This window comes from Neomonachus schauinslandi, chromosome 13 (genome assembly GCF_002201575.2).
Source record: "Neomonachus schauinslandi chromosome 13, ASM220157v2, whole genome shotgun sequence".
In the NCBI taxonomy this organism is placed as follows: domain Eukaryota; kingdom Metazoa; phylum Chordata; class Mammalia; order Carnivora; family Phocidae; genus Neomonachus; species Neomonachus schauinslandi.
Genome location: NC_058415.1, coordinates 44,228,324 through 44,372,095, shown reverse-complemented (window position 1 = coordinate 44,372,095; position 143,772 = coordinate 44,228,324). Strand labels below are relative to the sequence as shown.

At 41.2% G+C, this 143,772-nt stretch overlaps 3 protein-coding genes, 1 non-coding gene and 2 pseudogenes across 7 annotated transcripts; 3 read left to right on the top strand and 3 right to left on the bottom strand.

The window, feature by feature from the left end:
- Positions 1 to 22,208: 22,208 nt before the first annotated feature.
- PLIN2 (perilipin 2) lies at positions 22,209 to 39,295 on the top strand. Of its 3 annotated transcripts, none has more exons than XM_021682455.2 (9): positions 22,209 to 22,369; positions 23,538 to 23,589; positions 23,674 to 23,869; positions 25,288 to 25,370; positions 26,364 to 26,649; positions 27,503 to 27,684; positions 29,346 to 29,480; positions 30,183 to 30,473; positions 39,104 to 39,295. In XM_021682455.2, exons 2-9 carry the CDS (start codon positions 23,560 to 23,562, stop codon positions 39,245 to 39,247), a joined length of 1,347 nt encoding a protein of 448 aa, XP_021538130.1. In that variant the 5' UTR covers positions 22,209 to 22,369; positions 23,538 to 23,559; the 3' UTR covers positions 39,248 to 39,295. The 3 variants fall into 3 exon arrangements, with proteins under 3 accessions (XP_021538130.1, XP_021538129.1, XP_021538131.1); XM_021682454.2 differs by having other exon boundaries at positions 22,210 to 22,365; XM_021682456.2 differs by lacking the exon at positions 39,104 to 39,295 and having other exon boundaries at positions 22,213 to 22,365; positions 30,183 to 31,046.
- A 4,640-nt stretch (positions 39,296 to 43,935) lies between these two features.
- On the top strand, positions 43,936 to 93,720 carry HAUS6 (HAUS augmin like complex subunit 6). Of its 2 annotated transcripts, none has more exons than XM_044920361.1 (17): positions 43,936 to 44,310; positions 47,783 to 47,878; positions 50,121 to 50,199; positions 51,210 to 51,342; positions 57,028 to 57,175; positions 59,475 to 59,540; positions 60,005 to 60,053; positions 63,066 to 63,236; positions 65,238 to 65,431; positions 66,695 to 66,716; positions 67,384 to 67,486; positions 81,731 to 81,812; positions 86,288 to 86,354; positions 86,613 to 86,798; positions 88,845 to 88,980; positions 90,467 to 91,513; positions 92,793 to 93,720. In XM_044920361.1, the coding sequence occupies exons 1-17, from the start codon at positions 44,183 to 44,185 to the stop codon at positions 92,852 to 92,854; spliced, it is 2,769 nt and encodes a 922-aa protein (XP_044776296.1). In that variant the 5' UTR covers positions 43,936 to 44,182; the 3' UTR covers positions 92,855 to 93,720. The 2 variants fall into 2 exon arrangements, with proteins under 2 accessions (XP_044776296.1, XP_021538095.1); XM_021682420.2 differs by having other exon boundaries at positions 66,590 to 66,716.
- LOC110573812 lies at positions 46,274 to 46,878 on the bottom strand (annotated as a pseudogene).
- On the bottom strand, positions 53,313 to 53,761 carry LOC110573803 (annotated as a pseudogene).
- Positions 86,036 to 86,166, top strand: LOC123326571. Its single transcript, XR_006541187.1, has one exon.
- A 4,057-nt stretch (positions 93,721 to 97,777) lies between the features above and the next one.
- RRAGA (Ras related GTP binding A) lies at positions 97,778 to 99,427 on the bottom strand. The gene has a single exon (XM_021682419.1). The coding sequence runs from the start codon at positions 99,162 to 99,164 to the stop codon at positions 98,223 to 98,225; it is 942 nt and encodes a 313-aa protein (XP_021538094.1). The 5' UTR covers positions 99,165 to 99,427; the 3' UTR covers positions 97,778 to 98,222.
- Positions 99,428 to 143,772: the final 44,345 nt, after the last annotated feature.

Genomic DNA, 143,772 nt, shown 5'->3' with positions numbered 1-143,772 from the left:
TGCAAGTTCTACTAAGGTACCTGGTACCTAGATCGCGTTCATTGTGTTGTGGTTTGGAGTGTTGTTGGGGTCCAGAGCTGATGGCCAAGAAAGAATTCTTGAGACATCTTTGGTGCAAAAAGGTGGTTTTATTAAAGCACGGGGACAGGACCCGTGAGCAGAGAGTGCTGCACTGGGGTTGTGAGGAGTGACTGATTCTATACTTTGGAGTTGGGGGAGGTAAGGACAAAGGGAGGTACCCAAAAGGACTTTCAGGATGCTGGAGGCCTGGCTATTAGCAAGCTAAGATTGCTTTTCCCTCTAGCAAGGCATTAACATTAAGACGGTTGGGAGTTTCCTGGAGGAATGTTATAGCCTACCTACCTCAAATATTTGTCAGTGGGCTGCAGGTTATAAGGACATTTAATTCTATTTACATTCCCTTCTGCCTTTGTTTCCCACATCACGGTGGAGGGGAGGGTGATGTTAGGGCTCCAGGAAATTGAGTCTATGAGTTTCTGGAAGTTAGGCGATTGATAAGATTGCTTTTTTCTTGTCAATCACTAAGACATTTGTAAATGATGGAGACTCACATCCTGCAGGACTGTGATCTCTATCAGTTAACCGCTAGTTGTTATTTTTTCACCCTTCCCTTAGTTTTAGGGCAGCCAGGAACACCTGGGGAATGTCACACAGATCCCCCTGAGAGTGGGGAGAGGGGTTTGTGGGGGGGTCAGCTTGTGCTTTGCCCTCAGTTTGCCTTCTGCTCCCTCATCGACTGCAAATTCCCTGAATAGTCTATTTCTTTTTCTTGTTAAGATTTTATTTTTTATTTGTGTTAGAGAGAGAGAGAGAGACCCTCACACAAGCGGCCAGAGAGGCAGAAGGAGAGGGAGAGAGAATCCCAAGCAGACTTTGAGCTGAGTGGAGCCCAATAACAGGGCTCGATCCCATGACCCTGAGATCATGACCTGAGCCCAAATCAAGAGTCGGACACACAGCTGCCTGAGCCACCCAGGTGCCCCTTGAATAGTCTATTTTTTAAAAAGATTTATTTATTTATTTTGAGAGAACGAGTGCGCACGTGAGCACAGGGGGGAGGAGCAGAGGGAGAGAATCTCAAGACACCCCTTGAATGAACAGTCTCTTTCTTATGAGTAAAAGAAATGCCAGCATTTGATAAATCACCTGTTTATGAGGTGGGTCCCAGTAACAGGTGATGCTACTCTCTTCATAAATGAAGTGATATCTTGCAGGTGTGGCTGGAAGGCTCTAGAATGGCATTGTCAGATAGGGTAATCATAGCCACAAGTGGCTAAAGGTTTATTATTTAAAAATAAATAAAATGGGGCGCCTGGGTGGCTCAGTTGGTTAAGCGACTGCCTTCGGCTCAGGTCATGATCCTGGAGTCCCGGGATCGAGTCCCGCGTCGGGCTCCCTGCTCGGCGGGGAGTCTGCTTCTCCCTCTGACCCTCTCATGCTCTCTCTGTCTCATTCTCTCTCTCAAATAAATAAATAAAATCTTTAAAAAAATTTAAAAAAAATAAATAAATAAATAAATAAAATGTAAACTTCTGTTCCTTAGTCACATTATCCACATTTCAGATGCTCAATAGCCTCACGTGGCTAGTGGCTAGTATATGGTTAGCACAGATAGAGAATATTTCGATTGCTAGCAGAAATTTCTATTAGACGGCATCGATCTAGAAAGATAATTGATACAGATCAGTGGAATCAAAATAAAGTTTATATACCATTAAAAAATTATTCTTGTGAGCACATTAGGATACTGACATTGTAATTTTAGAGAATATTTGTTAATTCTTTCCCTTTGGAATATCCAACACTTGGTCAGTGACTCGGGGTTATAGTAGAGAAATAAGGAGGAAAAAAAGAAGCCATGTGTTAGAAAATTGCTTTGAGGAAAATCTCGGCAATCAGAATCCTGTATCTTCAAAGCAACTAATGATTGTTAAAGGCAGATCTCTTAGGCCTTTTCCAAGATGTATTGAGTAAAAAAAAAAAAAAAAAAAAAAAAAGATGATACAGAGTAAACCAAATATCTATTTTTATCTTAGAAATCTGGTCCCATCAAAAGGCTGACAATTTTTAGTTCACCATCTTGACCCTTCAAAAAAGAAATCTTTCAAACAAGACGTAACGAAAATCGATAAAAGCAATTTAGAGGTGTGCTCATATAACATTTTTTCTTATAAACCGGTAATACAGGCACCTCTGGAAGTCCAGTTTGCTCTGAGTTCCTCCCGCCTGTAATATGCAGTCCCTGAAGGAGAAAAGAAAGAGTCTGTCTGCAGATAAGGCACGTACAGACCAGGATTATAAAAAGGTGTTCATTCATTTGAGTTGTATGGTGATTTTTCCTGACATGTATGCCAACTTAAAAAGTTGTATACACCTTTTTTTTTTTTTTAAGGTTCTATTTATTTACTTGAGAGAGAGAGCGCACAAGTTGCAGGGGAGGACAGAGGGAGAGGGAAAAGCAGGCTCCCCACTGAGCAGGGAGCCCAATGCGGAGCTTCATCCCAGGACCCTGGGATCATGACCTGAGCCAAAGGCAGACGCTTAGCCTACTGAGCCCCCCAGGCCCTTGTATATGCCTTTAAATGAGAGAAGGAATCTACCATATTATGCTGATAAACAGCATTATGCACATTTCTTCTTAGGGAGGAGTTTGCATTTTAAGAATAAATATTAATGTCCTCAAAACACTGCTTTGAGGCAGGTCAAGAGAGGTATGTACAGGGGCATTTATACAGTGAGAAGCAAGAACATATCTGCCTTGTATCTTTGTCCTGGATTCCTAAGATGCAAACTCTTCAAGGCATTTGGAGGAGAGAATATTTCAGATTTTTTCATCAAAAATGTTAGAAAGTCAATGGGTCATGATTTACTGGTACCAATGAGAGTTGGTACTTTTCCCAGTGATTTCTCCTGACTCTTTTGCCCAGCTCCCTAAATCTAGCTTTCCTTGAGGTTTACTCAAACCCTCCTTTCTCTTCTTTCTGGACTCTTTTCCTTGACTCATAGCCGTATCACACAACTCCTAACTCCAATTAAATCCTCCAAGGTAATGACTCCTAAATCAACCTTCCCACCGTGAGGTCTGTGCGTATAGGGACAATGTGTGCAGGCCGATGCAACTGGTCTGGAGATCATACTTGGAATAGCAAGGTTCTAGATGAGGGGTTAACAATTACTCTCTTCTGTTATTGTAGCATTAAAGCAGCTGCAGATAACATATAATCAAATGGGCAAAGCTGTGTTCCAATAGGATTTTATTTTAAAAAAACAAGAGGCAGGCAGGATTTGGTTATAGTTTGCTGATTTTTCTTTTTAAGATTTTATTTATTTAGGGGCGCCTGGGTGGCTCAGTCGTTAAGCGTCTGCTTCGACTCAGGTCATGATCCCGGGGTCCTGGGATGGAGCCCCGCATTGGGCTCCCTGCTCAGCGGGAAACCTGCTTCTCCCTCTCCCACTCACCCTGCTTGTGTTCCCTCCCTCGCTGTCTCTCTCTCTGTCAAATAAATAAATAAATAAATAAAATCTTAAAAATTTTTTTTTATTTATTTATCAGAGAGAGGGAGAGAGAAAGCACAAACAGGGGGAACGGCAGGCAGAGGGAGAAACAGGCTCCGATGTGGGGCTCGATCCCAGGACCCTGGGATCATGACCTGAGCTGAAGGCAGATGCCCAACCGACTGAGCCACCCAGGCACCCTGGAAAATGTGTTTCTTAAGATAAATGTTATTAACTGCTCTTTATTTTCACCTGGGATTTATCTGGCAAATTACATTGGCCTCCTTTTTAACTGTGGTTGAAGGGAGAGGACAGTGGTCTGGCATGCGCATAGGAATCACCTGGTGAGCCATTAAAATGAAGGTTTTCAGTCATTGGGTCTGCATGGGTCTGAGAGGGGATATTTATGATATAATGCTGCTGGTCTGTGAACCACAGTAGCTGTCCATGTAGGCTGGTGACATGAAGGAAAATGGATGGGTCTGCTGGTCTCCCTGGTCTGCTTTTCTCACATGTGGAAAAGCTCCCGCACTTTTGAAAGAATGAAGCCAGCTACAAGAGGTTAAAGTCTGTGGGGAAGAATAGCACCACGTGCTACCAAAGAGTAGGGAAATGATGAGGAAAAAAGAGAACTTGTGTTCTCTGGGGCTTATCTGCAGACCACATTCAGACAACCAGGGGAACTTTAATCTCTTTGGACTTTGCTTGAAATGCTGGACTAGAAAAGGAGTACATGAGAGGAGAGATGGCAGATGAGGCTTTTGCAACAAACCATTGACACCTTTATCCCCTAGCAAAGTAGTGTGATGACACACATCGTCAACAGTGTGACTTTTATTAAGCTACGTGGACCATCTGACCATTTCCCCAGCAATACACTGGCAATGGTAACTAAAGCAAATACAGCAAATTGTAGAATTAGATTGTAGAATTTAGGTGATGGACGTATAGGTGTTCACTGAGCAGTTCTTTCTGCTTCCCTGCATGTTTGAAATCTTCATAATAAAATATTGAAAAAAGGGGGCGCCTGGGTGGCTCAGTTGGTTGGGCAACTGCCTTCGGCTCAGGTCATGGTCCTGGAGTCCCGGGATCGAGTCCCGCGTCGGGCTCCCTGCTCAGCGGGGAGTCTGCTTCTCCCTCCGACCCTCCTCCCTCTCATGCTCTCTGTCTCTCATTCTCTCTCTCAAATAAATAAATAAAATCTTTAAAAAAAAATATTGAAAAAAGTATGCTTCCTACCTCTCACGGTTTCCATAAGGTAAAAATGAGATAAATTAGAACAGAGTAGATGTAGCTAAATAATGTTAACCTTGTCTGACCAGTGGGTACACTCTAAGGGACTTTCTTTTAGCAGTTTTAGAAATCATAAGCATAAATATACATAAAATATCTCTGAGGGGATACACGAGAAAATAATAACATTGGTGGCCTGGGGTGGGGATGGGGAAGTTTGTAGTTAGAGGACAAGAATGCAAGGGAGACTTCTCACTGAATTCCCTTTTGTAAGTTTTGTGTATCAGATTATATGTATGTATTACCTGTTCAACAATAAATAAAATAGGGGCACCTGGGTGGCTCACTCCGTTAAGCATCTGCCTTTGACTCAGGTCATGATCTCGGGGTCCTGAGACCGAGTCCTGCATCGGGCTTCCTGCTCAGCAGGGAATCTGCTTCTCCCTCTCCCTCCCCCTGCTCTCACTCGCTCACGCTCTCTCTCTCTCTCTCTCAAATGAATAAATAATCTTTAAAAAATAAATAAAAAACAGATGTAGAGCTCTCCAAGTCTAACAGTCTCTTTCCAAGTAGTATAATAAGTGTTAAATTACAGAATTTACTCTGCATGGAAGCAAAGAAGTCAATGTCCAGCTGCATGAAGTGGGGCATTGTGGGACTGACTGACCTGTCAGCAACCAGCTGCCTCGGTCTATTTGAGGATGTTTTGACTATGAGCCAAAGGTCTACATTTTCCATTCCTGTTTTCCTGGCAGGGATGGGCCCAGGAAGTAACTAGGTTGGGTAGCCCCAAAATGAGGGGTTCAGGGGCACCTGGGTGGCTCACTGGGTTAAGCATCTGACTCTTGATTTCAGCTCAGGTCATGATCTCAGGGTCCTGGGATCAAGCTCCACATTGGGCTCTGTGCTCAGCACGGAGTCTGCTTGGGATTCTCTCTCTCCCTCTCCCTCTGCCCCTCTCCCTGCTCACACTCTGTACCTCTCTCTAAAAATAAATAACTAAAGTCTTCAAGAAAAACAAAAAGAATGGGGGGTTCAGAGGCAGACTGGAGGTAGACCGCACTGCTGCAGACTTGCATTAAAGGAGGCCGACAGAGCTAAGAAGTGAGAGGTGCACCTCATGATTGGGGCAGAGTCCTGTGTAACTAATGGTTTACATATTACATACCTTACAGTTTACAGAGTGTTCATAAACACTGCTTCCTCTGAGCAACACAGCTGCCCTAGGAGGTGAGTACCGATTTTGTCCTGTTTCCCTGAAGAGGAAGCTAAGTGGGGTGGCCATGAGATATGCCTCTTCGATGTCCTTCCACCTGCAGGAGCAACTGACTGAGGGCCCCCCTGTGTTCTGAAATGCACCGATGTGTTTGAGCTAAGGCCATGCTGCCCATGGTTTCTTTTGTTGTTCTTTTTTTTTTTTTTTAAGATTTTATTTATTTATATATTTTTAAGGAAGCTCTACGCCCAATGGGGGGCTTGAACTTATGACCCTGAGATCAAGCACTACATGGTCTACTGAGTAAGCCAGCCAGGCGCCCCCCTATTGTTGTTCTTTGTTAATAATTTGCCCTTTACCATTCTTCATCCCCACTTTTCATTGTCCTTGTTAATGTTCTGGGGTTTGTAATTATGCTGGCCAATTTAGAGATTCTAGGAATGTACACAGGCCAGAAAAACTACTATTTGCAGGTCACCCTTATGGTTTGGCAGAGGATGTCATAAACCCACAAATGCTAGTCTAAGAAGAAAGCTGTGTAAGTTCGTTGAAATGGTGTCACCAGAAGAATGGAGACATTGTCAAACAGAGAAAGACATGTATCATATGATCTCACTGATATGAGGAATTCTTAATCTCAGGAAACAAACTGAGGGTTGCTGGAGTGGGGGGTGGGATGGGAAGGATGGGGTGACTGGGTGATAGACACTGGGGAGGGTATGTGCTCTGGTAAGCGTTGTGAATTGTGCAAGACTGTTGAATCTCAGATCTGTACCTCTGAAACAAATAATGCAATATATGTTAAGAAAAGAAGAAGAAGAAGGTAGCGGGAGGGGAAGAATGAAGCGGGGGAAATCGGAGGGGTAGACGAACCATGAGAGACGATGGACTCTGAAAAACAAACAGGGTTCTAGAGGGGAGGGGGGTGGGAGGATGGGTTAGCCTGGTGGTGGGTACTGAGGAGGGCACGTTCTGCATGGAGCACTGGGTGTTATGCACAAACAATGAATCATGGAACACTTCATCTAAAACTCATGATGTAATGTATGGGGATTAACATAAGAATAAAAAAAAAAGAAAAAAAAAGAATGGAGACATTGTAAGCTGTGAGCACGACACCATATAACATAGGGTAGGGAGGAGGCAGAAGAATCAGCAGGCTCTTTTCTAGGCTCTTCTTGGAATTGGCCTGCAGCAATCTGGTAGGCTGTTGGCATGAGTTCCCAGGATTCCACGGGGAGTTCATTCTGAATGGACAGAATGTTTTGTCAGAACAATTAGGGCTTCCTTCCTAAAGTGTGCTTGGCTGGGAAAGAAAGCAAGAACCCTTGAGGGGCCAGTGTTCTAGGAGTGGTTGGCCCTGAAATGAGGCATGGAGGAAGGACTACAGTATAAGGATGGTGGAGGGGATTTTGAGCAACATGAAAAGCCGAGTCTTGTGGAAGCAACCCTCATAGGCAAGCTGACCTGATCATTATAATGCTTACCTCTTGCTCATGTATCCCTCAAGATAGGAAGTATGGCTGGAGAATAGGAGAGTACCAAAGCAAGAAAGGCCAAAGGAAAGTGAGAGCTTGAGAGGCAGAACTTGGTTTGGTGAAGAAATGAAGAACGTCTAAGGAGCTGTGTATGTTACCGAACTGGTGATGAGCAGGAATCTGTTCCTTATGTGTACAAGTGCATGTGCACGCATGTGCCGTGCACACACGCACACACACACATACAGAAGGAGCAATATTACCTTGCTGCTTTATAACGTCAGAATCCTCAGACATTAACTGTATTTGGAGCTCTCCAAGAATAGGGGTCGTGAATTTTCCATCTGTTACATTGGTTGCATGGCGGGGCCTCCTTGAATACGTGTATTGTTCTTTCGGGTGTCATGGAAAATGTGTCCTTGGCTCCCTGGCAATATGCATTGTGCTAATTGATTTGTATGCTTAAGAGCACAGAGGTTCCTTACCTCATCTGCAACACTGTGCATCTACACATTTTGAGAACTCTAGCTAACAGTCCAGGTTTTTTGTTTGTTTTTGTTTTTTAAGTAGGCTTCAGGCCCAGTGTGGAGCCCAACGTGGGGCTTGAACTCACCATCCTGAGATCAAGACCTGAGCTGAAATCAAGAGTCAGATGCGTAACTGACTGAGCCACCCAGGTACCCTCTTAACAGTCCAGTTTTAACACGTGTCTGACTAAGCATGAGGTATGTCATTGCCAACAGTCAGTTCTAGATTGGACCCCTACAGCCATTAGCTATTTTCTGAGAGACCTGGAGAATCAACTATAAACAAAAAGTGGAGGATGAGGGGTGGGCTATTGGTGGTGATTGTGGTGGTGGTTGCTGGAGGATATGGGCAAGGACCTGAAGGAAACTGCTCATTCTGGCAGGGGGAGGATAGTGCCTGCAGACCCAAGACAAGGAGTCACAGGAAAAGGAAGCCTAGTGGGCTTCTACTTTTTCCAGGATTTCTGTCTGCCCAATTTCCTATGGATTCAGAGGATTGGTAAGGAGCTGCCAAGTCTTTTCAGGGACCCCACAGCTGCTTGAAGATTGTATTAGGGATTCTCAAAGATAGGCAGACTTCTTTTTGAAGTCTGAGCCACCCAGGCGCCCCAAAGACAGTTTTATTTCTTCCTTCCCAAACTGTTTACCTTTTATTTCCTTTTCTTGTCTTATTGTATTAGCTAGAACTTCCAGTACAATATTAAAAGGGAATGGTGGGAGGGGACATCCTTCCCTTGTTACTCACATTATGAAGCTTTTGGTCTTTAAATTTTCTTTTATGCTTTCTGCCTACAAAAGTAGAAATACAGGCTCATTACACATTTTCAAATGTTTTAAAAAAATATGTAATACAAAAAGTGGGAGTTTGGAGGTGCCTGGGTGGCTCAGTTGTTAAGCGTCTGCCTTCGGCTCAGGTCATGATCCCAGGGTCCTGGGATCGAGCCCCGTATCGGGCTCCCTGCTCAGCTGGGGGCCTGCTTCTCCCTCTCCCACTACCCCTGCTTGTGTTCCCTCTCTCACCGTCTCTCTCTCTCTGTCAAATAAATAAATAAAATCTTAAAAAAAAAAAAAGTGGGAGTTTTTTTTCCATCCCTAACCACCTACCTCAAGTTGCTATTGCCAGTTATTTGATATGTCTCTCAAGATGGCGTACTTTGTGGGGCACCTGGGTGGCTCACTTGATTAAGCATCTGACTCTTGATTTCAGCTCAGGTCATAATCTCAGGGTCATGAGATCGAGCCCCAAGTTGGGCTTGATGCTGGGCGTGGAGCCTGCTTAAGATTCTTTTTCTCTGGGGCACCTGGGTGGCTCAGTCGTTATGCTTTGCCTTCCGCTCACGTCGTGATCCCAGGATCCAGCCCGCATCGCATCCAGCTCCCTGCTCAGCAGGAGGCCTGCTTCTCCTTCCCCCACTCCCGCTGCTTGTGTTCCCTCTCTCTCCATCTCTCTCTCTGTCAAATGAACAAATAAAGTCTTAAAAAAAAAAAAAAGATTCTTTCTCTCCCTCTTCTTCTGCCTCCCCTTTCCTGTGCACTCTCTCTAAAACAAAACAAAACAAAAAAACATACTTTGTGATTTTGAAGCAAATTGTGTGTGCCTGAACACATGATATCTCTGACAAAAAATAAATTTCACCGCAAACTGAGATCCTTGGTAGTTTGGAGTATAGGTATTAAGCTACATGTATGTTTGTGTGTAAAAGAGAGAAAGACAGACAGATTGAATGTGATAAAATCGCCCCTACTCCTTTTCTGGGAAATGCTCTTCAGTTCTTGATTTTTATCTTTCATAGGAAATTGTGTTATGAATTAGGTAGCCAGATCATTTATTTAACAAGAATATGTTAAAAACATTTTTAAAGATTTTATTTATTTTTTTTTGAGAGAGGGACAGAGAGAGAGGGAGAGAGCACAAGCAGGGGAGGGGCAGGCAGAGGGAGAAGCAGGCCCCCCACAGAGCAGGGAGCCCGATGCAGGGCTCGATCCCAGGACCCTGAGATCATGACCTGAGCCGAAGGAAGACGCTTAACTGACTGAGCCCTGAATATGTTAAAATTTACTTCAGTTACAGAATTCCCTAATAAGAATTCTCTAAAATTAAATAAATAAATAAATAAATAAATAAATAAATAAAGTAACTGGTTATGAGTTATGACCCACATATGTGCTTGCTCACCTGTTGGAGAGCTGTCAAGAACATGATGACCTGTGTGTGTCTTCTGCCCCAGGATCCTTAAAGTTCTTACAAATACATGAAGGGAAGGAGACATGTCTTAGATGCCTAGCAAAGATACCCTGGAGTAGAGACTTGAGGATTCTTTTTTTTTTTTTTTTTTAAGATTTTATTTATTTATTTGACAGAGAGACAGCGAGAGAGGGAACACAAGCAGGGGGAGTGGGAGAGGGAGAAGCAGGCTTCCCGCGGAGCGGGTAGCCCAATGCGGGACTTGATCCCAGGACCCGGCGATTACAACCTGAGCCGAAGGCAGACGCTTAACCAACTGAACCACGCAGGCGCCCCGAGACTTAAGAATTCTTAAGGAAATGATTGGTTGAGAGACTTCTCCTGGAAGTGAAACCTTGTACCTTTGGGGATGCCCCGCCACCAAGCAGTTCCAGAGGTTGGTGCTGGCTGGTTGGGAATGCGTGTTGCTTGGAAAAGGCAGGTATAGAGACCTAAAAGGGGACTGGGAACGGGTCCTGTGATCCTGCTGCCACCTCTGCTCAGTTTGTGCTCGCACACCAAACTTTTTCAGAACATTTGAGAGAATATGCCTTGGTTCATGAATCAGACTTGCGATTTTGAGACTTCCTACACTTGATCTTAGCCAAAAGGCCAAGAAGCGATGGGAGACTTCCTAACTGGCCATCTCCAAGCACTATGGGACTTCCTGACTCAGGTACATGTGTAACGTTCACAGGTGGATTTCCTAGAACAGGTGAGCTGTACCCAGTTACTGGCTTTCTGTAACCAAGTTGCTAGATACAATTTAACAATCATCAATGACTCCTATGGCTAGGTATTTAGTTTTTGAGCATTAAGTACACTCTAATAAAAATCTTCATTAAAAAAACCCTTTTTATTCTGTCACAGGTAATATAGTTCATTGAATTAATTAATTAGTTTCTTATAATATAGTTCATTTTAGAGAACAGAGATAAACAGTATGAAAAAAAGAACTGTAATCCTCCCACCAAATGATAACTATAATTAACATTTTGGTATATTTCCTTTTAAAATACCCATACTTTAACAAACTTTCAATAAATAGACACTTTATAGTTATATGAGAAAGTTTTCCTTCCTCCTTTTATTTTAACTTAGCGATAGCTACGATGTTTCTTCTCCTTTCTTTTTTTTTCAGAATTGCTATATTATTAGTATTTTTCAAAAACAGTTGACCACAGGGCGCCTGGGTGGCTTAGTTGGTTAAGCCTCTGCCTTTGGTTCAGGCCAGGATCCCGGGATCCTAGGGATGGAGCCCCGTGTCAGGCTCCCTGCTTAGTGGGCAGTCTGCCTCTCTTTCTCCCTCTGCCCCTACCCCCGCTTGTGCTTGCTCTCTCTCAAATAAATAAATAAATAAAATCTTTAAAAAAATACAGTTGACCATGGATTATTTTTATTCATCCTAATGACAACCTTGGGTGTTTTAAATATCTGTATCTTTATATTCTGGATAGAGACACTGAGAGCTATAATGTTTCTTTATGAAAGTTTTGAGAAGATAAACAATCAGTTTGCTTTGGTTATTTAAACACACATTCTGTTCAAATGGCATTCTTTTTTACTTACATTTTTTTAGGGAGGTTATGTTTAAAAAAGAGCTTTACGCTGATTCACAGACCAAAGTCCTTGGACCTCGGTTAGAATTGCTTTAGTTTGAACAGAAAAGACGCTTTAGGGCGCCTGGGTGGCTCAGTTGGTTAGGCGACTGCCTTCGGCTCGGGTCATGATCCTGGAGTCCCTGGATCGAGTCCCGCATCGGGCTCCCTGCTCGGCGGGGAGTCTGCTTCTCCCTCTGACCCTCCCCACTCTCATGTGCTCTCTCTCAAATAAAAAAATAAAATCTTTAAAAAAAAAAAAAGAAAAGACGCTTTAATATTTCTATCCTCTAAACTTCAACCTGGGTTGTTTCTTTATTTCCTCCTTGAGTGTTTGTAAGTCTTTTGTCTTCAGAGAGATTTATTCAACTAAAGAATCCTGTTACTCAGACTGGAGTCATGTGGGTAACCGGGTAAATGGGTAACCGGGTAAACAGCCAACCTGGACACACAACTGTAGAAAATTTAATATTCACCATACATTTACTGAAAAAAGCAAGCTACCAAATAATACTGATAATATAAACCTACTTTTATGAAAGTATAAGATTAGATAAATACATTTACGAAGAACAAATACAGAAATGCTATAGTCCAAAATATTACCAGTGGTTCTCTCTAGGTGATAGAGTTATGGGTGATTATTATTATTTCATTTGTGTTTATATTTAAATTTTTTCTTCAAGAGGCATATATTACATGTTTTCATAAATTATTTTTATAATCAAACAAAACTTTATGGTAAGATCATAGTCTTTATTGGTCAAAAATAAAATGATAGTTCAAAAAAGGAAATCCCATTTATTTCCAACATATTCCCCCTCCCAATAACTCTCCTCCTTATCTAAAACATTCATCAAGCTAAGTGCTATGTGGTTTCCTCTCAACTCTGAGAGGATGATTTTGAGAAGCAGAAAATCTGTAAGAAGAGCAGAGTGGAAAGAGGAATAAAACACCAGCATGTATTACATGTATGACATTCAATTTAATTCAGCTGTATACTACCTAGGTACGTATGGATTTAATTATTTGTCTACATTTTCAAGATTATATTTTTCAACCTATAAAACCAGCCCGAAGTCCCTTAATGTGGGAGAGGGGGGAGCAGTGTTTTTGAGTCCATATTCCATTACCATCCTGTTATATCTAATCAGGATCTAAGTAATGAGTGTAAATGGTGAAGGGGAGGTGTATGGTTGTAGCTAACTGATCTGTATCTCAGTTTCAGAAACATTGTCTTCCCCTTCTCCTGGGACAGTAGATTAGAGTGGTTTTAGTTTGCTAAAGCCAAACATGAAGATTTCTGCAGTCTTGGAAAAGCAATGTAGCTCTCAGAGATGTGCACCAGGATAACTTTATGTCACATACTTTTTTTTTTTTTTTTCATTTCAGTGTTCTAACAGTTGAGGATCATCAAAGACAGATTGATTTTGGTTTGTTTGTTTTTACAGATCTGTTAAAATGACATCAGGATTATTCAACCCCAATATGGTCTTAAATTTTAGAAGGTCAACTCTGAATTCTTGATGAATTTCATAGCATTTACAGTAGCGTGCTCCTGCATATCTACTGAGTTTTGGACATCATGATATATCCCTTTGTCTTTCCTTAGGGAAGCTTTTTGGATTTTTCTGTAATAAAATATTGAATTGAATGTAAAACTTTAGATAATTGGCTCAGATAAAAGGAATGACTCATCCTTGGATGACACAAACTGAACTTCACCTTGAGAGTGTCATTCTTCAGTTCAGAGAGTGGGATGATTCTGGAAGTGGCCCTGGCAGTGGTTGGTAACGTCATGTTTCCCTAACTTTCTCAGTTGTTTGGTGAGTCATTAAGGATTGGTTTTTTTTTTTTTTTTTTAAGATTTTATTTATTTATTTGACAGAGAGAGACACAGCGAGAGAGGGAACACAAGCAGGGGGAGTGGGAGAGGGAGAAGCAGGCTCCCCACAGAGCAGGGAGCCTGATGCGGGACTCGATCCCAGGACCCTGGGATCATGACCTGAGCTGAAGGCAGTCGCTTAACCAACTGAGCCACCCAGGCACCCGAGTCATTAAGGATTGTTAATATTAGGGGCGCCTGGGTGGCTCAGACGGTTGAGCCCTGCCTTAGGCTCAGCATGATCCCGGGGTCCTGGGATCGAGTCCCGCATCGGGCTCCCTGCTCCTTGGGAGCCTGCTTCTCCCTCTGCCTCTTTCTCTCTCTCTGTCTCTCATGAGTAAATAAATAAAATCTTAAAAAAAAAAAAAAGGATTGTTAATATTAGCTTTGTCAGAAGCCAGGCAAGGAAAAGAATTTTTGCCAAATCACATTCCAGAGCTAGGATGTAGAACGAGGGTGAATATAATGGCTAAGTCACTCCTGAAACTTTTGGCTCAGCCATCATTCCAAAATTAACATACTTAAACAAAAACCAAAAGCAAATCACTCTTTTCCTGCCCCTACTTCCTACTTTGCTCTTGCCTAATAGGAAGACTCAGAGAAATGGAAGGATCAGGCATCTTAAAAATGAAAGCAGGCCACAAGGACAGGTTCCCAAGGGTGACAGGCCACAGCTTTGGCCTCCAACAAAAGTGTTGAGGCAGCCATCTGAGGAGAAGGTGCTTGGCTGCAGATCTGTGCCTCAGGCCATTTTCATGCACACAGAAGCACAAGAGACCCACTGAGTGAGATAGATATCAGTAGGGTTTCTTCCTGATCTGGAATTCTATGGTTGTCCTCTGGGCTTTGTGGCCACAAATTAAAATGACCTGATTACAATTCTTAATTCCCGAGAAAGAGCAAAAAAGATATAAATGTGGTCACCACAGGTCTGATGTCCTTGGGGAACTGATTAAGCCTGGAGACTGACACACAGGTAGTATACGGGAGAAGGGGTGTGTGTGGGGGGGTATGTGTGTTTGGGGCAGACTTTTTTTTTTTTTTAAGATATATTTGACAGAGACAAAGTGAGAGAGGGAACACAAGCAGGGGGAGTGGGAGAGGGAGAAGCAGGCTTCCCGCTGAGCAGGGAGCCTGATGTGGGGCTCGATCCCAGGACCCTGGGATCATGACTGGAGCCGAAGGCAGACGCTTAACGACTGAGCCACCCAGGTGCCCCTTGAGTTATATATATATTTTTTGTTGTTGTTTTTATTTATTTATTTATTTTATTCTTATGTTAATCCCCCTACATTACATCATTAGTTTTAGATGAAGTGTTCCATGATTCATTGTCCTTGAGTTATATTTTTGTATACATTGTGGGGAGGCCATGGAACCAGTCATCTCAGGGTCTGGTTTCAACTCTACCAGCTATGGTGCCTTAGGCAAATCACTCAGCTGCTTTGTCCCCTAGAAGTCTGGCTGGAATGCAGTATGTTTCACTTTTCTTGGATTACCTGCATCAGGATGACCTGAGCTACTTTTTAAATGTTTCTGGACTTTTTTTTTTTTTTAAGATTTTATTTATTTTTTTTATGTGAGAGAGAGCACAAGCAGGGGGGAGGGGCAGAGGGAGAGGGAGAAGTGGACTTCCCGCTGAGCATGGAGCCTGATATGGGGCTTAATCCCGGGACCCTGGGACTGAGCCACCCAGGTGCTCTTTTTTTTTTTTTTAAAGATTATTTATTTACTTATTTATGTTATTTGAGAGAGAGAAAGAGGGAGAGAGAGAGCATGAGCTAGGAGAGGGCAGGAGGAGAGGGCAGGAGGAGAGGGAGAGAATCTCAAGGTGACTCTGCCCTGAGCAAGGAGCCCATTGTGGGGCTCCATCCCATGACCCTGAGATCATGACCTGAGCCAAAATCAAGAGTCAGACACTCGATCAACTGAGTCACTCAGGTACCCCCTGGACTATTTCTTTTCTTTTTTTTTTTTTTAAAGATTTTATTTATTTATTTGAGAGAGAGAGAATGAGAGACAGAGAGCATGAGAGGGAGGAGGGTCAGAGGGAGAAGCAGACTCCCCGCCGAGCAGGGAGCCCGATGCGGGACTCGATCCAGGGACTCCAGGATCATGACCTGAGCCGAAGGCAGTCGCTTAACCAACTGAGCCACCCAGGCGCCCCTCCCCTGGACTATTTCTTAAATTTGGTGAAAAAGAATCTCTGGGGATGAGGTCCCAGAATCTTTATTTTTATTTTTAAAGATTTTATTTATTTATTTGACAGAGAGAGAGATAGCGAGAGCAGGAACACAAGCAGGGGGAGTGGGAGAGGGAGAAGCAGGCTTCCTGCCAAGCAGGGAGCCCGATATGGGGCTCGATCTCAGGACCCTGGGGTCATGACCCGAGCCAAAGGCAGACACTTAACGACTGAGCCACCCAGGTGCACAGAATCTTTATTTTTAAAAAGTGCCCCAGGCCATTGTCATGCACACAGGGACTCACTGGATGGGACCATCAGTGGGATCTCTTTCTGCTCCAAAATTCTGTTCATTCTCATCACCTGAATTTTACTTAGCTCTATTTTCTGTGAACAAAATGAAATTAAAAGGAGAAAGGCAATGACACTAGCTAAGAACCTATTATTTGCCTGGTGCTATGTTTGGGGTCTTATACTCATTGTCTTATTTTTCTGCACAATAATCCTTCGAGGTAGGTGTTATTGTTATCACACAGTATACATAAATTCCAAGTTGGAACTCTGTACAAACTTCCAACTATACGATGAATAAGTTCTGGGGATGTAATATACAGCATGATGACTATAGTAAACAGTACTGCTTTGTATATTTCAAAGTTGTAGAGAGTAGATTTTAAAAGTTCTCATCACATACACACACAAATTGTCACTATATACTATGATAACTAACCTTACTGTAGTAATCCTTTTTCCATATATATGTATATAAAATAACTGCATTGTACACCTTAAACTTACACAATGTTATATGTCTACTGTATCTCAATAAAACCGGAGGGGAAAAGTCAGGGTTCTGACTTCAAAGTCAATTTTTTTGTTGTTGTTTGTATGTTTGTTTATTTATTTATTTATTTTTGCCACAGTCTCATGCTATAGTAAGAAACCACAGAAGAACTTATTATAATTGGTAAGCTCTAGTGTAGCACCTTATCTTAATACAGTAGATTACTATTTTAGGATCTGTTTCTTCATCCTTGTTAATCACTGAGCTTCTCCTATTGTGAATGTTAATTACCTGATTTGATGATGATAATATGAAAACAGTAAGCTTCACTGTATTCTTTGCCTTCTTTTTCTCACCTGTTTAAAATGTATTCTTCTGGGGTGCCTGAGTGGCTCAGTCGGTTGAGTGTCTGCCTTAGGCTCAGGTCATGATCCCGGGGTCCTGGGATCGAGCCCCACATCGGGCTCCCTGCTCCACAGGAAGCCTGCTTCTCCCTCTCCCACTCCCCCTGCTTGTGTTCCCTCTCTCACTGTGTCTCTGTCAAATAAATAAATAAAATCTTCAAAAAATAAAATCTATTCTTCTTATAATCTATGCGTTTTCTGAGGCAAGAGGCAATCTAAGTCCTTTGTGTGTGATAGGGAATAAATTGGATATAAATAAATAACAAAAAGTAAGCTATATTATGAATTCATTTAATAATTGCATTCACTTAGGGGCGCCTGGGTGGCTCAGATGGTTAGGCGTCTGCCTTCAGCTCAGGTCATGATCCCGGGGTCCTGGGATCGAGCCCCACATCGGGCTCCTGGCTCGGCCTGGAGTCTGCTTCTCCCTCTCCCTCTGCCTCTCCCACTGCTCATGCTCTCTTTCTCTCTCTGTATCTCTGTGTCTCAAATGAATAAATAAAATCTTAAAAAAAAAAAATTGCATTCACTTAGGGGCGCCTGGGTGGCTCATTTGGTTAAGCAACTGACTCTTGGTTTTGGCTCAGGTTGTGACCTTGGGGTCGTGGAATCGAGCCCCATGTGTGGCTCTGCACTGAGCATGGAGTCTGCCTGAGATTCTCTCTCCCCCTCTCCCTCTGCCTCTCCCACGCCTATGTTCACGCTCTCTCTCTCTCTAAAAAATAAATCTTTAAAAAAATAATTGCATTCACTAAAATAGAAAAAAAAATACATGAAGTTGTGATACCCCCAGGATAATTTCAGTTTATGAAATCTCAAACCTATAACTAGCTACAAGATGGAGGGAAAAGAAATAAATTAGACAAGACATGGATTCGAAATTTGGTGAGATCTATCTTTTGTATGCTTCTACTTGAGTTATCTATTTCAAATAGAGAAGAGAAGGGGCCCTGGCAGGCTAAATATGAAATCCTTTGAGAAGGATAAGGAGGTTGGTTTGTTTGGAAACTAAGTCAAGACAAAGGCCATGTGAAAGAGGAGCTGCCTTTTCCTCTCCAAGGTATTTGGAAGGGAATAAAAGAAGAATGGCAGAGTATCAAGTTTGGGCACGATTAGGAAAGTAGATGAATTGGGTCATCCGAGAAATTCTTCCTGGTGGTGACCAGTTTGCATGGAGTTTGAACTGGTCAAAACAGAAATCATCTGGCCTCCTGACTCATTAGTTGTGACCCATTATTTTCATCTCTGGTTCATGAGAAAAGCAGTTTTATCTAATTTCCAGCTCAGATGAAAAGAAAAAACATAGTATTTTTCTCCTGTGTTTGGCTGGGCTGTCTTATGATAAGGGAATAAGGAAAAGGCACCTGTCTGGTTTGGGATAATGTTTATTATTATTTTTTTTTTTTTGAAAGATTTTATTTATTTATTTGCGAGAGAGAGAATGAGAGACAGAGAGCATGAGAGGGAGGAGGGTCAGAGGGAGAAGCAGACTCCCCGCCGAGCAGGGAGCCCGATGCGGGACTCGATCCCGGGACTCCAGGATCATGACCTGAGCCGAAGGCAGTCGCTTAACCAACTGAGCCACCCAGGCGCCCTGGGATAATGTTTATAGAAAGAACATTGTAACACATAAACAATGTATTGTTCTTTTTTGTATTAAGACAATACAGCTGGAAGGAACGCTAGATACCATCTAACTCCTTCATATAGGCATTGAGGCCTATGAAGGTCAGGTGTATTCACTGCCTAAGAGCACACACCATAGATTTGGGAGCCAGACCTACATGATTTGAGACTCGGTTCTGCCGTTTACGAGTTTGTGGCCTTGAGGCTGAGGAGGACCTCAAAGAGAAGAGCTGTGTGGCACAGAGTGAGTAGAGTTTGCCAGATGGGTGAGAGACTGAGGGTATGTCCAAAGAGGGAGGGCTGGGAGGGAGAGAGGGCTGCATGGTGGAGTCAATGCAGGTGGATGTAGCTGGAGCACCCTGGAGTGGAGAGAATAAGCCAGGGAGAGAACCTGTTTTTTGTTTTTGTTTTTTAAAGATCTTATTTTATTTATTTGACAGAGAGACACAGCTAAAGAGGGAACACAAGCAGGGGGAGCAGGAGAGGGAGAAGCAGGCTTCCCACTGAGCAGGGAGCCCGATGAAGGGCTTGATCCCAGGACCCCGGGATCATGACCTGAGCCCAAGGCAGACGCTTAACAACTGAGCCACCCACGTGCCCCAGAACCTGTTGTTCTGACTTTGGAAGAGGAAAGTTCATTGCCAGGTTTTTTTTTCCTTGCTATTTCACTATTACTTTGTATCAATTATATACTCAAAGAAGGCTGAGCTGCTACAAACTCTGGGATAGTTTTCTTTGTCAACAGGGTCTCCCATAGTTTGTTGTTCAGGAAGAGGAGGCAGAGCTTGGGTTGTTGCTGGTCCTTTGGAGTCCCTTCTACTTCCCCTGTGAGCTGAGCTCTCTTCAGCCCAATGCCCAGCATGGCTCTCTTGGACAAAAGAGCTCTGGGTGTGGTTATAAAACAATAATAGCTACCATTTCTAGGTATTTGGCATTATTCTGTTGAGTGTATTGATTCATTTAATCCTTGCAAAACATCTTTTGAAGCACAACTATACTTTTTTCTTTTCTCAACTTTTCAAAACTTACCTAGACAAGTAGAACATACATGCAAAAAATATATAGGTTTAATATATGATATATATATCAAAGTATAAATTCATTTAAGTTTAATAAAGTTTCACAAAAAGAGCACAAACATGTCACTAGCTCCCAGCACAAGTAAAAAATTAGCAGTGGGGCACCTGGGTGGCTCAGCTGGTTAAGTGACTCTTGATTTCAGCTCAGGTCATGATATCAGAGTCGTAAGATCTAGCCCTGCGCTGGGCTCCGTGCTGAGTGTAGAGCCTGCTTGGGATTCTCTTTCTCTTTCCCTCTCCCTCTGCCCCTGCCCCTCATTATCTATCTGCCCCCCCCCCCGGCCCCCCGTGTATGGTATGTGCTTTCTCCTACTCTCCGTCAAAAAAAAAAAGGAAAGAAAAACTTAGCATCACTCAAAGGGCTTTCGCCGGCCGCATCCAGTCACTAGTCCTCCTCAGGCCCCAAAGCAATGGCCATCTTTACTTCTAACAGCAGAACTTAGTTTGCTTGTTTTGTACAGTGTTACTTGTCTGCAGTTTCTTTCATTTACATTACATTGTATATGATTACAGGTCCAATCATTTTCTTTCATTGCTACATTATTTCCTCTACCTTGTCTCTTGAAACATTTAAAGCCCCAGAAAAGTTGAAAAACGAGTACAGTGAATACCCATATGCCCTTTATTTAGAGCACGGAGGACTATTATTATTTCCACTTTATAGGTGAGGGAACTAAGGCAAAGAGAAATTAGGTAATTAACCTAGGTCATGCCTCTAGGATGTAGTCTTGCATAACTTGCTGCTTAGCCATATGGGCAAATCCCATAACTTGTCTGAGGCTGTTCCTTCATTAATAAGACGGGTTTCCAGACTTTTGTGAGGCTGAAATGTGAGGAACATGTGAAAGTGCTATGTGAGGAGTCCAGGGGCTCAAAAAGGGTATTAAAAATGCAGGCTCCTGGGTCTCACTCCCTACAGATCCTGGCTCAGTAGGTCTGGGGTAGGAGGCAGAATGTTTAACAAACACCCTAGGCTTTTGATTGAGGCTCGAATCCCCTACCACAGTATGACAAAACACTTCTATAAAACAATGATTCCCAAACTTGAGAGACTATCAGAATCACCTTGAAGACTTGCACATTAATCTTGCTGCCCGCTCCACATTCACTGACTCTGGAAGACAAAAGAGGATTGTAGGTGTTACCTGCTCTATCCTCTTGTGGGCTTGGCCTCAAGATTAGTCCCTGGAGCCCTCTCCCTTAGAGGCACAGAAAAACAAAAGGAAGCTTGCTCATCCTTAAGGAGGACAAATGTCTCAAAAGGAAAAGCTGTTTGTAGGTGAAAGGACAAGAGCGTTCTGTTGCAAAATGAGAGGTCAGATGGGAGGGAAGTTAAAAAAAAAAAAAAAAAACCCAACGAGTCATTACTCAAAAGTCAATATTCTTGCCATCTTACATCAGAGCAGGGGTTAGATTAACAACTGGCACACCAAACACGGGCTTACAGCCCCAAGAAAGCTGGAACACCAAAAAGAAAAGAAAAAAGAGAGAGAATTTGATTGCTTAAAGCATTGAAAATGTCAACATTGTGGGGTAAAACCTAAAAACCAACTCAGTACCTTTTTGGATTTTCTAATATTTATCTTAGGGTTTAGCACTGTGTTTTATTATGAATCACATGGTGCGAGAGGGAGGGAGACATACCGTATTTTCTCGCTGAGGGCCTCTAGATGTCTGAATCCAGTCTTGTATAAGGGATACATTTTTAATGGGTCAGTCTGGAGCTTTAAATATGCTTCCCTGCCACCTGCCAGCTGTCCCTTCCTTACATTCCCCGTGGGAGAGTGCGAGGGGGTGAAGGCCGGCGGCAACAGCCCCTGGCTGGTCGGGGAAAGTCCACGGAACTCCTACGCTGCCCGGGGCCGTTGCACAACTTGTTTGCTCAGATCATCTGGTGCAAGTCCCTGCATTTTAAAGGCGAAAAAACTGGAACTCAAATGTTGGCGATTTAACTTCCTACCTCTCTTTCTTTTAAAAAGCACAACCTACAATTAAAAAAAAAAAAAGCCACCTTGCATGATAATCAGCATAGACAGCTATCATCCTGGAGTGGTTGGGGCTTTTAAGTGTCGCTCAGAAAAAAAGAGGGGGACCAACCACGGTATTCCAAGGCCCTTTTTGGACACTGCAACTCAGCTTTAAATTAGAAATACATTCGAAGGACTGACTTTAAAGACAGAAGAGCAACAAAGGAAGCTCTACGGGCCCGTCATCGGGTTAGAATTGCACAAAACTTAAGAAGTGATTTACGTGCTAAAAATAAGTCTAGGAGCCAGGGTTTCCATTTTAAAGACAGTTCTATTCCGACGACTGACGGGAATCAACAGGTTACCGGTCACTGGTGCGCGCGACTCCGCCGCCGCCGCCTTTGGCAAAACCCCGGAGCCGGGCTGCGCGCCGGCCGCCTCCGCCACGGGCCTCCCTGCCCCTCGGCCCCTCTCCCCTGCAGGGTGCCCATCCGGGCGGGGCCTGGGGCAGGTCCGCGGCCCAGGCCGCCGGTCACGTGCTGCGGAGGCGCGGGCCGGGCGGGGTATATAGGCCGGTCGCCCGCGCCCCCACTTGGAACGCCGCGCGGGACTCGCCGGATCGTGGTGTTTGCGCTGCTGTGGGTCGGTAGGTGCGCGCCCCGCTCCGTGCGCCGCGGGCTGGCGTGGGGTGGGGTGGGGGCCCGCGGGGCTCCAGGCTGGAACACGGTGGTCCCGGAGCCTGTCCGCCTCGCCGCCTCGGGGCGGTTTCCGGGTCGGGGCTGGGAAGGGGCGGTCTCCTGGGCCTGCGCTGTCCGCCTTTGCTGTCGGCCTTGGAGGCTCTTCTGCCCGCGGCTGCAGTGCGGGTAGAGCTTCTGGGCTTGGGTGCGGGGTAACAGTTTCCATTTGTCCCGCAAGTACATTACTGGAAAGGAAATGAGCTAGCAAATTCTGGGGTTCCAGCGACAGCGAGGCTGTGGATACTGGCGCCTGACTTGCGCCCTAAGAAGGGCTCTTACTCATTTCCTGTAGCACTGGGACCCTCGGCGGCCGGAGGGTGAGCTGCCCGGCTCTAAAGTGGCGGACAGCGGGCTGTGCAGGTTCTTCCTTCCCACTCTGCGGCTTAGCAGTGAGGCAGTTTTATGTGCGTGTATTCGGGTCGTTGGAGGCGCTAAATTTCCACTGAAAAGCCTCCTGGGATGTTTCTCGATTTCTCGGAGCTGTTGCGCTTAGTTTCCCCTAGACGAGTTGCAGTCCTTTCCCCAAGGAAGGAATAAATCCCCCCAAAGTGTTTCCACTTGATAGTCCTGTCAAAAATGTCTTCTACTTGAGAGATCTCTCTCTCTCTCTCTTTTTTTTTTTTTTTTACAGATTTTATTTTTAAGTAATCTCTACACCCAACATGGGGCTTGAACTCACAACCCCCAGATCAAGAGTCTCATGCTCTACCGACTGAGCCAGACAGGCGCCCCTCTCTTTAAATTTTATAATGTGGATTTTAACTTGGTTCCAATGTTTTTGTGAACAGATGTTCCTCTTTGAAAGGCGGTGGACAAATAAGACCAACATCTCAACAATGCAATGTCTTTGCTTTTATCCCCCTCAGACCCTCTTTTCTATTGGAACTTTACCCATAATTTCTGAAAGCTGGCCTCAGAACATGTTTGCCCAGGGCAGAGCTCGGAGCTAGAGGGTGGGGAGAAGTGCAGAAGGCTACCTCATCTTGAATTTTTCTCTTCTTGAAATTCTCATTTACTTGGGTGGGGAGTGAATCTGAGAGAGTCTTATCCTGGTGTCCTGAAATCAGTTTCTCTTCCACAGATTTCTTTCTCCAAGAATAAAAATGGCATCTGTTGCAGTTGATCCACAACCGGTATGAATTTTAAATACGGTTTCTTGATCCCTTTCCCTCCCTGTCTGTTTTGAAGGAGTTAACACTTGCCCTGCTTGGTTGCAGAGTGTGGTGACTCGGGTAGTCAACCTACCGTTGGTGAGCTCCACGTACAACCTCATGTCCTCGGCTTACATCAGTACGAAGGATCAGTATCCGTGCTTGAAGTCTGTGTGGGAGATGGCAGAGAAGGGTGTGAAGACCATCACTTCCATGGCTGTGACGAGTGCTCTGCCCATCATCCAGAAGCTGGAACCACAGAGTGAGTTCTGATTTTTTTTTTAAAGATTTATTTATTTATTTGACAGAGAGAGATAGCAGAGAGACACAGTGAGAGAGGGAACAAGCAGGGGGAGGGGGAGTGGGAGAGGGAGGAGGAGGCTTCCCACTGAGCAGGGAGCCCGATGTGGGGCTTGATCCCAGGACCCAGGGATCACAACCTGAGCTGAAGGCAGATGCTTAACGACTGAGCCATCCAGGCGCCCCTCATGACCTATTTTCAAAAGTAACCTCTTTGAGGGGCGCCTGGGTGGCTCAGTTGGTTAAGCGACTGCCTTCAGCTCAGGTCATGATCCTGGAGTCCCGGGATCGAGTCCCTGCTCATCAGGGGGAGTCTGCTTCTCCCTTTGACCCTTCCCCCTCCCATGCTCTCTCTTTCTCTCATTCTGTCTCTCAAAGTCTTAAAAAAAAAAGGAACATCTTTGAGATGTAATTAACACACCATACAGTTCACCCACTTAAAGTGTACTCAAGTATCTTTACAACTGATTTTAGAACCTTTTCATCACCTCAGAAAGGAACCTCCTACCAGTTTCTGTTTAAGATGATGAAAAAGTTCTGGAAATAATAGGGTGATAATTGCACATCATTGTGAATGAACTTAATGCCACTGAATTATGCATTTTATATACCTAGGAGTGGGATTGCTGAGTCCTCTAAGAACCATGTAAGCTTTTGAGGCACTGCCAGACTGTTTTCCAAAGCAGCTGCACCATTTTACATTCCCCCCAGCAGCGTATGAAGGGTCCCATGTCTTCATGTTATTAACTGCTTTTGAGTAAAGGTTTAAATCATTCCTCTAAATGGTTAGATCATGGACTTTCAGGACTATAAGGAACCTTTAGAGACTGGTTTTCCAACTCTGCTCCTTCCCAGATGAACTTGGTATTAGCGCTTGGGTCAGTCATCATTGGAAGGGAAGCTTAGACTAAAAACTGGGCTTGCTGGGCAGATCCAGGGTGCTGTTAGCATACTGTTCGCTGGTGACAAACCAAAATACGCTGCCACTTACGGGATTAAGTGTAGGTAGGGATTAAACTGGAGTGGAAATGCTAATTTTGAGAGTTTTCGGTTATCTCACTCCCGGAATGATGGTTCAGGTGAAGCCTGGCTTCTCTTGGCATTAACCTTAGATACGAGTTGATGAGGAAGAAGCTGCGTAGCCAGCTTCCTACCTGGCTTGTCACAGCCTCGCTGCTCCCTCCCACCCCCTTATTTCCCTGTCAGTAGAAGACAGTTGCCAGCAACCTGCTGCTGAGCTAGAAACACTAGGCAATGCATTGTGTAGTAAATGAAGATCAACATTCTTGCTATTCTTTAAGGCCAAAGGTTCAAGGTCTAATGTAGTATGTATTCATTCGTATCTGCACTTAACATTTTCCCCGTTTGTGATTCTTCTAGTTGCGGTTGCCAATACCTATGCTTGTAAGGGGCTAGACAGGATTGAGGAGAAACTGCCTATTCTGAATCAGCCAACAAACCAGGTGAGCTTGGGCAAAGTGCTAAGGCTTGCCACTGCACACGTCTTCATGTTCTGTTTGGCACAGGCTGTGCATATCATAAACAGGAACTATTCTCTCCTCCTGGACGTATTTTTGGAAAGGCCACTCCCTTGCTGAATTATCGTCAGGTTTTGTTTAAGACGCAGAGATGAACTAGCCACTTTTGGGCTATAATGCTTATGGTCTGATCTTTATTAATTTGTGGTTTTGCCTCTGTAGATGATATTGCTCTCACAAATAGCTGATTCCCATGTGGCATTAGAGAAATGTAGACGTGGTGTTTAGAATCTTTTCTCACTTGGTATCTGAGAGCACATCCAGTAGGAGGGAGAATAACCTCTCTGCCCCTGTGTTGGCCTTGTGGGGCTGTGTGCATCGGGCCAGCTGGGCATGGTACCTCTGTGTCTGCTCATAGGCATGCGTGAGCTACTCTCACTATAAGCATGTCAGCATGGAAAATGCCATTCTTTTCTGCAGTACTCCTTCTGCCTTATTAACACATTCACCTGGTTTAAAAAAATACTAAAATTTTTTTTTTTTTTTAAGATTTTATTTATTTATTTGAGACAGAGAGAATGAGAGAGACAGAGAGCACATGAGAGGGGGAAGGGTCAGAGGGAGAAGCAGGCTCCCCGCCGAGCAGGGAGCCCGATGCGGGACTCGATCCCGGGACTCCAGGATCATGACCTGAGCCGAAGGCAGTCGCTCAACCAACTGAGCCACCCAGGCGCCCCCTAAAACAAATTTTACATCATTTTACCTCATTTGCTCCTCCAACAACCCTTGAGTGGTGGCAGTTAGGGCAGATAAGCTGCTAAGGAAATTGAGGCTTATCAACTCTTAGTGACTCGCCTAAGACCTAAAGCTAGAGAGTGATAGGGCCAGATTGCTTCCTTAGCACTTCAGCGAGGCTGCCTTAGTTAATACTTAGCCTGTACTGCTCCTCAGCCAAGCAGTGTGTTTTTCTATTTGTAGGTTGTTGCCAATGCCAGAGGTGCTGTGACCGGGGCAAAAGATGCTGTGACAACTGCTGTGACCGGGGCTAAGGATTCCATGGCCAGCACCATCACTGGGGTGATGGACAAGACCAAAGGAGCGGTGACTGGCAGTGTGGAGAGGACCAAGACTGTGGTCAATGGCAGCATTAACACAGTCTTGGGAAGTCGGATGATGCAGCTGGTGAGCAACGGAGTAGAAAATGCGCTCACCAGATCAGAGTTGCTGGTGGACCAGTACCTCCCTCTCACGGAGAAAGAACTAGGTAATTGGGGGCGCCCGGGTGACTCAGTTGGTTAGGCGTCCGCCTTCGGCTCAGGTTGTGATCCCGGGGTCCTGGGATCCAGCCCCACACCAGGCTTCCTGCTGAGCAGCGGAGTCTGCTGCTCCCTCTCCCTCGTGATCTCGCTCTTGCTCACTCTCAAATAAGTAAATAAAATTTATATATATTTTTTAAAGAACTAGGTAATTGGATTTTTGTCTTGAACTAATGGTTTATATCTTAAAGCAGTCTTTTAAAACCGCTTCATTGAGATCTACTTCATATGCCATAAAAGTCACCTGTTTGATTCTGAGTTAGAGTTGCCCAGCCATCACCACAATCCAGTGGTGCAACGTTTCTGTCATGCCGGAAGACCCTTTGTGCCTGCCCGTAGTCAGTCTCCTTGTCCTTTCCTGGGCAACCACTAATCTTTCTATTCTGTAGACTTTCTCCGAAAGCAATCTTAAGTTTCACATTGAATTCTGCATAGTAAGTTTGGAAACCTTGGGGAGAAATGAACTCAGAGAAATTTTCTATAAATACATTGTCTTTAATGGGCTGCTTTACAGAAAATCGTTAAACATTCAGGGCCTACTGTGTGCCAAATCCTGTGTTGCCCAAGAAGCTCACTCTAACGGATTGAGACCTGTGTAGATAAAAATGTCAGATGCAGTGATATGTATGCATTGGGTGGGCAAGCCCAGCAGCAGGCAGGAGCTGTCTTGGGCAAATGAGAACATAATTCCTAGGTGGGTGGGTAGAATCGACCAGGTAAGATCCAGGTTAGAGGCCACGCCTCATCAGTTCTAGCTGGGATCCCTTATGTTTTTTTGTCCCTTTTTTCCCCTAATTTCAGAAAAAGAAGCAAAAAAAGTTGAAGGGTTTGATACAGTTCAGAAGCCAAGTTACTACGTTAGACTGGGATCCCTGTCTACCAAGCTCCGTGCACGTGCCTACCAGCAGGCTCTCAGCAGGGTTAAAGAAGCCAAGCAGAAAAGCCAAGAGACCATTTCTCAGCTCCATTCCACTGTTAATCTGGTGAGTAAAACTTCATTTAAAGGTAGCTAAAGTGAGTTCATTTATCTCAAGGGCTGAGAGTAAATGTAGTCATGAAATCCAAGAATTTTATTTTTTTAATTTTTTTAAGATGTATTTATTTTATTTTATTTATTTATTTTTTATATTAGTCACCATACAGTACATCATTGGTTTTTGATGTGGTGATCCACGATCCATTGTTTTCGTATAACACCCAATGCCCCACGCAGTACGTGCCCTCCTTAATACCCATCACCGGACTAACCAATCCCCCCTCCCCGCTCCCCTCTAAAACCTTGTTTGTTTCTCAGAGTCCGTAGTCTCTCATGGTTCGTCTCTCCCTCCAGTTCCCCCCCCCCATTTTTCCCTTCCTTCTCCTAATGTCCTCCATGCTATTCCTTGTGTTCCACAAATAAGTGAAACCATATGATAATTGACTTTCTCTGCTTGACTTATTTCACTTGGCATAATGTCCTCCAGTCCCATCCATGTTGATGTAAAAGTTGGGTATGCATCCTTTCGGATGGCTGAGTAATATTCCATTTTATATATGGACCACAACTTCTTTATCCATTCATCTGTTGAAGGGCATCTCGGCTCTTTCCACAGTTTGGCTGTTGTGGACAGAAATCCAAGAATTTTAATCTTTTTTTTTTTTAAAGATTTTATTTATTTATTTGAGAGAGAGAGAATGAGAGACAGAGAGCGTGAGAGGGAGGAGGGTCAGAGGGAGAAGCAGACTCCCTGCCGAGCAGGGAGCCCGATGCGGGACTCGATCCTGGGATTCCAGGATCATGACCTGAGCCGAAGGCAGTTGCTTAACCAACTGAGCCACCCAGGCGCCCCAAGAATTTTAATCTTAATGAAAAACCCAGTAGAGAAATGGGCAAAGAGTACATAAACAACTCACAGAAAAGCGAGTATAGATAGCTGAACCCTAGGAAGCAATGTTAGTCTCACTGTAAGGGGCCCAATTACAGATGTTTCTCTTGGCCTCTCACACTGGCAAAGCTTGATGGCTTAATGCTGTGGGTAACGAGGTAGGGAAAGAGGTATGCATGTACTTGTGCACTTCTGGGGGATACAGGGACAGTTCTGGGCAAATTACAAACACTTCTATGCCTTCAGCTGTTTTATTTTTGGAAATGTTTCCTATTGATACTTAAAGAAGTTCAGAGTTGCAAAACCCTATAAGCAATGCCTGTCAAGTAATAGGAAACTAAATTGCTACATCATAAAAGAGCTATTGTGTAGCCATTGAAGTTGCCAAGTTACAGAATAGTATGTATCGTACTGCCATTAGAAACTGGTTTCTTCTTGGAAAGACATAGCTGGCAACAGGGAAGAAGAGGTTTTAATTCCTTTTCCTTGTCATTTTATCTTCTGTGAATATACGTATTAAATTTGAGTTGCCTTACCTGTGCTAAACTGGAGGTAAATTTGGAGACTGTGGTTTAATAGTTAAATAGAGGCCGTAAAGAACTACCATTACTTGGCTGATATACAAAAAACAATAACAACATGGATAGCAGAGGTCTCTCCTTAAACTCTCATGGAAATTCTTGTTTTTTATATTACCTGATTGATGTCCTAGATCTGAGAACAGGCTAACTTGAATGTCTGACTGGTTTGTTCCTTTGTGTTATCTCATTGTGTTCTAGATTGAATTTGCCAGGAAGAATGTGCATAGTGCCAACCAGAAAATTCAAGGTGCTCAGGATAAGTTCTATCTCTCCTGGGTGGAGTGGAAGAGAAGCGTTGGCTATGATGATACAGATGAGTCCCACTGTGCTGAGGTAAGACGTTGGAGACAGAGTCCTCCCCTGTAGTTTCTGAGGATGTTCTTACCAAATTTTTCATTTCCATTTTCCCATTATTCCTCAGAATACTCTTCTCTATCAAAAGTTTGAACAGTACTGTGTACCCAGGTTAAGTGACAGAAAACCAAAACGTGCAGACACACGTGTTACCCGTATGTGTGGCAGTAATAACCTACAGACACACGTATTGCCCGTAACAATACTACTAAGTGAGAAACGTGGGCCTTGCCCTCCTACTGGCTACAGATCGGACTAACGGGGGATACAAGCATTTGTACTGCCTTTTGACAGCATCAATACAGTTGCCATGAGAATACATAGGAAAGGAACCCAACTCAGCCTTAGAGTAAGGATGGATGAGTCAGATGGCGTCCTGGGAGAGCTCCGTGCTAAGCTGAGATCTGCTGGGTAAATAAACTAGGTGAAAGGGCACTAACATTCCAGACAGAACAGTAGCATGCTGTGGTCTTAGAAGGTGGTTCTTTGGGTTCCAACAGCTAGTATGCGTATCCCTGAAAAGTGCGTAATACTGCTCTCCTCAGGGTTCTTAAGAGGATTTTTAAAAGTCAAAGAATCCATGTACGCAGTAGACACATAACCGGTTTACTGTAATTGAACTGATTTGTTAAACAGCACTGTTGGATCCACAGCTAATTTTTCAACTTGTTCTGTTTTTAGCACATTGAGTCACGTACTCTTGCTATTGCACGCAGCCTGACTCAGCAGCTCCAGACCACGTGCCACAGCCTGCTGTCCAATGTCCAGGGGTTACCACAGAACATCCAAGATCAGGCCAGTCACCTGGGGGTGATGGCTGGTGACATCTACTCAGTGTTCTGCAATGCTGCCTCCTTCAAGGAAGTGTCTGACGGCCTCCTCACTTCCAGCAAGGGGCAGCTGCAGAAAATGAAGGAGTCTTTAGATGATGTGATGGATTATCTTGTTAACAACACGCCTCTCAACTGGCTGGTAGGTCCCTTTTACCCGCAGCTGACCGAGTCTCAGAATGCTCAGGACCAAGGTGCACAGAAGGACACAAGCAGTCCGGAGGCCCAGCAGCCTGAGCACAGAACCCGTTAGAGCTGTCCTTGTTACCAGGACTGGGTGTGGCCAGCTGGAGGAGACTTTCTGTGATGTTGAAATTAACCTGCTAGACAACTCTGAATTGGGGAAGCAGCTAGCTAGAGAAAAGGTCCTCAGTTGTAGTCATTTCTAACTGGATTAAGAGCTTTACAGTGTTTGGCATTAGCAGATGAGCTCTGCTTTTTTCCTGGCTGGTAAGAAAAGAATGCTAGGTTGGTCAGAGCCTGGCCAGGACTCCCAGAAAGTTTCCCTGCATTTATGGTGTCATCCATTGTTACCACTGTTGCTGTTCGTTTGTCTTAAATAAAAAACAACTTCCTGTGGGCTGTGGTGTGGGCTGGTGTCTGCTCCCATTTGGTCCTGTCACCGGTTGGTCGCACAGAGCATGCCTGTACAATTTTTTTTTCATGAAGGAATGCGCCCTATGAATTCAATAAAATTCACTGCAGAATAGATCAACTTTATGCTGTGTGTTCCATGTGCTTTTGTGTGTTGCTTTCATAGAGCTGCTTGGCTTGCGTGACAGGGTTATTAATACACATAATGTGAATTCCAACCGGCCCTCTGGGGGATTTGGCAGAGCAATGCATTGGAAGGCTAGTGCGAAGAATGGAGCGTTTGATAACAGGTTTTCAACAAAATAAAGCTAATGTGCGTACAGGAATTTTTACGAGGTGGCAGTTACTGCCTTTATCTCTCTATTTTTTTTTTAATTTTTAAAAAAGATTCTATTTATTTGAGAGAGCACGAGCGGGGTGAGGGGCAGAGGGAGAAGCAGACTCCCCGCTGAGCAGGGAGCCCGATGCGGGACTTGATCCTGGGATCATGACCTGAGCCGAAGGCAGATGCTTAACTGACTGAGCCACCCAGGCGCCCTTTTTCTCTCTCCATTTACTCAACCTCTTGAGAGGGGGTTTTAAGCCAGTAGAAAGCTGCTCGTGGCCGACTGCCTTGCTGAATGGGAATCAAAGCTGAAAGGAAGCAAGTGATAACGTGATAGAACTCCTAACAAGTTTCCCGTAAAGGCAGCAGGCCTTTCTTGCTAAAGGGCTGTTGAAAGTTTGAGCCCTGAACTGCAACTAGCCAGTGTCCATTCTCAGCTGGACTTGACTTGCTGTGTTGCCACTTTGGGAGAAAGTCACACTAGTTGGTGAGATACCTTTAGAAGACCAGGTAAGAGTAATTAGAAAGACTGGACCCTCTGTAGGAAAAGCTTAACTTCCTCCCTAGGGTGAGTTCAGACTTCAGCCCCTCAATGTTGGTCAGCTCAGGAGGAAATTCCACAAATCTTATGACAAAACTGCAGTGTGCCGAACTGTTTGAAAAACAACTTAGAACTTGTAAAGTAGAGCTGCATGCTTCTAGCCATTCCTGCTAAATTAAGGTTAGCAAGGCTGCCCTTCGGCAGAACTGAAGTCTAAGATCTGTCCCCCCCTTTCTACCCAGGTTCCCCCCCTTCTCCCCAAGAAAACAAGCAGCATATAACTACACCTTTGATGTGAGACCTATCAAAGCTTATGAAGTTACAGAACTAAATTTTTGCCCTTTAACTCCAGGAATCCTCAGATGAATTGGAAGGGAGGGACTTAGATGCTTGAAGCCAGGGGGCATCTGGTTTCTGGGAAGGTGGACTGCCATGATTCGTGGGCTTCTAGGATGGAAGCTATCCATTCACACGCCTGTCTGCTCCCAGTAACTGGCATTTTCTAGAGCAACTGCCTCTTAACTTTACTATTCCTTAAAAATTTTTTTTAAATTTCTGAATCCAAGTTGAACATGACCTTGCCCCTCTGCCTCAAAACTGCAAGGCTTGTATCTTGTGCTTTATTTTAATTGGTTGGAAAATCACATACTCTAGGCTATACATACTTTCTTAATCCTGAACAAACTTCGGTTTCCCCATCGTAAAAGTTGTAGTGCCAACTGAATTGCTTAAGAAAATGAGACTGTTCTCAAAGCTATTCTTTATGAGCCAGACAGAATATAAAGACTACTCTTAGCTTCCAGAAGAACACCACTAGCCCTCATTTTTTTGTCACGAGCTATGTGCACTTGTGGTTTTGTCTGTCCTTGTGTCTTGAGTCTGTGCCTATGTGCATTCCATTCTGTTGTCAACATCAACATGTCTCAAAATCGTGTTCTTCTTACAGCTTTATTGTTGCATAAACTGGCAGTTTCGGTTTAACAGACTTTCTCCCAAGAACAATTTTTGTGAGGGAAAAAAGCTGACTAAACACAGTAACTATGGAGGGTTTTTAAACATTTGGCTGCATGAAGGCTGGCATGGCATGCTTGAGTGTTCAAAGATGATTTTTTCTTTCCATGCAATAATAATAGTAACATGGACTCTGGTTAGTTCTGGGTAAAAAAATCAAAGAACGGGCACCTGGGTGGCTCAGTCGTTAAGCGTCTGCCTTTGGCTCAGGTCATGATCCCAGGGTCCTGGGATCGAGTCCCACATCGGGCTCCCTGCTCGGCGGGAAGCCTGCTTCTCCCTCTCCCACTCCCCCTGCTTGTGTTCCTGCTTTCGCTATCTCTCTGTCAAATAAATAAATAAAATCTTAAAAAAAAAAAAAATCAAAGGAACATGGTGTACTAGCCATGAATCCCTTAGCCTTAGCTTTCTCATCTGTAATGTAAAATTAGTGATGCTTTCACAGATGGAAGTGAAGTGTTTGAGGATGGGATGTCTTTTTCTGTTTTGCACTTAGAGGCATGGGGACACCATCTGTGGGGCAGTGACATAAAGTATCTTTAACTTGCCAGTCCAGGTGTAAGCACATAATATCAGGTCAAGATTAGGGAAATAAATCCATTTTGATAAGGCATTAGCAGATACTGAAAAGCTAATGAAGTGAAAAAGAAAAAACTGAAATTTGGTCTATCTGAGCTATCCCTTTTATTTATTTGAGATAACGAGAGAGAGGGCATGAGTGGGGGGCAGAGGGAGAGGGAGAAGCAGGCCTCCCACCGAGCAAGGAGCCCGATGTAGGGCTCGATCCCAGGATCCCTGGGATCATGACCTGAGCCGAAGGCAGGCACTTAACTGACTGAGCCACCCAAACACCCCTGAGCTGTCCCTCTTAGAATACCATTTAGCTCATGGGGCTGGCTGGTGAAGGAGGAATACAGAGCAGGATAGATATTTGTGCATAAATCTTTATGAAGTCTAAATGATGCCTGGAAGAGTAGATGTGGGGGTGTGGAAAGGAGGGCCCCTTGCCAGCCTGATCTCCCCGGGCTCTCATGGACTTGGGACTGCACCAGCTCCATGAGTGACCTAGCATTGAGGTCTGCATGGATGATGGTCTTGTGAGATGTGTAGGTAGCTACATTAAAAAATTATTCAATTCAGTATTTGAGTTTCTAATAGTATAAAGTATGAACTCTGCCCCGAGGAGAATGGAAAGACCAGAAACTTTCCTCAAGAGATGTTTATAGTCTTAGGGGAAGCTTGTTGATGAATATTCAAGTAATATCCAGGTATAGAACACCACTTGTCCCTCACTCTGGCCCCCAGGCTGCTAATTTAAAGATTCCCTACCTTTATTACAAAATTAACCTGCAAAATACTACACTTCAGCATGAAGCAGTATAGGAATGGCAGGGCAACAATTTGGGTTTTCAGTTTTATTGACCAAAGCAAAAGAGAATGCTAACTTAGGGGATATTTCCTGTGTGTGGGGGGGGGGGGGGGGAGGCAGTTCTAATGTCTCCTAGAACTTAAAGTGAGGAAAGTAGTGGACAGTGTTGCTAACTGAGACTTTACAAAAATAATGAAGAGACTAACTGGTACCTTTATGTAGATAATGATGGAGAAATAGTTACCACTTCAATTATGTTTTCATTTCTCTTGGGTGTATCCATGAGAGTGGAATTGTGAGTGGGTCATATAGTCACTGTGTCTAATTGAGGAACTGCCAAACTGTTTTCCACAGTGGCTGCAGCATCTTACGTGCCTATCAGCAAGGTATGGGGATTCTGATTTCTCCACACCTTTACCAACACTTGGTGAAGCCAACCTTTTTTTATTTTTTAATTTTTTATTCTATTTATTTATTTGAGAGAGAGAGAGTGAGAGCAGGAGCAGGGTGAGGGGCAGAGGGAGGAGCAGAGTCCCCACCAAGCAGGGAGCCCGATATGGACTTGATCCCAGGACTCCAACCATTTAAATGAAAATTTAGCATTAAAAAGAGTAGATGTTGTTTTATCTACTCTACACAGGCTAGGGCACAGGAAAACTCAGGTGAGGAGGTAGCTCAGGTATCTATCAGACTGACTCCGTATATAAAATAGCCCTAGTGAACTGTCTGCATGGATAACCTCACATCAGGGATCGTTCTCCTGTCCTCTCTGTCTATGCCAGGGATTATCAACTGGAAAGATTGATAAAATGCAGATTCCTGGGTTCCACATCCAGAGAATCTGTTTACTACGTCTGGTGGTAGTACCAGGCATCTGCACTTTTTAAAAGCATCCCTTTTAAAAAAATAAATTAAAAACAAACAAAAAACAACCTAAAAGCATCTCTTAAAAAAAAAAAGCATCATCCCTAGTGATTCTACTGCAGGTGGTCTACTGACTACTCTTAAGAGAAGCAAAGGAAACAGGAAACTACTTTAACCTGAGACAAAAATAGGACTAGGGTTACCTATAGTCCCTTCTCTCCAAATAAGACCCTCAGTGTGGGTTCCATAAAGTGTCCTAAGACCTACTCTTGATTTACCTGCTCAAATGAATGGAATACACAGGAGCTAGCAATGACTAGTTGAATGGTGTGCAATGGATACCAAGAATCACTTTAATTTTGTTGGGATCACTGCCAACCTGCTTCCTATGCTGAGAGTTCTAGCCACTTCCACAGACTTGTTAGCTAAGGACAAAGCATCAGGGTACTTTCTAGAGGGTGTTTCTACAGCAGGGAAGGGGATGTGCACCAGGAGATAGTACTCACCTGAACCAAACTGTTCAAGTAAAGCAGAACCAAGATGCTCCTGGCTGTCTAGCTTGTAAGCACATCAACAAGCCGCCTATGCAATCTAGTATGGATGGTGAGATGTTTCTGCTAAATTAAACCCTCACCAGGGTTTACCGTACATATTTGGTGTTAGAACTAATCGTTACCTCTTGCATGATCCTTTCGTAGCCCTATATATAAAATTACTTTTAACTAACAATTTTCAGTTTTTATTTTCACTTCATTAGTACTTCAATACTTATTCTATTTCAAAATAAATCAATTTTCCCAATTTCTGTGTCATGTTTAATCAGCACTGCATGCTCACCTTTACCAGCAAGTTACATTCCCACAGATGATGTTTTTATTTATTTATTTTTTAAGATTTATTTATTAATTTTGAGAGAGAGGGAAAGCACATGCACAGGGTGGGGAGAGGGCGAGGGAGAATCTCTAACAGACTCCCTACTGAGCACCAAGCTGACCCCGGGCTCCATCCCAGGACCCCGAGATCATGACTTGAGCTGGAATCAAGAGTCAGACATTTAACTGACTCAGCCACCCAGGTGTGCCAATGTTTTTATTTCTGTAATAGTCTCACCTATCCAGGACCCCAGGCCACCAGTAGGCCACCTTGAGGCAAATTAGAAAATGGCACCTATCCTCAATATGTGTAGCGCCACCTTCTGGAAAGTTGTTATAGTAAATATGGGAATCAAAAGGTACACAGCAAAAGGTACACAGGGTCACAGGAATCCTAGCATGGTCACTTGGTTTTCTTGAAACGGATGTGTTGCTGGCTTCCTGTCCTTTCAGGGAGGGACTGTAGTTATCTCATTAATTTCATAGTAAGTATCTGATTCTGAGTTTGGCCTCTGTCCCTGAGGGGGCATTCTCTGTAAGAGACTCCTTACACTCCATCAATGGTCCAGACTACACTTGTTCATGTCAATGAAAAGGATTTATTTTATAGATGTGTGAAATGATTCTCTTGTGCCACATTTGTAAAAAACCTCGTGTAGATGGTCAGGTACAACCACGACATTTTCCGTTAAACTCACCTTGGAAACTTGGTGGACTGTGACTACCTCTTGGTTGCCCCACCCTCTATTTTATTCACAGCCACCAAGTAGGTTTTGCTGATAGCCAGGAACTTAATAGAAATTAGACACTCTGGATCATTCTGAATTTGTGGAAGGGGAATTATTCATATGGCTCTTCTTTTTTTTTTTTTTTTTAAAGATTTTATTTATTTATTTGACAGAGAGAGAGATAGCGAGAGCAGGAACACAAGCAGGGGGAGTGGGAGAGGGAGAAGCAGGCTTCCCGCCGAGCAGGGAGCCCGATGTGGGACTCAATCCCAGGACCCTGGGATCATGACCTGAGCCGAAGGCAGACGCTTAACGACTGAGCCACCCAGGCGCCCCATATGGCTCTTCTAAAGCATCTCAGGTACTAGAGGGATGATTTTTTTTTTTTTTTTTTTACGGTAGTGCTGAAAACTTTTCTCCTAAAATTTTGAGAGTGGGATCACCAAACTTCTGCAAAAAATTCTGCTTTAGGCCAACAGTTATCTAGCCTATAGGTGACTTTGGAGGGTGTGTGTGTGTGTGTGTGTTTGTGTTGGTCTTTAAGGAACTAATGAAAATCAAATCTACTGTTTCTTGAGCACATTTTACAAGTTAGGCTCATTCTACCTTCATTCTTCATCTGTAACCAAATGAATTAGGTATTTTCCTCATGTGAGAAGTAAGGAACAGGTTGAAAAGAGAGGTGGTAGGATGGGGATTTAGTTTGATGTCTACTGATGTCAAAGGGCAAGTATTTTTTCTGTTCTAGCACTTTTTTTTTTTTTAGGATTTTATTTATTTATTAGAGAGAGAGAGAGAGCACAAGCCGGGGGAGTGGCAGGCAGAGAGAGAAGCAGGCTTCCCGCTGAGCAGGGAGCCCGATGCGGGGCTCCATCTCAGGACCCTGGGAACATGACCTGAGCCGAAGGCAGCCATTTACCCGACTGAGCCCCCCAGGTGCCCCCCCTAGCACTCTCTGATAGGAGAAAGCTGCAGCTTGCCTCCTTGTTTGGGGACCCAAAATTTCTCTGCCTGAATCTTCTTGTGTTGTAGCTTCCTGTTCTATTGCATTTTATTTGTTAAAAACAAATAAAATGATATTTAATGTTAAAACATACAATTAGTAGAGATAGTTCAGAAGAGAGAAAGTCAGGCATATCTTTTAACTAATAAGGCTAAACTTGCAATAGTTGGCTTGTCTGGCTGATGTTCTGAATGAATTTGTAAAAGCATTATTGGCTTTTGTGGATGTCAGGTTGCATTGAATATTTGCAAAGTCAACATCCATAAATAGCTAGAATGCAGTTAGATCTGCCCAAACTGAGAGCCTCAGGAACAAATGGTAGAAGTTTGTACTCAGACGAGACATTTCTCTGAGCACCTAAGTTCGTAGGGAAAAGTACAATAAACAAGATTCCCTCTTATTGTCTGTTTTTCCTCTTGTTTTGTTTTTACTATTTAATTGTGAGATATACACCACATCACAGTTACCATTTTAGCCATTCTTAAGCATACAATTCCATGGCATTAGGTACCTTCACCATGTTGTGCCATCATTACCACTTAACGTTTCTAGAACTTAATCGTACCAAGCATAACTCTTACCTATTAAACAATGACTCCTCATTCCTTCCCCTCTGTCTCTGTTTTGATGCATTTTTGTTGTTATTTTGCCTCTTTTAGGGGATTAGCTAACCTTTTTCTCTGCTGTCAAGCTTCCAGCCTTTAGTAATTTATTAGACCTCACTAATTTTCTGCTTCTAATCTGCTGTTGGCTAGGAAACATCACTTAGCTTATCAGATTTTCAGGTAAAGGAAGAGTTAATAGAACTTCTTATCCCTGAAAGCCTTGCCTCTGCAGAGAATACTAGGACTCTGTGATGGCTACTTCAACTATTAAAATACCTTTTCCTTCCTCAGTTCCTAGACATTTCCCAAAGGTTTTATGTTTGTAAGTCAGACTTAAAAGAACAGTGGAGCATTACTGTTTTTAATAGAATAGTAGATTAATAGATGAATAACCAGAAAGGCTTGATATTTTGTATTTTCAAAAAAGCTTTCAGGGGCGCCTGGGGGGCTCAGTCGTTAAGTGTCCGACTTCGGCTTGGGTCATGGTCCCAGGGTCTGGGATGGAGCCCTGCATCGGGCTCCCTGCTCCGCAGGAAGCCTGATTCTCCCTCCCCCACTCCCCCTGCTCGTGTTCCCTCTCTCACTGTGTCTCTCTCTGTCAAAATAAATAAATAAAATCTTTAAAAAAAAGCGCTTTCATTTGGTAGGTTCCACACTAGTTAGTTTCCTTTCAAAGAGAAGTTTCCCCAGTGCTTTTATAGTATGAGTGAATTGTGGGAATAAGACTATAAACACCTTGTCAGAAAGCACGTCTATGGAGAAAGTAAGGTTCATTCACATGCAGTCGTGTCTCCATGAGCTGGACCTGACAGCGCACTTCATTAGTGTTTGCTTTAATATCCAAGATTCTTCTTTTTCAGGCATTTGATTTCACTGCCATAGACTTGACATCTGAGACTGATGAAATTCCAGATATTATAGCTTTGGAAGAAGAGGATGGATCATCAGATCACTCACATGCTAATGGCCCTGAGTCCTCTCAGGGCAAAACGCTGAATAACTAACAGGAAAATACTCCTTTTGGCTGAATACACAATTCGTGTCACATTAAACTTCATGCTTGCTCATGTGTTTATTCCTGAGGCTTTGGGGATTAATCTCTTGTGGGTTACAACCTTTTTTTTTTTTTTTTTGGCTACTTGGTCTTAATTGTAATGAAACTCCTATTGGTCTAAACTTTTGTAAGAGATCCTAGTCCTGCAGCATATGTAATTTCATGTAATTCTTCAAAATTTAATCATTGAAATGCCTATAATAAAAATTATGCTGTATAATCTTGAATCAGAATGATTTTTTTTTTTTTTTAATACTGATGTAGTGGACACTTTTGTTTTTATTTTTGGCCTCCCAGGATGGGGGTGTCTCAGTAGGTCTGCAGGTTAGGGTTTTTTTGTTTGTTTGTTTCTTCTAGTCTAGGGGTGGGCATCTGATTGAAAATAGGTCAACTAGGAGAAGTATATCACAATGAGTAAAGACTGTGGGTTCTAATCTTGGCTCTGCCACTTACTAGTTGTGTGACTTTAAACAAGTTACTTAATTTCCTTGTACCTCTACTTCCTCATCTGTAAAATGGGTATAATAGTAGGGTTTGTTATGAAGAATAAACAAATTAACATTTGTGAAAAGCTTAGAGCAATGCCTGGCACAGAATAGTGTTAAATAAGTATTAAATAAATTGTAGAAACAATGGTTGACCCAGTAGTTGTGAGCATCCCTAGTGTCCAAATAGTAGTTTTGAAATGCCTTTTCCCACTAAAGAAATTAGGGCTTCTTGGAGAAATGGCTGATTCCAGGTTTGAGGCAGAAAATATACAAGATGATCCTTGAATTTCTTGCTATTCCAGATGACAAGAAAACCAATTTGAAGAGTTTCCCATTGTCTAGAGATAGGACAATTTGAACTTCTATAAGGACAATAATTGCCATAGATTGAACACCCCTTAAATGTCCAAATATATCATTATACATATAAACAATTTAATTGGTCACCTTCAGGGGATGACAGCAAACCCTGTTAACTGTTAAATAAAGGGAAAGAATCAACAATTTGTCCTTCTTTATATATATAGTAAGATTTTATTTATTTATTTTAGAGAGGGGGCGAGGGGCAGAGAGTGAGACAGAGTCCCATGCAGACTCCGCACTGAGTGTGCAGCCTGACACTGAGATCAGACATGAGCAGAAACCAAGAGTTGGACTCCCAACTGCCTATGCCACCCAGGTGCCCTATTTTTCCTTATATATTTACCACTAGATAAAATAGTAAATGAGGGAAAATTTCTATCATAAAAACATTGCTACTAACAGAAGAAAAAGAAATGATATCTTGGTCAGTTTGGACTGCTATAATAAATTACCTTAGACTGAGTGGTTTACACAACAAACATGTATTTCTCACAGTTCTGGAGGCTGGAAGTTTGCGATCAGGGTGTCAGCCTGGTTGGGTTTTGGTGAAGACCCTTCAAGGTTGCAGAATTCACTTCCCTTTGGATACAGAGAGGAAAGAGCAGAAAGTAAGCAAGCTCTCCTGTGACTCTTGTAAGGGCATTAATCCTGTTCGGGGAGGGTTCCACCATTATGACCTCATCTAACCCTAATTAATTTCCAAAGGCCCCACCTTCTAATACCATTACATTGAGGAGTAGGGTTTCAACATAGGAATTGGGGGGAGGGAGGCACCAACATTCAGTTCATAACAAATAGTAAATTAGAATTTTGACATTTTGCAATCCCCAGTAAATTAATAGATCTAGGCACTTAGCATCAATGCCTGTCAATGGCATAAATAAAGCTTTGTGCCGCCTGATGAAACAACATACGCCAACCATCACCTCAACTTGCCAAAGGGATCATACCTGAATCTTATCAATCTTCTGGATCCAGGTGCCGATTTGAAGGAAATACAGAGGACAGAGACAGAAGAACATGCTGAACTGCAGCAAAGATGCAATCAGTAAAACCCAGACTAAGGGATATTATTCAGGTCAAACAGCCCCAGTTCCTCAATAGAAAAGTTGTAAGAAAAAAAAAGGAGTAGGGGAGGGTGGAGGAAAGCCTGTATATTAAATGATATTATTATTATTATTATTATTATTTTTAAAGATTTTATTTATTTATTTGAGAGAGAGAGAATGAGAGACAGAGAGCATGAGAGGGAGGAGGGTCAGAGGGAGAAGCAGACTCCCTGCCGAGCAGGGAGCCCGATGCGGAACTCGATCCCAGGACTCCAGGATCATGACCTGAGCCGAAGGCAGTCGCCCAACCAACTGAGCCACCCAGGCGCCCTTAAATGATATTATTAAAAAAAAAACAAACCAAATCTGGGAAAGACTGAAAAAAAAATGAAGGAGGCGAGGCAAGTATAAAAAGGGTAAGACAACTATAGTGTCTAGAGAAGCACATTTAAGTGGTAAAACTATAAGACAATGCAAAGAAGTGGTTACTATAAAAGTGAGAATAGTGGTTCTTTTCTTGGGAAAGGAGTGGTTTCTGGGATGGCTGGAAAAGTTTTATTTCTTGTCCTTGGTGGTAGTTATAAGGGCATTCACCTAGAATAATATATTAAGCTAGATAGCTTACGGCTATTACATTTTAAATATATTAAGCTAGATAGCTTACGGCTATTACATTTTTAAAAATGTAAATGAGATTGCTGGCATATAAATCTTGAGTGGAGTGGCACATGAATTTGCCATTTTCTGAACCTTATTCTCTGGCCTTCACCTTATTTATGCTACTTAATACCCATCGAATAAAGCCCCCTCAGAGGCAGTTTTGCTGCTTGCAACTAAAGAAACTAATTGATATAAGTAGCCTTGGCAAGTTACTATTAGTGGTGAGGTGGGTATAGAAAAATTTTGGGAGAAAATTTTTTTTTTAAGATTTTATTATTTGTCAGAGAGAGAGCGAGAGAGCGCACAAGCAGGGGTAAAGGCAGGCAGAGGGAGAAGGAGGCTCCCCGCTGAGCAAGAACACTTCCCCCCCCCCCCCTGCAGGGCTCTATCCCAGGATTCTGGGATTATGACCTGAGCCAAAGGCAGATGCTTAACTGACTGAGTCACCCAGGCGTCCCGGGAGAAATTTTTCTGTAATAAGAAATGGAATAGTAGCTAGAAGGCATTGGGGTCAAAGGAATTATTTTTCTTTAAACAATGGAAGATAGCATAGCATGTTTGTATATTTATGGGAAGAATTGGTGATGCAGGGCAGAATAAAGGACAAACGCTGGAGCAAACTCTTTGAGTAGGAGAAAAGGAATACGACCCATCGAATAAGTCAGAGGACTAATCTTAGGGAGGCACATCTTGATTGACCTAGATTATAAGAGAGAAGGAAGACTATATGGGCAAAGATATAGGCAGGCTGGTAAATTGTTGGTAGAAGGTTTTTTCTGGAAGCATCTATTTTTTCTTTTTAAAGGTTTTATTTATTTATTTGACAGAGAGACAGTACAAGCAGGGGGAACAGCAGGCAGAGGGAGAAGCAGGTTCCCCGCTGAGCAAGGAGCCTGACGCAGGGCTCAACCCCAGGACCCTGGGATCAGGACCTGAGCTGAAGGCAGACGCTTAACCGACTGAGCCACCCAGGTGCCCTTGGAAGCATCTATTAAGTAGGACAAAAGACACTGAGAGGAGGGGAAAGAAGTATTGGAGTAAGGGAAGAGAAGATGTATAATTGTATGGAGAGTGAGATTTAGGAAAAACATGGTGGAGAGGTCAGGCCTAAGATCCCATGTGTCATAAATTTTGAATGACAACAGGCATCATGATCGTGTTTAGGGGCTAAGTTGCAGGTGTGGGGTAGGCAGAAAACTGGATTTAATAGGGATTTGGGTTCTGCCAGATAAATCTGGCAAGGAGAGAAAGGGGCTAGAGAGCTGAGAAGAGGTGGAGGAACTGAGAGGCCAGGGCATTGAAATGTCACCTATGGATATGGAAATCACCAAAAATTACCCTAAGAGGAATTATGGAGAAACAATTAAGTCTAAATCTTCCGAAAATGAGGTCCAGCACCAAATCTTAATACATAACCTCCGAAAGCAAGAGCTGTGGGTGAAAACATAAAATTCAAAGGAGCTGGTTTTAGGGAAGCAGTAATTGCCAGAAGTGGCAATGAGAAATGCGTAGGCTACCTACCCCATTTCCAGGCCCTGTTGTGGATGGGGTGCGAGAGAGAAAACAGTCGTCAGTGGAGAGGGCTGCAGGGGGAAGTTGTTTGCTTAGGGGAGAGCCAGATTACTTACAGCATGAAGATGAAAGGAACATCCAGCATTTGAGGGCATACAAGATTTTATTATACAGACCTGGGGCTTAGTGGTTAGATGTCGTTACATCTCACAGCTACTGAGATAGGTTAGGATGGAACCCAATGCTTTTTCTACTACACCGAGCCACAGTCCTAAAGCTACATTTTTTTATCTGACGAAATCGACCTATAGGAGCACAAGGAACCACAGACACAAGACATCAGAAAGCGCGAACCCTAGGGCCTCCCGCAAGATAGTGCTTAAAGTTACGCAAGCGCAAAAGAGTTTGCTGGCAACGCAATGCACTGTGGGTTTTGTAGTTTTTCGGCTGGGCCTGACGGGAAGTGATGGAGAACAGGGTGCATTGCATGGCGGGAAATATAGTCGGCCGTAGAAGTCCCTCCTCCACCGGAAGCCAGGCAGCGCCGGCGCTTACCGCTTTTCCGGACGCGCGGGAGTCTTGCTTTTGTAGGCTTCGCTTAGGCGGCTGTACCGTAGTACCGTTAAAGGCTCCGTTTCCCTGAGACTTTACGGCCATTTGAGGCGATATGGCTGCGGGCGAGAGAGGAACAGGTGGTGGCAATGGAGGGGCCATCGCTACCTCAGGCTGCCCGTAGGGAGGGAGCCTGAAGGCCCTCTCAGTCGTTTGGGCCTGTGCTTACTTCCTTTGAAGTGATACTGCCTAACGGCGAAGATGAGCTCGGTCTGGGTCACCTCTTTCGAGAAGGAGCATCTCTGGATGTATCTGCAGGCGCTCGGTTTCGAGCCAGGCCCGGCCACCACTGCCTGCGGAAAGATCGTGTCGCACACGCACCTCGGAGTGTAAGGAACCCGTGCTGATGGGGCGGGGGAATCCGAGCGGGGACGCGCTGCTGTGACCCACCCTTTCGCGGACCTCGCAGGGTGATGAATCAAGTAGTCCAACGGTTATTGTGTGCCAGCACTGGCTACAAAGCCCTTGCTTCTTGTGGCTGCCAGCCTGGTGGCAGAAATGGTATCAATCACGGAACCGTGCCGGGAACGCTTTGTAAGGGGGTCGTGTCTGCAATTCGGGCAAGACTGGAGGGACAGCTTAGTCCTGCTTTAGTGGTGTTGCTGGGTGGTCTGTGAAGTCCAGGGAGGGATGGCGAGTTAGTCGTGGAAGGATGTGAACGGCTTTAGGACTCAAGGAGCCTTTCAAGGTGGTTGTTCTCTAGTTCACAGTTTTTACTTTTTGAATTAGCAAACTGAGCCATTCCGTAGTTCAGAAAAAAATAGTAGAAAGGGGTATTAAGATGGAAAGTAAAAATCCCTTCCTGCTTTGTCACTAATATAATAGTTATGATCATAAATTTAGATACTTTGTATGTATTTATGTATCTAAACTTATCAGCTTAGGGAGTATTATCTTTCCCGCTATAGCCCAAGAGAAATTTGAGATACATAGGCTATTTCCTGTTCTCCGTCTTTTGACTTTTCTGATTATTTCAGTTCTTCAAGTAGCACTGTTCTAATAACGTGCTTAGACGTCTATTTCTTGATGTATCAAAGGATCTCGTCATTCCCCACTGTGTAATTTCACAATGAAAGAAGCTGTTATTTATAAGATAATTCATTAGCTCACCCGCACTTCCCTGCCCTCCCCTACCTTCTTCTTGACTTTTTTCAAATGTATGCTGTTTTACTGTCAAAGGTTAGAGCCTTTTTTTTTTTTTTTTTGGTTAGAGCCATAATTAAGTTTTACTAGTTAACTATTTGTTTAGAAGTTATTATTTACATGTAGAAGTGCTTTGTCTAAAAGCCTATTCTAAAAATTGACAACCAATGGATAGCATTTATAAAATTATAATTATGTATTAATAAATAGTCCAGTTATTTCACATCATTTAATTGTCCACAGTATAGTTTCATTTTCTCTGTACTGGCAGAGAAGCTTGAAGCTTCTCCAGGCTTCCACTTCCAGCTTCTCCAGGCTTCTTCCAGGCTTCCACTTCCACTCTAAACACTTCCAGTGTTTAGCAACTTGAGTTTTCTCTCCAACTGCAGTCTGTTTTCTGCCTTTGAAAATTAGTTAAAATCTGTTATGTGCTGGGCTCCCTCCTCCCCAGCACTGTCATAGATTATCCCTTAGAGTCATTTCAGTGGGTTGTTGGGAGGGATCTATCATTTTGAAACAGGTGTCCTCTTTAAAATGCTTCAGGCATGAATGTATTGTCAAATTTACTTAATTCTTTTTTAGATTTTTAAATTAACATATATATAATTTGGGTACGCAGTGGTGAACAGAATAGACATAAACTTTCCCCTTGCAGAATTTCAGTCTGGCGGATGAACAAATCTTCAACAAATATCTTATTAAAAATTGTAGTAAGTGTCAAAGCGAAGACAACAGGATGCTATGTGAAAAAATATCAGGCTTCAGAGATGATAAGAAGGAAGGATCTTCCTTTGTGTTTGTTGAGGAATAGAAACATTTCAGGGACAGGAGTTGTTTGACTTATGGATAAGCATGGGAACTTTAATCTTAACTCTTTTTTTTCAACTCGAGAACAAAGCTTCATCTGTTCAAAGGAGTACTCCCCTATATTTTGTTGTGCATTCCAGTGCCTTACAGATCCTTTTTTAATTGCCTAACTCCTAAGCCAGTTTCTTTTTAGAGTCTGAAAATGAGGAATCACCCAATTGAGCTATCCCTACAGATAATTGTTGAAAATGTACTGAACATGGAAATATCTCAGATCTCTGTTCTAAGTATTAAAAATATTTTATATTAGCACATTGAGAGAATATCCTTAGATGTATTCTATTATGTTCTAATGAGCTTCCCCCCGCTCTTTTTGATAATGTCCTCAGTTTCTTCTGAGACCTTTTCTTTATAGTTATTTGCTTCTTTTAACTTCTTTTGATACTCCAGTGGTGAACTATTCTGTTTTGCACCCATGCAGGTGACCTTTTTATACTAGAGTAATGGGGGAGGGCTGTTACAATTTTTTATCTGATAACTTTGACAGGTTATTTCTTTTCCTTCTTGAGTGTAAACTTTTAACTTCTTTTGGGATCTTTGCTCCATTTTTATCCCCTTTTCACTTATCCAGAGAACTTAAATTGCTTTTTTTTTTTTTTTTCCTTTTCCCCTATCACTACTCATACTTCACTGCCAGGACTTTGAAAAAATGGTGGCTATATCTCTGTGCCAAGTTTGACTTGTTTTGCCTTGGGAATTGCCAAAGTGTAGCTTAAAATCCTGCAGGTGGGCCATGCAGCAGAACAGGATATCTTGAGGTGGATCCTTTTCATCAGCAGGTTGTTGCTGTAGATGAAGTTCAGAAAACTCTCCTTCTCCAGGCTCTGGCAGTCCCTGAAGCCTGAATTTTCTGTCTTACCAGACACAGGGGTGTGAGGAGTGGACATCCATCTTAGAACAGTGGCTGATGACTCTCGCCCGTAGCTGCCGCCAGACTGCCCTTAGGTTAACTCTTGATTCCTTATAGCTGTGTAGTATTTCTTATAAGGTTTAGTTTGTTGTTGTTGCTGTTATTTTTAACATAATTGTATTTTTTTAGGCTTGTCTTGATTAGTTAGGAAAATCGGGACAATCAAAACTTTAAAAGAGTTGGTAGAATTACATTATATAAGGGTGGTTCTGGGGTTAAAATGTAATGGTAAAGACCCTGGACTCTGGGGTCAGATGACATAGTTCAAATCACTGCTCTTCCACTTCCCAATTATATGATTTTGGATAGTTTTGGCAAATTATCTAACCTCTCTAAATTTAAAAATTTCTCACCTGTATAATGAGAATAATTAAACTACAATCTGATGCCATTAGAATAATCCATAGTAAAGCAGCTAGCACAGTATTTAACTTCATGATTGTGGTGAAGAGTAGATGAGTTATTGCCTGTAAAAGGCTTAAAATAATAGCTGGGAAATGATAAACTATTGGTAGCTATTTTTATTGTTATTCGGTAAATGTTGGTTTGTATCATCTTTAGCATATCATAGGCCACGGTTTTCTCTCCACCTAATTAGGTTTTCCTTTTCTTTTTGTAGAATGTTCTCATTGTGATAAAGGAGGTTCTCCCAGTTTTCTGTTTGATCAGTATTACTGGAATCAGAAAATAAAAGCTTATTGTTTTTCCTAATGATTTGTAAAAATGTACATGAATAAAAAAGTAATTTGCTTTGACCTCTTGAAGAGAATGAAAAATACTAATTTGTGTTAACTCTTACACAGCTTTTGATGCTGTTTAGTTTTATTAACCATTTTCCTTTTTTTTTTTTTCCCGGCTTCTATTTCTTTTTAAACTACTAGGAACATGTTTGACAAGTTGAACCGCGATGCCTTTCAAATCGTTTCTTATTTTTTGTTTCAAACACTGGACCAGTCTCTCACTAAAGAAGTTTTCAAGTGAGTCAAATTATTTTATTTTCTTTTGTAAGTAGTCATTCTCAAATTTGAAAAGGGAGTATGCTCTGATATAAGCCAGAATTTCAGCTTTGACCTTTCACTAGTATGAATGGATGTCACAAAAGTCAGGTTTGAGTCTTACAAATTTAGTGTTTAACCTTTGTAAATCTGAGTGATTTTTCTTTGGTGCTTATCTTAAAATCATATATTTTAAAATCATTGATTATTTTATAGATAAGACTTTTGTTTTATAAAATTAGTTCCTAACGTTCTTCTTAGTCACAATTATTAGGCAGAACAGTTAATTGGTACCAATCTATGTAGTTTTGCATTACTTTTTTTTTGTTTTTTGCTGATTGCCCCTGCCTTACTCCTTTTCCTGTAGGAAATGTTACTTGTTTTGTCTATTTTTACTTTTTAGGTGTCTCTAAATCCTTATTTTTGTCAGTGATACATAAAAGTGTCAAGTGCTGTAGGTGAAAATCATTCCTATTAAGTTCAGTCTAATGTTAGATACTGTTGAGTATTAAATAGTCAAAGGAGTTTTATCCTTTTATCAAAGGATAAAAACATGAATACCACTAAACCTTGGTTCCAAGTTATTTTGCATGTGATTTTGGGCTTCTACCACCAGAAAAAGTGTTAAAATTTGTTTTAATATTTATATTGTGCTATTGTCCTCTTAAATAGAAAAGCACAGGGTCAGGGGTGCCTGGTGGCTCAGTCGTTAAGCGTCTGCCTTCGGCTCAGGTCATGATCCCAGTGTCCTGGGATCGAGCCCGCATTGGGCTCCCTGCATCAGGCTCCCTGCTCGACAGGAAGCCTGCTTCTTCCTCTCCCACTCCCCCTGCTTGTGTTCCCTCTCTCACTTCTCTCTCTCTGTCAAATTAAAACAACAACAACAACAAAAAAACTTAAAAAACAAACAAACACAGGGTCTGCTTGAGGATTCTTTCCTTCTCCCTCTGCCCTCACTCGCGCTGTCTCTAAAAATAAGTAAATCTTAAAAACCAAAGAAAAGCAACAAGTAAATGCATTGTTTAGTCATTGTTATTTTTGATAATTTATTCTTAGTATTTTGTGTCCAGTTAAAGCTATGAGTGACCAGGAGAACATGTGTATTTAAAACATCTTTTTTGGAAATCTCTATCATTAAGCTATAGGACTTACTCTGCCCAAATAAGAATTGATTTTCTCATCTTCTTTCCCATTTTCTGATTATAAACAAAATACAGTTCATTTTAAGTAATTCAGGAAATACAGAAAGATGTAAAGAAGGAAGTAAATAGGGACGCCTGGGTGGCTCAGTCGTTAAGCGTCTACCTTCGGCTCAGGTCATGATCCCAGGGTCCTGGGATCGAGCCCCGCATGGGCTCCCTGCTCAGCAGGAAGCCTGCTTCTCCCTCTCCCACTCCCCCTGCTTGTGTTCCCTCTCTTGCTGTCTCTCTCTCTCAAATAAATAAAATCTTTAAAAAAACAAAAAAAAAAGGCAGTAAATATCATTCCTAAACTCACCAACCAGAAAATACCACTATTGACATTCCAGCCTTTTAGTCCTTTTTTTCCATGCATACTTAATTTTTTATATGACTATAGAATGTATGTTATGACGTAGAAATATTAAAAAATGGGGCCCTAAACAAATAATTATGCCTCAGAATAAAAATTTATCAGGGGAAACAATAGGTAAATTTTAAGTCTATTATTTTTGACTAAAACAGAGGCAAAACTTTTCTTTTTAATAATTTTATATGTTGTCTATGGACAAAACAGTAGCACACACTGACTATGATATGGGTTATCTCTAGGAGTTCGAAGCTCTCATGTCATTCCTTCTGTGCTCTTCCTGTGCAACCATTTATGTTTCTCTCTTTCGCTCTTTTTTTCCCCCAGGCTTAACATACTAATTTATTTACACCATCTTTTTGCATTAGTCCAGTGAATCCACTGAGAGTGTTGTCTTCTTTAGCTGATTTATAGTAATTTTAATGGTGATTCGTTCCTTCATTTAACATATTATACACTGATGATTTGTGGTAAACTGAACTCAACCTTATAGTAATTTATAAAGAAAAAGACCCAGTTTCTCACAGGTTGGTGTCCTTCTTTAGTTGAAATCTACAAATGTTAGCCTTGGTTCATTTAGCATTAATGTTTCTAGTATAGGACATAAGTTTCACATCTAAAAGTTTTGCTGAGTTTTTTTGTTCATAATTCTAATGCTTTTATATCTGTTTTTAAGGCTTTGTTGGCCTCCATTTGACCAAAAGAGTGACACTGAATTCCGGAAACATTGCTATGAATGGTTAAAAAAGATTTCTGTAAGTATTCTCTTTCTGGAAGATGTAAACTTAAAGAAGTTAAAAACTACATCAAATTTTATTTTTGGCTTTATTGAAGTATAATTGTACATTAATTTTTTGGAGGTGAAAACTTTTTAATGCTTTTATGCTAACAGTATAATAGCAAGGAACTATTTGTTACAATAATATTTTTGATGGTTTTTGGTTAGGATTCTGCCTATTTTTAGGAAACCATCTTTGCTGCCTAAGGTGCATTGGAAATAGGTTTTGAGTTCTTGGGAGTTTATGTCATAGTTTTGTTTAAAGAAAACTTTTTTGATGATAGAATACTTTAGCTTGTGTCCCCATATAGTATCAATAACTGTGGCTTTATATTATTATTATATATATATTTTAAAGATTTTATTTATTTATCTGAGACACAGAGATAGAGAGAGAGAGAGCATAAGCGGGGGGAGAGGCAGAGGGAGAGGGAGAAGCAGACTCCCTACTGAGCCAGGAGCCCAATGGGGGGCTCGATCCGGACCCTGGGATCATGACCCAAGCTGAAGGCAGATGCTTAACCATCTGAGCCACCCAGGTGCCCCTATTATAATTACTTTTTTGTGACCAAGTCCACTAAAAGTTTAGAAAGATTCAAATATTCAACTTCTGGTTCAAATGGAATAATCCTACATAGGAATTATGGCTATTATTATTATTATTATTTTTATTTTATTTTTTTTAAAGATTTTATTTATTTATTATTATTATTATTTTTAAAGATTTATTATTTATTTGACAGAGAGCATATGTGAGGCATGGGGTGGGGGGAGGAGAGGAAGAGGGAGAGAGATATTTTAAGCAGACTTTGCTGAGCGCAGAGCCGGAAGCAGGACTCGATCTCATGACCCTGAGATCATGATCTGAGCCAAAACCCAAGAGATGCCTAACCATCTGTGCAGCTGGGGTGCCCCGGAATTATGGTTATTACTGAGAAGGTTATTATTGATAAGATCTTCAAATCATCTGATTTCTTTTTTTCATAGGTGGAATGTGGAAGTAGCTTTCCTCAAGTTGTTGGGTCCCTATTTCTTTCTCCTGGTGGTCCTAAGTTTATTCATCTGATGTATCATTTTGCAAGATTTGTTGCAATAAAATATATAAAAACCCATTCTAAAAGTAAGTTAAATTTTTAATAGGAATTTTTTTGTTTTGAGTTTTAAATTTTTACTGTTTTTCACGATTTGTAATTCATAAAGAGATTTTAATAAAGCAAGGTAAGATAAAAACATTAAATTACCTCACAAGATAATAGTTAATATTCTACTGGAACTGTAGTTTGAAAGCCTCCAATGAACGTAAGTAACTCTTCAGATAATTTTATTATGTTCTAATACAGGGGTGGGAAACATTTTCTATATAAGGTCAGATAGTAAATATTTTAGGCTTTGTGGACTATAGAGGGTCTCTTTCACATATACCTCTTTGTGGGTTTTTTTTTTTTTTTTTTTTTTAAATATAACCCTTTAAAACCATGGAAAGCATTCCTGACTTGCTGACCTCACAAAACTGGCCAGAGGGCTAAATTAAATTAGACTTGCAGGTTATAGTTTGCATCTAATACATTGTATTAAATGTTGTGTTGTGTTAGGTTTACTTTGGCTACTGTCAGTGTGTTGGAATTTTTTTGTTAGAAATTGCTGTTTCAAAGGGGTTTGATCTGTTTCCTAATTCATAGAAACAAAGTATTTGATTTTTAAGCTGAGACTTAAAAGAATGCTCTTTGTAGTTTATTGAATATGCTATTTTGTTTGATTGGTTTATGCTAGTAAAACATGGATAGGCAAATACGGAAGAGTTGATGCAGTAAAGCCCCATCCATCTTCCAATTTCTAGGGGCGCCTGAGTGGCTCAGTTGGTTAGGCGGCTGCCTTCGGCTCAGGTCATGATCTCAGGGTCCTGGGATCGAGCCCCACATCAGGCTCCCTGCTCGGCGGGAAGCCTGTTTCTCCCTCTCCCACTTCCCCAGCTTGTGTTCCCTCTCTCGTTGTCTCTCTCTCTGTCAAATAAATAAATAAAATCTTAAAAAAAAAAAAAAAAAATCTTCCAGTTTCTAGAAGCAACCATTGCTGACGTTTTGGTGTATTTTCTTTTAGTTTTTTTTTTCTTGCACATACTATATCTATACACATTTATTATTTTAAGTAAGTAATATTTTTCATGATTCAAAAATCAAGAAGTGAAAAAATTCTCCACCTAACTTCCCTTTATGGAAACAACCAGTGTAATCAAGAATACAGGCAGGGGCGCCTGGGTGGCTCAGATGGTTAAGCGTCTGCCTTCGGCTCAGTTCATGATCCTGGAGTCCCGGGATCGAGTCCCGCATCGGGCTCCCTGCTCGGCGGGGAGTCTGCTTCTCCTCCCTCTGACCCTCCTCCCTCTCCTGCTCTCTGTCTCTCGTTTTCTCTCTCTCAAATAAATAAATAAAATCTTTAAAAAAAAAAAAAGAATACAGGCAAATCTATCTGTCTATCTATATATATTCTTTTTTTTATTTTTTATTTTTTATTTTTATTTTTAAATGTTTTATTTATTCATGAGAGTCAGAGAGAGAGATAGAGAGAGGCAGCGGCAGAGGGAGAAGCAGGCTCCCCACTGAGCAGGGAGCCCGATGCGGGACTCGATCCCAGGACCCTGGGATCGTGACCTAAGCCGAAGGCAGAGGCTTAACCATCTGAGCCACCCAGGCGCCCCTATATATTCTTTTTTTTAAACCTTAAATGGTGACATACATTGGGTTTTGATTCTTGTGTTTTTCACACAACAGTATATATCGGAGATCATCTCATATCAGTTCAGAGAGCTTCTTCTCTGTCTTTAGAACTGCATATTTAAATGGATATACCATAATAGGTTTTTTTTTTTAATATTTTATTTATTTATTTGACAGAGAGAGACACAGCGAGAGAGGGAACACAAGCAGGGGGAGTGGGGGAGGGAGAAGCAGGCTTCCCGCCGAGCAGGGAGCCCGATGTGGGGCTCGATCCCAGGATCCTGGGATCATGACCTGAGCCTAAGGCAGACGCTTAATGACTGAGCCACCCAGGTGCCCCAAGATAACATCTTTTTGATTCCTGAAAACCTCAGTATCATCTGTCTTTTGGAGGATCCAGTTTCCTACGACGTCTATGATACTGTCCACGAGGATACCAGTGGTGCTTGGTAGTAAAGAACATTTTGCTAAGTTGTTCTGTCATGGGTCCTTGCCCAAATTGCTCATTTTTTTCTTCTAATCTGGTTTTCAGCACTTGGTCATGTGTTTCTTCATTATTATGCACAGGATCTGGCCGAGGAATAGGTTTTGTATGTTCATATGGAATGTCCACAGAAGGGTGGTAGCCTACTATTGTCCTGCCATCTGATGTCAAAGCAAGCTCTACTTTGCAGTTATAGTCCTCTGATAGAGAAGAATACGTAGATTTATGACAAACACAATATAAAGCTCAGTTTTGAATTGGAAATAAATGTTTCCAGATAGTTCTGTTTGATATTGCCCATTTTACTGCTGCTAACGCCATGGTGAATCAAGATGCTTATTAGGTGGTGTGAAAGAAGATGATTTGAAGAGAAACTGATTTTATTTATTTTTATTTTTTTAATTTTTTTAAAGATTTTATTTATTTATTTGAGAGAGAGAGAATGAGAGAGAGCACATGAGAGGGGGGAGGGTCAGAGGGAGAAGCAGACTCCCTGCCAAGCAGGGAGCCCGATGTGGGACTCGATCCAGGGACTCCAGGATCATGACCTGAGCCGAAGGCAGTCGCTTAACCAACTGAGCCACCCAGGCACCCGAGAAACTGATTTTAAAATCTTCTTCCAGGGGCGCCTGGGTGGCTCAGTCGTTAAGCGTCTGCCTTCGGCTCAGGTCATGATCCCAAGGTCCTGGGATCGAGCCCCACATCAGGCTCCCTGCTAGGCGGGAAGCCTGCTTCTCCCTCTCCCACTTCCCCTGCTTGTGTTCCCTCTCTTGCTGTGTCTCTCTGTCAAATAAAAAAAAAAACAACTTTATAAAATCTTCTTCCAGGTATACCTATTTTCATCCCTCAGTCTGGGTCCTCAACCATAATAGGTTTTTTTAAACCAGTCTTTTGTTGACCAACATTTGGCTTCCCCCCCCCATTTTTTTTTTTTTTTTTGCTACAAATACAATGCTACAGTGATAAGCTTTATATATATATATATGACTGTGTGTGTTCAAGTATATATACATATATATGTACACATACATACATTACATATATACACATACACACATACACACACACCATATATATATATACACACATAGATACACACACACGTATATGTATATATGGGGTGTGTGTGTGTGTGTATGTAATTCCTGAAGACTATTTGCTTGGTCAAAGGAATTGTGCATTGTAATTTGCTAGTTTTTATCAGAGTATTTTCTGTAGATATTGGACAATTTATACCTCTATCACCAGTGTATGGAGAATTTCTGTTTTCCCAAAGGCTCCACAACATTGTGTGTGGTCAGACATTTTTATCTTTTTAATTTAGGTTAAAGTGGAATCTCAGGGTGGTTTTAATTTGTATTTTTCTTATTTAGTTAGAATGAAAATTGTTTCATATATTTAAGAGCAGTTTGTATTCTTTTTGTACTCTGTATTCATAATTGTCCATTTTTCTCTTAAGTTATTGCTTTTTTCATTTATAGGAGCTCTTATTTATTACTATCCTTTCTCTATGATGTGATATGTAAACATTTTTTTCCAGTTTATATTCTGTGCATGATTTTTTTTTTTTTAAGATTTTTATTTATTTATTTGACAGAGAGAGAGACAGCGGGAGAGGGAATGCAAGCAGGGGGAGTGGAAGTGGGAGAAGCAGGCTTCCTGCTGAGCAGGGAGCCCAATGCGGGGCTCGATCGCAGGACCCTGGGATCATGACCTGAGCCGAAGGCAGCCGCTTAACGACTGAGCCACCCAGGCGCCCCATGTGCATGATTTTTAAAAACTTATACATGTGATCTTGCTGTATAAGTATTTGCATATTTAAAATTTAATGCAACATAAGCATTGTTACCAGTTTTTCTTTCCAAAGATGGTCTACTCCAATTACACGTAGCCCAAAGTATTTTATATGAAATATGTATGTTTGGATTTAGCAAGAGTTTGTTGTGTTTAAGGCTGCTTTTTTTTTTTTTAAGATTTTATTTTATTTATTTATTTGACAGAGAGAGATAGCGAGATCAGGAACACAAGCAGGGGGAGTGGGAGAAGGCGAAGCAGGCTTCCCGCTGAGCAGGGAGCCCGATGCGGGGGCTCGATCCCAGGACCCTGGGATCATGACCTGAGCCGAAGGCAGACGCTTAATGACTGAGCCACCCAGGCACCCTGTGCATAAGGCTCCTAAGCATGGGTTGTCCTATTTCCTATTTCTGATTTAAAACAATTCCGGTCAACATGTTTAGTCTCTAGATTACTTCTACATTCAGTGAACTCCTCCCCGGTTAAATATTTAGAATTTGTGGTTTCTTTGGGGGTAGCACTGGGACCTGGATTAGTAATTTTTTTTTTTTTTTTAAGATTTTATTTATTTATTTATTTGACAGAGAGATAGCGAGAGCAAGAACACAAGCAGGGGGAGCGAGGCAGAGGGAGAAGCAGGCGCAGGCTTCCCGCGGAGCAGGGAGCCCGATGTGGGGCTTGAACCCAGGACCCTGGGATCATGACCTGAGCCGAAGGCAGATGCTTAACGATTGAGCCACCCAGGCGCCCCTGGATTAGTAATGTTAAGTGCAGTGGAGTGGTCCCTGTTTTCCAGAATATCAGTCTTTATTGTATTGAGCCATCTTTTTTTTTTTTTTTTAAAGATTTTATTTATTTATTTGACAGAGAGATAGTGAGAGCAGGAACACAAGCCAGGGGAGTGGGAGAGGGAGAAGCAGGCTTCCCGCTGAGCAGGGAGCCCGATGCGGGGCTCAATCCCAGGACCCTGGGTTCAGGGCCTGAGCCGAAGGGAGACGCTTAACGACTGAGCCACCCAGGTGCCCCTGTATTGAGCCATCTTAAAGTAGGATTTATTACAGCTAAAAATGTGGACTCTGAAACATTTGGATGGATTGTTTTCAGGGTCTGCTTTAATCATTAGTAACACAGGCAAGAATTACTTGAGAAGTGGAGAGTGGTTTTGTTTGGTTGTCCTATTGGTCTTACTAGATAGAAAAATAAAATGATGGCAGCAAAGGAGGTGTTGTGATCTCACCTTATCTCTTTTAATTGATTTTCTTCCTTTTTTGTGAAAAGATCCTGTTAAGTTGCTTGTGTACACCCATGTATTTGTTCATGGGTATATCAAGCTTTGATAATAAGAATTATTTGGAGCAGAGGGGCGCCTGGGTGGCTCAGTCGTTAAGCGTCTGCCTTCGGCTCAGGTCATGATCCCAGGGTCCTGGGATCGAGCCCCGCATCGGGCTCCCTGCTCAGCGGGAAGCCTGCTTCTCCCTCTCCCACTCCCCCTGCTTGTGTTCTCTCTCTCGCTGTGTCTCTCTCTGTCAAATAAATAAAATCTTTAAAAAAAAAAAAAAAAAAAGTATTTGGAGCAGATAGACTTCACAGTTTTTAATTACGTAAAACAACTCAATTTCAGATACCGTTTTTTAGTTGCCTACTTAAAAATAGGTTTCCTTGCTTTTGTTAAAATTAGTTGTATCTGTTTATGTGGCATATCAGTTTTTAAGAAGTTGTTAGTTGTATGAGTTGTTAATCTCTTAAAATTATTTTCAAATATTTGATGTTTGATATTTGATAATTTCTATGATCTCATTTGTTTTCCATGTAGATTCTTGTATACGTTCTACCGAGACATTTAATGTAAAGCCACAAGATATGCACAAATGCATCGCCAGATGCCATGTAGCACGTAATAGATTTTTACATGTTTTGCAAAGAGAAGACTGTGTTACCCGAAAGTATCAGGAAAATGCACAGTAAGTAATACATTGATAGAAAATGAAAATTCCAGGGGTGCCTGGGTGGCCCAGTTGGTTAAGCATCTGACACTTGGTTTTGGCTTAGGTCATGATCTCAGGGTTGTGAGATCTAGCCCCGCTCAGGGCTCTGCACTGGGTGTGGAGTCTGCTTAAGATTCTCTTTCTCCCTCTCCTTCTGCCCCTCTCTCACGCTCTCTCTCTCTTTTTCCCCCACTCCTCCCAAAAGAAAATGAAAATTCCTTTCTTTCTTTTTTTTTTTTTAAAGATTTTATTTATTTAGTTGACACAGAGAGAGACAGCGAGAGCAGGAACACAAGCAGGGGGAGTGGCAGAGGGAGAAGCAGGCTTCCCGCCGAGCAGGGAGCCCGATGCGGGACTCGACCCCAGGACCCCGGGATCATGACCTGAGCCGAAAGCAGACGCTTAACGACTAAGCCACCCAGGCGCCCGAAAATTCCTTTCTTCTTGAACAAATGTCATTAGTGTACCTTCAGTGGCAGTAATCCTTGCCTACCACAAAACCCCTTCGTGTCCTCTTTTTATTTTAAAGCCAGATAACTTCTTTTTTTTTTTAAAGATTTTATTTATTTATTTGACAGAGACACAGGGAGAGAGGGAACACAAGCAGGGGGAGTGGGAGAGGGAGAAGCAGGCTTCCCTCCAAGCAGGGAGCCTGATGCGGGGCTCGATCCCAGGACCCTGGGATCATGACCTGAGCCTAAGGCAGACGCTTAACGACTGAGCCACCCAGGCGCCCCAAAGCCAGATAACTTCGGAATACGGTATTTTAAAACTGTGCATACTGTATGTGAAACTTTAGAGCAAAGGAAAATATTACTTTAGTTTAAAAATTCAGTATCTTAGGTGTTTTGCTTTTTTTAACATGGATATATATTTTTAAGCTATAATTGTGCTCATTCTATTTTGTATTTTTTCTCTTCATATTCTGTAAATTTTTCCATATTGCCATAGTATAATGCTTTTATTAAAAAATTCAAAATTATTTTTATTTTTAAAATTTTCTAAAATATATTCCTTGTAATATCTACTTAATAGTCTGTTGAGTATCCATTAAGTAGATATTCCATCAAGTAGGTATTCCATAGTTTCTTTATCCATCTCATCTAATGTTATGTTTAGGTTCCTCTTTTCAGCAATTTTTTTTTTCACTTTATAAAATTTATTAAGAAGTAGGCACAAAACAATCCAGCCTATTCTAAGTATGATGAAGTTCATACCCAAAGGAAGATTCATTGCATTTGTGACTACAGGATTAGTCAGTCTTCTAGTCAGATGAGACAATGGGAGTCTTCCTTTGTCGGAGGAGGAAGCCAACCACACCAAATGGAGCTCTATGTCTAGGGAATGCCTCTGTCCAGTGGTACTTTTCTGTGATAATGGAAATGCTGTATAACTGCATTATCCAACATAGTAGCTAGTAGTCACGCATTGCTACTGAACATTTTAAATGTATCTAATATGACAAAGGAACTGAATTTTTTATTATTTTAAATTTAAATATAAATAGCTGTATGTGGTTGGCATTGTCAGCAAATTTTTTTTTTTTTTAAAGATTTTATTTATTTATTTGAGACAGAATGAGAGAGAGCACATGAGAGGGGGGAGGGTCAGAGGGAGAAACAGACTCCCTGCCGAGCAGGGAGCCCTATGCGGGACTTGATCCAGGGACTCCAGGATCATGACCTGAGCCGAAGGCAGTCGCTTAACCAACTGAGCCACCCAGGCGCCCGTCAGCAAATTTTTTTTTGAGTTATTTCTGTGTGCCAAATATTGTTTAGGCATGGTCCTACAGCATTAAACAAGACAGGCAAGGTTCCTACTCTCAAGAAATAGAGTGTGTCTGATTTTATATGATTATAAACAACTACAGTAAGACAACTTTTTAAATGTTGTGTCATCGATTGTGAAAACTAGAAAATCCTTTGAAATCACCTTGAAACTACAATGTCGCCTGTCGTAGGTAACATTTAAATTTATCCCCTAAGTATGTGTGACAAGGATAAGAGAGCAGAGTAGTCTTACTTCCAGCATTTTTATTTGAAGACAGTGTATATGAGCCAAGAAGTCCTGGTCCATTTCAGTAGCAACCTATATATTAGATCACTCCTTTAACTCCTGAAGGAAGTCTAGACTCCTTTAGCTGGCTGCTGGGTGTATTTGGAAGAGTAGTCTTTAGAAGCCTAAGCAAAAATAAGAAATGGGGGAAAATATCAAAGTGGTCTATACCAGTTAATTGTAATGGAATTATAGTTGTCATTTATATGTTTTCTTACAGACTGTCAGTTAAACAAGTACGAAATTTGAGATCAGAATGTATGGAGCAGCAAAACCAAATAAAAAAGTAAGTGACTTTTAGATCAGAGCTGGAAGTTGCCTTAGTGCAGCTCCTGCATTTTACCAGTAAGAAAACTGAGTCCCATAGGATTAGAACATAATTCTGATTCCTAGTCCAGTTCTTCTAATTTATTGCTTTCAGGACGCCTGGGTGGCTTAGTCGGTTAAGCGTCTGCCTTCAGCTCAGGTCATAATCCTGGGGTCCTGGGATCGAGCCCTATGTCAGGCTCCCTGCTTGGTGGGGAGCCTGCTTCTCCCTCTGCCTCTCTCCATTTGTGCTCTCTCGCTCTCTGTCAAATAAATAAATGAAATCTGTAAAAAAAATTTATTGCTTTGAGCTTGAATTTTATTTTTGTTTTTAATTGAAATGGTTATTAGTGGGTGGATTTATAGATCAGTTCGCTCTTTTGGTGGTAAATTACCATGAGATTTTAAAAAAATGACTAATGAGATCATTTATTTTTTAACTAGAATGGAACCCTATGATGACCAAAGTAATATACAAGAGAAAATCCAAAAGGTGAGGTAACTTTTATATTTCTATTTATATTTTAAAGGAGAAATTTAATCTTTCTTACTTTTGTGATGTGCAATGTTGACTTACTTAATTGGACTCTTATATTCTCTGTTTTTGTCATTTTTTTGTAAAACTTACTCTTTTTTTAAACGCATTAGTAAGTGATATATAAAGGTATCAGTAGGGTGCCTCTAAAAAGCGTGAATAAAATGGAAAAATTAACTTATAAGCCTAAATATATAGAAAAGCAGTTTTAAATATGGTTAAAAGTTCAGCTTGATTGTAACTTAATCAGTAGTATTAATTTATGTAAATAAAATATGTTAACTGAAGGGAGATGGTAAATATGGAAGAAAAATGAGAAGTCACATTGAAGCTGGCTTGGCAGTAGGGAGGAATCTGGCAGACATAAATAATCTGAGGTTTGGGGCGCCTGGGTGGCTCAGTTGTTAAGCATCTGCCTTTGGCTCAGGTCATGATCCCAGGGTTCTGAGATCGAGCTCCACATTGGGCTCCCTGCTCGGCGGGAAGCCTGCTTCTCCTTCTCCCACTCCCCCTGCTTGTGTTCCCTCTCTCATGGTCTCTCTCTCTGTCAAATAAATAAGTAAAATCTTAAAAAATAATAATAATAATCTGAGGTTTTCAGAGGATGGCTTTGATGTGAGATTGGAGTGTTTTCTTAGGCCTTTGTGTTTAGATGAAATCTCTCTCAAGCTCTTTGTTCTGTTTTTATGATCACTGAGCTGCTTTGAGTGTTAATTTGGCTTCCCAGGCAGTTTGTCACTGGAAAAGGTGAGTCCCCTCCTCAGGAAATAATTATTCATCCATTCAGTGAATTTTTATTGATCACCTGCCATGTGCCAAGCATTCTAGGTATTAGAGCTACAGCAGTGAGGAGGCAAAATCACTTCCTTCATGGATCGTCCAGCTTCGGGACTATGAATACTTCTGTTACTGAACATAGTATCTTTGATTGTATATTTAATAGGTTGATGTGAAACCTGTTTAGAAGTTTTCACATTGATCTCTCCTGACTTTGGTTAATGTTCACTTTCTCTGAGTCCGGTCAATTTTTTTATCCATTGACAAGATAAAAGTAAAAATCTGAGAACAAAAAAAAAATCTGAGAACCAGATCCTGGATCTTTGTCCACCAAGGAAATGTCATCCTGTGAGACCTGTAGACTCCTAGCCAATGAGTCTTCTTTGGGGACAACTTTACCTTGTACCGTGGGAAGACACAAACACAAACATGGGTATAATTATTGTATTTCCCTGCCCACCTCCCACCTTTATAAATTCTTTTAAGGCATCACATAGTACAAAAAAGTGCAAAAGTCATAAGTGTATAGCCTGATAAAATTTCACAAAGTGAATAAACGTATGTAAGCAGCATAGAGTTTAAGGAACAGAACATTAGCCCAGAAGCCTCAGGCCCCCTTTCATTTACAACCATTTCCCCCCCCAAGAGTAAATACTTTTCTCCCTTCTTATATTAAAGATTAGTTTGCCTCTTCTTGAACTTTATATACAGGGGAGTATATAGAATATATTCTTTTGTGTTTGTCTTCTTTGACTCATGCTGTTTTATTTGTGCTGTTGTGTGTGTGGGTTGTAGTGTGTTCATTCCCAATGCTGTGTAGTGTTTTATGAACATAGCACAAACATTTTTGTTTTTTTTTTACTCTAGGTAGATGTTTGGGTTAATTGCAGTTTTTGACTATTACAAATAGAAATGCTATGACCATTCGTTAAAAATGTTTTTAGTATTTTAATTGAAGTATAGTTGGCACACAGTGTTATGTGAGTTTCTGGTATATGGCATAGTGATTGGACAACTCTTTGTTATGCTGTGCTCACAAGTGTAGCTACCACCTATAAACATTCTTACACATGCATTTAATGAACATAGATGGGTTAGTATATGCCTAAGATTCTTTGCTTTTAAAGAAGCATGGTTTTTCATATTTTAACCTTTTGAAACTTGAATGACTCTTAAAATTGATGTGTGGTGGTTTTTTTTTTCTCCTCCGAAAATTTTTTATTTCTCCCTGAAAAGTTTCTTTTTCTTTTTTTTTTTTTTAAGATTTTATTTATTTATTTGAGAGAGATCGTGAGCTGGGTGGAGGGTCAGAGGGAGAAGCAGCCTCCCCGCTGAGCAAGGAGCCTGATGCGGGACTTGATCTCAGAACTCTGGGATCATACCTGAGCCGAAGGCAGATGCTTAACTGACCTAGCCACCCAGCCGTCCCTGCCTCAGAAGTTTCTGTTAGATTGGTGGCATGTCAAAACACAGGAAATGGTAATTCCATCTTGGTAGTATGAAGTTTCTTAGATTTGTTTTGAAAACCATGGTGGGCTTAATTCTCCTGAGAAATTATTATTTTTTTTCTCCTGAGAAATTCTTTAGTTTGAAAACCCCTTTGGAAGTAGTATCAGTGCTTTTATTTTATTATTTTTTTAAAGATTTTATTTATTTATTTATTTATTTATTAAAGATTTTATTTATTTATTTGACAGAGACACAGCGAGAGAGGGAACACAAGCAGGGGGAGTGGGAGAGGGAGAAGCAGGCTTCCCGCAGAGCAGGGAGCCCGATGTGGGACTCGATCCCAGGACCCTGGGATCATGACCTGAGCTGAAGGCAGTCGCTTAGCCAACTGAGCCACCCAGGCGCCCAAGATTTTATTTATTTATTTGACAGAGAGAGACACAGCGAGAGAGGGAACACATTTGGGGGGGAGGGAGGGAGAAGCAGGCTTCCCGCCCAGCAGGGAGCCTGATGCAGGGCTCGATCCCAGCACCCTGGGATCATGACCTGAGCCGAAGGCAGACGCTTAACGACTGAGCCACCCAGGAGCCCCAGTATCAGTGCTTTTAGACAGTTAATTAATTTTCTCACCAGAAATCATTACAGGAATACTTCATTTGTTCCAGAGAGTGAGCATATATTTGTATTTTACATTTCTTTGATATATGTACAGATTATGTGTAGACTTTGTCTTTGTTTTCAAAGGTTCGGTCTTTGTGGGCTTCAGTGAACGAAACACTCATGTATTTGGAAAAAGAAAGAGAAGTTGTTAATGCAGTCCTTAATCTTGTTAACCAACATACTTTAGATGGAACTAATGTTGCTATCAATATTCCAAGGCTCTTACTTGACCAAATTGAGAAACAAATGTGTCAGGTAAGCATTTGATACTAAGTAAACTGTTGAGAAAACTCTTTATGTAATTATTATATATAATGATAATAAATACATGTATTCAACATATAATTAATATATAATATGTAAATATAAATAATATATATTCTTTTTCTTACAGTGTTTTTCTGTCTTCAGAATTTATTTTTGTGACTAGATCTAGTAAAACATTCCTCAAGAGGGCTATTGTTAATTGTGTATATATTATATATAACAGTGTATATGTTTGTATACATTAGCTTTCATTAATTGTTCATCCCTTTTATGGTGCTACATCATACAGTGGAGAGATGGAGGAGGTTACTTAGTAGGAAGATGATATGGTACTGGTTCTTTATAAGCACTCAGGGAGAGCAGCAGTGATCTCCTATTTGCTGCATGTCTTTTTTTTTTTTTTTTTTTTTTTTTTTTAAAGATTTTATTTATTTATTTGAGAGAGAGAATGAGATAGAGAGAGAGCATGAGAGCGAGCGGGGAGGGTCAGAGAGAGAAGCAGACTCCCCGCCGAGCAGGGAGCCCGACATGGGACTCGATCCCGGGACTCCAGGATCATGACCCGAGCCGAAGGCAGTCGCTTAACCAACTGAGCCACCCAGGCACCCTGCTGCATGTCTTATTAAAATGTCTCTACCCTGTGGTTTCTCTTTCATCTTGATGCTATTAAGTATTTTAGTCTTTTCTTCCATTAGCTTTTGTGACCTCAGTGTCTTTGCTCTCTTGTGGTTTTTCAGACTGCTGTTCTCAGTTTTTTCTACTGAATCCTTTTTCTTTAACTTTCAGATGAAAGTGTTTTCCATGGTTCCTTTAGTGCCTACTTTTCTTTCCCACAATTAGTCATCTGTATTTTCTTAGTTCTGTGTTTTCATCAGTGTCCTATACAGTAGTATTCCCAAATTGGTATTTCCAGTCTCTCTCTGTCAACCCAACTCCATCGAATTATTTCCACTTGCTTATATGACATTTCCATCTGGATAACCTGTATTTTTTTTCTTAGTGAACTCATAATCTATTAAGTATCTGCTATTAAGTATATGCCAGGCATTAATTATAGTGTAGGGGAATACAAAGGTAAAATAGTGTTGTGATGGCTGAAAAGCTTTCACTGTAATAGGTAACATGCCAGGCACTGCAGGTTCCTGTAAAAATCAGAGTCTGCAAATTCAGATTCCTTGAATCCTTACCCCTTTTGTTACACACAATTAGCCTATATTACCTATCTGGCCTCTAAAATAGAGGCTATTCCACAAATAGCCTATAGGCTAATTGTGTGTAACAAAAGGGGTAAGTGATGAGGTCTTTGGGAAATAATTTTTATGAGAAATCTAAGATTTTTGGTTGATTGGCAACAATTCAAATGATTTTAAAATACTGGAATTGTGCAGGCCAAATAAACATGTCTGAGTTTGAATTCAGCTGTTATGGGCCATCACTTTGCAACTTTTTTTTTTTTTAAAGATTTTATTTATTTATTTGACAGAGAGAGAGAGAGGCAGCTAGAGAGGGAACACAAGCAAGTGGAGTGGGAGAGGGAGAAGCAGGCTTCCCGTGGAGCAGGGAGCCCAATATGGGGCTCCATCCCAGGGCCCTGGGATCATGACCTGAGCCGAAGGCAAATGCTTAACAACTGAGCCACCCAGGCACCCCTCAATTTGCAACTTTTGTTAAAACATGAATTCATGATCTTTCACCAAACTTGCTCTTTCTCCTCAGTCTTTACTTTGCTTTCCATTTATTTGCATTTCTTTTAGTCTAGCTTGCAGCTTCTTTGCATAATATAAAAATATGGCACGACATGTTAAATTCTTTCACAGTAGTTTTCTTTGGACTAAAATTATTTACTTGGTTTCATTTTTGGGTAGACATTTGACTTTTTTCACTCTTCTTTAAGGTAACCTTTTTATATAGTAGTAAAAAACATAAATATATTTACCTAACAGTTTATTATCTTAAGAACCACTTTTTTTTCCCCCTCTGAATCCTTAGTTGCACATTGGAAATGTTTATGAGGCTGGAAAATTGAACCTGTTAACAGTTATTCAGTTATTAAATGAAGTCTTGAAAGTAGTGAAATATGAGCGTTGTCAGGCTGACCCAGCAAGACTGACAATAGACCTTCACTTCCTTGAAAAGGAGACCAAACTTCAGAGAGAGAGATTATCAGATCTGAAGCATATGAGGTACTGTAGAAAGATCTTTTGTTATATTATTGGGGGAGGAGTAAGGTGTTTTTGATAATATCTCAGCAGAGCTCATGTAGTTGATAACTCTTTAGCCTTGGCAAACAAAAGGTGAACATTTTATTAGAGCTCAAAAACTCCCGGAGAGACACATTTTAAGTAGAAAGGACAATTAATGTAGTTTTCTTTTTGTCTAGAATAAATTATTTGCCCTTAGTGATAATTCTTTGTGGAGTAATTTTCACTTTCTCAAGTTTTTCTTTGGAGTCTACTTAATAAAACTAAGCCTCAGAAAAATTTGTTATTTGAGTGGAGTAATTGGGATGTATGGGCTGCCTTTAAGAGTGGACAGAGAATAGGTGTAGAATTTTTTTTTTTTTTAAAGATTTTATTTATTTGACAGAGCACAAGCAGAGGGAGAGAGAGGGAGAAGCAGGCTTCCTGCTGAGCAAGGAGCGTGATGTGGGACTCGATCCCAGGACCCTGGGATCAATAGGTGTAGAATTGAACTTGAGTTCAGAACTAGGGAAAAAGAATATATATATATTTTTTATTATGTATGTTAATCACCGTACATTACATCATTAGTTTTTGATGGAGTGTTCCACGATTCATTGTTTGTGTAAAACACCCAGTGCTCCACGCAGTACGTGCCCTTTTTAATACCCATCACCAGGCTAACCCATCCCCCTTCCCCCCTCCCCTCTAGAACCCTCAGTTTGTTTCTCAGAGTCCATAGTCTCTCATGGTTCATCTCCCCCTCCGATTTTCCCCCCTTCATTCTTTTCCTTCCTGCTATCTTCTTCTTTTTTTTTTTTTTTTAAACATGTAATGTATTATTTGTTTCAGAGGTACAGGTCTGTGATTCAACAGTCTTAACACAATTCACAGTGCTCACCATAGCACATACCCTCCCCAATATTTTAAAGATAAATGGAGTAATAGATGTATGATTGCTTTCTGGTCTTAAAAGGAAATAAGTACTTAAGCTTCTGAATGTTCATTGTAAGACTTTATTCGGTTTATATGTGCTCTACTGGTTGAACTTCCAGTTATGTTTTTTTTCCCTTTTTCTACAAACTGTTGTATTCTTAAATTTTACTCAATACTTTCATATATTCATGTTTTGAATCAAGTTCTTTTTTTATGCTATCATAGTTGTAAAATAAAAGAAGATCTCACCAGTATGAAACACTCTGTTGTTGAAAAACAAGGAGAATGGCATAAAAAGTGGAAAGAATTTCTTGGTCTGTCTCCTTTCAATCTAATTAAAGGTTGGACTCCAGTAAGTAATGTTGACTTGCCTTTTGGAGAGTAGTTTAATACAGGGCAGTCTTTTGATTTATGTTACGAATGATCTAGGAATGCTGTGCATGTGTAAGTTGTCATCTTTGCACTTGAGCCTAAAGTTTAAATGTTTTGGTTTCTGTAATTTTTCTTTTTCTTTTTTTTTTTAAGATTTTATTTATTTATTTGACAGAGAGATAGAGAGAGAGCACAAGGAGGCAGAGAGGCAGGCAGAGGGAGACGGAGAAGCAGACTCTCCACTGAGCAGGGAACCCGACGGGCTTGATCCCAGGACTCTGGGATCATGACCTGAGCCGAAGGCAGCCGCTTAACCGACTGAGCCACCCAGGCGCCCCATGTTTCTGTAATTTTTCTAAGTGCATATTAGAGTATTCATCCAGCTGCTTTATGATTTATAGTTCATATTTTTAGATTTAGAGGATTATATTAAAAAGAAAATGAGACATTGAGGCACAGTTGGAGGACAGAGTAGTCCCCTTGTTCTAATATCGTACTCCTTGGTTTAAAAGTAGTTATAAGATAATTTACATGCTTGGTAATTCTGTCTTCATTAGGGGGAAACAATCATCCATTCATAGATTATCTTAGTAGTGTTATGTAAAAAAAAAATGTGTATTTCAAAATGATGAATTCTGTGTTTTAAGGCTGTGGATCTTTTACCACCAATGTCTCCTCTGTCATTTGATCCTGCCTCAGAAGAAGTATATGCAAGGAGTATTCTTTTGCAGTATCCTGCTTCACTTCCAGGTTAGTTATTTGTTTTTCTCTCTCTTAAACCTCCTTCCCAGCAGTATTTCTCACTATGATAGCAGCTTCTTTACATTTTTGTCTTGTTCCCCCCGCCCAGTTATTTTTTATTGTGGTGAAATGCACATAGCATTTTAGTCACTGCAGTGTACAACTCAGTGACATTTAGTAAGTTTACAAAATTGTGCAACCATCACCACTTTTTAGTTCCAGAATGTTTCTGTTACCTTAAATAGGAAATCCTAGGGGCTCCTGGGTGGCTTAGTCAGTTAAGCATCTCACTCTTGTTTTTGGCTCAGGTCATGATCTCAGGGTCCTGAGTTTGAGCCCGCGCTCAGCGCAGAGTCTGTTTGTCCCTCTCCTTCCCCCTCTGCCATCCTCCCCCACACTCTTGCTCTCTCTCTCTCTCAAAACTAAATAAATCTTTAAAAAAAAAAAAAAGGAAATTCTGTACCCATTAAGCAGTCACTCCCCATTTTCCCCTTTCCCAATCCTTGGCGACCACAAATGTACTTCCTCTCTCTATCTGTGGATTTGCCTGTGCTGGATATTTCATATAAATGGAGTCATATACTATGAGGCTTTATGTGTCTGGTTTCTTTCACTTGCAGCATTTTTCACTTTGCACAATATTTTTTAGGTTCATTCAAGTTGTAGCATGTATCAGTACTTCATTAATTTTTATGAATACATTCTCTTGTATGACTAAAGCATATTTTGCTTGTCCATTCAACCATTGATGGACATTTGGGTTGTTTCCACCATTTCACTATTATGAGTAATGCTGCTATAAACATTTGTTTACAGGTTTTTGTGTAGAAGCCCACAACTCTTTAACATGAAAGAATAGTACAATAATTACTTGAATACCACCTGTTTTGACTATCAACATCTGCTACATTGCTTTATATGTGTATGTATGTGTTTTTGCTAAACCAAGTAAGTTCTAGACATTGTAACACTTCACTCTTAAGTGTTTCAACATGCATTCCCATAAAAATAGACTTTTCCTATGTAACTACCCTAGTAATGTCACATCTAAAAAATTATAATAATTCTATAATACCTTTTTCCTCAACTATTATACCACTGTCACACCTAAAAAATTAATTTCTCTACAATATCTGATAATCCATTTTATATAAATATATAAATATATTTTTATTTATAATCCATTTATATCTTTATATTTTATATACATTTATATTTTATATTTATATTATATATTTATCCATTTTATAGTTAATTCAGTTTCCCTAGCTGCCTAGTACTTGTGTACAAGTAATTGTTACTGAGTTCAGTAAATGTTAGATAAATAAGAGGAGGAATAAATGCATTAAAAAAACCTGTGAATTATGTAGCCAGGCTGGAGCATGTAATAGATGTAGGCCATAGTTGAGTTCATGGAGGCCAAAGGTCATGGCAGTAGTTAGCATAGGACCTAGGAAGAAATGGGTGAACATAGCTGGGATGGGTGATTGGTTTGGGAGTGAAGTGTACATACGGACACTGGTTAAGAAAGGTCATAGATTAGAGAGCAAGGCTCAGGAGAGGCACTAGCAAAAGAGTAGACATAGAAAAGACTGCATGGTTTGATGAATGACAAAGAGCTTCAGAAAGAGCATTATTTAGGATGATAGAATGACTCTTAGAGCTCTTGGCATATTTGATTGGCATTTTGTTTTCACTTCAACATAAAAAGGGCCATTGCCCTCTGGCAAGACTTAGGTCCTATGAAACCATAAATTAGTCTTCGTGTCCATTCGGAGATTTCTGTCTGCCTTGAAAGTGAGGGCATATTTGTGTCTGTTTAGGAAGTGCAGTGGAAGTTCACATTTTAGAAGCGTTTGATAGGTCCTTTGAGGTAATGCTGTCCTCCAGACATTGTAGAATTTGTACTCTTAGGATTCCTTTTTTTTTTTTTTCCCCCCCTAAACAAGTAGAGCTTTGATCTGAGCTGGGGGATCTTAACATTATTTTATGCTTTTTGTAGTAAAACAACTTTTTTTCCTCCTACACCTTACATATTACATCTTACTTGAAATTTTCTTTTAAATTTTTTTTAAAAAATTATATTTCGGCATATTAAAAATTCAGGGAATAATATAAATAACCTCTTCACCAAATACTTTTTGTCAAAGTTTTGCAGTATTTTAGGATTTTTAAAAAAGATTTTATTTATTTATTTATTTGAGAGAGAGAGAGTGAGAGAGCACAGCAGGGGAGTGGCAGAGGGAGAGGGAGGAGCAGGCTCCCTGCTAAGCAGAGAGCCTGACACGGGGCTTGATCCCAGGACCCTGGGATCAGATCTGAGCCTAAGGTAGACGCTTAATTGACTGAGCCACCCAGGTGCCCCTTTAGATACTTTTTAGACTTTATTTATTTATTAGAGAGAGAGCATGAGCAGAGGGAGGGGCAGAGGGACGAGCAGACTCCCTGCTGAGTGGGGAGCCTGACTTGGGGCTCAGTCCCTGGACCCTGAGATCATGACCTGAGCTGAAGTCAGATGCTTAACTAACTGAGCCATTCAGGTGTCCTGCAATATTTTAGGTTTTTTAAAAAAATATATATGTAGTTAGTCTTTGGGGATCCACCTTTCTTGACCCCATTCTTCCTGCATTTGCAGATGTGACCACTATCCTGAATCTTAAATTTATTCTGATGTACGTTTATAAAAATAATTTTACTACATGTGTATGGATCTAACTATATACAAGACTCTTCTGGCATATGAATAAATTTCTCTTATTATACTCCAAAATGTCCTGTGTAAATGTTTATATTTTGCACTAGGATCTAAGGAGGGTTCATTCATTGCTTTTGGTTGTTTTGTCCTCTTACTTTTATTCTAGAAAAATGCTCCTGCCCCCCTTTTTAAGTGACATTGTTAGAAATTGTTTTTAATAATCGTTGTGTGTTTAGATTTGCCAACACATTTACTGTTTTTTTTAGGTCCAGATTACTACTTTTATTCTCCTCAGAAGTATATCTCAAAGTATATATATTTTTTTAAAAATTAAATTAAATTTTATTTATTTATTTATTTATTTAAATTTTATTATGTTATGTTAGTCACCATACAATACATCATTGGTTTTTGATGTGGTGATCCACGATCCATTATTTTCGTATATCACCCGGTGCTCCATGTAGTACGTGCCCTCCTTAATACCCATCACCGGGCTAACCAATCCCACCTCCCCCCTCCCCTTTAAAACCCTGTTTGTTTCTCAGAGTCCATAGTCTCTCATGGTTCATCTCTCCCTCCGATTTCCCTCCCTTCATTTTTCCCTTCCTTCTCCTAATGTCCTCCATGCTATTCCTTATGTTCCACAAATAAGTGAAACCATATGATAATTGACTTTCTCTGCTTGACTTATTTCAGTTAGCATAATCTCCTTCAGTCCCATCCATGTTGATGTAGAAGTTGGGTATTCATCCTTTCTGCTAGCTGAGTAATATTCCATTGTATATATGGACCACATCTTCTTTATCCATTCATCTGTTGAAGGGCATCTCGTCTCTTTCCACAGTTTGGCTATTGCGGACATTGCTGGCATGAACATTGGGGTGCATAGGGCCCTTCTTTTCACTACATCTGTGTCTTTGGGGTAAATACCCAGGAGTACAATTGATGGGTCATAGGGTAGCTCTATTTTTAAACTTTTGAGGAATCTCCACACTGTTTTCCAAAGTGGCTGTACCAGCTTGCATTCCCACCAACAGTGTAAGAGGATTCCCCTTTCTCCACAACCTCTCCAACATTTGTTGTTTCTCTCCCTGTCCATTTTTGCCATTCTAACTGGTGTAAGATGGTATCTCAATGTGGTTTTGATTTGAATTTCCCTGATGGCTAATGATGATGAACATTTTTTCATGTGTCTGTTAGCCATTTGTATGTCTTCTTCAGAGAAGTGTCTTTTCATATCTTCTGCCCACTTTTTGACTTGATTATTTGTTTTTTGGTGTTGAGTTTGAGAAGTTCTTTATAGATCTTGGATACCAGCCCTTTATCTGTAGTGTCATTTGCAAATATCTTCTCCCATTCTGTGGGTTGCCTCTTTGTTTTGTTGACTGTTTCCTTTGCTGTGCAGAAGCTTTTTATCTGATGAAGTCCCAAAAGTTCATTTTGCTTTTGTTTCACTAACTTTTGGAGATGTATCTTGAAAGAAGTTGCTGTGAGTGATGTCAAAGAGGTTACTGCCTATGTTCTTCTCTAGGATTTTGATGGATTCCTGTCTCACATTGAGGTCTTTCATCCACTTTGAGTTTATCTTTGTGAATGGCGTTAGAGAATGGTCGAGTTTCATTCTTCTGCATGTGGCTGTCCAATTTTCCCAGCACCATTTATTGAAGAGACTGTCTTTTTTCCATTGCATGTTTTTTCCTGCTTTGTCAAAGATCATTTGACCATAGAGTTGAGGGTCCATATCTGGGTTCTCTCTTCTGTTCCATTGGTCTATATGTCTGTTTTGGGGCCAGTACCATGCTGTCTTGCTGATCACAGCTTTGTAATATAGCTTGAAATCGGGCAGCGTGATGCCCCCAGCTTTGTTTTTCTTTTTCAACATTTCCTTGGCGATTCAGGGTCTTTTCTGATTCCATACAAATTTTAGGATTGTTTGTTCCAGCACTTTGAAAAATGTCATTGGAATTTTGATCGGGATGGCATTGAAGGTATAGATTGCTCCGGGTAGCATAGACATTTTAACAATGTTTATTCTTCCGATCCATGAGCATGGAATATTTTTCCATCTTTTTGTGTCTTCTTCAATTCCTTTCATGAGTGTTTTGTAGTTCCTAGAGTATAGATCCTTTACCTCTTTGGTTAGGTTTATTCTGAGGTGTTTTATGGTTTTTGGTGCTATTGTAAATGGAATCGTTTCTCTAATTTCTACAGTTGCGTTGTTAGTGTATAAGAAAGCAACTGATTTCTGTGCGTTGATTTTGTATCGTGCCACATTACTGAATTGCTGTATGAGTTCTAGTAATTTGGGGGTGGAGTCTTTTGGGTTTTCCACATAAAGTATCATGTCGTCTGCGAAAAGAGAGAGTTTGACTTCTTCTTTGCCAATTTGAATACCTTTTATTTCTTTTTGTTGTCTGATTGCTGTTGCTAGGACTTGTAGTACTATGTTGAACAATAGTGGCGAGAGTGGGCATCCTTGACGTGTTCCTGATCTTAAGGGAAAGCCTCTCAGCTTTTCCCCACTGAGGATGATATTCACTGTGGGTTTTTCATAGATGGATTTTATGAACTTGAGGAATGTTCCCTCTATCCCTATACTCTGAAGAGTTTTAATCAGGAAAGGATGTTGTATTTTGTTGAATGCTTTTTCTGCATCAGTTGAGAGGACCCTATGGTTCTTCTCTCTCCTCTTATTAATGTGTTCTATCACACTGATTGATTTGTGAATGTTGAACCACCCTTGCATCCCGGGGATAAATCCCACTTGGTCGTGGTGGATGATTTTTTTAATGTATTGTTGGATCCTATTAGCTAGGATTTTGTTGAGGATTTTGGAATCCATATTCATCAGGGATATCGGTCTGAAATTCTCCTTTTTGATGGGGTCTTTGCCTGATTTGGGGATTAAGGTAAGGCTGGCCTCATAGAATGAGTTTGGAAGTTTTCCTTCTGTTTCTATTTTTTGAAGCATCTTCAGTAGAATAGGTATTATTTCTTCTTTGAATGTTTGGTAGAATTCCCCAGGGAATCCATCAGGCCCTGGACTCTTGTTTTTTGGGAGGTTTTTGATCACTGCTTCAATCTCGTTACTGGTTATTGGCCTATTCAGGTTGTCAATTTCTTCCTGTTTCAGTCTTGGCAGTTTATAGATTTCCAGGAAGGCCTCCATTTCATACAGATTGCTCAGTTTATTGGCATATAGTTGTTGATAATAATTTCTAGTAATTGTTTCTATTTCCTTGGTGTTAGTCGTGATCTCTCCCCTTTCATTCATAATTTTATTAATTTGGGTCCTTTCTCTTTTCTTTTGGATAAGTCTGGCCAGTGGTTTATCGATCTTATTAATTCTTTCAAAGAACCAACTTCTAGTTTCGTTGATTTGATCTACTGTGTTTCTGGTTTCTAATTCATTGATCTCTGCTCTAATTCTAATTATTTCTCTTCTAATGCGTGGCTTAGGTGTCGTTTGTTGCTTTTTCTCTAGTTCTTTAAGGTGTAGAGTTAGTTGGTGAATTTGGGATTTTTCTATTTTTTTGAGTGAGGCTTGGATGGCTATGTATTTCCCCCTTAGGACCGCCTTTGCAGTATCCCATAGGTTTTGGACCGATGTGTTTTCGTTCTCATTGATTTCCATGAATTGTTTAAGTTCTTCTTTGATTTCCTGGTTGACCCAAACATTCTTGAGCAGAGTGGTCTTTAGCTTCCAAGTGTTTGAATTTCTGCCAAATTTTTTCTTGTGATTGAGTTCTAGTTTTAAAACATTGTGGTCTGAGAATATGCAGGGAATAATCTCAATCTTTTGGTATCAGTTGAGACCTGATTTGTGACCCAGTATGTGGTCTATTCTGGAGAAAGTTCCATGTGCGCTCGAGAAGAATGAGTATTCTATTGTTTTAGGGTGGAATGTTCTGTAAATATCTATGAGGTCCATCTGGTCCAATGTATCATTCAAAGCTCTTGTTTCCTTGTTGATTTTCTGCTTAGATGATCTGTCCATTGCTGAGAGTGGAGTATTGAGGTCTCCTACAATTAACGTATTGTTATCAATATGACTCTTTATTTTGGTTAACAGTTGGCTTATGTAGATGGCTGCTCCCATGTCGGGGGCATAGATATTTACAATTGTTAGATCTTCTTGTTGCATAGACCCTTTAAGAATGATATAGTGTCCTTCTGTGTCTCTAATGCAGACTTTAGTTTAAAATCTAATTTGTCTGATATAAGAATTGCTACCTCAGCTTTCTTTTGAGGTTCGCTGGCATGGAAGATGGATCTCCATCCCTTCACTTTCAGTCTGGATGTATCTTTAGGTTCAAAATGAGTCTCTTGTAGGCAGCATATAGATGGGTCCTGTCTTTTTATCCAATCTGCAACCCTGTGCTGTTTTATGGGAGCGTTTAGGCCATTCATGTTGGGAGTGATTATTGAAAGATATGAATTAATTGTCATCATGTTGCCTGTGAAGACGTTGTTTTTATACATTGTCCCTATAAATTTCTGTTGTATATCACTCTTGGGGTCTTTCTCCTTTTATAGAACCCCCCTTAATATTTCTTGCAGGGCTGGCTTAGTGGTCACATATTCTTTCAGTTTCTGCCGGTCGTGGAAGCTCTGCATCTCTCCATCCATTCTAAATGAAAGCCTTGCCGGATAAAGTATTCTTGGCTGCATGTTCTTCTCATTTAGTACTCTGAATATGTCTTGCCAGGCCTTTCTGGCTTGCCAGGTCTCTGTGGATAGGTCTGACGTTATTCTGATGTTCCTCCCTCTGTACGTAAGGAATCTCTTCCCCCTAACTGCCCTTAAGATGGTTTCCTTGGTTCTAAGATTTGCAAGTTTTACTCTTACATGCTGGGGTGTTGGCCTGTTTTCCTTGATCTTAGGAGGGGTCCTCTCTGCTTCTAGGACATGAATGTTTGTTTCATTCCCCAGATTAGGGAAGTTCTCAGCTACGATTTGCTCAAATACATCTTCTAGTCCTCTCTCTCTCTCCACTCCCTCCGGGATTCCAATTATTCTGACATTGGAACGCTTCATGGTGTCACTTATTTCTCTGATTCTATTTTCATGGATTCTGAGTTGTTTTTCCCTGGCCTCCTCTTTTCCCTTTTTATCTGTTACATTGTCCTCCAGGTCGCTTATTCGTTCTTATGCCTCACTGACCCTAGCTGTTAGATTATCTAGATTGGATTGGATCTCATTGATAGCATTTTTAAGTTCTGCCAATTCACCTTTCATTTCTGCCCTTACAGACTTTATGTTGTCATTAATTGATTTCTCCATTCTAGCCATTGTCTTCACAATTGCTAGCCTGAATTCCATCTCCGACATCTTGGTTATATCTGCGTCCATTTGTAAATCTGCAGCATAAATCATAATCTCTGAGTCTTTTCTATTTTGGGGGTTCCTCCTCCTAGTCATTCTGTTGATGGGTGTTTGAGGGAGTGTATAGAGTCCAAATTATTGACCAGAACCCAAGCAAGATGCACCTGTTTTCTTGGGACCTTAGGGTTGCTGGCCTCTTGTTTTCCCAGCCTGTCTTCTGGGGAAGGGGCCTGCTGCGTGTTACTCAGGCAACCCTGTTTGTGCGGAGTTGCCCTGCCCCACTGTGGCGGGGGATGCGCTCAGCGGGAATCAGTTTTTGGGGCTTTTGTTCTCTGGTGGCTTTCCTCCTCTCTTCCGCAAGTCAGAGCAGAAACCATTTCCAATCCTCTGCCTTGGAGCAGAGAGATCGCAGTCTGTTTTTCAGTGAGCTCTCCAGGCCACACCATCTCCGTTTCTGTCCATCTGCTATAAACTGCAGCGTCCTGGGTTGTGCGCCCCTCCACAGCGCTCCCAGTCCTGCCTCCAGGTCAGGGCACATCTCTGCCCTTTGTGCTTCTAAAACCGCCAGCCGCTCCCAGTTCACCCGCATGACTCCGCTGCTCCGGTTCCTGACCCAGGGGCTGCCCTAAAGTCCTTTCCCTGCAGCTACCGGTCTGCGAGTCTGTGCCCCATCCGCAGCGTGCGAGGCTGTCGCTCACCAGCAGTGTAGGATCCCCATGGCCAGGCACCCTCCCCCTGCCGTTTATCCTCCGATATCTGCCCCGGAATCAGGGCTCCCCGCTTCATACCTCACAACCAACGGCCTGTGATATTCTGTTTGTAGAGATCCAGATCTTCTTACATCTCAGGCTGATTTCTTGGGTGCTCAGAGTGGTCTGGTAGATATCCAGCTCAATTCCGGGGACCAGTTGAAATAGGGTCCCCTACTCCTCTGCCATCTTTCCTTCTCTCAAAGTGTATTCTTTAAATCTTTTTGTGATGGACACTGGATAGTAAAATCTCTTAGTTTTTTCTGTGAAAATGTCTTTATTTTCACTAATTTCTGAATGATAGTTTGGCTGAATATAAGATTCTAGATCAAAGTTCAATTTTCCTACAACTTCAGTGATATGATCACATTGTTTTCTGCCTTCTATTGTTTCTGAGACCTCTGTTGTCAGCTTAATGGTCATTCATTTGTAGGTAATTTTTAATTTCTGGTTGTTTTTAGGACTTGTACTTATTTAGCTTTGTATTATGCAGGTTCATTTAGATGTGTCTAAATGTGGATTTATTTTTATTTAAACTTTGGGCCTGTGTGTGCTTATTTAATGTGAAGGCTCATATTTTCTGTTTTGGAAACTTATTCGCTAATATCACTTCTAACACTGTCTCAGTCATTCTTTTGATGCTTTCTTTCTGGAGCTCTTGTTGTTGGGACTTCTGATTCTGTCCTCCATATATCTTAAACTTCTCATTTGTATTTATAATGTCTTTGTAGCTCTAGGCTTATTTGGTTCACTAATTATCTTTTTAGTTATATTTAATCTCTTTTTTGACATGTCCATTTAGTGTTTGGCTTTCATGGATGTGCTTTTTTTTTTTTAACAGTGTTTTTTTTTTTAAAGATTTTGTTTATTTTTTTGACAAAGAGAGAGACAGTGAGAGAGGGAACACAAGCAGGGGGAGTGGGAGAGGGAGAAGCAGGCTTCCTGCTGAGCAGGGAGCCCGATGTGGGGCTCGACCCCAGGACCCTGAGATCACGACCTGAGCCGAAGGCAGACAGATGCTTAACGACTGAGCCACCCAGGCGTCCCTCATGGATGTGCTTTTAATTTCTTTTCATTTGCTTCTTTTTCAGAAATTGCCTTTTGTTTTTCATGGTATCATCTTCTTGATTCGATCTTATTCAATTTTTTAAATATCCTTGTGTTTCAGATACTTCTGTTTCTGTATGTTCTGCCTACTCATTTTTTTTTTTTTTTAATTCTTTTTTAAAATTTTATTTATTTGGCAGAGAGAGGGAGAGAGCACAAGCAGGGGGAGTGGCAGGCAGAGGGAGAGGGAGAGGGAGAAGCAGGCTCCCTGCTGAGCAGGGAGCCCAATGAGGGGCTTGATCCAGGACCCTGGAATCTTGACCTGAGCCGAAGGCAGATGCTTAACCAACTGAGCCACCCGGGTGCTCCTGTCTGCTCACTTTCATAGTTGTTTGTTTCCTATTAAAATATTTGATTGTGGGATCGCCTGGCTGGTTCATTCAGAAGAGCATGCGACTCTTGATCTTGGGGTTGTGAGTTCAAGCCATGCTGGGTGTAGGGATTACTTAAAAATAAAAATAAAAAAATTTTTCTTTTTGATTGTGACTCAATTTCAGTGGACCCACCTCTGAAGGAGTCAACCTGGGCCCTGGGTTGTAGAATGGTCTCTACATGGTGGCCTAGGGTCCAAGGTATTTCCCTTGAAGTAGGCAGTTAATGTCTTTGGTTTCGGATTCCACAAGTAGCCAATATAATTTTGGATTTCATACCTCCTTTTGAGTAGGCTAGGTAGATTTAAAATTTCTTTTTTTTTTTTAAACCCAGGACTCCAGGTAGACAGGCTTCCCTGTTACTTCCCTGGTTAAGTTGGCAGAATTTTTTATAATCTTTTCAGGGGCCGAGCAGCCTTTCCAATGTTCTGGCCTTATGGCAGTTTCTCACATCCCAGCCTGAGTGACCTGAGATGATGTTTCTCATTATGTAGGCATTAAATTTCCATTGTTCAGCCCTGGAGTCTGTCATTTAGCCTTTGTGTCTCAGTTTGAGCTTAAATGCTTTCCATCTTGAGTCCTGGCATGTGATGATTTTTATTTGTTCTTCTGGGTATTCCTTTCTTTTTCTTAAATTTTATTTTACATTTCTAGTGTATTTATGGTAGGAGTCATTGTCACTGCAGCTTGGTTTGCTTTGTTCTGGTGAGTTCAGTTTTGTTTTTACCTCCTTATTACCTTGTGTCCGTCCCCTCTGTTCTCTTCACATCTTAAGTGCTGTAGTTTGGTTTTCTATTTCTTGCCTTTAATTGTGTTCTAACTAGCTACTCTGCTTCCATATTCTACCTATTCCGTGTTGCAAATGGTTATCAGTGATCCTTCTATAGTGCAAATACGAAAATATGATCCTTTTTATCTCTTGGTGTAGTACACTTCAATGGCTTTCTGTCACCTTTAGGGGTGGAAATAAACTCTAGGTGCTTTTTCACTTAGCAACTTTTTTTTTTTTAAATTTTTTTATTGTTATGTTAATCCCCATACATTACATCATTAGTTTTAGATGTAGTGTTCCATGATTCATTGTTTGTTCACTTAGCAACTTTTACCTTACAAACTTTCTTACATACTAGAACAAATGGGAATCATCTCTGCCTACCACCACCAACTAAGTGTTTATGGTTGTGCCTAATTATTTTATTGTTGTCTACTAGTTTTGTGATACAGTTTTTGTATTTGTGCTCATTTTTAAAATGTTTTATGAATATCAGTAATTCCATCATCATTAGTAGGTGCAAAAGCAGAGGGTACTGAAAATGTTTATAATATAGCATACTATTATGGTGGATAAAAGGAAAAATTCACATAGTATACACATTGGTTTCTTATACAGTAACACTTTGGACACATATATAAATAGGGAAAATCTTTCAGAAACTAACATGTTGAAAGAAGAGTAGTTCCTGGAATAGCAAATCCTCTGTAGTGGAGCCATGGCTTTCTTCACCAGTCTTGTTTACTACCATGCTTCCATTCAATATACCCTATGATCTAGCATACTGAACTTGTACCTTATTCTCCCAGTACCTTTATGTCCTCATCACATTCCCCATTCTGGGCCAGATGCCTTTCTGCTTCCTTACATTCTGTGCATATTTCTCTCCTAATACTATAGCATGCCATAATTCTCTACTCATCAGTAGTCTTTTTCCTAGACTGACTCCTTGAAGCCAGGGTCTCCACCTTTTCTTTCTTCCTCTTTGTTAGTATTAGCAGTGGCACATAATTACTGATGCGTTGAAGAATAAATAAGTAAATTGATATTATAGATGCTGGGCTGAAATATGCTAAATAGTATAATCTTTTGGCTTTCCTGATTTACGTGGTAATTGCATGATCTGTGTACCAAAACAAGAAGCATGGCTATATCATGCTGGAGAACTATGGACTGTCACTTTTTTTGAAATTTGGTTTAGTATAAACCTGTCAAAAAAATTTTTTTATTTAAATTCAGTTTAGTTAACATAAAGTGTATTATTCATTTCAGAGGTAGAATTTAGTGATTCATCAGTTGCATGTAATACCCAGTGCTCATTATATCACGTGCCCTCCTTAATATCCATCACCCAGTTACCCCATCTCCCCAACCCCCTCCGCTCCAACAACCCTCAAGTTTGTTTCCTTTGATTAGGAGTTTCTTACGGTTGTCTCCCTCTCTGATTTCATCTTGTTTTATTTTTTCCTCTGTTCCTCTATGATCCCCCTCTGTTTTGTTTCTTAAATTCCACATATCAGTGAGATCATGTAATAATTGTCTTTCTCTGATTGACTTATTTCACATAGCATAATACCCTCTAGTTCCATCCACGTCATTGCAAATGGCAAGATTCATTTTTTTTTGATGGCTGAGTAGTATTCCATTATATATATATATATATACACCACCTCTTCTTTATCCATTCATCCATCAGTGGACATCTGGGCTCTTTCTATAGTTTGGCTATTGTGGACATTGTTGCTATAAACATTGGGGTGCAGGTGCCCCTTCAGATTACTACATTTGTATCAATGCCTATTAGTGCAATTGCTGGGTTGTAGGGTAGCTCTATTTTCAGCTTTTTGAGGAACCTCCATACTGTTTTCCAGAGTGGCTGCACCAGCTTACATTCCCACCAACAGTGTAAGAGCGTTCCCTTTTCTGCATTCTCGCCAACATCTGTTGTTTCCTGACTTGTTAATTTTAACCATTCTGACTGGTGTGAGGTGGTATTTGTATTTCCCTGATGCTGAGTGATGTTGAGCATCTTTTCATGTGTCTGTTGGTCATCTGGATGTCTTTGGAAAAATGTCTGTTTTTGTCTTCTGCCCATTTTAAATTAAGATTATTTATTTTTTGGGGTGTTGAGTTGTATAAGTTCTTTATATAATTTGGATACTAACCCTTTATCAGATATGTCACTTGCAAATATCTTTTCCCATTCCTGCTGGTTGCCTTTTAGTTTTGTTGACTGTTTCCTTTGCCATGCAGAAGCTTTTTGTCTTGATGAAGTCCCAAGAGTTCATTTTTGCTTTTGTTTCCCTTGCCTGTGGAGATGTGTCTAGCAAGAAGTTGTCACAGAGGTTGCTGCCTGTGTTTTCTAGGATTTTGGTGGATTCCTGTCTCACATTTAGGTTTTTCATCCATTTGGAGTCTATTTTTGTGTATGGTGTAAGACAATGGTCCTGTTTCATTCTTCCACATGTGGCTGTCCAGTTTTCCCAACACCATTTGTTGAAGAGACTGTCTTGTTTCCACTGGATATTCTTTCCTGCTTGTTCGAAGATTAGTCGATCCATTTCTGGGCTCTCTATTCTGTTCCACTGATCTATGTGTCTGTTTTTGTGCCAGTACCATATTGTCTTGATGATTGCAGCTTTATAATACAGCTTGAAGTCTGAAATTTTGCTGCTTCTAGCTTTGGTTTTCTCTTTCAACATTCCTTTGGCTACTAGGGGTCTTTTCTGGTTCCATACAAATTTTAGAGTTGTTTATTCCAGCTCTGTAACCTATCACTCTTTTTATAAGAGTTTATTCTAGATATTCTCTATCTGTCCTATTTGTACACGTAGCAATTGAATAGTTGTCTTTTTCTTTCTTTTTTCTTTTATTTATTTTTATTTTTTATTTTTTTTTTTAAAGACTTTATTTATTTGACAGAGAGAGAGCACAAGTAGGCAGAGTGGCAGGTGGAGGGAGAGGGAGAAGCAGGCTCTCTGCTGAGCAGGGAGCCAGACATGGGGCTCGATCCCAGGACTCCAGGATCATGACCTGAGCTGAAGGCAGATGCTTAACTGACTGAGCCACCCAGACGTCCCATTGAATAGTTGTCTTTTTCTATTAGCATTTATATTAGTCTGATTTTTCTGTTTTCTTCTGTTCAGAAGTTTTTCTAGAATTTCAAGATATCCCTGGATATTAGAATATACAAACATAATTTAAGAGTAATTAATGTTTATTTTCCTTTAGATACACCAAAGCAACAAAACCAAGAAAATGATTGCAGGAGAGCTAGTGATATATCGGGAGCTGTATATGATCTAGGCAACAGGTAAAACAAATGTTTTGATACTGACTTTTTCCCTCCTTCATTAATTTAGTTTCATCTTATTCTAATTGCCATGCTTCTCTACGATGGGGTCATCTGTAGTTTTCTTCTCGTAACCAGAGAATATTTTTCCACTGTGGGTCTGCATTTTCAAGAAAGAGTCAACACTTCTGATACATAGGCATTTTTCCCCCCCTTCTCTTGTTTGTCTAAATGTTGGGATTCATAGGGGATTATCTAATATTTGAAGAAAAAAAGCATGTATGGAAATTATCTAATGCAAGCTTGGGAATTTTTGCCTTTTTGTGTCTGTGAACTTCTTTGAAACCACTTGTGGCTGTTGACAATCTTAAGAGTTTAAGAGCTTTTGAGATCTAGTCTCCTAGTTTTCAGACTGTTCTGCAGCGCCCTCTGGTGCTGTGGATGAATTTAATTTAGCCCGTCACTGGTCTAATCCTTTTCCATTTCAACCTGAGCAGCTAGTTCTTTTATCTGTATATGTTGGGGGTTTTACATGCTATTTGATAAAAAGAGTTCCATGCTTTAAAAAAAAAAAAAAAATAGGAAGACTTCTGATTCAATCTAATCCAAAAATTTAACATATGAAAAAACTAAACCTTAGTTTATTATAATATCCTTCAGGAGTATTCTTATTTTCTTTACTGCCTGTTTTCTTTATTATCCTGTTTTGGCTCTTAAAACGGATGCCAGATTATATAAGCAAAAATCTAAATGTATATAATCTATCTGGGGAATATATTCTTTTTGGAAACTAAGCATTATTAGGTAGCAATCAAACACACTGAATGGGGTGTTCTGTTGTTTTTTTGTTTTCTGACTACCTTTGACCTAAATAGGGGTCTTTCAGTCCAACTTTCCCATGTAATTGAGGCACAGATATGGAAACAATTTACTTAGGATAATTCTAAAAGAAAATTCTAAATTTTAAATGAATTGAAGTTCTCTTCCTTCTATATACTCTTAATAAGTTAATAAGTTCAAACAGCATAAAAAGAGTCAAAATTTATATGTGAAATTGAGCTATTGGTGGGACGCCTGGGTGGCTCAGTCGGTTAAGCGTCTGCCTTTGGTTCAGGTCATGATCCCGGGATCCTGGGATTGAGCCCCGCATTGGGCTCCCTGCTCAGCTGGAAGCCTGTTTCTCCCTCTGCCTGCTGCTTCCCCTGCTTGTGCACGTGTGCTCTCTCTCTGACCAATAAATAAAAAAAAACTTAAAAAAAAAAAAAAAAAAAAAGAATTTGAGCTCTTGGCAGTTTCCTGTGCAGTAATTTTCTGATTCACAGGAAGTCAGGATTACTTGTGGAATATTTATATTTTTATTCTTAGATCTGGATGTGATGTTGATTTTCGGAGTACCTAAAGAAAAATAATGAAATCTGTTGTGAAGACTTGACATTGACGAGATAGTGAAGTTACTGGGCTTCACTGTTTTACCCCGTTATTTATCACTGTTGTTCTTAAAGCATGCTAGAGGGGAATAGTTGCTGCTTCCCAATCTCAGTTATGTTTTTGGTTTGTCTTTCCTTGAGAGAGCAAATGAAATATTTGATTAAGGTCTCTTGCTGGACTAAAGATTGATGGAGTTAGTAGATTGATTCATAGATCAGATTTTATTTATGAACTTCATTGAACTTAAAGAATCTTTCTTGAAGCAGAGTTTTGTACTAAGATAAACTATCAGGATTCAATAGGAGCCAGACACTTAGCCCCTAAGAATTTAGTTCACATGGAAGTCTCTTAATATAGGAAAAAGAGGTTGTATTAAATAAACTTTGATTTCCAGATTTATACTCTTCCAAGCCATTAGATCTTTTAATTATCTTCTGATACTTTAATTATAGGTTTGGGATATCGAAGGGGGGAGGTGTAGGGGAAGGCTATTGGTGGTAAGGGACAAATAAGTGCTCAATGGGATATGAATGATTATTGCTGCTTGATAGCAAAACAGAAGAAGGGTGAAGAATTGAGTCACGAGGAAAGAAGCTTGTTGCTCAGAATTCTTTATTGTAAAGGTATTTTGTGATAAAATGTTTTATTGGAAATGCGTAATGTAGGTAGACTGTAATACCCTTTTCTTAACGTGTAGTTCAGCTGTTATTTGTAGTGGCATCATCTTAATGTCGGTATCAATGTAGTTAATTTGGAAATTCGTATGTGGATATGATCAATAACAGCTATTCAATTAAAAAACATGGAAAGCATGTAGTTTTTAGCATAATTACTGTGTGTTATTAGCCCTTTCACATGCAGTTGTCACCCACGGGTACCAGAATAGCTGTTGTCTTCTCCATAAATCTCATGGCTGGTTTTGATCAGAGTGAGCTGATGGAGGCTTTACCGTACTTAAAACCAGAATTCAGTGATTGGTGGTACCTTTGCTGTACACTCTGGGCACTACCTTTCTTTGCAGTGGTTTCTGGAAGGGAGGGTTCCATGATATTTCTAGTGGTGGCAATGCAGTTCTAGACTTTTAGCCTCTACAGTTCCTCCTTTATTGCATTTCAGAAATAGGGCAGTATGATCTTGCATGCATGCCAACTAAATATCCTTAGTCTTAGAAATTGAATTCTAATCGCATATCTTTCTCTTTTTATAATTTCTGTTTGTTTTATCTTTAACTGTAGATATATTGTAACAACAAAATAAAAATGAAGAATAATTAGCTAAAATTTCTAACAAATCACTTATTAGACTTTTTTCACAAGTTGTTTTTTTGGGCTTTATGTACAAACATATAAATTGAATCCACTCAAAATTTTCTAAACATTAATATCCATAAGTACAGTTTTTGTGTGTTTGTTTTCTTAATAGTATATTACTGATTTTTACTTATAATGGCTTTGTAACATTTCATTTATTTTTTAGACTCAGGTTTTCCTCAATTTCTTTTACTACTATAAAAAGCATGTTGTTTCTTATTTTCTTTTGGGTGTACTCTTTCCTTAGGATAAATTCCCATAATGGGAGCGATACTCTGTTTACAGTGCTAGGATTTTGTGGGCCTCAGTTTTGGCATAGGAAGCAGATAGAGAGTAAGGGCTGAGCCAGGGCTGCTTTAAAGTTGGCTTGGATTGAGATGTTAGCAGGGCTGATAGCATGTTGCCAATTCAGAAAAGGGAGAGAGGAAGGGAGAGAATATGTTTCCAGTTTTGTCTCTTATGAGGCTTTGTAAGAATGATCGAAATAGAAAAATTTGGTGGCATCTATCCATAGAGCCTCATGCTCAAGTGATGTTTATTCGTTGATTCAGTCAATCCATCGGTTAGTTACAAACATGTATTGCACTGCCAAGTACCAGGCACTGTGTTAGTTCCTGGCAACAGCCAGGAAGGACATAGTCTTTGTCCTCCAGGAGCTCACAATCTGGTGGTGGCATCCTAGTGGCATCTTAGATTGCTAGCCCTGTTTCAGAGGGCTTTTTGATCATTTTAATGTTACTTTTTGGAAAAATTAAGATACAGTCACAGTAGATGATTAGTTTTTTTCTTTTGACATCTAGATTATATTCTGTCGAGGCAGAGTTGAGCCTTGAAGCAGTTTCAGTGATCTTGAATTCTGTTTGGAAGGTAGATAAAAGATTCCAAGAAGCTCATATTCGAAAAAGTTTGAAAAAGCATATTTGCTGTTACTTGAAATGTTTTAAAGCTATTAATTTTGTACTTCTGGCTGTGAACAGAAAGCAAAGCACCAACATACTTGATATTGAAAGTGGTCTCCGTGGTAATCTTGACTTTTGTATTACCTGGAGTAGAAAAGCTTTGACCAGTGAGCAGACCCCATCCATGACTGAATTTGAAAGCTCTTTCAAGATGAGGATGAAGTTATCATTGCTTTGATGGCTTTAAAAATTTAATTACTTATTTTGTAATTGATGTGTAAGGTTTTTATGTTTATCCAAAGGGGCGAGAGAATCTAAGAGAGTAAGGAATGCTATGTGTAGAATGCAGCAAACTGAAACTGAACAACCTTATGACTTGACTGTAAGTGTAAGTAATGTATGTGCTATCACGCAAGATTCAGCATAAGAGAAACTGATTTTGGACATGAAAGATCAAAATCTTAAAGTCTCTGTTACAATGAAATTCTGTGATCTGAAGCCTAAGGATAATATAATAATGCGATTCTAGTGTTAATCAAGTCATTCAACCTTATAAAGAATGTTGTTGACTTAAAATATATAGTGGTTAAGGAAAATGTTTGTCATGTGGGAGGCTGATACACAAATGGGGCCGAAGTACTGCTCTGATTGTCACCATCCCTCCCTAGAATAAACTGCCTTTCGATGACCGGGACGAATTGAGGGAAATCGTAACGGACAGATACGGGGCAGACAGTTTCTTTATTTTTTTTTACTTTTTATTATTTTTTTGACAGTTTCTTTAAATTATTCAGATATAGCAAGTGAATGGAATTCTTTCCCGATTATAATTTGGATTTATTATCTTTTTTCCTTTTAGACCTGCTTCTTTCCTGTCACAGCCAGTTTCATCATCAGATAGAAACAGTGTTAGATTACTTGAAAAGGTATATTTTAAAACAATTTTTAATCTGATCAAACTAACTTATGGTAAAATATTATTTTTGCCGCTTTCCCAGTTAATTTGTATTTACATATATCCTGTTGCTTCTAAATGGAAATATTGGAATTATTTAATTGTGCCAGTGAACATATGATTTCACAATAATGTTAGCCTTTTATAGGTTTGTGATAGCTCAAGAACCTCTAACTGAAGATCAGCCACAATCATTAAAGTTTCAACATTACATGTCTGTCTTCTTCAGGACATGAAGATAAGAACTCCTAGAGAAGGAAATGAAATACCTTCTAAGAAGACATCAAAATTTGAAACTAAAGACTGTCTATCATCAGATACTGCAAGGAGTACAGAGAATACTGCATTTACAGGGTCTCTGCCAGCTAAAAATAGGGATCCACTCCAAAAAGAGCAAGATCATCTGGTAGAAGAGGTTAGAAAAAGATTATAATAAGTACACTGAAATATCTATTATTTTCTCATTGGTGTTGAGATTATAAGTGAAGTTACAGTTAATTATTGATTAACTGGTGTTAATTTGGGAAAGGAGGACACAGATAATGAAAATCATGGTTAAAGCAAAAGTGGTTCTCCCCAAAAATAGAAATAGATTAATATAAACTTATTTAACATTATATCCATGGTTTAGAACCCATGTCCCATTCTGTAAGTATCATCCAAAAGTATAAAAATAACACAGGTAAGGTATTTTTGGAATTAACCATTACATAAATTGCTAGATAAATATACCCAATGATTATACTCTATTAAAATAATCTGCTTTAAAAAAAATAATCTGAATGTTGCTGTTGCTTAGCCAAGCTTCCTTTTTCTTTGAATGTTAGCACAAAGACTATGCAATATCATATTATCACTAAGCATAGTGTTTATCCTTCTGCTTTCTAAATATTTAAAAAGTCATTAAATGCATCATTGTTCATGATCTTGGTTTTCCTGACAAGTGACTTTTCACTGGCAAGTGACTACATAATGCTACTGTTGCTCGATAGTAATATTGTACTATTTACTGCAGAAGTTTACACAGATTCTCAAGCCATTCTCTCATGTTATTTTTATTACATTTCCCACAACATCCCTTAGCATTGTTTGAATTTGGATAAGGAGACTGAAAATAAATCAGCTACTTTATATTCCTGAGAGACTGAAAGAAAAATTTGGTTTAGTGCATATTGATTCAGGTATTGGAGTTCCCTCCTTTATCTCAGTCTTGATCAAAGTAAGTGAACAATGTCCAAATAAGAGAGCTGGATGTCAGTCATTTTCTTGTTTGTAACATGAAGAGGTTAAACCCTTTTCATGGTCTATAAATACTTAAAAATCTTTCAGGTTTGGGGCGCCTGGGTGGCTCAGTTGGTTAAGCAGCTGCCTTCGGCTCAGGTCATGATCCTGGAGTCCCGGGATCGAGTCCCGCATCGGGCTCCCTGCTCGGCGCGGAGTCTGCTTCTCCCTCTGATCCTCCCCCTCTCATGCTCTCTGTCTCCCATTCTCTCTCTCAGATAAATAAATAAAAAATCTTTAAAAAAAAAAAAAATCTTTCAGGTTTATATTATTTCTCTTTGTTGGTTGATGAACTCCACATAAAAGATGTTCAGTCTGTTTTTCTTTCCTGATATAGAAGGAAGGACATTTGCAATTAAACGAATTTATATTAGCAGTAGAATGGGATGGGATGGAAGGGGAGAGTCCTAAAATCTCATAAAGCTCTGAAAATAAAGTGAAATTAATTTTCTTTAGTAGTGTTCGTGACAAGAAGTATTTAGTGTTTGATTCTAAGACATCTTCTGTTTTCATGGGGGAGGGGAAATGGGAGTCTATTTGATTATGGTTCTAGGACGTTTATTTTTTAGGGTTCTTGGGGCAGTGTTTTTAATGTGCATGTTTTTTGTTTTCCAGTTTTATTGAAATTGTACAGTGCTATTTTCATATTGTATACTCTCTCTATTTTAGAATGTACTTCTATGCCTTGTTCACTAATTTATGTCTCATAATGAGGTTTCTGGCAAAGAAGTATGTTGTCAGAGTGTATGTCATTTGTTAATAGAGGTGTTACTGTGCAAGTGGGTTATAATTAAGAAAAATCTGCTTGCTTTAAAACTAGCCACTTCAGCTGATACAGAATTGTCAAGTTCAAAGATGTGGCAGATAGTAGCTTAGGTCACTGTGTAGTCAGGATTATTTCTGAATCTTCTCAGGTATAAAGATTTTTACCTTTCTTTTATAATGGGATATCCAGTTAAGAGAAGAAGGGCGGAAACAGTTTGATGTTTTAGTTCACCTTACAGGGCTGTGCCTAGATAGATGAGACAGAGCGGCTGCGAGCTATGTTTTTGAGCGGCTTTTTGTGCCATCTGCTGTGGTAGGGGCTGCTGCCTGGCAGGTGCTGATTTGTTCTTATCAGGGCTTTTGTTGCATTCCACCAATGGATGTGGTAATTTTTGCTTTACCTTTTCTGTTTTAGGTTGCCAGGGCGGTTTTATCTGATTCACCACAGCCCTCTAAAGGAAAAGAAGTAAAATTAGAGGAACTATTTGATTCTCTAGTGTCTAACCCATTCTTAACAAGGAACCAAATTCCCCGAACGCCAGAAAACTTGAGTAAGTTAATGATTTCTATTACTTTCTTTCTTAGACATTACTACTGTTAGAACCCTGATTTGACATATCTTCTGAAAACTCACTTTAAAATTCTTTTTCAGTTTAGTGGCAATGGCTCTTTATTTGTTTTGATGTAAGGACTTTTATTGAAGTATTAAATGTGGGTGTTCTCACCGATACGGCAGTTTGTAAGCACTGTTATTTTGCCGTGATACTCTACAATTTTGTTTTTGTTGTTTTACTTGTCTCTTTCCTAGAAAATATTTCAATTGACTTAAACACCCTCTGCCGGGATGCCTGGGTGGCTCAGTCGGTTAGTGTCTGCCTTCTGCTCAGGTCATGATCCCAGGGTCCTGCTCAGTGGGGAGCCTGCTTCTCCCTCTGCCTGCTGCTCCCCCTGCTTGTGCTCTCTCTCTCCCTCTCTCTCACAAATACATAAAATCTTTAAAAACAAAACAAACAGGGGCACCTGGGTGGCTCAGTTGTTAAGCGTCTGCCTTCAGCTCAGGTCATGATCCCAGTGTCCTGGGATCGAGCCCCACGTCAGGCTCCCTGCTCCGCGGGAGCCTGCTTCTCCCTCTCTCTCTGCCTCTCCCCCTGCTTGTGTTCCCTCTCTCGCTGTGTCTCTCTGTATCTCTGTGTCTCAAATGAATAAATAAAATCTTTAAAAAATAAATAAAAACAAAACAAACAAAAAACACCCTCTGCCTCCACATCTGACCTGTGCTCATCATTTATAGATATATAGGCTGTGTCCTTCCAGTCAGCAGCCAGCAACATCAGCCAAAACTTGTGTGTATAGGAATCGTTTCTACCCCTCTCTAGCTAGCTAGACTGCCCAGTATTTTTTTCTTATAACCTATAATCTATGTTGGCAAAATTCTGATTTTGTTGTCTGTATGGCACATCATCCTGGTTGAATTCATATTTGAAGTAAAATTGATTCAGTTCAGGTTGAACCTAGCCACAATCGAGATCATTGGTCAGCAAACTACAAGCTGTGAACCAAATCTTGCTTGCCCTGTGTGTTTTTGTAAATAAAGTTGTATTGAACACAGCCTTGCTGATTTGTCAACATACTGTTTATGGTTGCTTTTATGTTATAGTAGCACAGTTGATAGTCACCACAGACTGATGGCCTACAAGGCCTAAAATACTACTATCTGCCCTTTACAGAAAAATTTTGCTGAATCCTAGCTTAGATGGATAAGAAAACACCTTTCTAATACCTGTAATTTGTATGTGCTGTGTGAAATTATATGCACATTTCAGGGACAGCTTTTGTTATTTGTGTGTGATCAGTTGGAGAAGGAGTTCTTTCATGTTGTTGGTCTTTGGTTTGTTGTGGAGTCTTGTCATCCAGTGGGCATATCTGTGTAACATATACTGAGTCGGTAGCTTTATGTTGAGCGCTAGAAATCAAGTTTTTAATTGCATGCTCTATTTGGGAATATTAATAAATTGTGTTCCCCCTTCCCTTAATTAGTAAGTGAAATTAGGAGCTCATGGAGAAAAGCTGTCGAAATGGAAGATAACAGAAGTACAGAACCAATTCAGGTGGATACTGAACATAGAGAAGAAGTATTGCCAGAATCCTTACCTGTGTTGCATAACCCAAGAGAAATTAGCAGGACCAGCTTTCTCTCAGCAAGCACTGTATCCAATTCTAGCCATTCCCATTTGCCTGAAGAGAAAGTTGTTTCAGATTGCCTCAAGTGTGTGCCTCAGAAGCATGTGGTGACCAGTCACATAGGTGGACCATCGACACAAAATCAGTCAGATTTGTTAAGTAAGAAAATAATGTGCAAGCAAGGTTTGGAGTGTGCAGAAATACAGAACAAGCTTTTAGACACTAGCCAAACAGAGACAGTCTCCCCTACTGTAGGGACTAGGAGACTTATAATGGGTAGCAGTGAAGAAGAGTCTTCTCTTGACCACTTGCAAGCTTCTTACAAGGAACCTTTCATGCATAAAAGTATGTTATGGGACTCTTTTCAAGTATCAGGTGGAACTAGTTCCAGGAGTTTAAAGGATATTGATTTTGGCATATTACATGAAACTCTTCCAGAAGAAGTTGGTAACTTAAGTCTTAATAGCTCCAGTAGTACAGAAGCCAATTTTAAACTGGAGCCAAATAGTCCTATGCACAGTGGCATTTTTCCAGAAGATGTTGTGGGAGAAAGACCAACTACTCCAGAATCAGACTGTAATTTACAGGCTATTTGTCGTAGATACGAGGCTCTGAAAAAATCTCTATCCAAGAAAAGGGAAGAAAGTGACCTTTCTAATCCTGAAGCACTTGAAGGACACAAACCAGAATTGAGCCCTATTCCCACAAACATGCAAACAGATGATATGCTTGACTTTTTGGGTACTCATGATTTGCATGTTGACTATACAAAACCATCTTTACGCATGTCCCTTGGTGAAAGGAAACGGTCACTTTCACCGCTAATTAAGTTTTCTCCAGTGGAACAAAGATTGAAAACCACAATACCATGTAGTCTTGGAGAACTTCTACCTAATTTAAAAGGTAAGATTTAACTAGACCTGTGCGTATTGACCTATTGAATTTTTCTTTCAACCTCTTGTAACAGTAGTATGCATTGAATGTTGCATGATCTTTATTGTTAATGTGATAAAATATGCTCTTTGTTCCTTCAACTAGGATGAGAAGAGTGAACTTGTCACTTCTATGGGTACTTCCAGAATCTCAAACGATGGGTATATAGTTTACAGTTAGTGTGGGACAGGGGTGGAAAATAAAACCAAAACCCTGAAACCTACTGCTTTTATAATACAAACAATCAAAAGTAAATCTCGTCAAAATCTTGGCTAGTGGAAGATGGTTCTAAAAATGTTGAGTAACACTATGTATGTTAAATATCATTCTTATAGTAATATAATATCTGTAATTTGTTTTGAAATAAATTTGAGGGGGATGGGTGACAAAACAAGATAGGTTAGTGTATTCGTTTCCTGGGGCAGCCATACAAAGTACCACAAACCGGGTACCTTAAAACAACAGAAATTTATTGTCTCTGGATACAATAAGTTCTGAAAGCTGGAATCCAGAATCAAGGTGTTAGCGGGGCCCTGGTCCCTCTGAAGCCACCAGAGGAAGATCCTTCTCGCCTTTCCCAGCTTCTGGTAGCCCCAGCTGTTCCTTGGCTTGTGGTAGCACAGCTCTAATCTCTGCCTCCATCTTCACATGGCTTTCTCCTCTTGTGTGTCTGTGTGCCTTCTTTATAAGGCCACTAGTCATGTAGGTTTAAGTGCCCACCCTACTCCAGAATGACCTCATCCTGATTATATCTTTAATGACCCTCTTTCCAAATAAGGCCACATTCTGAGGTACTGGGTTAGAAGTTCATCATGTCTTTCTGGGGGACACAGTTCACATAACAGTATTAATTACTGAACTGGATAATGGATACATTGGGCTAATGATAATTTTCTTTATTTTTGTATGTTGAAAATTTTCATTATAGAGATTAAGAAAAAAACCCTGTTCTTAAAGCGTGTTAGAGCAAACATAGATCTGGTGATATAGATTCATTATTTATCACTCTGATTTGCCCATGATAATTAAACACTGGTATATTAAAAAGTATTCTAAGAGGGATGTATTGATACTCTCTGGAGAAAAGGTACCTCAATGAGAATAATGGTAATTTTTATCGTAGTCATTCGCATGTGAACATTTTACTTAAGAAGACTGAAATTTGCTACTATTTGGAATTTGTCCTGTTTAATTTTTTTCTTTGTAATGTTTGATTATCCTTTTCTCTTTTTCAAAATCACCTTTGCAGAAGAAGAAATCTTGAATAAGAGCCTTGATGCAAATGAATTTCCATCAGACTTGAAGAGATGAAGCAGAAGCCCAGTTAATTTAACTCTGATGTACTTAAATTTCAAGCAGTGTCACAGGATAAAAACGGATTTATAATTTAAATACATGTTGGAAGTATAACTCTTTTTCTAGGTCTAAAAAATCCTAAATAATGCCTTTTACCAAACTTTAGTTTTTAGGTAAAGAGTATGTTTGGATTTTTCTCCTTGTATGGATCTGGGGTTAAAAAATGTGAAGTATTTGGGAAGCAGACATCAAGTTTTGTGAAGCCATTTTGATTCCTTGAATAATTTGTAAGCATTAATAGCAAAGTATTAGTTTATTATAATTTCAGTTGATTAACAAACATGAGTGGTTTTTGATATACTTTTATTAACTGGTTAACATAATAACCATTGAATACTGATCTTTCATTTTAGGGAAATACATAACTTTTATTGTTTCTTTATGGAACACTATAGTACTAACCAAAAAAAGTGAGAAAAGTAGTACCTTGGGATGTGTAGTCAAGGTGAGAAAAGTTCAAGTTTGGGAAAGCTCTAAACAGGCTTAATGATTATTTAAGTAGTATGTTGGTCCTGGAAAATGTTTGATGGAATAAAGTGTATGTGATGATAAGTGAAGACTGGGGCAGAGTGAATTTAGAAAAAAGGAAAAAGATGGAAGATGACTAGACACTTTTAAGGAACACTGTCAAACTATAAATCCATTCAATGGGTTGTACAGCAGATTTATATTTAGTCTAATTTAGACTTTGAGAATTTAATTTAACCCTAGTTTTATATTTTAACAGAAAAAAAATGTAAATTAAACATTTATTAGTTTCTGTTTACTGTTGTTGGTTTATTTGGGGGGCATGTTTTTTAGGGAAAGCAGGTGATTTTTATTGTTTTACTTTCCTTCTCAAAAACCATTAGTATGCCACAGCCTATGAATAGCTTCAAAATAACTTGAGAAAACTGAATTCGGCGTACTTGCTCAGTGTCACAGTTAAGTCAGTGGTAAAGCTAGGATTTTACCCTATTTTCCTTACTTAATATACCACAAGACCTTCTAGAAGTAACTAAAAGGCCAGGATAAAGGATATGGCCACAGGAGTTGGCCTCTGATTGACCTTGTGGACTGAATGGGAGTCAGGAGAGGCCTCCCTTACAGTAACGTGCCTCACTCTGTCGTGACCCTTGGCTGAGAAAATGGCTCGTCGCCACCATCAAAGTGTATACATGCCGTTGCCCTCTGTGAACCAGGAGCAATGAGCATGCACTGGAAAGTTGATAGCACTTATGGTACCCCTCTGCCTAGCCCAGTTCTTAACCATCAAAACCTTGTCCATTTGTCCAGAAACTGGTAAGGAGAGGAGAAAAGTTGAAGGGGAGAGTTCTGGAGGTGGATGGGCTTAATTGTTCATCTTCCTTCACTCATTTTGGGCTTTTGCTAAATGGTTTGATCCCAGTTTGAAGGCCAGTCTTTTTGTGAGAAAAAGAAAAGCACATATAACTTCCTTATTTTGCAGTGGAAAAGAAAGAGGAAGAGCATTTTCTCCTAGGGTGCTATATTCCTTTATTAGTTAATACAACAAATGAGGGACTGTAGATCAACTGGAAAACTATCCTCTAGTCTGGCATAAGAAAACCCACTAACCTGTAAATCCAGAATTAACGTATTAGGGAGGAGGTAGGGCTGTTAACTTACACAACGTGCCAGGGCCATTCCTAGACATTAATACATGTTTTATTCAGTTGTCATAACTCTACTGTTAGACAGTGGTTATTGTACCTATTTCACAGTGATACTGAAGCTAGGGAGCTTAAACGACTTGTCTAAGGTGGACTCAAGGAATCATTTGGGAAACATCCTAAAAGCTGTAGATTCTGTAGGTCTAAAATGGGGATTAAGAATCTACATTTTAAAAATGCTTCCCTGGTGATTCTTAGGTTCAATAATAAGATTGAGAAGCATTGCTGGGGGATATAGAGTCACATTTAGCCTTGGGGTACCTTAAAGAAGCAAGTATATTATTATATATGTACTGCTTTAGAGGTTAATTGATAAGGTCGTGCAAGTTCAACAGTAAGGGCGGGAGGCCCTTAACTACTGAGAATCAAAAGATCAAAATGTCTCTGGACAGTATGGATTTACAAAAACCACATTGTTAAGTGAGTCATAGCTGGAATAGCTTGGGAGTTTGGCATTCTTTCCTGTCCTTTATATGCCAGTAGTATTAACAAAAATATCTCTGATTTATCAGTTTCTCCTAAACCATTGTGATTATGACGTAACTGCCTTCAGGCTCTTCCCGCTCCAGTATTGCCTGCAGAGCTACCTTTTGACTTTAGGACTGTTTTGATCACTTAGTTTAAAATTCCATTAATGGTTTATTGCTAAATCCAGAATAGAGTTAAAATTTAAAGGCATATCATGTCCCCTGTGTAGATTCCTCTATTCCCCTTCCACTATCATTTCTCATTTTTTTACTGAACTGCTTTTGTGATCGTGGTTCTTTAGAAATCTTAATTCACAATTCTAGCTGTCCTTTAGGGCTCAGACCAAATGTCACTTCCACCTTGAAGTCCTCATCTGTCCCTTCCATATTCATGGATTTAGCTCTTCTCTAAAATCTGTAGTTTATCTTTTATTCACTTAGTATTTTTCACGTAGTGCTTTTATCGTATTTTTTCATGGTTGCATGTGTGTGATCTTTCCAGTCATACTGATGATACACATATGGACATAACGTACCTTTGTAGATGTGGGAGGTGTGTGTCCACACATACATATCCTCAAGGGCCATGGATCATCATTAGCAAATACTTAAGTATTGGAATTGTTTTCTTTGCCTCCTATGTGATGGGATTAAAATAATGGTAGAGTGCTAATTATTGCTGTAAATGTACTTTTTCTCATTACATTCATCGTAGATGATACAGAATGTACCTCGTTTTATTCACTATTTGTAAGATAAAGGTGTGTAATTGACTTCTATGTCAACTTGAAACTTTAGTAACGAAAGACAGAATGTCCTAATTGTTTTAAATGTTTAAAGAGGACGAGCATGTAATATTTAACATGAAAAATGTTACCAAGTGGAATAAAGAGTATTTGAGGCAAAAAAAACCCAAAACAAAACCCAAAAAACATTTGGGGGGAATTTAACTGAAAAAATACAAGTATTTTGAAACCATTTTTTACCATGATCTATGAAGTCAGTTTTATCTAAGGGAGAAAAACAGGAATTCTTGAGAACTTTATAAAGGAAACCTTATTTTTTTTTTCCTACTTAGAATTCTAAATTAAACAAAATAAATGTTTAAGGAAATTTTCCATAATGTAAAAGTAATGGAAATTTTCCATAATGTAAAATGCAAAGGTAAAATTCTTTTACATTATCTTGCAGATACATAGTTGCTTTCACCTTAGGCACTGTGCCAGTCCACATGCTATATTTAAAATATTTGTGAGTCCTCTATGGGACTATTTGTAAATATGTTCTCTTTACTATAGCCTTGAATAAACATTCAGTATCATACCACCTGGCTCTGGAATTTCCTATATAATATAAAAAAACTATGCCCTGCACATCCTAGAATGATCACATATAAAGGTCTACCAGTAATTTCATCAACAAAAGAAATTGGAGAGGTTAAGTGATTCAGGTAAAAGTATTTTGTTACTGCCATTTTAATTAGATTTACTAAATGCAGTATTTTAAAATGATTTTAAAAAGGAAATCTTAAGTTTTTAACATCTGGAGCCTTTTAACTTATTGCCAAAGGCCCTACGTAGAAGAGTTTAATAACTTAGATCTGAATAGTTTCTTGCTCTTCATGGGTAGGGACTTTGTCATCCACAGCTGCTGCTATAAAGGTCTTGGAAAAGCTAAAGCTCTATTCTATTTAATGTCTGTATTCAAAGGTAATGCGTCCTTTGTAAAATGGTGAGAAGAGTGTATCAGAGAGGTCTCCTGGCTCTAAAATACTTAGATTTCATTTAAAAGCATAAGGCAGTTGGAATAAGACATTTTAAGGGTTTTCTGACTTCACTGTACCACATTGACAATCCAAATTAGGAACCTTAGAATCCTTCCCTAAAAACTGGCAATCTTAAGACTCTGATTCAGTATTAACCGATTTCCAGATAGATAAAGATGGGGAAGTGAATTTGCCCAAAGTGAACGAAACACTGTTCTTTGAGAAGTCGCTTAACTTTCTGGGCTGCAGTTTCCTTAATCTGTAAAATTAGGGGAATTATATGAAGGCGTAGTATACACCTGAAAAGCTAAGATTTTTAGGATTAACTTTTGTTAATGGAGGAAATAGTGGGGAGTAATGGTCAAGCTGTAATCATACTGCCTAGGTTCAGCTGTATGACCTTAATAAGGTCATATCAGTTTTCTCACCTATTAAGAAATCAAAGTAATCTACCTCAGCTTGTGGATTAAAGAATACACATCAAGTATTTAAGAGTACGTGGCATTTAGCAAGGGCTCGAACATTTAGCTAGGCTTCAGTAATTTGGGAGTAGGCATTTAAGGGGTGCGTGGGTAGGTGGGGAGAATGGCTCAGGTGGTTGTACTGATAGCTGACATGTAGTACTGAGTATGTCAGGCACCATTCTAAATGCTTTCCATGTTGTTTTGATTTTTTTTTTAACAATCCTAAAAGTATAGCTACTCTTACTCACACTTCACAAATGAGGAAACAGCAGAATGAAATTAAGTACCTTGCCCAGTTCACAGAGCTAGCAAGTGAAGGGACAATATGAACTCAACTCAGGTGGTCTAGCCTCAGAGCCCCTACTTAGTTGCTCTGCTTCCAACTGCCATTCACTATTGCTAAGGTGATGGGGACTAGATCACAAAATTAAAATTTACCAGTTAAGCATTACTTGTGGGCAGTGAGAATCTTTGTTTACACATTAGCCAAAGTTACTTCAAGTAAGACCATATTTTAAATTGCTAACAGCAATGTTTATTCATGACTGAAGCCAAGAAGGATTTATAAATGCATTTTAATACCTTGCTGATAAAATAGTAACATTCCATCTTTGCAATCTTGTAAGGAATACAGGAAGATACTGTAAAGGCTTTAATGTGTATATCTATTATAACCAGGTAATCAGAACGCGCACACGCACGCGCACACACACACCACCTACTTTAGTGTTACACCATACCAACTTTTCAGAAAGGCCATCTTGAAGCTCTACTGGATAGCTGAGTAAATAGCGTCCAAGGTTCAAAGACGAGGGAGTAGGGAAGAAAGAAGTAGTAAGCAGCACACATGTCAAAGCCCACTTTAAAGCACAGGACATTATGAATATTAAAAAAAAAAAGATGCGGGGGAGGGGGGAAAGGCAATTCAGCATTTTCAGAAAGGGCATTTGGCAATATTCAACGCATCAGGAGGCTGTGCTTGGGACCATCCACTCTCTCCAGCTTCTCAAAGTGTTTCCTGGCATTGCGGATGTTGATCAGAGTAGCTGCAGAAGGGATCGACGGATCCGACATAACAACCATCACGTACGTGTTTGATGTGAAGATGTCGATGAAAGCAGCGAAGTTAGAATTCCGAACTTCCATGCTCTGGAAAGAAGCGGCTAATTTACTGCAGCTCAGCTTGAACTGCTTAATGATGTTGCTGATCTTCTCAAACCGGTGGACATCACGCTGCTCTTTGCACTGGTAATGGGAAATGACCAAGAATGTAGCTCTCTCGAACAGCAGGACTTCGTCGGCCTCAATAATTTGGGCAAAATTCCTTAGGTTCATCTCCAGCTGCTGAACATTGGGAATCAGCTGATAGACAATACTGGACCAGGCTTTGTAGAGCGTTTCGTCCCAGATGGAGGTTCGAAAACAAGCGCATTCCAGTGGGCGAGACAAACGCCTCAGGTCTTCCTCTCGCTCCTTAAAAATCAGGTCACGCTGATCCTCCTGAACCAGATCCATTTTGTGCACCAGGCAGAAGATTTTGGCATCGGGAGAGTTCTGGAGGATGGCCTCCAGACAAGACTGGTAATAATGCATGTCCTTTTCCAGTTCGCGGCTCTCCACGTCAAACACGTAAATCAAAACCTCGACGTTCCGGAAGATGTTGTCCCGCTGGCTGGTGAAGTAATTTTCCATGAAGGTGTCCTGACCGCCACAGTCCCACAGGTTGAGCACCAGGTTGCCCAGGAATCGGACGTGGGAGTGCTCCACATCAATGGTGGCACCCAGGCGCCGGGTGTCGCGGGCGATATAATTTGCAAAGATAATCGACCGCATGCTGGTCTTCCCCGACCCGCTCTTCCCCATCAACAGCACCTTTTTCTTCATGGCTGTATTTGGCATCACCCGCCGGAGCCGCCGCGGACTGGGCCTCAGGGCGCGGCCTAACTGCAGCGTGGAGGGAGGGCGGGGTCGGGGCTAGCGGGCTCTCCGCAGGCGGGGCCGCGCAGCTGTGCGGTCGGCGTAGCCGAAAGCGAGAGATCTGGGCTGGAAAGGCCGCGGCAGGGGCGAGCTCTTCCTCGGAGGCGAGCGCCCTGGGTGAGACGGCTGCAGAGCTTCGGAGAAAAGCTCCCCTTCCGGAGAACAGTGCCGCGGCGTCTCGGCGGCCACCCACTTCCGGCGGCGATCTCGCGAGAGCGCCCGCGCTCGGCGCTCGGGGCCCAAGGAGCTTTGAGAAGCTGCTCTTTCAATGAACCCGAGCTGGGGCCGCCCGAGAAAGATAAAATGGAAGGGGAACCCAGCAGTCGGGTGTCGGTTTTCCTCTTTAAACTGGGTTTACGGTTGCAAGGTGTACGTGTGCGGTCGGTTGGGAGAATGCTGCCATCTCGTGGCCAAATGTCCCCCCACCCAGCACAGCACAGCTCGCTTTCGGAGCGCCGTGTGCTCGGGTGGGTTTCGGTCAGGGCGGCGGGCAAGTGAAGCGGAGGAAGGCCGGACTTCACAGCCCAGCGAGGCCTCCTCGGATTCCCTGGTTTGCTGCTTACGAGGGCACGATAAATGAACACTGCAGATGAGGAAAGTGAGACCTGGGAAAGTTAGGTGACTGCCCAGTGCTACACGGTGAGATGGTAGTAAATCCCCACTGGGAGATGGACTGACTCCCAGTTAGTGCTTTTTCCACTTGGAAGCAAGTTCCTTTCTCACAGCTCCTTTTCCGGTAACCTCAGGCTTCAGAATTTATGATCAGAGTCCCAAAGCTCGAGGAAATTACGGTATAGAACCTATGCAGTGGCTCAGTCCTCACGAAAACCCTATGAATAAACAACCCTATTTTCAAGTGAGTAAATCCAAGCTTAGAGGGGCTAAGTAATTTTACCAAGTTACACACCTATTAAATGATGCAATGCAATTTGTCTATTTTTAAAATATAAATTGTATATATTTAAGGTGTACAGCGTGATTTTGATAGTGAAATGATAACGCAGTCAGACTAACATACCTCATAGTTCTCTTTGTGGTGAGAGCACGTGAAATCCACTCTCAGCAAATTTTCAGTGTTCAATACAGTATTAACTATAGTCATCTTGTGGCAGGTTAACTCTCAACACTTACTCATTCTGCATAACTGCAACTTTGTACCCTTTGACCAATATCTCCCCCTTTCCTCCACCTCCTTGTGCCCGGAAATCACCATTCTATCCTCTGCTACTATGTACTTGACTTTTTAAGATTCTACATAGTTGAGATCCTGCAAGCTTTTTTCTTTGTCTAGCTTATTTCACTCAGCATAATGTCATCCAGGTTCATTCATGTTGTTGGAAATGACAGGATCTCCTTTTTAAAGGCTGGATAATGTTTCACTGTATATACAAACCACCATTTCTTTTTTAAAATTTTCATTATTTTTTATTTTTTTTAAAGATTATTTGTTTGAGAGTGAGAGAGCACACAAGCAGGGGGGAGGGGCAGAGGGAGAAGCAGGCTCCCTGCTGAGCAAGGAGCCCTATGCCCTAATCAGTCCCAGGACCCTGCGATCATGACCTGAGCTGAAGGTAGAAGCCTAACTGACTGAACCACCCAGGTGCACCTCTTTTTTTAATTGTAAAATTTTATTTTGATTTTGTTTAAAACAACACACTTTCAGTTTTATGAGCCACCAAGAATGTTCTCTAACACTATATTCTACAAGTAGATATTAACATAAATTTTACCTAAAATATATCAATAGTAGATATTCCTCTCCTCCCTTAGAGAAGTTGAAGATTCTTTATTATTAGCATTGGATTTATTTAAATTCTTCTAGTATTTATGTTGGACTGTAGTGATAGTTTTCCCCCCAGTTTTACTGACATATAGCTGATGTGTAACACTGTATTAGTTTTAGGTGTATGACAATGATTTGATATATGTGTATATTGCCAAATGATTACAATAAGTTTAGTTAACATCCATCACCTCAGGTAGTTACAAGCCCCCCTCCTTTGGCCGTGAGAACTTTTAGGATTACACTCTTGGTAAATTTCAAATATACAATACAGTACTGGTAACTATTGGCACCATGTTGTACATTACATCCCCAGAACTAATTTATCTTACAATTCGAAGTTTGTACCTTTTGACCACCTTCACCCATTTTTCCCACTTCCCAATCCCTGCCTCTGGCAACCATCAATCTATTTTCTGTATCTATGTTTGTTTTTTTAGATTCCGCCTGTAAAGGAGATCATACAGTATTTGTCTGTCTTTGACTTATTTCACTCAGCATGCCTTCGAGATCCATTCACGTCACAAATGGCAGGATTTCCTTCTTTGTTTTGATGGGTGAATAATATATATTCTATAATCATATGATTTAATCTATATATCACATAATATAATAGTCTCTATATGACATATTCTTTCTTCATCCATTGATGGAGACTAGGTTGTTTGCATGTCTTGGCTACTGTAAATAATCCTGCAACGAATGGGGGAGGGGTACAGATTATCTTTTCCAGATAGTGTTTTCATTTCCTTTGGATATATACCCAGAAATGGGATCATTGAGTCATACGGTAGGTCTGTTTTTAATTCTTTTGAAGAACCCCCGTACTGTTTTCCAAAGTAGCTATACAGTTTGCATTCCACCAATAGTGCACAAAGTTGCCTTCTTTCCCACATGCTCACCGACACTTATCTCTTGTCTTTTTTTTTTTTAAGATTTTATTTATTTGTCAGAGAGACCGAGAGAGGGAACACAAGCAGGGGGAGTGGGAGAGGGAGAAGCAGGCTTCCCGCAGAGTAGGGAGCCCGATGTGGGGCTCGATCCCAGGACCCTGGGATCATGACCGGAGCTGAAGGCAGACACTCAATGACTGAGCTGCCCAGGTGCCCCATCGTGTATAATCTTTTTGATGTGTTTTTGAATTTGGTTTGCTAGTATTTTATTGAGGATTTTTGCATCTTATGTTCATCAGAGGTACAGGCCTATAGCTTTTTTGTCTTTGTTTTTTCCTAGTGGTATCTTTACACTGGCCTCATAAAATAAGTTTGGAAGTATTCCCTTTCCTTTAATTCTTGGAAAATTTTAAGAAGGATTGGTATTAATTCTTATTGGAATCTTTGGTAATTTTTAGCAGTGAAGCCATCTGGTCCTGGATTTTTCTTTGTTGGGAGGTTTTTTTTAAATTTTTTAAAGATTTTATTTGTTTATTTGACAGAGCACAAGCAGGGGAGCGGCAGGCTGAGGGTGAGGGAGAAGCAGACTCCCTGCTGAGCTGGGAGCCCGATGTGGGGTTCGATCCCAGGACCCTGGGATCATGACCTGAGCTGAAGGCAGATGCCTAACCGACTGAGCCATCCAGGCGCCCCTGTGGGGAGGTTTTTGATTGCTACTTCAACCTCCTTATTTGTTATTGGCCTGTTCAGGCTTTCTATTTCTTTTTGATTCATCCTTGGTAGATTATATGTTTCTAGGAATTTAGCCATTTCTTCTAGGTTATCCAATTTGCATGCATATAATTGTTCATAATAGTCCCTAATGTTCCTTTTTATTTCTGAGACACCCACTGTAATGTCTCCTTTTTCATTTCTGATTTTGAGTCTCCTTTTCTTCTTAGTCTAGCTAAGGGTTTGCCAGTTTTGTTTTTTCAAAAAAACCCAACTCTTAGTTTTGTTGATTTTTTTTTTCCTATTCTCTATTTGATTTACTTCTGGTCTGATCTTTTTATTTCTTTCCTTCTGCTAACTTTGGGTTTAGTTTATTCTTTTTTCTAGTTTCTTGAGTTGTAAAGTTAGGTTGTTTCTTTCAGATCTTTTTTTTTTTCTTTTTCTTTTTTTAAAAGATTTTATTTATTTGACAGAGAGAGACACAGCGAGAGAGGGAACACAAGCAGGGGGAGTGGGAGAGGGAGAATCAGGCTTCCCGCGGAGCAGGGAGCCCGATGCGGGGCTCGATCTGGCATCACGACCTGAGCCGAAGGCAGTCGCCCAACAACTGAGCCACCCAGGTGCCCCCAGATCTTCTTTTTACATATAGGTGTTGATCACTATAAACTTCCCTCTTAGTATTGCTTTTGCTGCATTCCGTAAGTTTTGGTAAGTTGTGTTTTTGCTTTTGTTTGTCTCAAGATATATATTTTTAAAGATTTTATTTATCTGTCAGAGAGAGAGAGATAGAGAACGCAAGCAGGGAGAGCAGCAGGCAGAGGGAGAAGCAGGTTCCCCACGGAGCAAGTAGCCCGATGTGGGACTCGATCCCAGGACCCTGGGATCATGACCCGAGCTGAAGGCAGATGCTTAACCGACTGAGCCACCTAGGCGTCCCTCAAGATATTTTTTAAATTCCCTTTTGATTTCCTATTTGATCCAATGTTTATTCAAGAGTGTGTTAGTTTCCATGTATTTGTGAACTTTCCGTTTTCTTGCTGTTATTGACTCCTACTTTCATTTTTTTTGTACTCAGAAAAGATACTTGGTATGATTTTGATCTTAAATTTGTTAAGACTTGTTTGTGATCTAACATGTGATCTACCCCAGAGAATATTCTCTGTGTGCTTGCGAAGAATGTGTATTCTTCTGCTGTTGGGTGAAAAGTTTTATATATGTCTATTATGTTCATAGTGTATATGTTTGGTATATAGTGTTGTTCAAGTCCACTGTTTATTGATTTTCTGTCTGGATGTTCTATTATTGCAAGTGGGGTATGAAGCCTACTATTATTGTATTGCTGTCAATTTCTCCTTTCAGGTCCATTAGTATTTGTTTTACATATTTAGGTGCTTCGATATTGGATATATATTTGTAATTGTTCCTTTTGAGTTGACCCTTTTAGCATTATGTAATGACCTTTGTCTCTAGAAACAGTTTTTTTCTTCTTTTTTTTAAGGGGGGGGGCAGAGGGAGAGAGAGAATTTCAAGCAGGCTCCACGCACAGCATGGAGCCCAATGCAGGGCTCGATCTCATGACCCTGAGATCATGACCTGAGCTGAAACCAAGAGTCCCAGGCTTAACTCACAGAGCCACCCAGGTGCTCCTCTAGAAACAGTTTTTAAATTTTTAAAAAATATTTTTATTTATTTATTTGAGAGAGAGAAAGAGAGAGTGAGAGAGCACAAGCAGGGGGAGTGGCAGAGGGAGAGAGAGAAGCAGACTCCTGGCTGAGCAGGGAGCCCAATGTGGGGCTGGATCCCAGGACCCGGACCATGACCAAATGAAAGGCAGACGCTTAAGTTACTGAGCCACCCAGGTACCCTACAAACAGATTTTGACTTAAAATATACTTTGTCTAAGTATAACCATTCCTTTCTTTTGACTACCATTTGCATAGAATAACTTTTTCTATCCCTTCACTTTCAGCTTATGTGTGTTCTTGAATTTAAAGTGGGTTTCTTATAGACAGCATACAGTTAGATCTTGATTTTTTTTTTTTAAAGATTTTTTAATCTATTTTTTAACAGAGAGAGAGACAGCGAGAGAGGGAACACAAACAGTGGGAGTGGGAGAGGGAGAAGCAGGCTTCCCGCGGAGCAGGGAGCCCGATGCGGGGCTCAATCCCAGGGCCCTGGGATCATGACCTGAGCTGAAGGCAGACGCTTAATGACTGAGCCACCCAGGTACCCCTAGATCTTGATTTTTTATTCTCTTGGCTACTCTGTATCTTTCTCCTGGAGAGTTTAGTTTATTTACATCTAAAGTAATTATTAATAGGGAAGGATTTACTGTTATCATTTTTTAACTGTTTTGTTTGTCTTGCAGTTCTTTTGTCCCTCTTTTCTCTCTTGCTGTCTTCCTTTGTGTTTTTTTGCTTTTTTGTATTGTTAAGTTTTGATTCTTTTCTCTTTTCCTTTTGTGTATCATCCAGAAACATTTTCTTTGTGGTTACCAAGGGGCTTACCTAAAATCTCTTAGAGTTGTAACAGTCTATTTTAAACTAATAACAATTTTACTTGCATACAAGAACTCCCACATTATATGCTACTGATGTCATAATTTACATCTACTAATACTCTGTATCCATTAACATAACTTAGAGTTGTTGAAATGGAATTTGAACTCATAGTGTAACTGCAGGGTCTACTTGCCAAACCTAGGTCACAATGACTCTCGCCCCCTAAAAATATAGTATGGTTCTGTTCTTGGTCTCCAAGTAGATGGATGAATCAATGTTACTCAGTATCATTCATTCAGAATAAACCAATATTATCATGATACTGAAGCTTCCTAAGTTAGGATACTCTATATCTATCATAAAGGCCTTTTCAGAGGACTATACTGTACAAAACAGGTACTCTATTCTTCCATTTATATAAAAAATATTTATTTTTAAAAAGATTTTACTTATGAGAGAGAGAGAGAGTACAAGCAGGGGAAAGGGCAGAGGGACAAGCAAACTCCCCACTGAGTAGAGAGCCCAATGCAGGGCTCAGTTCCAGGACTGAAGATCATGACCTGAGCCGAAGGCAGACGCTTAACTGACTGAGCCACCCAGGCGCCCCTATTTTTTTTTTTTAACTTCAAAAAGCTTTATTGAGGTATAATTTAGATATTACAAAATTCATCCATCGTATATAAGTATATAATTCCATCACCACAACTCAGTTTTAGAATATTTGTCAGAAGACTGACAAAGTTCCATTGTGTCTGTTTGTAGTCAATTTCTGCTCCTACCCTGAGACCCAGGCAACTACTCTTTTGCCTTCTGTCTGAATATATTTCCCTTCTCTAGAAATCTCATGTAAATGGAATCACGTAATACATAGTTTTGAAAATATCTGGTTTCTTTCTCCTAGCATAGTTTTTTTTTTTTTAAAAAGATTTTATTTATTCATTTGAGACACAGAGATACAGAGAGAGAGAGAGAAAGAGTGAGCAGGGAGAGAGGCAGAGGGAGAGGGAGAAGCAGGCTCCTCGCTGAGCCAGGAGCCCGATGTGGGGCTCGATCCCAGGACCCCGGGACCATGACCCGAGCTGAAGGCAGATGCTTAACCATCTGAGCCACCCAGGCGTCCCTCTCCTAGCATAGTTTTTGAGGTTCATCCATATTGTAGCATGTATTAGTACTTTATTTTTATTGGCAAATAATAGCCATTGTATGAATATGCATGACTACATTTTGTTTGTTCATTCTCTAGGTGATGGAAATTGGGGTTGTTTCCAGTTTTTATGTCACTGTTATGAAAAATGCTACATGAATGTTCATATCAAAGTTTTTGTGTAGATACGTATTTTCATTTCTCTCTCTTTTTAAAAAGATTTTATTTATTTATTTATTTGAGAGAGAGAGAGAGAGAGCATGACCATGGGGGAATGGCAGAGGGAGAGGGAGAAGCTGACTGCCAACTGAGCAGGGAGCCCAACACAGGACCCTGAATCATGACCGGAGCTGAAGGCAAGTTACTCAACCAACTGAGCCACCCAGGCTCCCCTCATTTCTCTTGAGGAAATACTGTTAAAAAACAAAATTCAATCAAATAAATTTGAAGATCTAACTGGTTTTATTAAACAACTCATGAATTATGCAGCATTCCATCTAGCTAGTTGGGAACTAACTTGTTGCCCAGAATGGAAGGTTTTTATAGATGGAAGGTGGGGGCAAGAAAATTATTAGCAAAAGAAAAGGATTGTTCCAGATGATGCTGTTTGAGAGGGGCAGGGAGCAAGAGGTCTTATCTCGCAGATTACCTTATCTTTCTTTGGGGGTTGGAGAGGACCCAGGGGACAGACTCATGGGCGCTGATGGAAAGAAAAAATTTCCTCACCGATCAGTTGAGGCCACATTTCTGGGGGAGGTTGAAACTGCAGTTAGATTGGTTAGTAAGCCCCGGTTTGGGACCTTGGTTTAAGTGACACCCTGTTGGGCTTGCAATTTTCTTTTTAAAACAATACTTAAGAGTGGAATTGCTGGATCATATGGTTAAGTATATGTTTAACATTTTAGGAAACAGCCAGACTTTTCTCATCTCAAGCAGCCGTACTATTTAACAGTCCTACCAGCAATATATGAAGGCTCCACTTTTTTCATATCCTCGGCAATAGTGTTGAATTATAGCCATTTTACTGGATGGGGAGTGGAATCTCATTATGGTTCTAATTTGCATAACTCTAATGATTATTGACATCATGCCTTGTGTTTGGGGTCCTTTTTAAAATTTTATTTATTTTATTTTATTTTTTTAAAGATTTTATTTATTTGACAGAGACACACAGCAAGAGAGAGGACACAAGCAGGGGGAGAGGGAGACTTTTTTTTTTTTTAATTTTTATTTATTTGACAGAGAGAGACACAGCGAGAGAGGGAACACAAGCAGGGGGAGTGGGAGAGGGAGCAGCAGGCTTCCTGCGAGCAGGGAGCCCGATGTGGGGCTTGATCCCAGCACCCTGGGATCGTGACCTGAGCCGAAGGCAGACGCTTAACGACTGAGCCACCCAGGCGCCCCGCAGAGCCTTTTTTTTTTTTAAAGATTGTATTTATTTGAGAGAGAGAGACAGTGTGCACAAGTGGGGGGGAGGCGCAGGGGGAGAAGTAGACCCCCTACCGAGCAGGGAGCCCAACGTGGGGCTCGATCCCAGGACCCTAAGATCATGACCTGAGCTGAAGGCAGATGCTTAACCACCCAGGCACCCCTTGTGTTTGGGGTCTTGATGGCTACCTCCAGGTTCCATAATTTGCTAGGAGGACTCACAGAACTGAGCTTGAAGTCATACTCACGGTTATGATTTATTACAGTGAAAGGACTCACAGCAAAGTTAGCAAAGGGAAAAGGAGCAAGGGGTGTGATCTGGAGGAAACGGTGTAGATTTCTGAAAGTCCTCTCTCAGTGAAGTCACACAAGATGTACTTAATTCCCCCGTGAGCTGGGACAACAGATGTGAAATGTTGTTTACCGGGAAGTCTCCTTAGGGTGTCAGGGCCCAGGGTTTTTACTGGAGGGCTCACCCTGTAGGAACCACCTACCTCACATGTACCAAAATTCCACGTTCCCAGAAGAGCAGGTGTTCCACATAAACCACATTATTTGCACACAGTGAGCCTTTATTATCAGGGAATGGTGGGAACGCTCCTGAATTCCAAGTTCTTAGCCAATCAGTGGTAATCCTCACAACAAGGACTTTTCTAAGGATAGCAGTTCCAGGCTTTCTGTATTAACTCCTTGCGCACAAGCATCTTTTCACGTGCTTATTAGGCATTCATGTGTTTCTTTTGGTTAAATATCTCTTACAAACCTTTGTTGTTGGTTTTTTTTTAAATTGGGCTGTGTTGGGCTGCCTGGGTGGCTCAGTCAGGTAAGCGTCTGACTTTGGCTCAGGTCATGATCCCAGGGTCCTGGGATTGAGCCCCGCAGTGGGCTCCCTGCTCTCTCCCACTCCCCTTGCTTGTGCGCTCACACACTCTCTCAAGAGAAAGAGAGAGAGAGGAGCAGAGTGAGAGGGACAAGCAGACTTCCTACTGAGTGCCGAGCCTGACACGGGGCTTGGAGCTCAGGACCCTGAGATCATGACCTGAGCCAAAACCAAGAGTCAGACGCTTAACCAACTGAGACACCAAACCCCCCCCCCCCCCAAATTGGGCCGTGTTATCATGAGTTGTGTATTCTGGATGCATTTCTTTATTAGATAATGGAGATGCAAGTTTTTCTCCCAATCTGGTACTTGTCTTTTCATTTTCTTAATGGTGTCTTTGGAAGTGTAAATTCTAAGGGTGATGGCATTTGTAGCTTTTTTGTAAATACCCTTTATTAGGTTGAGGAAATTCCCTTCTCTTCCTGATTTGTTGAGGATTTTTGTCAAGAATGAGTATTAATTTTATAAAATGCTTTTTCTGAATTTATTGAGAAGATCAGGTAGTTTTAGTCCTTTATTCAATTGAAGTGGTGCAGGACATTGATTTTTCCTCTGTTAAAACAGCTTTGTATTCCTGGGATAGATTGCTCTTGGTCATGTTACATAAACCTTTTTTAAAAAAATTTCTTAAAAAGAGTTTAGTTATTTGAGAGAGAGAGAGTGCACGTGTGCACTCCTGGGGTCAGGAGGGACAGAGGGAGAGGGAGAATCCTAAGCAGACACCATGCTGAGCAGGGAGCCTCACATGGGGCTGGATCCCAGGACTCTGAGATCATGACCTGAGCCAAAACCAAAAGTCAGATGCTCAACCGTCTGTGCCACCCAGGCGCTCCTATAATTCTTTTTATATGTTGCTGAATTTGGTTTGCTAATGTAAAAGATTTTTACGTTTATATCCATGAGAGAGAATGGTCTGCAGTTCTGGAGTTTCGAATGACAGTTTTGTCTGGCTCTAGAGTCAGAGTCATACTGGCCTCCCAGAATGATTCCGGAAGTGTTCCTCTCTCCTGTTTTTTTTTTTTGGTGTCCATCAACAGATGAATGGATAAAGAAGATGTGGTATATATATACAATGGAATATTATGCAGCCAAAATTGTGTAGCTTCCCTGAGTGTCAATTTTACAGAAAGATTGTGGGGAAATAGTAAATAAAAACGGTCCTATTAAGAAGCAAATGTAAAATTTCAAGATAAAATACTGTCTGTAGTGGTCTTTAAGATCTCCAAGTTTCCCCATTCCTTCTCTTACTTTGTCCTTTTCTCAGGTAGAAAAGTTTGAAAAGGCCTAGGTGAGTCTGAATCCCAGTTCCAGTACTTATCAGCTGTGTGATCTTGAGTTTACCCACTCAATTCAGTGTTTTGATTCATAATATGAGTATGATAGATTTTGTCAGTTTTAAGAGAGAGATGAGAGAACTTGTGGGAAGGTATGCAGAAGTGTTTAGTGGATAGCAAATGGCAGTAAATTCTTCACAAGCAAGGGCATTTTGGGACAGGGCTAGGGAGGTGTTTAGATGGCTCAGGGTAGAGTTGGTGAGAACTAACACAACATGGGCAGTAAGCGTAGAAATCCCAGGTAGGGGTTGGCAATCCGGCTTTTATTAAACAAGGTGATTCTGATGCCTAAACTTGATCTCTAAAATTGAGAACCACTGCATCACTACTAGCACCCGGAGAAGTGATTAAGCACCCACCTGAGCGCTAAGGGCCTAGGCACCACGAAACTGCTTTGTTCTCAAGAGTGCAAGGTCGGTCCTGAGATCGAGTCCCGTATGGGGCTCCTTGATCAGCAGGGAGCCTGCTTCTCCCTCTGCCTGCCGCTCTCCCTGCTTGTTCTCTCTTTCTCTCTCGATCTCTCTCTGACAAATGAATAAAATCTTAAAAAAAAAAGGGCAAGGTTGATGGGTGGGTGGAGCCAAAGGTATGGATTTCTACAAGGAAGATCTGGAAACAGTAATTAAGGTCGGCCATCGGGAAGTCAAAGGAAGCCTTTCTATAAGAAGGGGGGCGTCATGGGTCCTAGAGCTAGAAAATGCTACCCAATGGCATGACCGTGGCGGCTCGGCCCGTTTGCCCACGTGATCATGGCGTTTGCTGATTTGTGCACTCGCAGGTTTTCCAAAGGCATCATGACCTTCACCCTTCGGTTCCTCTACGGTCCAAGGGGGGGGGGGGACCTTTGTCCTGGGCCCGCCAGGTGAGGCTCTGGGAGCTTCCTGCCCTCACAAGCGGCCCTTGTGACATCACCGCCACCCCGAGGTGCGGGTCCTGTCCCCGGCGACGTCACAGAGGCCCCGCCGGTCCCCGGGCGGCTGGGCTCCCCGGGCGCAGGCAGCTGCTCCAGGCGCGTGGGTCGGGCGTGCGGAGGCCGGGGCGGCGCGTGCAGAGGGGAGGACACCCGGGCTGGTGCGCAGTCCACGCTCACCGCTGCTCTGCTGCAAGGCCAGCTCCAGGAGGGGGGCAGACGACCGGCCTTTGCAAAAGGGCCACTTTAGTTTGCTTTGGAGTAAATATTCAGAACAGTCGCCAAGACCCTCGAGACTCGGCGCGCCCCCAGAGAGGAGGCTGGGGCCCAGGAGGCGGCGGCGGCGGCCGCGGGGGATGCTCTGCGCCGACATCCAGGCCGCGGGATGGCCCCGCTGAAGAGGAAATGCATCTGTGACCTGTGCACCTGCGGGTAAGGGGGCCGCGCCCTGGCCAAGGACCCAGGAGCCTGGCTTTTCAGACCCCGAAAGCTAGGCTGAGACCTCCGCCTGGGCTGCGTGAGTCGTCCCCTTGCCCAAACTTCCTCGGCTGCAGTTTTGTCAGCTAGCGTTCAGTGCCGCCGCATTGACTCAGTCTGGCGAACGTGCCTATCAGGCCTCTAAAGGTGTTCCTTCCCTCAAAGCTGCACAGAGCTTGAAAACCGGCCCAACGCCCAGTCTGTGCTCCTCTCCCAGCGGCCCTGAAAGGGTCCAGGATAGAAAGCCGTGGCCAGGTTGTCGTTGGACTTGTTTCGGAAGGGGATGGGACGGGCAAGAGAAGGCCTTCTGTAACAGACTTCCTCTGAGTGAGAGATTATCGCTCCTTGGTCAGAGAAGTGTAAGCTGTTTGTAAAACCTGTTTAAACCACTGGTGCAGAGTGGAGCAAGGAGGAAAGGAAATTATTTTGCGCACTTGTGTTGGTCGGTTGCCTTTAAGGACCAGTCCTGGGTGAATCACCACAAAGGCAGGTGGTCCCAGGGAGAAATTGTGGGCTTTCCTTAAAGTTCTGTGGCTGACTCCTCTCTCCTGTGTCTCACGAGGTCTGACCTGCTCCTTCCACTTCCCAGGACATTGGGGGAGCTGCTGGGCTTGGGGACCGCGGAGAGGCATCCGATGGAAGGGTGGGCCCTAGGGCCGGTTCTCCTGGGCCATGGCTAATGGTGGGATCTTGGGCAGCTAACTGAACTTCTTCAGGATTCTCTAAGGATTACATGACTACTATGGGTGAGTCTCCTGCTACTGGATTGTGCTTGATCTAGCTTGACATCTTGAAATCACAGAAAATGCTCGCCCACTGCAGTGCGCTACGTGAGTGTAGGCGATGGCACTGGTGGTGGGGTAAAGTAAAGGGAACTCTGAACACTGGGTTCGAAACCCTATGCATCTCTGCGATCAAGGGATGGTCCTCGATCTTGGCTGCTCATGAGCGTCACCTGGGGAGCTTTAAAACTCTATTAGCTGCCCAGGCTGTTAAGCAGTCCTCGGTGAGGGTGGGCCCCACGGGCAGTCTGCAGGTGATTCTGATCATTTGCCCGGACTGGGAACCACTGATCTGGATCACATCCCAGCAGGCGTCTTGCTTCGGAGCATCGTTAGGTGGCACTAGAGCAGTAATTTAGCGTAGGGCTGCTACTTTTGCACAGGACTGGGGCAAAATCTCCATGGCTCCCCCTCCTCTGGGGACCTTCACATCACCCTCCTGTCGCCGCCACCTCCAGAGGTACTAGGATCTTCAGGTAGGGTTGTTATTAGGATTTAATCTGCACCGTTGGGGGGCATTGGGATGGAAAGCGTATTTATCCATTAGTTAGGAAGGCAGAAATCCTCCCCTAAGAGGTGCGAAGTGTATGCAGTGACTTGGCCCCTTACCGTCCCTGTTGTAGAACTGCTTCTCCGGGTGTTCCTGATGACTCTGCCCCCTTCATCCTGCAAGGGGGCTGTTCGCCATCAGAGGCGGAGTCTGTCCTTGGTTCTCTTTGCTTCCTCCTCATCCTGTATCTGCCCCTCCACTCTATGGTTTCAGGCTGTGGTCTCTGGTTTGACTCCTACCTGTCAGCCCCTCCGCTCTTCTCTGTCTTATTTCACTTCTCAAAGTGCTTGTTGACCCACCTGGCTATCTCATTAACCTTAAGAGCCTCCGAACATTCTCCATTGCCCCTTTGTCCCAGTATCTGCCCCATTAATGGTGTCCGTAATCTTCCATTTACCCTGGATTAAAACATTTGAGTCTTCTCTTATTCTCCCTCATCCCCAACATCTCATCATTTCCAAAGTGTGGTTTCCTTCTCCTTTAATGGGTCCCTTCCTTTTTATTGCCATTGTTCCCGCCTTGGTTCTCTCATTTTTATGTTTGGAAATTGGTTCTAACCTCTCTAACTTGGTCTCCCATGATTGTCTTACATAAAACCACTCCTCGAATTGGGTAGAGCTTCCTGGCATTTCCTGAATGGACTTCATGACCTAGTATCTCTGTTCCTTGCCCTAGCCTGCCCCTCCTCTAAATGCCTATGTCCCCTCCTCTTACTGTGTGACCTTTTAAAGCCTTGTTTGGATTGCAAGTCTCCATTAACCCAGCCCTGTAGCTCCTGATCTTGGTTCTAGTTATATGTCTGCATACTTTATCCCCACCCATTTGATTTGTATATACCTGGAAAGCAGAGACCATGTTTTCTATGCTATATAATCTTAACACACTATTCTCCATTTGGTTGTCAAAACAGCTTTTTGAATAACAAGATAGATTTTTTTTTGTTTGTTAAGGTGATATGCTGGAATGGATTAGGAAGGTAAAATTTACAGCTCTGTTGTCCAGTAGGGGTGCCACCAGTCACCAAAATTAATTAAATAAAATGAAAACTTCAGTTCCTCATTACACTAGCAGCATCTCAAAGTGTTCAGTAACTACCTGTATGTCGTGGCTTCTACGGGGCAGTGCAGATGGGGTTCCTTTTCATCCTTGCAGAAAGTTCTAGGACAGCATTGATCTGGAGCCTCCTTATCTGGAAGTCTTCATCCTCCTCACCGCCAATTGAATCTGGGATGAAAGGAGAGGAATTTTCTGGGTGTTCTCTAAGCTCTAGATGTCAATAATTTTTGATTCCCACCCCCCCTGAGGTTATGGGGAAAAAATGATGAGCGATCAGGAGGAAAAGTATGTGTGAAGAAGAACTCCTCAGAGGAGATAGCCCTTCAGTGGGAGAGAGGAGATGGGGTTTCTGCCTGAGTCATTTGGTCTCTCTGGGCTTCCGTTCCTCCAATTCTTTAAACCAGACTTACGGAGGTTCTTGTATGGCTAGGGAAGCCCACACCTCTCCCACCTCTCTCCCACTTCATCTTCCTCCTAAAGCTAGGTTTATGCAAAGAGGTTATTTGTCCCCTTAACTGTAATTTCGGAAGACTTGGTTCTTGTTAGTGGGAAGGCTTGGGATGCACAAGGAGCTGGAGAGGAAAGCTTCCTTCCTGCAGGAGCTGCTGTCCGAGGCTCTGGGCATGGGCAGCGCTCTTGGAACAAGTTCTTACTCTTGGCCACAAGATGGCAGCCTCCTCCCAATCAACTCTCACTGCCCGTTAAACCGGAGACCAGCCTAAAGGGGAAACAAAACCTTGGAGTTTTGGGTTTTCCTTTAACTTTTTTTTTAAAATATAGATTTACCATATTGTTTTCTAAAATGAGCACTTAGTCAGATTTTAGGGCCCAGCAGAGCTCAGGAAGTGGTATACCTTGAGAAGTAGGTCACCGAAGATACCCAAATGTAAGGATTCTAACCACTCAACAAAACTCTTAGTGAGCCTTGCTGGTTTTAACAAAGCAGACCTATTTTGCTCTATCAAGCTCAAGGCCCTCCACAACAGTCCACTTGACGATCAAAATCTGGCAATTGGAATTATTACCATGAAATGTTCTCTTTTCAATACAATCCGTCCCAAATAAGCCAAACTGTTCACGAGCTGAAGAAATACAGTAAAGTGAGCAGTTCAACATTTTTTCACCGTCCTACAACTTATCTGGACAACAAAGCTATATTGGGGATTTGAGTGTAGTGACCCTATTTTGTATATGAGAGAATAGGATTTCCAATTACATCTGAAGATCACCAGCATTTCACGATATGGGAAAAAAAGTTATTCTTCAGTATACAACCTTTTATATAGTGTTAAAAAATTGTAAAACGCTTTTTCATAAATTATTATCTTTCTGGGGGTCCCTCTACATGGGAAGCATTGCTGAGTTTGAAAGTTTGACTCCTGATCTCAGCCTCTGTTCTCCCTGTGGATGTTTTTGGTTTACTGAACTATTCTTATCCCAAATTATTAAATTTGAAATGGGTTGGGGGACAGCTGTGGATGAAGTATAATGTCAGCTTTTGAAGGCTGAAAGGGATCTTAATGGTCACTAGCTCTTTTATTTTACAGATAATGCAATTGAAGTATTGAGATTAATTTTAATGCACAAGGATATATTTTGTTAAGCTTTGGACACAATTTAGGTCAATTAAATTTTATTCATCTAAGTGTGTATCAGACACTGTACTAGATAATACAGTTCACAGTCCATGATCTGTTTTCAAGTCATACTGGGCTTTTTTTCTTTTTCTTTTCTTTCTTTCTTTCTTTTTTTTTTAGATTGAGAGTGCCTGAGGGTAGGGGTGGGGAGGAGGGGCAGAGAGAGAGGGAGAGAGAGAATCTCAAGCAGGCTCCACACCCAGCACAGAGCCTGACTCGGGGCTCGATCTCATGACCCTGAGATCACGACCTGAGTTGAAACCAAGAGCTGGACACCTAACCGAGTGAGCCACCCAGGCGCCCCTGATACTGGGCTATTTTTGATTAGAGATTGTAATATGAAGGCTCCAGTAAAGTTGAAAAATGTTATCTGATAGTAAAAAAGGTGTAATTCTTAAAGCCTTTTAGTCAAGTAATACAAATAGCAGATCTCTCTCCTGAGATTAAAATGTAATAGCACTGGGGCGCCTGGGTGGCTCAGTTGGTTAAGTGACTGCCTTCGGCTCAGGTCATGATCCTGGAGTCCCGAGATCGAGTCCCACATCGGGCTCCCTGCTCAGCGGGGGGTCTGCTTCTCCCTCTGACCCGCTTCCCTCTCGTGCTCTCTGTCTCTCATTCTCTCTCTCAAATAAATAAATAAAATCTTTAAAAAAAATGTAATAGCACTACTTTTTCTGAAATTCATGTTAAAAAAAAGTTAATCAAGGGGTTGATACGGCTTGCTTTTATATCTGATTATTTTATGGTTTGCAGTGTGCTATTTTAAAGACTTTGTGCAATCTTGCAGAAAATTCCAGGACTGGGTAATGTATCAGGAAATATTTATGTAGCGTTGGTAGTATGTGCAGCATTTCATAAAAAAGGTAGTCCCATAGAGGACTTGTGAGTTGTTGAAAAGGATGTGGATTTGGCCCTTTCACAGAGCTTGGGGAGGAAGGTGATCTCAGGGGCAGTCATGTATCTGCAACTTAAATCAGTTATGTTAACCAGGGAAGAACTTGTTATTTTAATTTTGGAAAATATTTTCTTCACATTGATGGAAATTTCCTTAACCTTAGATTTTATTTTCTTAGAGTCTCTGTTACAAATTAAGAGGAAGGAAAAAATCAAGGAATTGGTTTGATATTACATGTTTCAAGAAGAATTCTTGTTTTTAATTTAAATAAAATTGACTTCATAAATTCTGATTAAGAAAAAAGGACAAAGAGCAACTTTTAATAGATGCTTGCTGGTGACTTTTTATCTTTGGCAGAATCCAGATAGAGGAGCCAAGGGGGGAAAAAAATCCTTTTACTCTAACATTGAATTATTTTTATTATAGAATTTATGCGCTTTTTATGTTATATGCTCTTTAAAATTATGGCATCTTAGTGATACAAGAATTAATGTTTAACTGTCCATATACACCTTTCATCTTATAAAATGAGTATAGTTATACCTAATGAGTCAAATTTCAGATAGGAAATTAGAGCACAACTTCATAGTAATCCAGATTCCAGCAATGAAAATGATCTACTCAGTTTTACAATCTACAAATGGATCCGTTTTAGAGTTTTGAGTACCCCTGCTCTAATTCCATTTGCTGTGGACAGTTTTAGACCCCCTTCCCTTTATCGATATTTTGGGCTGACCTTCTGATTTATAGTTCATTCAGGAAGATGACCTGTCTCCTGCAGGGGAAAGTAGCAAACTTCCAATGAATAAGACCAATAAAATAAGTGATGTAGGATTTCGGAGGTGGGAGAGCTCCCTTTGAGAAGGGGTAGCAGAGAAGGGTGTAGGAAGGAGAAATGACTTGCTTGGGACATTGGGAAAGAGTTGCTTCATTTCAAATGCTGGCTCTGCCTCTTTGAGCTTGTGCATGTGGTTGAATCTATCTGTAAAATAGGGATGATGACGATGCCTTCTTCTTAGGGTAGGCGTGAGGACTAGCAGGGAGGGGAGCACCTGCTAGCACTTAGTGATGAGCTCTGAAGGAAAACTTTGGGGGCAGGACTGTCTATACCAGCTGCAGGGGCGTGGTGGCATAGAGATGTGGATAGATCACATCCATGTCGAACACTTGAGACTTTGAGAGGGAGGTCCTGCCAGAAGCTCCCTGGAGGTAATTGCACGAGGCTCTTAAATGTCAAAGAATGTGACCTTGGGCAGCAAAGACAGCCACTGATGGATTTGGGCAGGTGAATAACACATGCCATTTTCTCAAAAGAGCAACATCCCTCCTCTCTCCTCCTCTGCCCCTTCCTGCTAAAATAAATGCCCAATATCTGAAAGTCTGTGGTTGGCTTAAAACTCCCAAATGGATTTATAGTTTGTTAATAGTTCCTTCAAGGTAGCTTCATTCCATTCTTGGCATTTTTCTTTATTCAACAAGGTACTGCTGGTTTACCATGAGTGTCCGCCGAGTGTAGAAGTTAGAAGCACAGGTCCTGAGCCAGACCACCTGGGTTCAAATCCCAGCCTTTGCACCCACCATTAGTGTCATGTGGGACCATTTTATAGCAGTGTCTTTACCTCTGCATCCTCCTCTGTAAAATGCAGATCATAGAGCCTCTCGTAGGGTTGTTGTGAGGACTGAGTCAGTACTAAATATGCAAAGAGAACCATGCTTGTCATGAGCAGTAAGGCATAGATAAGTGTTACTAAATCAATATCAAGATGCTGGTCTTTGTTCTGGGTAATGAGGTCCTGGGAGGAGGGGTATTCATTCTGTTTATTACCTGGCAGGTCATGAAAAATGCTCTGCAGAGAATTCAAACAGGGTGATGTGCTTAAGTGCTTGGGGAATTTGATTAAATTTGGAGGGTAGAGATTTGGTCAGTACAGATTCAATCTGTTCTTCATGCAAGTGGGAAGGCCCTCTGCCTTCTCAGGGATGCCTACGTTTCAGTCAAGCAATGATTATACTTCTCAAGTTCAGACCTTCACACTAAGGTAAAGTTCTAATTCAGTTTAGAGCTTCCAAGTCTTAAAAGTAGTGACTTAGGGATTAAAGACATCCTCACTGCCTAGCATATGCTACCATTCCATTATATCATCTTCCTTGCTGGCTCCTTCAAAATAACTTTGAGGGATGCCTGGATGGCTCAGTTTGTTGTGCATCTGCCTTTGGTCATGATCCTGGGGTCTTAGGATCCAGTGCAGCGGGGAGCCCGCTTCTCCCTCTGCTTGCAGCTCCCCCTGCTTGTGCTCTCTCTCTCTGACAAATCTTAAAAAAAAAACAAAACAAAAACCAAACAAAATAACCATCTGTGATGGTCCTTCCCTCTTAAAAGCTGTCAAGTTAGCCACTTACCAAATAGATCCATATATTTTGGATATGCAGAATATCCCAAAGCCCCTCATTCTAATGTTAACAAATTGAGTTTGTAATGTAAGGAAAAAGTTAAATTTCTGCCTGTGCCAGTTGGTTAATTTTAGAAACACTGTCCTGTACATGATTATTTTTTTTTATTTTTTATTTTTAAAAAAAATTTTAAGGATTTTATTTATTTGGCTGAGGGAGACACAACGAGAGAGGGAACACAAGCAGGGGGAGAGGGAGAAGCAGGCTTCCCGCTGAGCAGGGAGCCCGATGCGGGGCTCGATCCCAGGACCCCAGGATCATGACCTGAGCTGAAGTCAGACACTTCACCGACTGAGCCACATGATTATTTTTAAAACATCAAAACATTTCCTCTTCACAATCCTTTTTTTTTTCAAGTAGGATGTATTTCAACTCTGTTCTTCAAATACAGAAAATCTACAGAATGTCTGAATAAGAGCTCAAAATGAAAAGCATAAGATTAATTGAACACCTTGTTCTTCTATCCTGCTTCAAATGAGTAATGTCTGGGAAAGAACATGGGACAATGAGTTAGAATATTTGAAATCTAGTCCTGGTTTTGATTATTAGGTTTCTGATTTCATTCAGGTTATTTTTTTATTTTTAAATATTTATCTATTTGACAGATCACAAGCAGGCAGACAGGCAGGCAGAAGGAGAGGGAGAAGTAGGCTCCCTGCTGAGCAAGGAGCCCGATGTGGGGCTCGATCCCAGTACCCTGGGATCGTGACCCGAGCCGAAGGCAGACGCTCAACCAACTGAGCCACCCTGGCGCCCCAGGTTCTTTATTTTTTTATTTTTTAAGATTTTTATCCATTTATTTGACAAGGGGTAGAGAGAGAGAGAGAACAAGCAGGGGGAGCGGCAGAAGGAGAGGGAGACGCAGGTTGCCCACTGAGCAGAGAGCGCCAGGTGGGGCTTGATCCCAGAACTCTGGGATCATGACCCAAGCTGAAGGCAGATGCCTAACCGACCGAGCCACCCAGGTGCCCCTCATTCAGGTTCTTTAACCTCTCTGGATTAGTAATCATCCCTTGTCTTTTTTTTTTTTTTTTGAATAGCCATCATGACTGGTATAAGGTGGTATCTTGTGGTTTTATATCTTGTGGTTTTAGTTGATGTTTCCTTGATGATTAGTGACATTAAGCATTTTTTCTTGTACCTATTGTCTATTTAAGTTTTTAGCTCATTTTAAATTAGAATGTTTTGAGTTCTAGGAATTCCTTATATTTTAGAGATTAACATCTTATCACATACATGGCTTGCAAATATGTTCTACCATTCTATAAGTTGCCTTGGGAATTGGGAATGCAAAATGGTGCAGCCACTATGGAAAACCACATGGGGATTCCTCAAAAAAATGAAAATAGAGCTACCATATGATCAAGCAATTCTGGCTCTGGATATTTATTGAAAAGAATTGATACTAGGATCCTAAAGAGATATTAACACTCCCTTTGTTCATTGCAGCACTACTCCCAATAGCCAAGACTGGGAAGAAAGTGAAATGTCCATTGATGGATGAATGGATAAGGGATCTACATACAATGGAAAATTATTCAGTTTTTTAAATTTTTTATTATGTTCAGTTAGCCACCATATAGTACAGTTTTTAAAAGGGAAATTCCGCATCATGTGACCTCGTGAATAAACCTTAAGGACATTATGCTAAAGAAAATAAGCCAGTCACAGCAAGACAGATATGCATGATTCTACTTACCTGAATTATCTAAAAAACTTATAAAATCAATGAGTAGAATGGTGGCTACCAGGTACTGAGGGGAGAGGCTAAATGGGGAAGGACTAATGAATAGGCATAAAATTTCAGTTACGCAAGATGAGTAAGTTCTAGAGCTCTCCCGTACAACATTGTACCTATCATCAATACTGTATTCCACACAGAACTTTAAGAGGGTAGATCTCATTTTAAGTGTTATTACCACAATACCTAGGGAATGGAGTCAATGGTACTGTAATAGTGTTGTGTGGTGAGCACAGCATAATGTATAGACTTCTTGAGTCACTGTTGTGTCCCTGACATTACTATAATGTTGTGTGCCAACTATCATTTAAAAAAAAATCTCACAGGCTCTAAATTTTGAAAAAGGACTCTATTTTTAAGACCTACATTACAGGGAGAAATAGAGGAATGCTTGTCCACTAGGGTCCAGGCACTGGCCTATCAGCTTCCTAACAGACTAATTTACATGCAAGCCTTGTTACATATCCAGGTATACCTAAGTCCGGCCCTTACACAACATTCCAGGAATTTCTTTGTGGTCCATGGGGGACAGAGGCCCAGCACTGGCGAAAAACAAACGCAAGAGAGAAAACTGATACCTTAAATTTGTAAACAGGTAATTACACATTTGAAAACAAGGGGGAGTCAAGGTATTCCAAAGAAGGGAGGGGAGGAGGATGTGGAAGATATGTAAAGTGGTCATGGTATGGTGGGTCAGAGGAATGAAATATTAAGGATCAAAAAAAAGTTCTTACTACAATCAAAATAAAAAAATTGATGTTCATCAGACAATGAGATAGCCCCTATTCTCTATAGTGGTGTTTTCTGAGCTCAGTCAATTCTCATCTCTGGGTTCTGAAGGGGTCTGAAGAGATCTTCTAGAGCCTCTGTTGGTGAGCCTAGAGAAGTGAGGGAAAAGTGGAGATATGTCACAGTGAGGAGGGACAGGTGTTTTCTTGACTTTTCTAAACTATTATTGAATGGTTAGTTAGAATGAGTGTCTTTCTCAGGCCTCATGGATTCTTGGGGACTGATCCAGTTTTCTCCCGGCACGCTGGATTCCTCTGCACATCAGCTGTGTGTGGCTGTCCCAGTTTTAATGTTATGCCACTATTTCAGATAACCAAAGAGACCAGTGTACTATTTCCAAATTTCGAGAGGAAGAGGGGATCTAGCGTCCTTCCCCTTGGTCCAGTAAGCTGAGCTCTGGGGCCATGGGGTTACATAGTACAGACTGGGCATCTGGGGAGGGGGTTATTCTGATTAATAGGGGCATGGGTAGGAAAAGAATTATTAGAAAAAGAAAGGATTGGCCTCTTGAAGACACTTGCCAAGATATTCTTGTAGATAAAGTTCGTGTAAGATGGATGGGATGATAGTGTAATTAGGTAGATTCACAGCTCCTTGAACAAGCTTGTCCATAGAGCCATCAGTTGATTGGCTTTCTGCCTACTTGGAACAACATCACCATTGTGATGTGCACTACTCCCAATAGCCAAGACTGGGAAGAAAGTGAAATGTCCATTGATGGATGAATGGATAAGGGATCTACATACAATGGAAAATTATTCAGTTTTTTAATTTTTTATTATGTTCAGTTAGCAGTTCAACATCACCAGCACCACACCACCGTTAACTTTGTCTTGTTCAACATTTTTATCAAAACTTGGATGAAGTCCTAGGAGTCCTTATCAAATATACTGAAAACATAAAATGGGAAGAATATAGCAAGTGTGATAAGTGACAGGATCAAGATTCAAAATTATCTTGACAGGCTGGAATGCTGGGCTCCAAACCAAGCTGAAATTTAACAAGAGTAAACACGAGGTTCTATATTTGGGATGAAAAATCAATTCTACATATTCATAAGGGGAGAGGTTTGTCTTGGCCACAGCTCATGAAAAGGTCTTTGGGTTTAACTTAACCACAAGCTTGTTGTGATCTGATGGTAGGATGTGGCTGCTAAGAAGCATTAACTTGATTTCAGGCTGAATGGAAGTAGGGTGTCCAGGTCAGACAAAATAATTAGTTCATTGGACTTTGGCTTGGTCACAACCCAACTGAAGGATGCTTTTCCATTTGGACAATTCACGTGTGTTTTTAAGATTTTATTTATTTAGAGAGAGCGTGTAAGCTGGGGGAGAGGGAGAGGTGACAATCTCTAGCAGACTCTGTGCTGAGTGCAGAGCCCGACGTGGGGTTCAGTCTCACGACCCTGAGATCATGACCTGAGCTGAAATCAAGAGTTGGATGCTTAACCAACCAAGCCACCCAGGTGCCCTGGACACTTCATTTTTAAAAGGATAACAACAAGTGACCAGGAGGGCCAGGTTATGGGGAATGCATTCTGGAAGTGAGAAAACTTGAACTTGACAAGAGCAGGGGCTGGATAGACCATCAACTAATAACTGAAAGGCTGAATTCTGCAGAGGAGGACCTGGACTTGTTCTGGGTCATTGAGAGGGTAGAACTAAGATCATGGAGTGGTCACTTCATGAAAACTGGTGTGGGGTCCATACAAATTGAGCATTTTGTAGCAGGACCATGGAGACTTGAAGTGGACTGCCTCAGGTCCTTGAGTCAGGCGTGTGCCTGGTGGGATGCTGTGGAAAGCATTCCTGCATTGGACAGGAGGTTTGATAAAATGATCTCCAGGGTCCCTTTCAACACGGAAAACCCAGATTTCTGGAAAGGGAGAAGAGCATTTATTTTAATATGATGATTGAACTTGAAAGACTATTGCAGAGCAAAGAACTATGGGTGCATGTGATATGAAGGATAAGCTGAGATCCATATGTGCCTGAAAAATCCAGGAAGTGCAGAGGGTTCTTAAGATATTTTTATGTAATGCATTAAGCACGTGTGCAGGCTCCAGCCTCTTGTCCCCATCCACTGCTCCTACTGAACCTGTCTTTTCACTTGGTGCCCCTGCTGTTCTGAGAGCCCTTTACTTTTTCATATATACATTTATTTTATTATTTTTTTTTTTAAAGATTTTATTTATTTATTTGACAGAGAGAGACACAGCGAGAGAGGGAGCACAAGCAGGGGGAGTGGGAGAGGGAGAAGCAGGCTCCCCGAGGAGCAGGGAGCCCGATGCGGGACTCGATCCCAGGACCCCGGGATCATGACCTGAGCTGAAGGCAGTCGCTTAACCAACTGAGCCACCCAGGCACCCTATACATTTATTTTTAAAAGGATTTTATTTTGACAGAGAGCACAAGCAGGGAATGCAGCAGGCAGAGGGAGAGGGAGAAGCCGGCTCCCCACTGAGCAGGGAGCCCAATGCGGGGCCTGATCCCAGGACCCTGAGATCATGACCTGAGCTGAAGGCAGATGCTTAACCGACTGAGCCACCCAGGCACCCCTGTGAGAGCTCTTTAATAGCCTTTGGGTAATGTATAAGAACGCTTCATCTGTTGCTTCTACAACTTTCCCCGATAATGTCTACATGTAGCAGTTCATGTTTAGGAGGCTTTTGTGGGCTAGCCTGGGATACTAGCCACCCTGTGAAGCAATGCTTTTCTGGGACATGGATTTCAAGCTTCCAGCAACCAGTGTGTGGACTTTTGAAACCTGTTCCACTCTAATACGGGAGTGACCCATGATTCGCTTTCTTTACAACATTCTACTTCACACCACCTTGGAGCCTTTCTAAACAGGGCTCTGGGCTCGGAAGCCCTCCCTGCTCCATGCTGCCAACATCAAAGCTCCTGAAATTCTGACACTTCCATGAATCAAGCCTTCCTACTGCTCTTCCCCTGCTCTATCTAGAAATGAATTTTAATTTTTAAAAAGATTTTATTTGACAGAGAAAGAGAGCACAAGCAAGTGGAGGGGCAGAGGGAGAGGGAGAAGCAGGCTCCCCACCAAGCAGGGAGTCTGATGTGGGGCTTGATCCCAGGACCCTGGGATCATGACCTGAGCCGAAGGCAGACGCTTAATGACTGAGCCACCCAGGCGCCCCTAGAAATGAATTTTATTAAGGTACTTTCTTCTCTAAAAGGAATTTGAAAAATCTTTTTTTTTTTTTTATTTGCAAGAGAGAATGAGAGACAGAGAGCATGAGAGGGAGGAGGGTCAGAGGGAGAAGCAGACTCCCCGCTGAGCAGGGAGCCCGATGTGGGACTCGATCCCGGGACTCCAGGATCATGACCTGAGCCGAAGGCAGTCGCTTAACCAACTGAGCCACCCAGGCGCCCGGAATTTGAAAAATCTTAACGATACAATAAGGAAGAAACACAAGGGTGAATAGTTCCATGTTTTCTGTCCCAATAGTGCACTCGAGTCCCTGCCCTGAGTCCCCACCATGTGTGGATTGAGGGTTGCTGTTTTGCTCTCCCTAGCTTCTCAAGCTTCTAGTCTCCATATGAGAAGGTACAGGAACCAGCTGTGGATATTTTTAGATGGTGATGCTGGTCCTTAGCAAAGCTCCTAGAATGGGTCTACTATTCAAAATTCTTGGTTCAAGCAACTGCAATGGCCCCTAGCTGGCTTAAGCAGGTTTAAACAAATGAAAAGCTACAGGACAGTTCACAGAATTAGTAGGAAGGCTGGAGGAGAAGCAAGGAAGGAGGATAGGAGGGTAGAAGAGAGGCCATCGCTATAGCCCAGACCGTTGTCTGGAGACCATCTGGGTTGAGGATGCGGCTGATGGCCCCTTGGGACTGAGCAGGCTACCCCAGAGCTGCTCCCACTGGCTGTAGCCCTGCCACGCTCCCTGCCCCTGGAATGACTTCTTCCCTGTCGTCCTAGTTAGCTTATTTTTTGCATCACTTGTTCTACATTAAAATTTCTAGATGGGAGCTTCACATTTGTCAGGAGTTGGTTACATGCTGAGCCTCACTGTGGAACTGGGGGTTGGCAGGGTATCTTACTGTTTGGTTTCTCTAGGGGAGATGGGCAGTGCCTCTCACAAGGATGACATGGTTGGGAATTTCCTGAACAAAGGAAGGGCTTGAGATGTTAAGCAGCTTAAAAAAAAAACAAGGCTTAAAATGAGTATGTTTAAATTTCTGTATTCATTTATGAAAATAAAACACCTCAGTTTGGAGCACTTTCTCAACTGTGGCACAAACTAGTGTTTTTGCTTGAGGAGGCTGTCCTGTGTGGTGTAAGATGTTCAGGAGCATTGCTGGCCTCTGGTCACTAGATGTCCACGGCACCCATCCAGTTACCTGGAAACGTTTTGTATTGTCATATTGCCAAATAGCCCGAGTTTGAGAATTGCTGGGCTAGAGGCTTTCTCAAACCCTGGATTATAATTTGATAGCCTTGCAAGAATGGCTTTATCACAGGAATGGATCTTATACTCTTGTCCTTGGAGAGTGACCATGCTTTCCCCGTGACTGTGCCCTTTCCCTTAATGCAAAGTCTGAGATTCTAGTATGCTTAAGAATCACCTGGAGAGCTATTTCAAAGGTGAAAATTCCTGGGCCCTGCCCCCATATAGTTTGACTCTGGGGGTCTGAGGTCCAGGAGTCTGCAAGTGTTAACAATTAACCCTGGTGATTCTGATGCAGGTGGGCCCTAGACCACACTTTGGAAAAACAGGAAGCTACTTCATTGAGTATCGACCCCAGAGACTAAAGGCATGTGTTTCCTCAAGGAGAAGAGGTACAATTTTAAGGCTTTCAAATCTTTCCAGTTGTTGATGAAAAAGAAGCCATATAAAGATGCAGTCTGTTTTGTAGGAATTTTTTGGCCAGGGTTGTTGGGAACCAGCCTTGACATTGGATGGTGGCACTCACCACCCTCCAGAGCCATCAGCGAGAAGTGTCTTCTGTTTTGAGCTCTGACTTGCCTCTCAATCCTCCTTTGGGAAGGACTTTTCACTTCACCCCCCCACCCCCAACATAAGTATTAGTCAAACCTCTCAGGGAGGTTTTAATGCTTTCCAGGTCTATTTTGTGGTCTCGTTCACGGACTCTCTAGCCTCCACAGGTGCAGAGAACACGGTCCCTCAGCATCGCTGGCTCTGTTTCCCCTGCAGAGCCTCCATGGGGGTAGGTCCCACATTCTAAATGTGCATGGGGCAGAGGAGACATCTGGCAACATCTGCGGCCAAACCGTGGCCCTCTCGGGTCTCTCCACTCCTCTCTCAGGAAGCCTGAAATCTAATCAAGAAGGTTCTGTCCACTGACAAAGCATCTTGGAGTTTTAGACCATGTTCAAGGGGCTCGCTTGAGCCACTAGGTCCTATTTTCATTTCTGTTCAAGCAGGGAGTAGGCACAGTGCTATTTCTGACCACAGTCATTCTAAAGAGCAGATCATGCGGCCTTAATTAAAAGCCTTTGGTAGTCATCTACTGATGACTACACTTATTCAAGCCCCCACCCTACCCTAGATGTCAGGCTCCCCAAACCGTACTGACACCGGGTACACTAATTCTACTTGGTATGCTAAACATACTAACGCCCTGTATTCCAGACCCACCAGAAGATTCTATAGACAAATCTGCAGTGCCCCCCGTTCACAAACTGGGTGCCTGCCAACTGTTTTTTTTTAAAGATGGAAATGCTTGCTCACATTCCGTGAACTCTCCCGATATTAAAAAGCCTGGACTTTATTTCTCTTGAAAAATGAAAAGATGTGCCCCTCCCGTGCCCATGATCCTAAATGGTATGCTCCGTGCCTAGTGACCTTGGATAAAGGTTAAAGGGAAACACACCATGAAACTTTACCTTCCTGGTTTCCGCAAGAGGGCAATATAATCTCTACAAAAGGAAATGGGACTGAACTAGCCAAAGCTGCTTGCTTGACTTTGTGGCCCAAGCAGCTGAGCTCTTACTTGGGATCCTACCTGCGTGTTGCACGCCGAATGGGTGTGGAGCTTGCCGTGAGCTACTGTTATGCACGCTTTCACAGACATCTTTCCTTTGGCCTGGCTCCTCTCCAGCATCTGGATTCAGTTCATCTGGAAGCCAGTTGGAGCGAAATGTGTGCAAGTGAGCCCCTGGAGGCTGAGGAAATGTGGAGGCCCGAGGAGGTGAGGCTGTTGCCAGGGAGATCCTCATCTGTGGAGACAGCCTCACAACCCGCCGGTCCTTGGTTGTGCGTCCCTTTGGCACAGGATCGTGCTTTTGGTCGGCACCCTTGGGTGCGCCATCCCACTAGCCAGGCCCCGGAGACTCGTGTGTTAATCCACATGCCTACTTAGTCATTGAGAAGGTGACCTGTCTGCGGAGGGGGCCCAGAAACTTATTTGGGCTGGCTGGTGTGTACTTTCCTTTTAGAAAAATGAGCAGTGGAAGCCAAAACAGAATCCCCCGGTTGCCTGCCTGAGCTTGGAGCAAGGGGAGTGTTAGGATTTGCATGTTTGGATGTCCTGCGATGACATTTTGGCGCCTCCTCACACGTGGAATTCTTTATTCAGATCCTGTGGATGCAGCCACTATTTTGGTTTTAATAATTTAGGCCAGAGTATTTGGGGGAGAGTTAGGGGTAAGTTACCTTGGCACTTCTACTCCTCCCACTGGAAGAGCTCTCAGACATCTAAGAAAACACCCCCAGCTCTTAACCCCCATGTGGTAACTAAGTACAGATGAGTGAAAACAAAGTTGCCAAATCTTCCTTTCTCTATCGCGTTTCTTTTCTTTGCTGGCCTTGGGTTAAGACAACAGAGGGACTCGTCCCTGCCTTACCTTTTCTCCCTAATTTTTTCTTTATCCCTCCGTAATGCTGCTAAGATTTGAAATGGTTCGGAAGGCATGTGGAAATATGGAAAATGAGGAAGAGAAAGAGCAGAAATGGTATAATTGGCTCTTGGAGTTTTTGAAAAGTTGGCTTTGGTTGTTACACATGTAAAATTTTTGTTTGGTATCAGTTTGGGTTGAATAACCTATCCATATTCCATTATGGAAAGCTGAAATATATATACATATATATTTATATATGTGTGTGTGTATATATATGTGTGTGTATATATATATAGTTGATCCTTGAAGACGGGTCCACTGACAGATTTTTTATTTCGATAAATACAGTACATGACTATAAATGTATTTTCTCTGATTTTCTTTTTTTTTTTTTTTTAAGATTTTATTTATTTGACAGAGAGAGACACAGTGAGAGAGGGAACACGGTAGGGGGAGTGGGAAAGGGGGAATCAGGCCCCCGTGGAGCAGGGAGCCTGATGCGGGGCTCGGTCCCAGGACCCCAGGATCATGACCTGAGCTGAAGGCAGACGCTTAATGACTGAGCCACCCAGGCGCCCCTTTCTCTGATTTTCTTAACATTTTCTTTACTCTGGCTGACTTTATTGTAAGAATACAGTATACAATACATGTAACATACAAAATGTGTTAATCGACTTATCCGTAAGGCTTCTGGTCAACAGTAAGCTATTGAGTTTTTGGGTAGTCAAAGTTCCATGTGGATTTTTGATGGCGTGAGGGTTGGCACCCCAGCCCTTGCCTTGTTCAAGAGTCACTGTATACTTAAACAAAAGAATCCTATTTTGGATAGGATTCAGGTTCCACTAGTTTGTTTACAGTAATTGATATTGACTCAGCCTTGGGTCTTAAAATCTGTCTTAACTCTGGGCACACGAGAAATTTAAGGCTTGTTAGGCAAAATTTTTGGTAACTTTTTTTTTTTTTTTTACTGTACTCCATGTAGTGGAGGGGCCTCTCTGTGTGCTCCAAGGTGTGTCTCCTTCAGTTGCACTTTGTTGCTAACATCACCCATGGCCCTGGGGTTCCCAGCTGAGGGAAGGAAGTGACCCTGGGGTTGAACCCGTTTCTGCCTCTCCCACCAGGGAGGGTGGCAATGGGCCCAAATGCCTCATTAGGTAGTTTTATAGGGTTTGGAGAAATAGAATAGTTAAAAAGACGTTATTTGGTACTGCTGTCTAGTCAGCATGTATTTCAATGGCTTTTTAATGCTCTGAACTTCACTTAGATTTCCTGGTGTTATTATAAGTGGAAAACTTAATCCCTATTTTTAAGGAGTTTAAAATCCATGCAATTGGAACGTGGAATAACACAATTAGAAAGCAATGCAGGACACCATAATGTAGTGACTAGGTTAGAGATTCTGGGGTTAGACCTGATTTTTTTTTTTTTAACCTTTTGTGTCTTAGTTCCTTTATGTTAAAATGGGGATAGTATAAAGATTATATGAGATAAAGTAGGTAAAGTATTTAGCCTAGAGCCTTGGTATGTGGTTGAAAGTTCAGTAGTTGGTAGATAATCATAATTTTAAGTTTCCTTTATGTAGTTTTACTGAGAAAGGATTTCCCATCTCTGCTCAGGTAAATCACTTTGAAAGAAAGTTTCCTAAAATGCTACTATATACCATCTTGATTTCTTTAATAAACTATTTTTTTCTGATAACAGTAATATGGATCTCTCTTAAGTGTTTTTTTATTTTTTATTTTTAAATTTTATTAGGATCTAACCTTATGTTTATTTTTATTTTTTTATTAACATAATGTGTTTTTTTTTTTTAAGACTTATTTTAGAGAGACAGCAAGAGAGAAGGAGGGAGAGGGAGAGGCTCTATGCTCAGCTGGGGCCCTGACGTGGGGCTCCATCTCAGGACCCTGAGATCAGGACCTGAGCCGAAACCCAAGAGTGGGACACTTAACCAACTGCACCACCCAGGTGTCCCTGAACTGTTTTTCCCATGGTCAGTGTGCCTGCCTAGAATTGCTTTTTTTTTTTTTTTAAAGATTTTATTTATTTATTTATTTGAGAGAGCGAGAATGAGAGAGAGAGAGAGCACATGAGAGGGGGGAGGGTCAGAGGGAGAAGCAGACTCCCTGCTCAGCAGGGAGCCCAATGTGGGACTCCATCCCAGGACTCCAGGATCATGACCTGAGCCGAAGTCAGTTGCTCAACCAACTGAGCCACCCAGGCGCCCCTGGAATTGCCTTTTTTTTTTTTTTGACCCCTGTTATTTATCAGCTGCTCTATTCTGGAGTGTCAGCTAACCAGATATACTTAAAGGAGTAAAGAAAAGGGTCTGCACTAGGGCTAATAACAAGTAAGTGACAACTTCAGTGTTTTGGGTGCTCAGAATCAGTTTGCTCCCATCTTCCTAGCCACGTTCTCAAAGATTGGGGTGTCCAGGAGTTTTTGTGAAACCTGGCTAAAGGCAGTGTTTGTTAAGTAGGACCAGAGGTGTAAAAACAAAAACAAAACAAGAACCACAAACCAGTGAGTAGTGTCTGGATGATCTTTATTTCCATCAGAAGAGAGCTTGATGGAAAGACTGATTCATAGGCGGCAGGAAATGTGGGTTCCAGCCCTGATAGTGTCCAGCGTCACTGAAGCCCTTTAGACCCTCCCGGGAAGAGTAAGGTGCATAACGAGTGCCCATGAACTTCAATTTCACCTAAGAACTTTTTTTTTATGGTGAATAATGTTTATTTATTTAAAACAAAAACAAAACCTTTGATGGACTTTGCCTCTTCGGAGAGTATTCTTTTTTGAGGTGATGGAAATTGCATGAGTAAAGGAAAATCTGACTGGCTTTGGTAATGAAAGAGTGTAAGCGCATTGGGATTTTTCACAGCTGTTTTAGTAGGCAGAGAGCTTCCACTTGGGGAATAACACCACAAGAAATCTCCATTTTCCCTGATGTTTGTTCCATTTCATTCTGTGTACTCCTCTCCTCGCAGATTTAAATACCAAATTGCTTCTATTACTTCACAGTTTCCACCTGGGGTCTCAGGAGTTCACACAGAGCCAAAAAAGCATCTGCAGTCCCACCCCCCACCTTTGCCACATCTTATAACTGGGGGCTGCTTTTTTAGGCTGTTTATGTCATCGTTGCTGTATCTCTGGGTATTCCTAGTTGAGCTTTTAGTTTCAGCTGAAGCCGTAACCTCAGAAGTGGCATGTCTCCCCATGCTGAAAAATCAGTGGCATCTTGGAGGGTTTTCTGCTGGGATGGTTTGGGGTGACTGAATTCTGAAAATCCTTTTGGATCTTATGCCTCTCTGCTGGGATGATTTTTTCTTTTAATTTTAAGATGTGGTAGAATTAAAAAATATCTTTAAAGATGATTGTTTTTTGCCCACAGATACGGAAAATAACTTCAGGACCATCTTGTCAGCATTGGGCTATTATTCTGTAACATAGAAGGAAAGTTAGAGGCAATAGAAAGTCAGTTCTGTCTGCCGGTGTTGGTGTTGTACTGATAAAAATGAGGCATCATTGTTCATTTGAAGGCAAAATATGGACTTTTGTTTGGAAATAACAGTTTGCTGCATGCATGAATGAATTTGGTCATTTTGACTAAATTGATCCATCAATTAGCTGGATGATGAATTGCTTTCAGTTTGGGGATTAATAAATTTTGGGTGCTGTGGCCAGCTTTCACTTAGCTGAGTTGCTAAGTTGCATGAATGCTTTAAAGCGCTCCCAGAGAATGTGGCTGTCCTTGAAAAAGTCCCCAGCAGTGGCTGGAGCAGCCCCCCCACTTTTTCCCACCATGTGTGGGAAAGTCCCCCTCCCAGTTTTATTGAAGTATAATTGACAAAATTGTAGGATATTTAAGTGTACATCACGATGGTTTGATAAACATTGTGAATGGATTCCTCCCCTTAGTTAACACATCCATCGCCTCACATTTGTGTGTGTGTGTGTGTGTGTGTGTGGCATTTAAGTTCTCCTCTGAGCAAATTTCAGTTCTTCAATATAGTGTTATCAACTATTAGTCTCCATGTTCTACATTAGACCCCAGACCTTATTCATCTTGTAGCTGAACGTTTGTGCCCTTTTACCAACCTGTCCCTATTTTTCCCATCCTCAGTCCCTGGAAACCACTTTTCTACTGTTTTTATGAGTTAGACTTCTAGACTTTTTTTGTTTGTTTCACATATAAGTGATACTGTGGAGTATTTGTCTTTGTTTGGCTTATTTCACTAAGCAAAACACCTTCAGGTTTCATCCATGTTGAAAACGGTGTGGTTTCCTTCTTTCTTGTGGCTGAATAATATTTCATTGTGTGTGTGTATGTATATACATATGTACATACACACCGTAGATACACCATATTTTCTTTATTGATTCATCTGTTGATGGGCACTTAGGTAGTTTTTATATCTTGGCTATTATGAATAATGCTGTAGTGAACATGGGAGTATAGATACATCTCTTTAAGATCCTGTTTTCGTTTCCTTTGGGTATGTACCTTGAAGTGGGGTTGCTGGATTGTAGGGTAGTTCTATTTTTAATTTCTTTTTTTTTTTAAAGATTTTATTTATTTATTTGACAGAGAGATAGTGAGAGCAGGAACACAAGCAGGGGGAGTGGGAGAGGGAGAAGCAGGCTTCCCGCCGAGCAGGGAGCCCGATGTGGGACTCGATCCCAGGACCCTGGGATCATGACCTGAGCCGAAGGCAGACGCTTAACGACTGAGCCACCCAGGCGCCCTATTTTTAATTTCTTGAGGAACCTCCGTACTGTTTCCTATAGTGGCTGTCCCAGTTTTCTACCGCCCCGCTTCTTGATTTGTCCTATTCTCCCCTCTGTGACATCACAGATGGGCTGAGTGGGGCTGGAGTGACAGCCTGACAGGAGGTGAAAGGTCAGGTTGCTGGCATCTGTAGTTGGATGTGAGACTTGGGAACATTTCTCCCAGCTCCCTTTTGGTACTCGTGTCTCTTCCACTTCTTGGCTTTCTGCTTCTCCAGTTCTCAAGAGTTCAGAATCCCATGGCTGGTGAAAGACCACCATCAAGACCACTGGCCCTGTGTCCCACACTTCATGACTGCTTCTCCTTCCTTTCCTGACTTCAATACTCCCTGTTTGCAGTTTGGATTTTAGTTGTTTGATTTTTGTATTCCAATCCATTAGGACAGTGGCACTTGGTAGGGTCTTAATAAATATTTGAATGAATAAATGAATAATTTGTCTATTGATGGAAAACAATCTGACTAGATTAATCCACGTTAAAATACAAATGACTGTCCCAAACCTCTCATCAGTGCTATTTCAAGCATTACATGGAATTTAGGCTTGAGTTTGGAGCATTTGTACTATTACTTTATTATTTTTATTTCAGCAATGATTTTTTTAAAGTTTTTTTTTTTTGCATATTTTAACTCTTTAATATTTTCAAACTTTACAAATCAATATGACAGAAACTCAAGAAAATTAAAGCCTTTCTTTGCCTCTTTCAAAAGGAACATGTACTTGGCACCCTAGCTTTGGGAACTTCTAAAAACTTGCTGTTGGTTCCATGTATCAGGAGCAAATGATTAACCTCGAGTTAGGGGAATTACAACCAAACCTCATAAATTTTGACACCAGTCTGCCAACATCATTTTTTAAAGTTTTTATTTATATATTTATTTGAGAGAAAGCCCACGAGCCGGGGAAGGGGCAGAGACAGAGCAGATACCACGCCAAGCCCCGTGTCGGGCCCCAATGAGATCATGACCTGAGCCGAAACCGTGAGTCAGATGCCTAACTTACTGAACCACCCCAGGTGCCTGCACCCCGCTCCCCTTTTTAAATGTAGGCTCCATGCCCAGTGTGTAGCCCATAGCAGAGCGTGAACTCACAAGCGACCCTGAGATCAGGGCCTGAACTGAGATCAAGTGTTGTACGCTTAACCGACTGAGCCACCCGGGCGCCCCAGGAAGAAAAAACTTTGAAAGGAAATACACGTTCACAGTTAAAAGGTTCAAATAGTCCCCCAGGTTACTTTACCAAAGGCAGCCACTGTTCTTGATTTCTTACGTATCTTCTCTGAGGGTTTTCATAAGTATGCAAGCATATGTTTACACATTGCAGCCCACTAACAACATGAGACATGCCTCTTTTTTTTTTTTTTTTTTTTTTACTTTTTGTTAATGTAAGGCCCTGACCAAATGGACCACCTGCCTCTCTCTCTCCTTTAGCTATTCCCAAACAGGCCATATATTTGTCTTAAAAAAAAAAAATCTCATTCCGAATTGTGTGTTTTATATTATTTTTTTTTACACCACTTTGGTATTTAGGATAAGGTTTAACTGCATGTGTCAGAAAACCTAAAATAACAGTGGCTTACACAGGATAAAATTTTTTCTTTTACCTAAGACAAGTCCAGGGCTGATAGGGCAGCTCACAATGTCGGGGACTCTGGCTCTTTCTCCATCATTGAGTTGTCCTCTCTAGTGCCTTGCTTCATGATCCAAGATGTTGGATCCTCCAGTCGTTATATCCATATTCTAGGCAGCAGGAAAGAATGGTCTCTCCTAACCCCCAAATCATGTACACTGTTTGTGGAGAACTCACAGCAGTATCATAGAAGATGTCCTACAAGGCCCAGCTAAAAACTGGGGATTCTATTACACCGGAGAAGGGGAATATAGATATTGGGGTAGGTAGCTAGCATTTTCTGCCACTATCACTCACCTCTTCGAATATGACAACCTCCCCTCTCCCCAGTTTCTTACCCCCATCAACTTTGAAATAACTTTCTGCTTCTCTGAGGAACCTTCAACGACCCCAACCTGATTCATGAAAATAAAGATCAGTCCAGTGTGAGAATGGCCATGTTATTCAGAACTTTAAAGAAGCGAATGTTGTTTTTAGCTCAGAGGAAAGTTGGGTGTGGTTTGACACTCGAGTTTGGCCTTTTCTGAGCTGATCATTTAGACTGGGGATTGGCAAAGCTTTTCTGGAAAGGGCCAGGGAGTAAATGTTTTAGGCTTTGCAGGCCACATCCTCTGTGTTATAGCTACTGTAGTCTGCTTTGTAGTGCGAGAGCAGCGGCCGACAACATACGGACGCCTGAGCGTGGCCGTGTTCCAATGACATTTTATTATCACTCTGCAATTAAAATTATAGATGCTCTTACGTATCCTGAAGTATTTATCTTAATTTTTTCAACTATTTAAAAATGTAAACCCTATTCTTAAAAGCTATACAGAAACATAGGGCCGTGGTTGGCTGACTCCTAGTTTAGAGGATGGTTTTGTAGCAATGATAAACTCTAAGAAAAGAAATGTGCTGCTCAAAGTAGAAGTTGGTCAACTAGGTTGAGACTGGTTGGGCAGAGGGAAGGAGGATCGAAAACTTTGTGAAGAGTCGACTATGTTTTGAGGTCACATACTCTAAAATGCTTAAGAATACATCACTGGAATAAGAAAATATGCATGCTTTTCTTTAGAGATACGTTGTTTTAGTTTTTTAATGTGATAGAAATTTTACCATTTGAACTAATCTTTAAATGTATAATTCAGTGCCATTAAGTTCATTCACAGTATGTGAAGCCATTACCATGATCCAGTCTCTAAACTTTTCCATCCTCTCAAACAGAAGCTCTTCCTGTTAAACAGTGGATCCCCACGACCCCCACCCCTGCTCAGGGTATCCTCTATTGTCTTTTCTATGAATTTGCCTATTCTAGGTACCATGTACGTGGAACCATACAGTATTTTTCCTTCTTAGTCTGACTTACTCACTTTGTATAATGTCTTCCAGGTTCATCCATGTTGTAGCATGTGTCAGAATTTCTTTCCTTTTTAAGGCTGAATAGTATTCTATTGTATACCCATTTTGTTTATCCATTCATTTGTTGGCAGACATCTGGGTTGTTTGCACCTGTTGGCTATTGTGAATAGTGCTGCTTGTGTCCTTGCTTTTAATTTTTTTGTGTGTATACGTGGAAGTAGAATTATAATGTATGGTAATTCTAACTTTTTATGGAACCTCCATACTATTTTCTGCAGAGGCTGTACCATTTTACGTTCCCACAAGCAATGCCCAGAGGTTCCACTTTGAAGATGGAGTATTAGAGAATGTGGACTGAAAAATGTACTCAGTTCTTCTAAGCATTTTTAGATTCTCCTTCCCTTGTCCTTTTCCAGAGTTTCACTCTACTTCACCAATTTCTTCTTCGTTTTTTATTTTTATTTATTTATTTATTTTAAAGATTTTTTTTAAAGATTTTATTCATTTATTTATTTGACAGAGAGAGAATGAGAGAGCACATGAGAGGGGGGAGGGCCAGAGGGAGAAGCAGACCCCCTGCCGAGCAGGGAGCCCGATGCGGGACTCGATCCAGGGACTCCGGGATCATGACCTGAGCCGAAGGCAGTCGCCTAACCAACTGAGCCACCCAGGCGCCCCTTTTTTAAAGATTTTATTTATTTTTTGACAGAGAGAGAGACAGCGAGAGAGGGAACACAAGCAGGGGGAACGGGAGAGGGAGAAGCATGCTTCCCGCTGAGCAAGGAGCCCGATGTGGGGCTCGATCCCAGGACCCTGGGATCATGACCTGAGCCTAAGGCAGATGCTTAACAACTGAGCCACCCAGGTGCCCCTCTTCTTCGTTTTTTAAAGATTTTATTTATTTATTTATTTAAGAGAGCACTCGTGTGCAGGGGGAGGGGCAGAGGGAGAGAGAGAGTCTCAAGCTCACTCTGTGCTGAATGTGGAGTCCATTGTGGCGCTCCATCTCGAGACCCCGAGATCATGACCTGAGCCAAAAGCAAAAGGCAGCTGCTAAACCAGTTGAATCACTCAGGTGCCCCACTACTTGACCAGCTTCTATTGAGAACAGTAAATCATTCCTTTCCTCACCAATGCTTACTTAAAAAAACCTTTTTAAAATAATAACCATCCTAATGGGTATGAAGTGATATCTCACTGTGGTTTAGATTTGCACTTCCCTAGTGATGTTGAACATCTTTTCATACGTTTAGTGGCCATTTTTGTATCTCCTTTGTGGAAACATCTTTTCAAGTCCTTTGCCCATTTTTTAATTGGCCGTTTTGTTGAGTTGTAGGGATTTTTTCTATATATTCTGGATATTAGTTCCATATCAGAGGAAAATAATTTACAAATATTATCTATTTCATGGGTATTCTTGTTCTTTTTTTTAATTTCTATTTTATTTTTTTAAAATTTTTTATTGTTAATCACCATACATCATTAGTTTTTGATGTAGTGTTCCATGATTCATTGTTTGTGCACAACACCCAGTGCTCCATGCAGAACGTGTCCTCTTTAATACCCATCACCAGGCTAAACCATCCTCCCATCCCCCTCCCCTCTAGAACCCTCAGTTTGTTTTTCAGAGTCCATAATCTCTCATGGTTCATCTCCCCCTCTGATTCCCCCCCTTCATTCTTCCCCTCCTGCTATCTTTTTTTTTTTCTTAACATATATTGTATTATTTGTTTCAGAGGTACAGATCTGTGATTCAACAGTCTTGCACAATTCACAGCACTCACCATAGCACATACCCTCTTCAGTGTCTATCACCCAGCCACCCCATCCCTCCGACCCCACCCCCCACTCCAGCAACCCTCAGTTTGTTTCCTGAGATTAAAAATTCCTCAATCAATGAGGTCATATGATACATGTCTTTCTCTGATTGACTTATTTCACTCAGCATAACACCTTCCAGTTCCATCCACATCATTGCAAATGGCAAGATCTCATTCCTTTTGATGGCTGCATAATATTCCATAGTTTATATATACCACATCTTCTTTATCCATTCATCTGTCGATGGACACCTTGGCTCTTTCTACAGTTTGGCTATTGTGGACATTGCTGCTATAAACATCGGGGTGCACGTACCCCTTCAGATCTCTACATTTGTATCTTTGGGGTAAATACCCAGTAGTGCAATTGCTGGATCATATGGTAGCTCTATTTTCAACTTTTTGAGGAACCTCCATACTGTTTTCCAGAGTGGCTGCACCAGCTCGCATTCCCACCAACAGTGTAGGAGGGTTCCCCTTTCTCCGCATCCCCGCCAACATCTGTCGTTTCCTGACTTGTTAATTTTAGCCATTCTGACTGGTGTGAGGTGGTATCTCATTGAGGTTTTGATTTGGATTTCCCTGATGCCGAGCATTGTTGAGCACTTTTTCATGTGTCTGTTGGCCATTTGGATGTCTTCTTTGGAAAAATGTCTGTTCATGTCTTCTGCCCATTTCTTGATTGGATCATTTGTTCTTTGGGTGCTGAGTTTGATGAGTTCTTTATAGATTTTGGATACTAGCCCTTTATCTGATATGTCATTTGCAAATATCTTCTCCCATTCTGTCGGTTGTCTTTTGGTTTTGTTGACTGTTTCTTTTGCTGCGCAAAAGCTTTTTATCTTGATGAAGTCCCAATAGTTCATTTTTGCCCTTGCTTCCCTTGCCTTTGGTGATGTTTCTAGGAAGAAGTTGCTGTGACTGAGGTCGAAGAGGTTGCTGCCTCTATTCTCCTTTAGGATTTTGATGGACTCCTGTCTCACACTGAGGTCTTTCAACCATTTGGAGTCTATTTTTGTGTGTGGTGTAAGGAAATGGTCCAGTTTCATTCTTCTGCATGTGGCTATCCAATTTTCCCAACACCATTTGTTGAAGAGACCATCTTTTTTCCGTTGGACATTCTTTCCTGCTTTGTCGAAGATGAGTTGACCATAGATTTGAGGGTCCATTTCTGGGCTCTCTATTCTGTTCCATTGATCTATGTGTCAGTTTTTGTGCCAGTACCATACTGTCTTGATGATGACAGCTTTGTAATAGAGCTGGAAGTCCGGAATTGTGATGCCGCCAGCTTTGCTAATCTTTTTCAACATTCCTCTGGTATTCAGGGTCTTTTCTGGTTCCATACAAATTTTAGGATTATTTGTTCCATTTCTTTGAAAAAAGTGGATGGTATTTTGATGGGGATTGCATCGAATGTGTAGATTGCTCTAGGAAGCGGGCGCCTGGGTGGCTCAGTTGGTTAAGTGACTGCCTTCGGCTCAGGTCATGATCCTGGAGTCCCGGGATCGAGTCCCACATCAGGCTCCCTGCTCAGCAGGGAGTCTGCTTCTCCCTCTGACCCTCCTCTCTCTCATGCTGTCTCTCATTCTCTCTCTCGCAAATAAATAAAATCTTAAAAAAAAAAATTAGATTGCTCTAGGTAGCATTGACCTCTTCCCAATATTTGTTCTTCCAATCCATGAACATGGAATGTTTTTCCATTTCTTTGTGTCTTCCTCAATTTCTTTCATGAGTATTTTATAGTTTTCTGAGTACAGATTCTTTGCCTTTTTGGTTAGATTTATTCCTAGGTATCTTATGGTTTGGGGTGCAATTGTAAATGGGATCGACTCCTTAATTTCTCTTTCTTCTGTCCTGGTGTATAGGAATGCCACTGATTTCTGTGCATTGATTTTATATCCTGCCACTTTACTGAATTCCTGTATGCGTTCTAGCAGTTTTGGGGTGGGGTCTTTTGGGTTTTCCACATAAAGTATCCTATCATCTGTGAAGAGTGAGAGTTTGACTTCTTTGCCGATTTGGATGCCTTTTATTTCTTTTTGTTGTCTGATCGCTGTGGCTAGGACTTCTAATACTATGTTGAATAGCAGTGGTGATAGTGGACATCCCTGCCGCGTTCCTGACCTTAGGGAGGAAGTTCTCAGTTCTTCCCCATTGAGAATGATATTCGCTGTGGGTTTTTCATAGATGGCTTTTATGATATTGAGGTATGTACCCTCTATTCCTATACTCTGAAGAGTTTTGAACAAGAAAGGATGCTGTACTTTGTCAAATGCTTTTTCTGCATCTATTGAGAGGATCATATGGTTCTTGTTCTTTCTTTTGTTAATGTATTGTATCACATTGATTGATTTGCTGATGTTGAACCAACCTTGCAGCCCAGGGATAAATCCCACTTGGTCGTGGGATCCTTTTAATGTACTGTTGGATCCTATTGGCTAGTATTTTGGTGAGAATTTTTGCATCCATGTTCATCAAGGATATTGGTCTGTAATTCTCCTTTTTGATGGGGTTTTTGTCTGGTTTTGGGATCAAGGTAATGGTGGCCTCCTAAAACGAGTGTGGAAGTTTTCCTTCCATTTCTATTTTTTGGAACAGTTTCAGAAGAATAGGTATTAATTCTTCTTGAAATGTTTGGTAGAATTCCCCTGGGAAGCCACCTGGCCCTGGGCTTTTGTTTGTTGGGAGATTTTTGATGACTGCTTCAATTTCCTTAGTGGTTATAGGTCTGTTCAGGTTTTCTCTTTCTTCCTGGTTCAGTTTTGGTAGTTGATACATCTCTAGGAATGCATCCATTTCTTCCAGGTTATCTAATTTGCTGGCATAGAGTTGCTCATAATATGTTCTTATAATTGTTTGTATTTCTTTGGTGTTGGTTGTGATCTCTCCTCTTTCATTCATGATTTTGTTGATTTGGGTCATTTCTCTTTCCTTTTTGATAAGCTTGGCCAGGGGTTTATGAATCTTGTTAATTCTTTCAAAGAACCAGCTCCTAGTTTCGTTGATCTGTTCTACTGTTCTTTTAGTTTCTATTTCATTGATTTCTGCTCTGATCTTGATGATTTCTCTTCTCCTGCTGGGTTTAGGCTTTATTTGCTGTTTTTTCTCTAGCTCCTTTAGGTGTAGGGTTAGGTTGTGTATTTGAGACCTTTCTTGTTTCTTGAGAAAGGCTTGTATTGCTCTATACTTTCCTCTTAGGACTGCCTTTGCTGCATCCCAAAGATTTTGAACAGTTGTGTTTTCATTTTCATTGGTTTCCGTGAATTTTTTAAATTCTTCTTTAATTTCCTGGTTGACCCATTCATTCTTTAGTAGGATGCTGTTTAGCCTCCATGTATTTGAGTTCTTTTTGACTTTCCGCTTGTGATTGAGTTCTAGTTTCAAAGCATTGTGGTCTGAAAATATGCAGGGAATGATCCCAATCTTTTGGTACCAGTTGAGACCTGATTTGTGACCTAGGATGTAATCTATTCTGGAGAATGTTCCAGGGACACTTGAGAAGAATGTGTATTCCGTTGCTTTGGGATGGAATGTTCTGAATATGTCTGTGAAGTACATTTGGTCCAGTGTGTCATTTAACGTCTTTATTTCCTTGTTGATCTTTTGCTTAGATGATCTGTCGATTTCAATGAGGGGGTGTTAAAGTCCCCCACTATTATTGTATTGTTGTTGATGTGTTTGTTTGCTTTTGTTATTTTTTTTTTAAAGAATTTATTTGCGAGAGAGAGAATGAGAGACAGAGAGCATGAGAGGGGGGAGGGTCAGAGGGAGAAGCAGACTCCCTGCCAAGCAGGGAGCCCGATGCGGGACTCGATCCCGGGACTCCAGGATCATGACCTGAGCCGAAGGCAGTCGCTTAACCAACTGAGCCACCCAGGCGCCCTGTTTGCTTTTGTTATTAATTGGCTTATATAATTGGCTGCTCCCATGTTAGGGGCATAGATATTTACAATTGTTAGATCTTCTTGTTGGATAGACCCTTTGAGTAGGATATAGTGTCCTTCCTCATCTCTTATTACAGTCTTTGGTTTAAAATCTAATTTGTCTGATATAAGGATTGCCACCCCAGCTTTCTTTTGGTGTCCATTAGCATGGTAAATGGTTTTCCACCCCCTCACTTTCAATCTGGGCGTGTCTTTGGGTCTAAAATGAGTCTCTTGCAGACAGTGTATCAATGGATCTTGTTTTTTAATCCAATCTGATAGCCTGTGTCTTTTGATTGGGGCATTTAGCCCATTTACATTCAGGATAACTACTGAAAGATAGGAATTTAGTGCCATTGTATTGCCTGTAAGGTGACTGTAACTGTATATTGTCTGTGTTCCTTTCTGGTCTATGTTGCTTTTAGGCTCTCTCTTTGCTTAGAGGACCGCTTTCAATATTTCTTGTAGGGCTGTTTTTGTGTTTGCAAATTCCCTTAGTTTTTGTTTGTCCTGGAAGCTTTTTATCTCTCCTTCAATTTTCAATGACAGCCTAGCTGGATAGAATATTCTTGGCTGCCTATTTTTCTCGTTTAGTGCTCTGCATATATCCTGCCAGTCCTTTCTGGCCTGCCAGGTCTCTGTGGATAGGTCTGTTGCCAATATAATGTTTCTACCATTGTAGGTTACATATCTCTTCTCCTGAGCTGCTTTCAGGATTTTCTCTTAATCTCTGCGACTCATAAGTTTTACTATTAGATGTCAGGATGTTGACCTATTTTTATTGGTTTTGAGAGGGGTTCTCTGTGCCTCCTGGATTTTGATGCCTGTTTTCTTCCCCAAATTAGGAAGTTCTCTGCTATAATTTGCTCCAGTATACCTTCTGCCTCTCTCTCTCTTTCTTCTTCTGGGATCCCAATTATTCTAATGTTGTTTCGTCTTATGGTATCGCTTATCTCTCAAATTCTGCCCTCGTGATCCAGTAGTTGTTTATCTCTCTTTTTCTCAGCTGCTTTATTTTCCATCATTTGGTCTTCTATATCACTGATTCTCTCTTCTGCCTCATTTATCCTAGCAGTTAGCACCCCCATTTTTTTTTTTTTATTCTTATGTTAATCCCCATACATTACATCATTAGTTTTAGATGAAGTGTTCCATGATTCATTGTTTGTGCATAACACCCAGTGCTCCATGCAGAACGTGCCCTCCTCAGTACCCACCACCAGGCTAACCCATCCTCCCACCCCCCTCCCCTCTAGAACCCTGTTTGTTTTTCAGAATCCATCGTCTCTCATGGTTCGTCTACCCCTCCGATTTCCCCCGCTTCATTCTTCCCCTCCCGCTACCTTCTTCTTCTTCTTCTTTTTTTTTTTTTTTTTTATATTGCGTTATTTGTTTCAGAGGTACAGATCTGAGATTCAACAGTCTTGCAAAATTCACAGCGCTTACCAGAGCACATACCCTCCCCAGTGTCTATCACCCAGTCACCCCATCCTTCCCACCCCACCCCCCACTCCAGCAACCCTCAGTTTGTTTCCTGAGATTAAGAATTCCTCATATCAGTGAGATCATATGATACTTGTCTTTCTCTGATTGACTTATTTCACTCAACATAATACCCTCCAGTTCCATCCACGTCGTTGCAAATGGCAAGATCTCGTTCCTTTTGATGGCTGCATAATATTCCATTGTATATATATACCAGATCTTCTTTATCCATTCATCTGTTGATGGACATCTTGGCTCTTTCCACAGTTTGGCTATTGTGGACATTGCTGCTATAAACATCGGGGTGCACGTACCCCTTCGGATCCCTACTTTTGTATCTTTGGGGTAAATACCCAGTAGTGCAATTGCTGGATCATATGGTAGCTCTATTTTCAACTTTTTGAGGAACCTCCATACAGTTTTCCAGAGTGGCTGCACCAGCTTGCATTCCCACCAACAGTGTAGGAGGGTTCCCCTTTCTCCGCATCCCCGCCAACATCTGTCATTTCCTGACTTGTTAATTTTAGCCATTCTGACAGGTGTGAGGTGGTATCTCATTGAGGTTTTGATTTGGATTTCCCTGATGCCGAGCGATACTGAGCACTTTTTCATGTGTCTGTTGGCCATTTGGATGTCTTCTTTGGAAAAATGTCTTTTCATGTCTTCTGCCCATTTCTTGATTGGATTCTTTGTTCTTTGGGTGTTGAGTTTGATGAGTTCTTTATAGATTTTGGATACTAGCCCTTTATCTGATATG

Coding starts and splice junctions, on each gene's coding strand:
- RRAGA (XM_021682419.1), bottom strand. CDS start 99,164: ATGCCAAATACAGCCATGAAGAAAAAGGTGCTGTTGATGGGGAAGAGC.
- PLIN2 (XM_021682455.2), top strand. CDS start 23,560: ATGGCATCTGTTGCAGTTGATCCACAACCG. Junction 23,590..23,673: donor TTGCAGTTGATCCACAACCG/GTATGAATTTTA, acceptor GCTTGGTTGCAG/AGTGTGGTGACTCGGGTAGT. Junction 29,481..30,182: donor ATGAGTCCCACTGTGCTGAG/GTAAGACGTTGG, acceptor TTCTGTTTTTAG/CACATTGAGTCACGTACTCT.
- HAUS6 (XM_021682420.2), top strand. CDS start 44,183: ATGAGCTCGGTCTGGGTCACCTCTTTCGAGAAGGAGCATCTCTGGATG. Junction 44,311..47,782: donor TCGCACACGCACCTCGGAGT/GTAAGGAACCCG, acceptor TTAAACTACTAG/GAACATGTTTGACAAGTTGA. Junction 57,176..59,474: donor AAGTATCAGGAAAATGCACA/GTAAGTAATACA, acceptor GTTTTCTTACAG/ACTGTCAGTTAAACAAGTAC.